The 144,179-nt window shown below is 35.6% G+C and overlaps 9 protein-coding genes and 1 pseudogene across 11 annotated transcripts; 6 read left to right on the top strand and 4 right to left on the bottom strand.

Annotated features, from left to right (window-relative positions):
- The first annotated feature begins 13,863 nt into the window (after positions 1 to 13,863).
- LOC132187277 (ABC transporter C family member 8) lies at positions 13,864 to 20,621 on the top strand. The gene is made up of 12 exons (XM_059601541.2): positions 13,864 to 14,074; positions 14,466 to 16,414; positions 16,635 to 16,955; positions 17,065 to 17,151; positions 17,244 to 17,846; positions 17,929 to 18,093; positions 18,192 to 18,486; positions 18,581 to 18,795; positions 18,931 to 19,236; positions 19,310 to 19,373; positions 19,471 to 19,710; positions 20,289 to 20,621. The coding sequence occupies exons 1-12, from the start codon at positions 14,044 to 14,046 to the stop codon at positions 20,414 to 20,416; spliced, it is 4,404 nt and encodes a 1,467-aa protein (XP_059457524.1). The 5' UTR covers positions 13,864 to 14,043; the 3' UTR covers positions 20,417 to 20,621.
- A 2,637-nt stretch (positions 20,622 to 23,258) lies between these two features.
- LOC132186935 (uncharacterized) lies at positions 23,259 to 25,921 on the bottom strand. The gene is made up of 2 exons (XM_059601056.2): positions 25,813 to 25,921; positions 23,259 to 25,487 (listed from the first exon to the last, which is right to left on the bottom strand). Exon 2 carries the CDS (start codon positions 25,401 to 25,403, stop codon positions 23,817 to 23,819), a length of 1,587 nt encoding a protein of 528 aa, XP_059457039.2. The 5' UTR covers positions 25,404 to 25,487; positions 25,813 to 25,921; the 3' UTR covers positions 23,259 to 23,816.
- Positions 25,922 to 27,880: 1,959 nt separating this feature from the next.
- LOC132187836 (ABC transporter C family member 8-like) lies at positions 27,881 to 34,244 on the top strand. The gene is made up of 12 exons (XM_059602271.2): positions 27,881 to 27,966; positions 28,326 to 30,280; positions 30,367 to 30,687; positions 30,778 to 30,864; positions 31,303 to 31,923; positions 31,998 to 32,162; positions 32,251 to 32,545; positions 32,630 to 32,844; positions 32,925 to 33,230; positions 33,359 to 33,422; positions 33,509 to 33,748; positions 34,040 to 34,244. The coding sequence occupies exons 1-12, from the start codon at positions 27,942 to 27,944 to the stop codon at positions 34,162 to 34,164; spliced, it is 4,419 nt and encodes a 1,472-aa protein (XP_059458254.2). The 5' UTR covers positions 27,881 to 27,941; the 3' UTR covers positions 34,165 to 34,244.
- A 6,340-nt stretch (positions 34,245 to 40,584) lies between these two features.
- On the top strand, positions 40,585 to 41,330 carry LOC132188545 (abscisic acid receptor PYL2 pseudogene; annotated as a pseudogene).
- An 8,138-nt stretch (positions 41,331 to 49,468) lies between these two features.
- LOC132187697 (inorganic pyrophosphatase 1) lies at positions 49,469 to 50,929 on the bottom strand. The gene is made up of 4 exons (XM_059602094.2): positions 50,717 to 50,929; positions 50,490 to 50,611; positions 50,200 to 50,404; positions 49,469 to 49,959 (listed from the first exon to the last, which is right to left on the bottom strand). The coding sequence occupies exons 1-4, from the start codon at positions 50,852 to 50,854 to the stop codon at positions 49,603 to 49,605; spliced, it is 822 nt and encodes a 273-aa protein (XP_059458077.2). The 5' UTR covers positions 50,855 to 50,929; the 3' UTR covers positions 49,469 to 49,602.
- A 4,359-nt stretch (positions 50,930 to 55,288) lies between these two features.
- Positions 55,289 to 56,893, bottom strand: LOC132187712 (inorganic pyrophosphatase 1). Its single transcript, XM_059602117.2, has 4 exons — positions 56,639 to 56,893; positions 56,410 to 56,531; positions 56,113 to 56,314; positions 55,289 to 55,803 (listed from the first exon to the last, which is right to left on the bottom strand). Exons 1-4 carry the CDS (start codon positions 56,774 to 56,776, stop codon positions 55,447 to 55,449), a joined length of 819 nt encoding a protein of 272 aa, XP_059458100.2. The 5' UTR covers positions 56,777 to 56,893; the 3' UTR covers positions 55,289 to 55,446.
- A 28,227-nt stretch (positions 56,894 to 85,120) lies between these two features.
- On the top strand, positions 85,121 to 98,143 carry LOC132186347 (serine/threonine protein phosphatase 2A 55 kDa regulatory subunit B beta isoform). The gene is made up of 14 exons (XM_059600275.2): positions 85,121 to 85,660; positions 87,304 to 87,407; positions 87,515 to 87,613; positions 87,728 to 87,847; positions 88,559 to 88,765; positions 89,469 to 89,560; positions 93,566 to 93,684; positions 94,395 to 94,518; positions 94,756 to 94,879; positions 96,721 to 96,789; positions 96,881 to 96,972; positions 97,064 to 97,141; positions 97,229 to 97,299; positions 97,488 to 98,143. The coding sequence occupies exons 1-14, from the start codon at positions 85,549 to 85,551 to the stop codon at positions 97,622 to 97,624; spliced, it is 1,548 nt and encodes a 515-aa protein (XP_059456258.1). The 5' UTR covers positions 85,121 to 85,548; the 3' UTR covers positions 97,625 to 98,143.
- Positions 98,144 to 98,933: 790 nt separating this feature from the next.
- Positions 98,934 to 102,465, top strand: LOC132186348 (uncharacterized). Its single transcript, XM_059600277.2, has 3 exons — positions 98,934 to 99,045; positions 99,855 to 100,054; positions 101,534 to 102,465. The coding sequence occupies exons 2-3, from the start codon at positions 99,873 to 99,875 to the stop codon at positions 101,718 to 101,720; spliced, it is 369 nt and encodes a 122-aa protein (XP_059456260.1). The 5' UTR covers positions 98,934 to 99,045; positions 99,855 to 99,872; the 3' UTR covers positions 101,721 to 102,465.
- A 2,970-nt stretch (positions 102,466 to 105,435) lies between these two features.
- On the top strand, positions 105,436 to 106,848 carry LOC132186845 (dof zinc finger protein DOF3.1). Its single transcript, XM_059600940.2, has one exon. It carries the CDS (start codon positions 105,989 to 105,991, stop codon positions 106,652 to 106,654), a length of 666 nt encoding a protein of 221 aa, XP_059456923.1. The 5' UTR covers positions 105,436 to 105,988; the 3' UTR covers positions 106,655 to 106,848.
- A 6,329-nt stretch (positions 106,849 to 113,177) lies between these two features.
- Positions 113,178 to 126,328, bottom strand: LOC132187147 (ubiquitin carboxyl-terminal hydrolase 7). Of its 3 annotated transcripts, none has more exons than XM_059601345.2 (18): positions 126,190 to 126,328; positions 124,696 to 124,841; positions 124,352 to 124,387; positions 124,153 to 124,260; positions 120,680 to 120,780; positions 120,428 to 120,554; positions 117,942 to 118,001; positions 117,783 to 117,850; positions 117,449 to 117,499; positions 117,061 to 117,169; positions 115,084 to 115,172; positions 114,789 to 114,858; positions 114,437 to 114,517; positions 114,225 to 114,320; positions 114,087 to 114,135; positions 113,845 to 113,952; positions 113,678 to 113,752; positions 113,178 to 113,407 (listed from the first exon to the last, which is right to left on the bottom strand). In XM_059601345.2, the coding sequence occupies exons 1-18, from the start codon at positions 126,197 to 126,199 to the stop codon at positions 113,352 to 113,354; spliced, it is 1,440 nt and encodes a 479-aa protein (XP_059457328.1). In that variant the 5' UTR covers positions 126,200 to 126,328; the 3' UTR covers positions 113,178 to 113,351. The 3 variants fall into 3 exon arrangements, with proteins under 3 accessions (XP_059457328.1, XP_059457327.1, XP_059457329.1); XM_059601344.2 differs by having other exon boundaries at positions 113,845 to 113,964; positions 126,190 to 126,323; XM_059601346.2 differs by lacking the exon at positions 126,190 to 126,328 and having other exon boundaries at positions 124,696 to 124,851.
- Positions 126,329 to 144,179: the final 17,851 nt, after the last annotated feature.

The raw sequence follows: 144,179 nt of genomic DNA, 5'->3' as shown, positions 1-144,179 counted from the left end.
TTTGGCAGCCGTCATCCGCCATGACTTTGTCCTATTTTCTTGGATCGAGATTCTTTCATACTTTTTTAAATATAAGATTCTATATTTTAAAATTTGAACCATCGGTTTTATTTAACTGTTTAAATAAATACAGAAGTTTGTATGTTATAAAATTGGAACAGAAGTTTGTATGGACTGGAGAATATTCAGTTCATGGTTAGGATTTATTCTTAGAAATCCTAGAATCACAAATGAAACACATGTCCCACTAACAAAAAATAATAATAAAATATTATTTCATATTAACAAAAAATATAAAAAAAATAAAAAAATAAGGGGTGGTTGGCCACACCATCTTGGCCATAGGGGGTGGCCGGGCCACCCCATGGCCCTTGGGTGTGGTCCGGCCACCCCCTATGGCCAAACTAAAAAAAAAAAAAAAAAAAAATCGTTTGGCCCTTGGAGGTGGCTGGACCACCCCCGTTGGGCCTAGGGTGGCTTCGACCACCCCAGAACGGCCAGAGTGGTCTGGCTACCCCTTAATTTTTTATAATTTTTTTAAAATATATATAATAATTTATTATTATTTTTATTAATTGCACAGTTCATTTGAATTGGATAATATCCAGTATAAATGTAATAGTTTGTGTTACCAAGTGGATAGGACATGAATTAGGATCCTCTCCATTTCATTTGAACTGAATAATTAGTTATATTGGAGTGGTATTTTTGTTTTTCTACGTTTTAAAAGACAAAAATATCCATTCAATATAACTAATTATTCAGTTCAAATGAAATGGAGAGGATCATAATTCATGTCATATCCACTTGGTAACACAAACTATTACATTTATTTAAACCGTTAGATAAAATTAATAGCTCAAATTTTAGAATATAAAAATTTAGAAATCCAAATCCTACTTCCTGAATCCAGTTTATATGCTGTTATGAAAATAATAGCATATAAGGTAAGCTAGATCCCTATTTCCTCACCACTTCACAAAAACTTGACGGGCTTATCCCCTCTCTCTCCAAAAAAAAAAAAAAAAAAAAAAAAAAAAAATCGTGCATGTGATGCTTTGTTTGTTGGATTATATATATAGATATTCTTCTTATTATAGATGACAGTTTAAAAATGGTATACATTTTAATTTAAAATATATAAATTAAAATTTAAGGATTATAAAATAAAATAAAAGAGTAAATATTTTATTTTAAAAGACTTTATCTATTGCAGAATAAGTGAAGTACTTCTCAATTGTATATTCTACTTATAAATATAAGTTTAACGTTTTAATGAATTTGTGATTTTTTTTTCCCAAATGATTCCTTAGTGTTTGCCATCAATTAATTTGAGAAAAAAGATTTAAAAATAAATAAAAATATTGAAATAAAGTCTTGGATTTTGATCTAATAAATTTGAGGGTTGATAGGTAATGCGGATCACCTGATTAGTTAACACATGCAGTGTCATGATTGAGAGGTTTGAGATGATTAATTAAATAACCGTATTCGGATTGACTCAAATAGTTGTATATCCAGAATTTGACACGACACAAATCCGATCTACCATAATCAATCATCCTATCAACTGTTTGAGGTGATATGACCTCTCAGTAATTGCTTTGGGGGTGATCAATCACCCTAGGATGGTTGGTCACCTTTCTTTTTTCTTCTTTTTTTTAATTGAGATTCCAATATCATAGAAGAAAAAAAAAAAAACAACTAGTTCTCCAGGAAAAAAACAAACTCAAGACTACAACAAAGAAAAATTCCCTCCCTTGAGGGTCTTTAATCTTCAAAGTCTACTAGTTCTCCATAAACCTCTTCATGGATACAGAAAAGATATGCATCCCTTCATAGATGGTCCTCGGAGGTCGATAATCCATATTTCGCCAGCTTGTGCGCTGCTACATTGCCAAATCTTCTAATGTGTCCCACCTTCCAATCAAGAATGCTATTAAGTAAGAATTTAGTCTCATTTGCCATGGACCCATACATCCCTGCACAACTCATCTTTCTTCAACGCATTGATAATCTCCAAGGAGTCCCCTTCAAACACCACATTCACGAAACCCAGATGAAGACACAGTTTTATCATTTTCCAAGCTGCAATAGATTCTACTGTATAAGGATCGGTAATCTGGAGCCGTGAACCACTCAACGCAACTACCACCCTACTAGTGTAATCTCGTGCTATTACTTCATAACTCATTTTATTTTCCACTCCATCAATAGCAGCATTCTAATTGATTTTAATAACACCATAAGAGGGTCTCTGGCTTGGTCACCTCTTTAAGTGCTAGCCCGCCCTACTTTTCTTTTCATTTTTTTTTTTGACATATTTTCGTAAATTTTAATGACCTAACACATTTCTTATTACTATTCATTATAACCTAACGGTTAAGATATATGGTATTGCAGGGAATCTCATAGTTTTTAAGTAGGATATATAAGGGGTTTTGGATTATGAGAGTGAAATGGGACATTATATTAGAAATAAGGCATAAATGCAAAATTGGTAATTGTGATTGACCTAAATTACAAATCACTCTATGTAGTATAAAAAAATAATTTATAGGTCCATGTGGTTGGCCTAAATTACAAATCACTCAATGTGGTATAAAAAATAATTTATAAGTCCTCAATGTAAGAATTCAATATATAATTAAATGCTAATTGACAATAAAATTAGCAGCGGAATGAATAATTATATAAATACCTCTAGCCATGCTTTGCTCAAGCCAATTGAAGAACAGTTTCACAGAAACTAAATCTGGAAAAACTAAAAATATTGAGAGGTTCTTTTGACCTATGCCTACCAGTGAGTGCCAATTGATGGAATACACATGCCTTATTTATAGGTAGGTCAGGGACCCTCCATTAGAGCTGTTACCTTAATTGTTCCTCCCATCAAGGAATAAAAATTAAATAAATAATCAATACAGCTAATTGATTCCATAAAATAAAATCAATAATAAAATCAAATACTTGTTCCACAAGAATTAAATGAGCAATTTAATTCAGAATAATTGATTGAAATCAAATACTTGTTCCACAAGAATTAAATTAGCAATTTAATTCAGGATATTTGATTTCACACAATAAGCTTTAATTTGAATAAATTACTGAACACCGTAATTATATATATATTTTATAATTACAATAATATATGTGACATAAGGGACATACTTTAAATGAAATTTCTTACATTCTTCCACTTGGCCGTTATGACACATAAATTCCTTATGGTGTTCGATTCTATGATATGGCCAATACTTTATTTATTCTAACCATTCATGGAATCCTCCCACTCACTCAAGGAATACCACACACGAATCATGGCGGTAAAACTTTTATATGATAAGCCGTCTCTTCCATGTATCACGATGTGCAATGCCTCCCTAAATGAGTACCTTATGGATAATGTACTTTATGAATGAACTTCTTATAAGTCATTCGGGTCAAACTTTAATTTTATCCCCACTGATAAGAATAATATATATGCGCACAAAAATCTTTATAATATTACTTTTATGTCTATAGACCAATTAAAGAGAAACTAAGCACAAATGAATTAATGAATCTCATATATTCCACATGACTGTATACTTTCTTTACCGGTAAACATTTAGTCATGGGATCCGCAATTATTAATTCAATACTTATATGCTCAATAGACACTTCTTATCACTTAATGTTCTCTTTGAGATACTTTATGTCGATATACATACTTTTGCTTCTACTCAGTTTATTCTTAGAAAAGATAACTGTAGTAGAATTAACTCAGAAGATCTTTATGGGTCTAACTACAAAATCGACAATCTTGAAACCTTTAACAAAAATGTCTCAACTATAATGCCTGCGTAATTAATTCACAGCATGTAATGGCTTTTGCTTTCATGGTAGATGTAGCAACTGTAGTCTGCTTACTGTATCTTCAATATATTGCCTTTTAACAATAAGAAAATATATGTACTGAAGTCGATTATCTACTATCTACACATTTAGCAAAAATCAAACTTGAATAAACACCACCAAATGGTACGTGTATCTTTAGGTTAAACTGTAGTTCTTGGTTCATTGCATATTCCACAATACTATATTGACCCAATAGTCCAACTACTATTTCAATGTCAGGTCTAATGTAGACCTGTGCATACATATGGAATATTTTTCATCTGCCTTTGTTCCAATACATTTTGGGACAGTATCCCCTTTAATAATAAGTGCTACTGAAAATTCATAGTTCTTCATTCTAAATCTCTCCCAAAACTTTAGTGAAAGGAACTTTATGTAACAAACCTAAATTAGTGCTTGCAAGCAAAATATTATCTATATACAGGACTAAAAGAAATGTAACTTTACTCCCACTGACCTTAATGTATATTCAATGATTAACATGGTCCTCAATAAACCATGTGACATATGGAATATTTTTCATCTGCTTTTGTTCCAATACATTTTGGGACAGTATCCCTTTTAATAATAGGTGCTACTGAAGATTCATAGTTCTTCATTCTGAATCTCTCCCAAAACTTTAGTGAGAGGAACTTTATGTAGCAAACCTAAATTAGTGCTTCCAAGCAAAATATTATCTATATACAGGACTAAAAGAAATGTAACTTTACTCTCACTGATTGATAAGCGCCGAATGTTGCACATTCAAGCCCCTTAATTTGCATATGTTAATTCCTTAGCGTTGTTATTTGTTTGATTTCGTTTTGTTTTTGTGTTTTCAGGTTATAAATCAAGATGCAATTAATTCCATTGATTTTGGGCTTAAAAGCACACTTTGAGAAGACCTATAAGATATGGTTAAACTTAACCAATCATGGTTAAGTTTAAATCAAATAAAGAAAAGGATTAATTCGGAATTTCTCAAATTGGAGTCAAAATCGGATTGGATTCAATTTTGGATTCTGCATACGTCTCGGTATTTTGGCCATAACTTTTAGCTCAAATATCTGATTGAGGTGATTCAAGCGGCACTGGAAAGCTAACTCCAATTTCTACAAATCATTGTGAAATAGAATTTTCCTAATTCGGAGCACCGCATTGCCAAAATCGCCCCACAAGATAGGAACGCAATTCTGGGCGAATCCTATTCCGATTTGGACTTAGGTTTTCTTTATCCTAATTGGACTTGGACTTAAATCTCCGAAATTTCTAGGTTTCCTAGGGCTTCTAGGACTGGCTTGCTCTCTATAAATAGACCCTTAACCTTCAAGAGAAGGTGTGCTTAGTTTTAGATACAAAAATCTTCTTGGAGGCTTGACAAGTTGAAGAGGAGATAATCCATGGCAGGAGGCCATCCTAGCACCCCGATGAGGGGCTAATTCTGTAATAGGGTGTTGATGTAGCCCTATCCAAGCACAATGGTTTGATTGTATTTACTTTCTAGATTTTCAATTTATGCATGTTGATTGTATAACTCTGAGGATTGCTACAATTGATTTATGTTCTTAATTATTAAATGCAATTGTTCTTAAATTCAAATATCAATATTTGTGAAATTCTTCTCTTGTCTTAGAAAGTATTTTACTTTTATTGAAATCAAATCATTCTTGTTTTCTGTGATTATGAGGATGATGGTTATACAATGGGTTTAATTGACATATGATCAATAGGATTTGATAGGCCATGCCTAGGGAAGACGGATTGTACTACACCCTAGTTTAGTGTAATTTAGGTAGACAGTCCGTGCCAACCGAAGATGGGTTACACTTATTCATTGATTGTATGTATCCTGTTATAGAATTTGATAATTTATACCTAGGGAAGACGGGTCGTACCGCGTCTTAGTAGTTAGGTGGACGATCTGTGCCAACCGAAGATAGATTATGCTTATTCTTTAATAAGGTAGTTTCTTGTTTATTTATAACATGCATAAAATGAATTTCTGGGATTAATTATGATTAGCCATTGTTGTGCGGATAGAGGTGAAGTCAATACCCTACACTCTCTCTCTTATTTTTAATCTCTTTTATTTTCATGCACTTTAGTTTTTAAAGAAAATCAAATCAATTCTCCGTTTTAATTAAGTTAATTTTGATCTTTTGAATTTTGATAATAAAACCCCTGCAGTCCTTGAGGTTCGACACCCTCTCTATAGCCGTATCCTACAAAGATTCGTCCTATTGCGAGTGGTTATTTTTATAATTGATATTTTTGGTCACAAAAATACCACATCACTGATCTTAAGGTATATTCAATAATTAACATGGTCCTCAATAAACCATGTGAGGCAATAATCTTGTATTATATACCACTAGTGAGAGGCATATCTTAGTCCATTAATAAATATCCTTAATTTGCAAGCTTTCTGACTGTTATCAATAAAACCTTTAAGTTGTCTTATGTACACATTCTCCTTAAGATCCTCATTTAGGAAAATTGTTTTTCACATTCTTTTGATATAGCTCTAAACCAAAATGAGCTACTCATACCATGATAATCAATGCATTCCTTTTGAGTAAGATCATTAGCTACAAGTCTAGCTTTATATCGTTCAACATTACCCGGAAGCATCCTTTTAGGTTTTGTAAACCCATTTTCAGCCTATGGCTACAACTCCATTTGGTAAGTCAACAAGATTGCAGACTTGAATTTTAGCCAAGGATTTCATCTCCTCCTTCATGGCATTGAAACACAATCTGGGGTTATCTCCACCCAAAAGGATGTGAAAACAATTTTTGGATCGTCCTTAGGTCCGACATAAAAATCAGATTCCTGGAAGTATACAACATAATCACTAGGGATTATTGGTCGCCTTATTCTAGAGAATCTTCTTAATTCTACTTCATTTACTTTTGACAAAGTCTGAGTAGGTTCATTATGAACTTGTTCCTTATGAGTTGACTGTTTTGAAACCGATTGTGGTTCAAGATAATCAATTTGATTTTCCTTAAGCACAATCAAACACCCTTCATGTGAAGGAGCTTCGGTCAACTCTTGTGTTTCCTCTAATTTAATCCATTGAGGATAAGCACTCTCACTAAGTTCAGCGTCCTTTAGAAATTTTGAATATCTAGACTCAACAATTCTAGGACTAAATGAAGAACAGTAAAGCCTAAACCCCTTGGAGTTTACTGTATAACCTATAAAATTCCGTTAGTTGTCATTGAATTTAATTACCTTATGTGTGGATTATAAATCCTCACTATAGCAAGACAACCCCATATGTGCAAACAATTTGAACTTGGTTCCATTCATTCCTTAATTTAGATGTCTTATGGACAACCCTGAATGGAACCCAGTTAAATGTATACACAACGGTTTTCAAGGCTTCACTCCATTAGGAGAATAGAATATTAGTATTACCTTTCAAGTCCCCTTTTTCATGTACCTACCATAATACTATCTGCCTCTATCAGATCTTACAATCTTGACTTTCTTTTGTTTTGTTTCTCTACTTCTACCTTATAGGTACTGAAAGCATTTAATGCCCCAACCTTATGATTTAGAAGATAGAGATACATAAACCTTATGTGGTTCTTACCGAAAGAGATATGATATATCTAACTATTTAGGCAAGAAGTATGAAAAAAGTCTGCACTTGTACATGATCTCAAAAATCTCAAAAACCCTTTTGTTGGCATATTTAGTGGTATAGTTGGTCTGCTTTTCCTTAATGCAGTCCACATAAATACCAAAGATAGTAAATTTCAAGAGTCGTAAGAAACTCTATCATTCATCAACCTTTTATTCTTTATAGAGATATATTCTAATCTCCAATGCCATAACATAGAGGATTTTCTCATTCATAAGATTCTGCTTTATGTCAACATTTATATGCAGGGATTAATTTTCCAAAAAATTGGGATCTAGATCAATTTTAAATAGACCATTAATTTAAAATTCCACCCAAAAATTTTAATAATGTTCAAACTTGATTTTAACAAACTAAAATAGAAATTAACTTTCTAAAAAAATTGTGGAATATATAAAAACATTATTAAGGTCAAAATAACATAACTGAATTTTTAAAATTAATCTATAGATCCGAACAACCTCCAATTGTAAACAAGTATTATTTAGAAAACCCTGCATTATGTTGACAACGTGGACCGCTAAACCAAATTCATTCCACACAGTATTTAGGAGAGTCAATAAAAGAGATTCATGATACAGTAAATGTATGAGATTACCTTTATTTCAAGTCATTTATGATACTTTATGCAATCATTATTTATATGCCCATAATTTTCCTAAGTGTAAGATAAACAAGTATCTTAATTGCCATAATACTTTGTTCGCACCTTATTCTCATTCACCAACTATTGGACATGATTGCCTATCAAGGTCTTTTCTGTAACATGGATTCTCATGTCTTAATCTCTCATCTTCTTGAACACACATGATCAGAAGTTTCTTTATTGATCAACTATCCTTATGTGTGCCACAAGATATTTGAAAAACAATACCATATTTAGATGAGAGAATAAAATTTACCACAATGACTCAAAAAACTCAACCTTTAGGGACTTTATAATGAGTTGTTATGTCCTTCATTTTCATAATGTGCTCAGGTACATTTTGAAACTGTAAAAAGTTTTACTTTAAAGCTTTTCTATTAGGGTGCAAGCCAAAGCCTTATTGGAACTCACTAAATGTTCTACAATGACCTTTCTTTGGCCCTAAAACATTAAAGAATAAAACCCTAATGCTTTCCTTGATATGAGATGTCATGAATGTTGAAACTTGAGCGATTTAAATCACTACAATTGTTCATGTTTAATAATCTCATGTGGCGTACTTGATTTTGTCCACACGAAACGCCAATTCAGTCTCCAAATATCCCAAGTGAAAAGCACATTTTCATTACAGTCAGGAAAAATTACCACTAGGAATTATTGGAACATAAAATACTAATAATTAAAGCAGTAGGAATACATCCAATAACCAAGAAAAATAATATACTTTAATGCTATGAAATAACCTTATTTAAATTAACCAATGTTCATTTAATAGTAAATTTCAACCTACCTGTGGGCAAAGATGCATCACGCTTGAAATTTACTCTTTATTAATAAGACTAATAAATTTAGCATTAATAAATAAAATTTTCCGTACCTGTGGGCCTAAGAGAAATTTTATTTTTAATGTTAAATTTGCTATCTTATTCTAATTAAGTCATAAAAATAAAAACGTCCCTATAGGGATTGGCAAATTAAATTTATGAATTAATTACAACACGATGTTAATTTTCTTTATGAATTTCATATATAATCTTGATGCAATTATTATTATAAAATCGGGATGTTGTGGCTCTCCCAAAATTATTATGATAATCACGACTTCATTAACATCCAATAACTGTATAGATGCCAAAACTAAAGTTCCCAAGAATAAAAGACAAAATCAGCATGTCAGTGGGTAAACAATATTTTTTCAAAGTACAACTGGACAGTGTCTCAGGTAAGTGAGGGGGTGCACAATGGCACACTTAAGTCCCAAGACTTGTCCTGCCAGAGCTTTCCGATTGCAATTTGAATAGACCATAACCAACATGTCAGTGGCCTAGTTAATTATTCTCAGGTCCAAGCATCAAGCAATTTATATTTAAACAATTAAAAGAATAAATATATCCTTAAGTTCATGTATTAAAGAAATAATAATTTAATACTGAACAATTTAAATCATAAGATAAATAAAAATGCAACATTTAAACATAATAAATTGCATAGCCTAATGGTTTTGAAAGTAACCTTAAGCCCTTTATACCTTTAAGAACCCAATCCCATGAGCCCAAATCATCTTCCTTCCTTTTTTTTTTTTTTTTTTTTTTTAAAATCCGTCTTTCTTTATCGGGTTGGGCCACTTTATTGGGTTACGGGTCAGCTCACTTAATTACCTAGGGCTTTTTTTTTTTTTTGGACTAGGCCAATGGCCAGCATACTGACCCGGTTTCCTTATGGGTTAAAAGACCCTACCCGAAAACCTTAAGTCCCAACCCAGAAAAATCCCAAGCCCTAGCCACCACCCTTCCTCTTCCCAATATGCCCCCGCCGCAGCCCTTTCCTCATGTGCCGGCATCGGCGCCACTTGGACAATTTTCTTAACACTAGATGGGAACTTGACTCTGGTGGTGTCGTTATCAGGGTTGTGGCTGATAACAATAGTGTAATCCCCAGAGCACCTGGCAAAGACCCGGTTTCCTTATGGGTTAAAAAACCCTACTCGAAAACCTTAAGTCCCAACCGAGAAAAATCCCAAGCCTTAGCCGCCGCCCTTCCTCTTCTCCATATGCCCCCGTCGCCGCCCTTTCCTCATGCCTTGGCACCGGCTCCGCTTGGACAATTTTCTTAACACCAGATGGGAGCTTGACTCTGGTGGTGTTGTTATCAGGGTTGTGGCTGAAAACAATAGTGTAATCCCCAGAGCACCTGGCAAAGACCCCACGGTCCCCAACATGGTGCTCAACGAGAAAGGGGCTTCTCAGTTCTCCCTCTAAGCCCCACAGGATCCCAATCTCCAAAAACCACCTTTAATGCCCCCATGTCAGGTTACAAGCTCGCACCACCGAGCTTGGCAGCCGGTGCTTTGGCAGCAGATGACCGGCAGCACTTTGGTTTTGTTACCCACAACTGCATTGAGCCACGATGGTCCTCATCGGGCCGCCAGCGCTCACCTTATGCGGCCAACGCCGCTGCTGTGGGGAGCCGGCGAGCTTTGGTTCCGGTGGGCGGTGGGCAGCCTTCTCCTCGGTTCCCAAGTTGTTTTGTTACAAGATTCACAGAAACATGATGGAGGGCAATTTGGTCAAAAAAGAAACAAATCAGCAAGTGGTCATGGTTTTCATTCAATTTCGACAGACACAAAACAAAAAAATGTATATCCGTGGGTTTCAGGCTTTATGCTCCTCACCATATATTTTGTTTCAATAATCAATAAACAAAATAAAAATACTGTTGAAACAAAATTAAAATTTTATAGCAGGCTTATCTCAAAATTCAACTGAGCAAATATGGCCTAAAGGAGGCTCTGATACCACTTGTAAGAATTCAATATATAATTAAATGCTAATTGACAATAAAATTAGCAGCGGAATGAATAATTATATAAATACCTCTAGCCATTCTTTGCTCAAGCCAATTAAAGAACAACTTCATAGAAACTAAATCTGGAAAAACTAAAAATACTGAAAAGTTCTTTTGACCTATACCTACCAGTGAGTGCTAATTAATGGAATACACATACCTTATTTATAGGTAGGTCAGGAACCCTCAATTAGAGCTGCTGCCTTAATTATTCCTCCCATCAAGGAATAAAAATCAAATAAATAATTAATACAGCTAATTGATTCCACAAAATAAAATCAGTAATAAAATCAAATACTTGTTCTACAAGAATTAAATCAGCAATTTAATTCAGAATATTTGATTGAAATCAAATACTTGTTTCACAAGAATTAAATCAGCAATTTAATTCAGAATATTTGATTTCACACAATAAGCTTTAATTGGAATAAATTACTGAACACCGTAATTATATATATATATTTTATAATTACAATAATATATATGACATATAGGACATACTTTAAATGAAATTTCTTACACTTAAGGTATGCCAAAATAACAGTTTACTCATTGAAATCAATTTCCGTTAAGGAACTTAACAAAATTTGTTGCTATGACACGTCATACCCAATAAAAACACAACACTTTTTATTATTAATTTATGACTTACAAAAATGACAATTATGATTTTTCACATCATTTTACGATGCCAGCTAAGATTACATATCAACTCTCACTCCACATCATACTGCTACAGTAAATTAACTTAATCTCTTATTCCTCCTAAATTTTGCCCCATGCATAATCATCCCTCATCTTCATCTTCCTTAGCCACTTCACAAAATGTGACTGTTAAATTCTCACAAAATACTCCTTAATAATGGCAAGAAATATGAAAATGAGGAAGGGTCACGCACAGAGTACAATTTTGGAGATAGAAGAGTATTAGGTTAATTTACTATAACAGTATAACGTGACAAAGTAACGGATTCCATTAAGTTACTTAACATAAATTGATTTTAAGGAGTAAACTGCTATTTTGGCCTACCCTGAGGACCTATAAATTATTTTTTATACCATATTGAGTGATTAGTAATTTAGGTCAGTTACAAAGATCTATAAATTATTTGTTATACTACAGGGAGTGATTTGTAATTTAGGTCAACCATAAGAACTAATTTTGCATTTATCCCTAGAAACAATTAGAAAAAAAAAACAAAAAAAACAAGAGATGCGATATTACATTGGAAATGATTTAAATTTTCATTTAAGAAATAAGGACCTTGTTATGTGGATGATTTTTGCAAACAAAAACACATAAAAGGGATAAAATTTAGGTTATGATGGAACCTACACCTTTTAAATTTTGAAGAAACCTAAAAGTCCTTTTTCAAGTACAATGTTTGGGATTAATTTTGCTTAATTTATTAATGAGCTTGATGTCTTTAAATAGACAATTACAATGCATAATGAAAATATATAAAAGACTATTGCGGTTTCAATAAGTGTGATTTTAAAAATTGCGTTTTTGAAATTACTACTTCTTAATATCGCAATGGTGTTTGGTAAAACATGTTAAAAAATATATATATTTTTGTCAAATATATATTTTTTTCTATTTTAAATTAAGTGTTTTTTAAATTGTAATACTAAACGCCTTAAGTTTTGCGATATCTTTTAAAAACGAAGATTATTCTTGCGAAATCGCAATTTCAAACGCACCTAAGTAGAATAAACTACTCTAATGATAATACTTATCTCTAATATCTAAATTTTAATCCATAAACCCTAAAAACCCTAAATACCTCTATCATTAGATTTAGACCCCTAACAGACCTGATCTCATGCTTGGAACTTAATTAAGTATTCAATGAGTCTGAAAGCTTTATTAACCACCACCCCCCCCCCCCCCCCCCCCCTAAAAAAAAAAAAAAAACACACACACACTCGATGTCATGGCATTTCAACATCTGCTTTGTTTAACTAAAAAAAAAAAAAAAAAATGCTTTGTTTTTTCGTGAATGACACTTCGTCTCCGTTAAAAAATAGTAATGATATAAAGATGATTATAATCATCTTAGAGTCATCTCAAATGTAATATGACATTTAAAATCATCAACAGATCAAAATTCAACAATAATCATCTCAAATTCAATGGTAATTTTAAATGTCACTAAGAACTCTAGTCCTCCTTGTATCATTATTCTTAAAAAAAAAAAAAAAATACGTGTCGTTTTGTATTTACAAATATTTTGAATTCAATTAATGTCTCTCTCTTTTTAATTATTGTTTTTATATAATTAATGTCTATCTCGATCATATTCTCTGTCAGTCTGTCGGGTGTATGTTGTCGTTGGTATCTATATATGTCACATTTTTGCATTTATCATGCTCATATAATTTGGCCAAGTATTTACTTGTCGTATTTTGAGTAGGAAAACTATATAAAAGCGGAAGCCGCCTACAACGCGTGACCGAATACTATTCATTCAATTTTCCAAAAAAAATAAAATAAATAATAATACTATTCATTGATGATTGAGGAGTATAAGACATGAAAGATGAGACAACACCGATTTCCATATATCACATGTTCGTGTTTTCCATCAAAATCAATCAACGCCAATACTTGTAAAAAGAAATTATAAATTGTATGATTCGAGGAAAAATTCCATCTTTCCGTCTGCATGGTCACTTTGTTCGAATGCTAATAAAAATTGACTGGTTTGGTATAAAAATGATTTGTTTTTTGAATTTTTTGTAAGTGAAAAGTAATATATATATATATATATATATATATATATATATATAAATTTTTGAAGCTATTATGATCACCACAAACTTAAATTATCTGAGCTGTACCATTATTTCTTCTTTCTTATTCAACAACAAAATTCTGAGGACTCTGATTTATTCCGACGACAGACACTCTCGGAAGAAGCTAACTGGGGTTCTTTTTCCGGTGAACTGTCTTTGATATTGATACCTGAGCTCCTACATATTGGACTGGTGCAGCCGAGTTAACCATTGTTGATTCATAATGGCTCCCTTGGTCTTGGGGACCTCACTTGGTACGTGAAATCTCTTTCTTTCTTTCTTTATGTTGTGTGTGTGCCTTTTTTAAAAATTACCATTAATCTAGCATGATCTGTAGTGAAATGGGTTTTAAGATTTTCTTCTTTCTAAGGTTTAATCATTTTTTTTTTGGTAATCATGAACGATGTTTCATGTTTAATGTTTTGGTGTTACAATGTAGCGTGGACAGTACTGGTTGTTTCACAATCAATGATCTTTTTGTTTTATTTGCAGTGGTTTCTTGTCCTGCTTTCTTGCAATAATATGCAGTTGATTTGTTCTTTTGTCCTTTTTGTTGAGAAAATCTATTGTACTATACTAGACAATTCAGGAGCCTTTATCATGACTATTATATTTCTTACAGTTTCTCTTTCGATGCATATGCAGGGGGGTTCTCATGGGTTTGTAAAGGAGAGATTGATTTGAGTTCTTACTGCATTCAAAGAACAATCATAGATGGTGTAAATCTGTTCTTCCTCTGTGCTTTCTACCTATTTTTGCTCATAGGTTTTATAGGAGAGTATTATACTCGAAGAAGCACTAGAAGAGATTGGGTCTCCATAGTAGTTTCAATCTGTTGTGCTCTTCTTAGCATTGCTTATATTAGCTTCGGTTTATGGAATCTAATCGCCAAAAATGATGATTTCAATCATATGAGCTGGTTGGTCTACCTTGTTAGGGGACTGGTTTGGATCTCTTTCACAGTCTCATTGCTTGTTCAATGGTCTAAATGGATCAAAGCTCTGAACTTTGTTTGGTGGGTGTTGTCCTTTACATTGGTTTCAGCTCTGAATATCCAAGTTCTACTACGAACGCATAGCATTGAAATTTTGGACGTGGTGCCTTGGCCTATCAACTTTTTACTTTTCATTTGTGCTTTTAGGAATCTCAGTCACTTCGCTTCTCAAGATAATCTAGATGACAATCTATCTGAACCTCTATTAGCCAAAACGACTGGAAAAGACCAAAGAGGATTAGGCCAAGCCAGTTTTCCTAGCAAATTGTCATTTTCTTGGATTAATCCTTTACTTATCTTGGGATACTCAAAGCCATTAGCTCTTGAAGATATCCCCTCTCTAGTTTCCGAAGATGAAGCCAACTTTGCCTACCAAAAATTTTCTCATGCATGGGATTCTCTTTCAAGGGAGATGGGCTTGAACAAGAGACGAAACTTGGTTATTTGGGCTATTGCAAAAGTCTACTTCAAGGAGAATATATTCATAGCCATTTGTGCATTTCTTAGAACAATTGCTGTAGTTGTTGCTCCTCTATTACTCTACGCTTTCGTAAATTATTCGAATGGCAATGAGAAAAATCTGGATGAAGGTCTCTCTATTGTGGGGTGTCTGATTGTTGTCAAGGTGGTCGAGTCTTTGTCTCAGCGGCACTGGTTCTTCGATTCAAGGAGGTCAGGAATGAGGATGAGATCAGCCTTAATGGTGGCAGTCTACCAAAAACAGTTAAAGCTTTCAAGTTTGGGAAGGAGAAGGCACTCAACTGGGGAGATAGTGAATTATATTGCAGTTGATGCCTATCGAATGGGTGAATTTCCATGGTGGTTCCATTCGACATGGAGCTTCACATTGCAGCTTTTCCTAGCCATTGGTGTTCTTTTCGGGGTTGTAGGTTTTGGTGCTCTTCCTGGTTTAGTTCCTCTTCTCATTTGTGGAGTCCTTAATGTGCCTTTTGCACAAATGCTGCAGAAGTGTCAGTCTCAGTTGATGATTGCCCAAGATGTGCGGCTGAGATCCACTTCTGAGGTCCTAAACAATATGAAGATCATAAAGTTGCAATCATGGGAAGAGAAATTCAAGAGTTTGATCGAATCCCTCCGCGACAACGAATTCAAATGGTTGGCTGAATCACAGTATAAAAAGACTTTTGGCACCCTATTGTATTGGATGTCTCCAACCATTGTCTCTTCAGTAGTCTTCATGGGATGTGCCATTTTTCACAGTGCCCCACTAAATGCTAGCACTATCTTCACAGTTCTTGCAACATTGAGGAGCATGGGGGAGCCTGTCAGAATGATACCCGAGGCTCTTTCTTCTTTGATCCAAGTGAAAGTATCCTTGGATCGTCTCAATGCTTTTCTGCTTGATGATGAGCTAAAAAATGATGAAATGAGGAGAATTCCCTTTCAGAAGTCGGATAAGAGTGTAAATATACAAGCAGGCAACTTCAGTTGGGATCCGGAAACAATAATTCCAACTCTAAAAGAAGTGAACTTAGAAATAAGATGGGGGCAGAAAGTTGCTATTTGTGGGCCAGTTGGGGCTGGGAAATCCTCATTACTTTATGCTGTACTAGGGGAGATACCCAAAATTTCAGGAACGGTGAGTGAAAAATCAAGAAAAATGTTATGGTACCAAATCTTTTACCAAAAATGGGTACCAAACTGATGTGGAGCTGATTCATTGGTAGCTCCACATCAATTTGGTACTCATCATGTCTTGGTGAAAGATTTGGTACCCTTCTCAAAAATCAAACCATAGTTTATTATTTTTTGCTCCTGAATTTGTGTCACTAATTTTGGTCCTTGATGGTCACAAACAGGTTAATGTATTTGGATCCATCGCCTATGTTTCTCAAACTGCTTGGATCCAAAGTGGGACAATTCGTGATAACATACTATATGGAAAGCCTATGGACAAGACCAGATATGAGAAGGCCATAAGAGTGTGTGCTTTAGACAAGGACATCAATACTTTCAACAATGGTGATCTCACAGAAATAGGCCAAAGAGGGCTTAACATGAGTGGAGGACAGAAACAGAGGATTCAACTAGCTCGAGCTGTATATAGTGATGCTGATATCTATCTCCTCGATGACCCATTTAGTGCAGTAGATGCGCATACAGCTGCATTTTTATTTAATGTGAGAGAAACAAGCTTTTAAGTTTCTTCACACGCATGAATCTAGGATTTGGTAACAATTCTCATCTTCAATACATTATATTTAATAAAATCAAAATATATAATTGCAGGATTGCGTCATGGCTGCCCTTGGAAAGAAAACTATCATTTTAGTGACTCATCAAGTGGAGTTTCTCTCAGAAGTTGATAAAATTCTGGTATAAGTATTTACCAAACATGTTGTTATGATAAATTAGCTTACTTCAAAGTTTTTCCTGTAAATAATGAGTCTTCTTTCTTAACTTTCCAGGTTATGAGGGATGGAAAAATTACTCAGTCAGGAAGCTATGAGGAGCTCTTGACAGCTGGGACAGCATTTGAACAACTTGTGAATGCCCATAGAGATGCAATGACAGTATTGAATCCTTCAGGGGATACAAGTCAAAGAGAATTTGGAAAGTTAGATACGGTTCAGCCAGAGGGGTCTAAGGAAAACAGCGAGGGGGGGATTGCTGCAAAGGGTCCACCAGGAGCACAATTAACAGAAGAAGAAGAAAGGGAGATTGGTGATGTTGGATGGAAGCCATTCTGGGATTACATCTTTGTCTCAAAGGGATTGCTTATGCTTTGTTTAGGCATTATAACTCAGGCTGGTTTTGTTGCTCTTCAGGCTGCTGCAACTTATTGGCTAGCTCTAGCCATTGAAATTCCTAAAATCACTAGTGCCGTTTTGATTGGAGTTTACACTGCAATTTCAACACTTAGTGCTGTCTTTGTATATGCAAGGTCTTTCTTTGCAGCCCAACTTGGATTAAAAGCCTCTAGTGCTTTCTTCTCTGCTTTCACCAATGCTATCTTCAAAGCTCCCATGCTTTTCTTTGACTCAACCCCTGTTGGGCGGATTTTGACTCGAGTAAGATTACTCTCGGAAGTACATTTTATCATTAGAGATGCTACTCATTTTTCACATTCATGTTATTAATTCTCTCTTGCAGGCTTCATCAGACTTGAGTATTTTGGATTTCGACATACCTTTCTCCATTATCTTTGTAGTGGCTGCCTGTGTTGAACTTCTGGCTACAGTAGGAATTATGGCTTCCGTCACATGGCAAGTTCTCATTGTAGCCATTTTTGCTTTCATAGCTACAAGATACGTTCAGGTAGTTCCCCAAGTATTCATATTCTTGATTTCTTAAATCTCTTTCTCTTTCTCTTCAGTAATGGAATTACAAAGTTGCCATTTTGATTTTGCTAAAAGGGGTATTATCAAGCCTCTGCAAGGGAACTAATAAGGATCAATGGAACTACAAAAGCACCAGTTATGAATTATGCATCGGAGACATCACTTGGAGTGGTCACAATAAGAGCTTTTAACATGGTGGACAGGTTTTTCCAGAACTATCTAAGGTTAATTGACACAGATGCAGGACTTTTCTTCTATTCAAATGCAGCCATGGAGTGGTTAATTTTAAGAATAGAAGTACTTCAGAATTTGACCCTCTTCACTGCAGCATTTCTTCTTGTTTTACTTCCCAAGGGTTCTATAGCTCCAGGTAACATCATTAGAACTGCCCTTTTTTCGCAGCAAGGAATTTTCGGACTTCTAAGATTTTAATCATAATTCCTTTATTCTTGGATGGTCTACAGGGCTTGTGGGGCTTTCTCTTTCTTATGCACTGTCAATAACAGGCAGCCAAATTTTTATGACACGATGGTATTGCTACTTGTCAAACTACATTGTCTCAGTTGAACGAATCAAACAATTCATGCACATACCACCGGAGCCTCCAGCAATTGTGCAGGGCAACAGGCCACCATCTTCATGGCCTTCAAAGGGTAGGATAGAGTTGCAGGCTTTGAAGGTAAAGGAAGTTAATTGAATTCATATCCGTGTTTAACTTTATCTATTCAATTTTCTTACTGTCCTTTATACTGCTATTCCTAATCATTAACTTATGAATTTGACTACAATTATTCTTTCGGTTGGTTGGTTTCAGATAAAATATCGTCCAAATGCTCCACTAGTTCTCAAGGGAATCACTTGCACATTCAAAGAAGGGACTAAAGTAGGAGTTGTGGGAAGAACAGGAAGCGGGAAAACTACACTAATAAGTGCTTTGTTTCGTTTAGTAGAGCCTGCAAGTGGGAAAATTATTGTAGATGGGCTAGACATATGTTCCATTGGCTTGAAGGATTTAAGGATGAAACTCAGCATCATCCCTCAAGAGCCAACTCTTTTCAGGGGTAGTGTCCGGACAAACTTGGATCCTCTAGGTCTTTTCCCTGACAATGAAATATGGAAGGTGAACTTAATGATTCTCAGCTTGAAGAAATTCTTGTGGATCATTTTTGTCATGCTAACACTTTCATCTATAGGCCCTTGAGAAGTGTCAGCTTAAGGCAACAATCAGCAGCCTACCTAATCTGCTAGACTCTTCTGGTTAGTATATGATTCTCTATAAGAATTAAACTTGTCCATTTCTGTAATATGTGTTAAAGAAGTTTGGATAACATTGTTCATTGACTATTTTCAACAGTGAGTGATGAAGGTGAAAATTGGAGTGCGGGGCAGCGGCAACTCTTTTGCCTTGGCAGAGTCCTTCTCAAAAGGAGTAAAATTCTAGTGCTTGATGAAGCTACTGCTTCCATAGATTCTGCAACAGATGCCATTCTACAAAGAATTATCAGGCAGGAATTCTCAGAATGCACTGTGATAACAGTAGCCCATAGAGTTCCCACTGTTATTGATAGTGACATGGTCATGGTCCTCTCTTATGGTATGCTTTTCCTTTCCCTCTCTGATCTCTATAGAATTATACTTCAATCTCTTTTCTTTTGGCTATATATATATATATATATATATATATATATAGATATAGGAGAAAATACACTTTATCCCCTTGAACTATTTACCCATTTGCACTTTAACTCCAATGTTTAAAAAGTGACACTTTACCCCCCTAAAGTATTTTGAATTGATATTTTACTTCCTGAGTTGACACTTTACCCCCCCCCCAAAACTTAGTTACTTCGGCGGTAAAGTGTCAACTCAAAATACTTTAAGGGATAAAGTGCATTTCATGGGGTCAAGTGTCAATGTTAGATACTTTAAGGGGTATAAGTAACTTTTTAAATATTGTGGTTGAAAGTGCAAAAGGGGGATAGTTTAGGGGAGTAAAGTGTATTTTCTCCATATATATATATAAAGAAGCAGAAAAAGGGAAAAAAATAACTCAAGATTTAACGTGGTTTGGTTTAACAAGTCTACCTCAACAGACAAACCAGAAAGAAACTCACTGTCAAAAGAAGATGAAAGAGTGTGTGTGTTCTAATCTGGGTTAGTTTGGTTTTGTAGGGGAGCTATTAGAATATGAGGAGCCTTCAAAGCTTATGGAGACCAACTCCTCCTTCTCTAAGCTTGTAGCTGAATACTGGTCAAGCTGCAGGAGTAACTCCTACCGGGATTTCAGCAAACATCAATGATTAATTGATACACACCTTTTCAAGGATAAATAAAGCATGCACTTTGTCATGAAAATCAATGATACGAGTACCTGAAAATGGCCCTATTAGGTAACAAATATCATCCTAATAAAATAGGAGTATCTGTCTTAAAAGCATTTGACTATTTAATTACCATGCAGAATCAGACTATTTGCATTTTCTAATTGATTTGGTTAGTATCGTTTACAAATGTGGGTGGATGAAATGTGTTTCTCCTTCGTTAATTTACTCTTCTAAGTAATTTTTTTTTTTTTTTTTTTGGAAAAAAACATTTTACTCTTAGGAAATTATACCGTTTCTTTGATTTTGCCTCTAATGTCAATGTTGAAGTATATTGTCATTTTTTGAACATTGAAAGCAAAAATAAAAAGGTTGTGAAACTTTGGAGGGATAAAATGTATTTCTTCATAGTTTTTTGGTCCATTAAAGGCCTATTGAGCCTACAAACTGTAAATATAATAGTTACTTTAGCACCACTAATCTATATTGCTTTTTTTTTTTTTTTTTTTTTTTTTTTTGGGTTTAAAAGAAAAAAATATCATGGACATAAATTTTGGGATGATAGTAGCAAAATTTATAGGGGTGCAAAGGCGGTTACGGTTAGCGGTTAGCGGCAATAACCGCTAACCGTAACCGCCTTAGCGGTTAGTAGATTTCACTAACCACAACCGCTAGGTTAACCGCCGGTTAGCGGTTAGCGAAATAGAAAACCGCCCACCAACCGCTTTTTTAAAATTTGGCTTTTTTTTTTTTTTTTTGGCTTTTTGAGCTTTCTTTAGGGCTTTTTGGGCTTTTTTTTATCCTCATTTTTTTTTCTTGTATTTTTAATATCTTCTAAATCCTAAATTCCTAAAGTATCTAATAATGCTTTAATTAAATTGTAGACTTGTAGTTATAAGTAATATATTGTTTAATTCAATTGAATAAATTGTGATTATCATTGTACATGAATCATATGATTAACTTATAGACTTATGACTTATGAGTTATGTTATACTATATATGTATTATTTATTATTATATAATCATATGATTTAATGATCAAGTCATCATGTGATATAATCATATCAATTATAGTGATAATATATAAATTACTAAAATTATAATGATAATACATTAATACTTAAATTGTGTTTATAAGTAACACATTGGTCATTGTTTAATCCAATGTCAATGACTTAATTTGATATTATACAAATCATATCATCACTGTACATTAATAATATGATTCACTTGAAGTCTTGAATAAAGTATTTGAATTATCATTGAATCATATGATTAAGTATTGATATTATACATTTATATTATTCATATACATATGTAGACTTATATAGACTTATAACATATATAGACTTATAAGTTTATAACATACATTGGAAATAAGTCTCTAGATATTTAATTGTTGTATTAGTATGAATTGATATACTTATGAGTTATGTCATATTATATATGTATAATTTGTTATTATATAATCAAATGATTTAATGATCAATCTCATGTGATATAATCATATAAATTATAGTGATAATATATTAATACTCAAATTGTGATTTAATTATTTTTTTAAAAAAATTGTGATTTAATGATCAAGTATGATATAATCATATAAATTATAGTGATAATATATTAATACTCAGATTGTGATTTAATTATTTTTTAAAAAAATTGTGATTTAATGATCAAGTGATTATGTTATATGTATAAATATTTTTATAATTATAATTATAAAAATATATTATATAAAAAGGCGGTTAGCGGTTAGTGGTTACGGTTAGTAAACCCAATAACCGCTAACCGTTAACCGCTAGGCAGTTATAGCGATTAGCGGTTAATGCGGTTAGGTGGTTAGACGAGTTTGATGCCTTGGACTCATTTTATTTTTGGGAAACTTACGTATTTGGCTCTTTTGTAATCATAATCTTAAAGTTAAAAAATTTGTGATGTTATTTACCAATTTTTTTGTTAAAATACCCCAAATGCCCCCTTTGTGAGATTTTTTTTGAAATTTTTTTTATTATTTTTTTTTTCGTGCACCCAAAAAAAAAAAAAAATGATGAAATTTAAAATGGGCTAAAATATGAGATCCAACATTACAAACTTTTAAACTTCGAGATTATGATTATAAAAATGCCGATACTTGCCGGGGGAGGGACGGGAGTAAGTGAAGTTTTCATTTTTTTTTTCTTTCTTTTTATTTATCAAGCGCTGCAATAATGGGGTGTACAATTCATCCATATTAAAGAAAAGGGATCTAAAAAGAAAAAAAATGGGATAAAGTCACTAGGAATTCATTTTCGAGTGGCTGAACTAAAATGTAATAACTTTCTTTTTTTTTTGTTAATATATGATGAGCAAAATTCAAAATAGAACAAAAGAAAGAACTAAGCACAGGAAAAAGAAGTAGAGTGGAAACAGGGTTTTGTATTCGTTCAAACACTCAAACTCAAGTACAAGAAAAAGATGAACGGAAAGGCAGCCAATGCGTAAAGTCAAATGATCTTTAGAAATAACCAGCAGTGGTGGATGTTCAATGGTATTAAGGAAATTTCTAAAGTAGTTGATCATGTATTATGGTGAGAGTTCGACTCCCCAAATGGAAATCCTTAATCCTATTAATATTAATCGCCTTGAATTCTAAGGATGCCATGATAAAACTAGGTCAGATTATGGCTCAATTAGATTTGAAAGAGCGCATGTAATTTTCACCGTCTAGGTCTAGGCCCCTCATGCATGGCTTTCAGCAAGTAGGTAAGTATAATAGCTATAATTGATCTTCCTCGCAGGCCTTTTTAAATAGAAAAGAAAAAAGACCTTTAGAAATGAAGAGAGAACAAAAATAAAAATAAATTCGTAGAGAAAGACATTGACATGATTTAAAAAAAAGGGCGCAAATCTAAGATAAATCCGGGAAAGTGCACCTTTCTAAATCTTTCTTTGAGCATTTTTTATTTGAGTTTGAAATGGGTCTCTCCGAGAGTTTTCCGATCAATTTTGCAACGTCTGGCAGTGGCACTTCAACATTTGTTCTAACATTTGGTGAAAGTGGATAGAGGGGGTGAAGAACTTTTTTGGGTATTTTCTTGCATTCTTTCGTCTTACATTGAAAAACAAAATCATATCTTTAACACATCACACATGCTCACGAGTTCTACCAGTTTGCTTGTGATTAAGGAATGAAAAGGGGGCCAAGGGGGAAAGTTAAAGTTGGCAACAGATGGGTAGATGTGAAGATACAATCATAGTTGACATTTGAGGTCTGGTTAGGGTGGCTTAGAGGTTTAATTGTTCAACTAGCAAAAGCAAAATCATTTATCAACATGCTAGAGCTTGGCTAAACTTTTGCTAGAAAAGAAATATAAGAAGAGTATACTGAAACTTATCATTTTCTTTTTTGGCGTGAAGAAATGAATTCAGAAAGAGAGAAATGGTATTTTGCTGCTCCTTGGCCTTTTGTGTTGGGAAAAAGTAGTACGTTTCCGCTGCCACCTCCAATCTTATTGGCAACTCCATCCTTACCCTCCATAGTTTGCTCACTAGAAAAACTTTTGTAGAAGTGCAAAACCTTTGGGTGAGCCTTAATCTTGGAGGGAGTGAAACCTGACAAGTGAAGACCTTCCAATCTTGTCACTCGGGAAAGTGCTACATAGACCATTCCACAGCCAAAAGCTTTAGACAGATCAGTGGAAACTTTCTCAAGAGTCATGCCCTGGCACTTGTGAATACTTAGAGCCCATGCCAATAACAAGGGCAACTGTTTTCTCTCGGCAACAACTGTATCTCCCACCATGACAACCCAAGTTTCTGGTTCAATAACCATTGTCCTCCCTGAATCAAATTTGACTAATGGAAGAAGATTTTGAGAACATATGTCTCCCACGTCAGCTTCCTTATCCTTAAACGTACAAAATCCAATGACGGTACCGGTAGCGCCGTTCACCAGTCTGTGCCAAGTATTCAAGTTCTTGATCAACATCACCCTTGCGCCTTTGCAAAGGAAAAGTTCATCAGCTGATATCCCCTGCTTGAGCTGACTCTTCCAAGGGTTTTCACCATTATCAAAAGCTGAATACTTAATAACCTTCTCAGTCTTAGACAAGCTCTCCATCTTCATTTCATTCACTCTATTCACATCTTCTCTCAGCGGGTAGAGTTGTATTGCAGACGGATCAGACGGATCATCCGAGGATGATTGCTCAAGAAGTTTTAATTCTTGAGGATCACACTCCCCTCTCCTTATACCCTGAAGCAACTTGACTAGTCGAGGATCTGATTGCCTAAAAATCGTGGTAAGCTCAAATTGCATATCAAAACTCGCATTCCAACAATCAGCTTCAAATGCAAACTCTTTCCCTGATGAATTCTGAGGATCAAGAATTGGCGGTAGCTGTAAGAAATCTCCACACACAACAAGCTGAATTCCACCCCACATCTCATCTTTAACCCGTATCTTTTTTGCAATCCATTCAAGACTCTCAAACAACTCTGCATCAACCATGCTAATCTCATCAATAACCAATGCATCAACTTTGTTCCACCTTGTGTAGGCCTTGCTATCATTGAGAACCCTATCAAGCAAAGCTTGGCGATCCGCCACGGGGTACCCAATCCCCGCAAACGAGTGCAGTGTTTGTCCCCCAATAGCACATGCTGCAACGCCCGTAGATGCTGTGGCAAAGACCTGAGATGGGGGGTGACATTTTTTCAATACTTTGATGATATGCTTGACCAACAATGTTTTTCCAGTCCCACCCGAGCCCGTGATGAACACAGAATTTCCCTTTGAAATGGCAGATATAATCTGTATTTGTTCGTCAGTCCACTTGATTCTGGTTCTAGGCTTTCTGGGTTCCCTCTTTTTGGTCTTTTTCTTACTCTGATACCAATTTTGAGCCCATTTTGTGTTTGTCCCAATACTTTTAGTGCTAAAGTTTCTGTACGCAGCCATTAAAGCAGTGATAAACCTCATAGCCAAAGTTTTCCTTTGTTTTTTTCAATTCCCTACCCGGGTCTTCAAGATTTTTTGTCAATGAATGAAAATTTCATAACAAAGCTGTTAAAAACAGTTACAAACAATCACCCAACAACCCAAACCTTTACAGAGAAGTAAAAAAAAAAAATCCCCTGTTTACCAACAAAGCTATACAAACAGCACAAAGAACAACTATACAAGTATTCTATCAGGCATTCCCCAGCCCAGCTATTACACCTGGGTCCTCAAGATTCGATAAATCAATCTTCTTTTTCAAGATTAGTGAGGGAAATGCAGCATGTAGCATCAAGCTGGAGTTACATAACTTGGTATTGAAATGGGATTATTTCTTATTGCGGAAAAATAAATCTAAAGAAAGAAGAGGGTAGAGGAGGAGGCGTCTTACCGAGTTGGGGGTGGCAGAAGTAACAATCTCCACCAGAGAAGCATATCTTTCGTTGATCCTGAAGGGAGGGCGAAAGGAGTCGCAATAAACCTAAATGGGTTCTTTCTGTAAATGGAGAAACTATTAATTGGGCTTGAGCCTAGCCGTCCAATGGAAAAAGAATGGGCTTAGATAGGGGTCAATCTTATATATATATATATATATTAGATTGGGCTTAGATAGACGGTCGATCTTTTGGATATATATTAACTAAAGGGGGGGAAACAGAAGTAAAAAATTCTAAATAGTAATCTCCACTTCATATAATCTATTAGTCTACTCTTGAGAAGATCTAATAAAAGAAACCTCGTTTTACAAATTATGAAATGAAATGTTCAACTTTTTTGGTAGGTTTCAAAACATTAGTTTTGTCAACATCATATATATATATTACACATTTGCACAAGGGGAGAGAAAGAGAAGTGGAAGATTCTAACTAAAAACCTTTGCTTAATGAGATGTAATCATTAACCGATTGATTTACTATTGAGAAAATCTAATAAAAAGAACCTATTTTGCGAAGTACAAAGTGAAATGTTCAACTATTTTGGTACATTTCAAAACACCGGTTTTGTCATTTATATATCTTCATTAAAACGCGCACACACCAAGTCATATATATATATATATATATATATATATATATACTATTCAAATAAAAAAGCACAACAAAACTTTTTTTTTTTTTTTTAAAAAAAAAACTTTTTCATACAAAACATTCTTATTCTTATTATTATTATTTTTTCACATCAATCAAATCTACTATAATTTTAGTGTACTCTTTTTACAAGTCTTTTGCCAAACACACTCATAGGACTTGGCCCCAACCAAATTTTCAGAACATGTGCATGGAGCGCCCTCTCTATACCTTGTAGAGAGAGAGAATGGTAGACAAGATATATATTGTGATTCTCATAGATAAAAGTAGAAGAGAAATTGAGTGAACACTCATGGAGCAAAGAAGAATTAAGTTGAAAACTTAGTTACACTTACTACTTTGTTTCTTTGTTTTGGCTTTGATTCAGGATGAAAAACTGCGTCAGGCTTGGTAGTAAGTAGTGGAACTACTAGAGAAGACAACGGCGAAGAACATGGGACAACGGTGTCGTTCGTTATCTGTTGCCATTTTATGACCTAATTGTTGGGGACCTTCTTTAATTCTCTCCCCCCACACTTGGTGAGGGAACTTGTGTTAGGAAACCAAAAAAGTGCTCTGTTTTTTAATATTACTCTTAAAGTTTGTAATCAGACACAGACAGTGAAGTCAATGTAATTTTTTATTACCATTACCACAACCTTCTCTATTTTCTTAGCCCCAAAGCATGGAAATTCCGTGACCCAAAGCAGGAAAAGCCGCTCATTATAGTTTCTTTCTTCTGCATGATGTGTTGGTGTCTCATGGACAACGTTTCCAGAGAAATGTAAGAATCACATCTGCAGACGGTGAACATATGGAAACAAACAAAATGGTAACATTCCGTGGCACCCTGCATGCTGAGCCAAACAAACAAACAAAAGGAATCAAAAAAAGGTTGATGATAAAAAGTAGGCTCTGAAAATGATATGCCATTTATGGGGATTGATTCAATGAATTCTATTTTGAGTTCTCTCAGACATGGAAGATTGCAATTTTATTAATTTATACATTTGTTGTTCTATGTGGGACTATGGAACTTCAAGGCAATCTATTCAAAATCAAGCAATTTCTTTGTTTAACATTTCAACGTTAAGGCAAATTAGCTTCTCATTTAAGGACACAACATACAAAACCTCTGTCAGCTTCAATGCTTTCCACAAGTTGATACTACTTATCCTCCTTTATGGACCATCAATAGCAGAGGACAACTCATACAATTACAAAACTTGTTACTTTTTTTTTTTTTTTTTTTGAATTTTTTTATTTTATTAAAGGGTATTATTCTTGTTCATTTGCGTATTGTAGAGAATAATACGCGGCATGAGGCAGGCCATACATGATACATACAAAGCAAAAGGCATCAATATCCAGATAATGCCCTCCATAATTGCTCTCATCAACCACACTGTAGAAGGATCAATGTTAGCTAACCATTGATAGAAGTTCTCCAACAATGGCTTCCTTGGGAGACTCACTTGGTACGTGCATTCCATCACCTTGCATGCACTCTTTTTCCACCAAGTTAGCAACTTATGATGTTCTTCTTCTTATTCTATAAAGTAGTAAATTAATGTTTTTCTTTTGTGCTGGTTATTAAAGATTTGTCCCACAATAAACGATGAACCATTTTTTTTTTTTTTATTGTCTTTGTTTTTTGTCTTCAAGTTGGTTTTGGAAATGAAATACAGTTTATTTATTCTTATGTAAACTTTTGAAAAGATCTTCAACAGAATTCTAGATAGAAAAATCATCACCTGTTCCTTCGTATATTCCCTCCTCTGTTTCGTTCTGTTTTATGATTTTTAATTCATGTTGTCCTTAATCAATGCATATGTAGGGGGATTCTTTTGGAAGTGTGACAAAGAATCTGGTTTGGGTTCTTACTGCATTCAAAGGACTATTGTAGACGGTGTGAACCTCCTCTTCCTCTCTGTCTTCTATCTACTTTTGGTCATAGAATCTAGAAGAAAGCATTGTATTAGTGGTGCAAATGGAAGGGACTGGTTCACAATAGTTGTTTCAATCTGCTGTATTCTTACTAGCACTGCATATTTTAATGCATGTTTATGGGATCTGATAGCCAAAAATGGTGAATTCAATCATCTGAGCTCGTTGGTATACTTTGTCAGAGGACTAGTTTGGATCTCTTTTACAGTTTCCTTGTTGGTTCAAAGGTCAAAATGGATCAAAATTCTAAACTCCGGCTGGTGGGTCTTCTGCTTTTTACTAGTTTCGGCTCTAAATATCGAAATTCTATTGAGAGAGCATAGTATTCAGATTCTTGACATAATGCCATGGTCTGTGAACTTTTTACTTCTTTGTTGTGCTTTCAGAAACGTCAATCATTTAATATTCCAACACACTCCTGAGAAGACTCAATCCGAGCCACTATTGAACAAAAATGCTGAAAATGGCCTGCAGACTAAGCTAGGCCAGGCCAGTTTCCTTAGCAAATTGACATTTTCTTGGATTAATTCTTTGCTTTCCCTTGGTTATTCTAAACTATTAGCTCTGGAAGACATCCCTTCTTTAGTTTCTGAAGATGAAGCCAATTTAGCCTACCAGAAGTTTTCTGATGCATGGGAATCCCTTCTGAGGGAGGGGAGCTCAAGCCAAACAAGCAACCTAGTTCTTCAGGCCATAGCAAGAGTTCATCTAAAGGAAAATATATTTGTAGCCATTTGTGCATTTCTAAGGACAGTTTCTGTAGTTGTTTCTCCTTTGGTGCTCTATGCTTTTGTAAACCGTTCAACTAAGAGCCATGAGGAAGATCTGTATGAAGGTCTTTCTATAGTGGGGTGTCTAGTTCTTGTCAAGGTGGTAGAATCATTCTCTCAAAGGCATTGCTTCTTCCAATCAAGGAGGTCAGGGATGAGGGTGAGATCAGCCTTAATGGTGGCAGTCTATCAAAAGCAGTTAGTGCTTTCTTGTTTGGGAAGGAAAAGGCACTCAACAGGGGAGATTGTGAATTATGTTGCAGTTGATGCCTACAGAATGGGTGAATTTCCATGGTGGTTCCATTCAACATGGAGTCTTGGATTGCAACTTTTTCTAGGCATAGGTGTTCTTTTGGGGGTTGTTGGTATTGGTGCTCTTCCTGGTTTAATCCCTCTTCTCATATGTGGATTTGTTAATGTGCCATTTGCAAAGATGCTACAAAAATGTCAATCCCAATTCATGATTTCCCAAGATGAGCGACTCAGAACCACTTCTGAGATCCTAAACAATATGAAAATTATAAAGTTGCAATCATGGGAAGAGAAGTTCAGGAACCTGATTGAAAGCCTCAGGAACAATGAATTCAAATGGTTAGCTGAAGCACATTTTAAAAAGGCTTATAGCACCCTATTGTATTGGATGTCTCCAACCATCATTTCTTCAGTTATCTTCTTCGGATGTGCCATTTTTAGGAGTGCTCCACTAAATGCAAGCACAATTTTCACAATTCTAGCAACATTAAGGAGCATGGGAGAACCTGTCAGAATGATACCAGAGGGTCTTTCCATTTTGATCCAAGTCAAGGTCTCTTTGGATCGTCTAAATGTCTTTCTGCTCGATGATGAGCTCAAAAATGATGAAATCTTTAGAACCCCATTACAGAATTCAGATAAGAGTGTTAAAATTCAATATGGCAATTTCAGTTGGGATCCAGAACCTATACTTCCAACTCTCAGAGAAATAAATTTGGAAATAAAATGGGGGCAGAAAATTGGAGTTTGTGGGCCAGTTGGAGCAGGGAAATCATCACTTTTATGCTCTATACTTGGGGAGATTCCAAAGGTTTCAGGAACTGTGAGTTACAAATGAAGTAGTAAGTGAATTACCATGAACTAAAATGCATGCACGTTACTAATTTTAATCTTTTGAATCATGCACAGGTCAATGTATATGGATCCATTGCCTATGTTTCTCAAACTTCTTGGATCCAAAGTGGGACAATCCGTGATAACATACTCTTTGGAAAGCCTATGGATCAAACAAGATATAAGGATGCCATAAAAGCGTGTGCTTTAGATAAGGATATCAATAGTTTCGACCATGGTGATCTCACGGAAATAGGTCAGAGAGGGATCAACATGAGTGGAGGGCAGAAACAGAGAATTCAACTTGCTCGAGCTGTCTACAACAATGCTGATATCTATCTCCTGGATGACCCTTTTAGTGCAGTAGATGCTCATACTGCTGCATGTTTGTTTAAGGTAAGAAAAACTTCATCTCAATCAAGGAAACTAGAAATTAACAGCCTCTTTTTTATTACATTTTACTCATTTCAAAAGATGAAAATGCAGGACTGTGTCATGGCTGCTCTAGAAAAGAAAATTGTCATTTTAGTGACTCATCAAGTGGAGTTTCTCTCAAATGTTGATCAAATTCTGGTAAAATTTCTTTGGAAATCTGTATCTATATGTGTATATATATATATATATATATATATATATATAAATATGTTCATATGTGTTGGGGATAAAATCCACTATGGGTCCTACTATCTCTCAATCACCTGAAGGTGGAACATGGAGAGAGCAGTTACATAAAATCGAATAAAAGGAATCGATCAAATTATTCTCAAGAGATTATTAGCTCGTGCTATATTTTGACTCCACATACGAGTGTTAACTTAAGCATCAGAGAGTCTCTGGCTAAGGCCCGAGACCTGTTTGACGCTCTTGTTATTTTGCACGAGCGCGAAGATCAAAGACGCCTCGAAGAACGTGCAGATATCACCAATCGGAGACTGTTAGACCAAAAAATGTCCTAACAATATGTATGTGTTTTAAGTTAACTGAACTAAACACATGTTTCTGCACCTTTAGGTTATGCAGGGCGGGGAAATTACTCAATCAGGAAGCTATGAGGAGCTCTTGACAGCTGGGATGGCATTTGAACAACTTGTGAATGCTCATAGAGATGCAATGACAGTACTGGATCCTTTAAATAATGAGAGTCAAGCAGAACTTCAGAAGGTAGATATTGTTCAGATAGAGCAGTGTCAAGGGTCTTACCTCACGAAAGGAAACAGTGAGGGAGAGATTTATGTGGAAGGTGTCCCGGGAGTACAACTAACAGAAAAAGAAGAGAAGGAGATTGGTGATGTTGGGTGGAAACCTTTCTGGGACTACATTCATGTCTCACAGGGATTGCTTCCTCTATGCTTAAGCTTAATAAGTCAGTCTATTTTTACTGCCCTTCAAGCTGCTTCAACTTATTGGCTAGCTCTAGGCATTCAAATTCCTAAAATTACTTATGGCATGTTGATTGGAGTTTACACTGCAATTTCAACACTTAGTGCTGTCTTTGTATATCTAAGGACTTTCTTTGCAGCCCATCTTGGATTAAAAGCTTCTACAACCTTCTTTTCTGGTTTTACTAATGCCATTTTTAAAGCTCCCATGATGTTCTTTGACTCAACCCCAGCTGGGCGGATTTTGACCCGAGTAAGATTTCTTCAAAATCAACATGACTTAAAAAATTATTTTCACCCATTGATGCCAATATTTATATCTTGTAGGCTTCATCAGATTTGAGTATTTTGGATTTTGACATACCTTTCACCATTGTGTTCTTGGCGGTTTCTGCTATTGAACTTCTTACAATGATTGGAATCATGGCCGCAGTCACATGGCAGGTTCTTATTGTAGCCGCCCTGACTATGTTCGCTGCAACATATGTTCAGGTAAAATCAATATTTCAGTTTTGATTTCTTCAACCTTTCTTGCCTCACCAACAGAATATAAGAGCTAAATTATAGGCTTTGTTAAAAGGGTTACTATCTAGCCTCTGCAAGGGAACTTGTAAGGATCAACGGAACAACAAAGGCACCCATTATGAATTATGCAGCTGAGACATCACTCGGAGTAGTCACTATAAGGGCCTTTAACATGGCGGACAGGTTCTTCCATAGCTACATAAAGCTCATCGACACGGATGCCAGTCTTTTCTTTCATTCTAATGCAGCCATGGAGTGGATAATTCTAAGAGTAGAAGCACTTCAGAACTTGACCCTTTTCGCCGCAGCTTTGCTCCTAGTTTTACTTCCTAAGGGTTATGTGGCTCCAGGTAACATCAATTCATTATTTTAAGTAGGGAATTTTAAGATGTTGAAAAACGTTCATTATTTTCCTTTTCTTTTGGTCTTTGCAGGGCTTGTAGGGCTTTCTCTTTCATATGCTTTGACATTGACAAGCACCCAAATTTTTGTGACTAGATGGTATTGCAACTTATCAAACTATATTGTCTCAGTTGAACGGATCAAACAATTCATGCATATACCTTCTGAGCCTCCTGCAATTGTGGAGGGCAGAAGACCACCATCTTCATGGCCTTCAAAGGGGAGGATAGAGTTGCAAGCTCTAAAGGTAAGGAAACTAATACTTGAAAACCTGCACCATGAATTTAAATGTGACGATTTTGTTTTGTTTTTTTCTATTGGTTTCAGATAAGATATCGTCCAACAGCTCCATTAGTTCTCAAGGGGATTACTTGCACATTCAAAGAAGGGACTAGAGTAGGAATTGTGGGAAGGACAGGGAGTGGAAAATCTACAATAATAAGTGCTTTATTTCGTTTAATGGAGCCTGCAAGCGGGACGATTCTTATAGATGGGCTTGACATATGCTCTATTGGTCTCAAAGATTTGAGGAAAAAGCTAAGCATCATCCCCCAAGAACCAACTCTTTTTCGGGGTAGTGTTCGAACTAACTTGGATCCACTAGGCCTTTACTCGGATGCCGAAATATGGAAGGTGAGCCAACTGATCATTCTAGATGCTAATCAATAAGTTTTGGGGCAACCAAAATTAAGAAAACCAGTTTGCAGATGGTTTTATGTCAGAATGTGCTGATATTCCATAACCTTTTCAATTGCATATAGGCTTTAGAGAAGTGTCAGCTCAAGGCAACAATTAGCAGCCTGCCAAATCTGCTAGACTCATCCGGTGAGTAGTTGAATTCATTTGAATTAGATGCAATTGTAAGGCACATTTGCTTGTATTTATATATCTAATCCTGGTTTATTCAACAGTGAGTGATGAAGGAGAAAATTGGAGCATGGGGCAACGACAGTTGATTTGTCTTGGAAGAGTCCTTCTTAGGAGGAACAGAATTCTAGTTCTAGATGAGGCTACTGCTTCCATTGATTCTGCAACAGATGCTATTCTGCTGGGAATTATTAGGCAGGAATTCTCTGAAAGCACAGTGATTTCTGTAGCACATAGAGTCCCGACTGTTATGGACAGTGACATGGTCATGGTCCTCTCTTATGGTATGCTTCCTTTTTTCCACTTCTTCCTAATATAGCATATGAACATGACCATATATGATCAAATTAAACACACCCAGATTTGAAAAAAAAAAAAAAAAAAAAAAAAAAAAAAAACTGTAAATTGCAGACAAAAAATACATTGACACTTGCAATTTAAAGTTGTTAAGGTTACTAAGAAAAAGTGGTTGCATAGCTTTTTAAATTATATAATATACTTAATTATATATAGGATGCTCATGACAGTGGAATAATATTCCTAATTAAGCTAGTGTCTGTTGGTTTGTATTGCAGGGAAGCTGGTTGAGTATGATGAGCCTTCAAAACTTAAGGAGACCAACTCCTCTTTCTCTAAGCTTGTAGCTGAATACTGGTCCAGCTGCAACAGAAATTCCTACCAAAATTTCAACAACAATTAATCAAGATGAAGAAATATGGGAGAAAATCTTCTGATTTGTTGGATGATTAATTATGTGGTATTCAATATTGTCTTAAAAAAGGGAAGTCATAAATCACATGCGCAACTGGGTTAGATTGGTTGAAAAAACTGATATATATTGTCATTGAGAAATATTATTTAATAAATTGTTATACAACTGTCATATGACTAGGATGATGATGATGTAATAGTAAAATTTAGCCTTTGAATTTTTTCTTTTTACAAACACTTGCACATTTAAAGGCTTAAACTATTGAAATGTGAAGCGAAAAAAGAAAATGTTAGCAAGCAAGAGGCCCTTTCAGGAGGGAGATCGAGGTTCATGTCATGCAAAATAAACTACTCCAAACCCTAACTTTGTGGGAGCATAATTCTTAATTAACATTCCCAAACAAAAGGGAAATAATCTACAAACCTATTATATTTGTAGAAACTAAGGACGAGGCTCCATTCTCCTGTATTTGCAACTGATGGGTTGCCCCCATCAATTTCTATAAGTATTTTGCATGATTTATTTTTTGGAAAAATTAGACTTTACTGCCTCAAAATTTGAGCCCATTTTCAATTTGACCTCCAATATTTCAATTTTTACCATGTATCCTATCAAAGTTTTAAAATTTTTCAATGTGACCCATCCGTTAACCATTTCCGCCCAATTTGACAGAAAATTGGTCACGTGTATTTTTGTGTCATAAATTTCCAAAAATGTCCCCAAGTCAAACCAAAATAAAAATAAAATAATAATAATGGTGGTGGCCGGCCAACCCCGGTGGGCATGGAGTGAGCCACACCAATTCGGCAAATGGGTGAGAGAGTCACCCCCTTTTGCCACTTGGGGTCGCTAAGCCTCCCCCAAAGGGTTTGGGGGTGGTTTCGGCCACGTCCATTTGAGCCCATATATGGGGGTGGTCGGCCATCCCCCATGGGTCGTGGGGGTGGCTCGCCACCCCCAATTTGGCCATTTGAGCCACCCCCTTGGCCATTTGGGAAGGATTTGGGAGTGGTTGCAACCACTCCCATTTGGCCCCTTGGGGGTGGTTGGCCACCTCCCATGGGCCATTGGGGTGGCACGCCAGCCCCAATCCGGCCAGATGGGGGTGGCCAGGCCAACCCCATGGCCAAAGCCACCCCCAAATGGCCAAAGGGCCCCCAATTTATTTATTTTTTCCTATTTTTTGAGTATTGTAGAGGCAATTTAGTATTTTTTATTATTCCTGTAAGAGAAGACGGTTGTGGCTAATGGATGGGCCACATTGAAAATTTTTGAAACTTTGAAGGGGAGCACTGTAAAAATTGAAACATTAGAGGTCAAATTGAAAATGGGCTTAAACTTTGGGGGTAAAATGTATTTAACCTTTCTTTTTTAATGAATTATATATTCTGCATGATTTTGTTGTATAAGATTACTCAAAAACTACCAAGGATCAGCTAATTCTAGAGGTTTATGCCCTACACTACGATATATAAGGTTGTTAACAGTAATGAATCACCCAGAGAATCAACCACTAATCACACTGAATAAAATTTCACCTAAAAAATAAACACAAAATCATCATTTCATCAATACCAAACTTAATGAGTTTCCTTTTATGCTTTGATTTTGTAATCAAACATTTGTAATTGTAGTCTATATACTGTCATGTGTAAGATACAAATGTGTGGGAAAACTTACTCAAGAAAATGCCTTTGGGTCCATTTGGCAATGGACTTGACAAGTGATTTTTGGTTTGGAAGTGGTTACAAAATATATTTCTTTTGAATTTTTTTTATGGAAAAATGAAAAAATTTTATTTTGTAGTGGACTTTTTGTTGGAATAGGAATAAAAAGTAATAAAAAATGATTGATGTGATATAAATTGATTTTTTCTTAAAAAACAATTGGGACTTTGGCCAAGTCCATTGCCAAACGAAGCCAAATTTGATTTTGTAATCAGATGGTGGTATAACCAATAATATACAAGAGCGGAGCTACAAGTCTACATGTCTAGTTGGGGGGTTCTTGGTAACCCCAAAAAATTGTAAAGTCCTTATAAAAATATGATTTTCTATACTACGATCTCGGCATTGATGACGTTTTCACACCGTTAGATGTAGCTTTATAAAGAAATTGCTAAAGATGGGTTAACTACCTTTTTAATACCTAGGTTTTCACGTTTTTTATTTTTTTTTTTCACCTAGGTTTCAATTCATATTACAAATGGCACCTGTCTTATGGGTAAATCTCAATTTAGTATCTCAATCACCATTCTGTCAGTCAAACTAACGAATTGCAATAGGGGTGGTTTCGGCCACCCTAGAGCAGGTATGGGTGTATCCGACCACTCACATGGCCTCTAGGGGTGGCTCGGCTACCCTCAAGGCCTTTGGGGGTGATTTTAGCCACCCAATTCTTGAACATTCGCGCGTGGTTGCTAAGGCTTAGAACAAGCAAATGCTTTGCTACGAGCCTTGTTAGGCTTTTGCTAACATTGACATTATGCGAAATTGACTCTTGAGGATTATGCAAAGCACCAGCAGTTACTCTTGAGTTGTTTTTTGGAAGTTCCGCAAAATGGACTCTTGGAAAGACTAGCTAGAATTTGCGCATTACTTTCTGATAGTGACGACTCTACTTTGAAATTAGATGATCCTATGTTTTGTGAAAGGACTGTTTTCAGCAATGATTTATCACTAGAATTGCAAATATACCAACTGGGAGGAGAGATTAGTCATGTGCTTGATGATGAGAGTGCAGTGGCCGACGATAATGGTGATAATGATGATGCTTTTGTTGATTGGTTATGGATTAGAGCTCCAACAATTGAGGAGTCAAAGGAATGGAAAAGAACGAGAGAAGATAGCAAGAGTGAAGGAATGATGTTGTTCAAGATCTTTGAAATGCAATTTGACTAGCTGGATTAAATGCATAAGCGAAAATCTGAGATTTTGATATGCGAAAAACCCCTGCTGAATCTCGAGTATAAATATATTGAAAATAGTGAGAAAGGGGAAGGAATTTCAGGGTACGAGGAACAAAGTTATCATTCCATGTTGTTGAACCGGTAGAAAGAGCTTGAGAAGGGATGTGATTGCTTCGAGTTGAAGATCAAATTTGATAGTATTCTGAAATAGTCACAAACAAAGAGTGACATAAAAGAGAATATCATAAACAACATATACATGTTAATTTTATGGTCAAGTATGTGTGTGTGATCCTTGAATCCAGTGGTTTTCGTGACCGGCGCAGCCATTGCCAAATACTTGGTCATTACAAGATGTACATCACTAGTAGTGTGGGCCACCCGATGTCAGACTCGGTTAGGCTGCCAGTGGTGGATGGTAGCGTACAATGGTCAGGGCATCAGCATTGTATTACAGATCCCTCGAGACAGAACCAACCCTGCTGGGAAGAGATAATATTTCGGGTAGACCATACAATTGAACTATGACATGATTCTCATATTACAATATATATTATATTTATATTGCATTCTTGATAAATTGTCATCTCATAATGTTGCATGTGCTTTATAGACAACTGAGTTCACCATTTAATGATGGGTACGTCATATGCATTCATACTCACTAAGTCGTCGGACTTACCCTTGTATTCTTTCCCATTTTTTCTCCATATGTACAACTATACGGTTATAGATAGTTTAGCAGAAGATGAAGGACTTGATCCGAGTAACGCTTGAGGATTTATTGTGAGATTAGGCGGGTGCTCATGGTAACTAGTACTTTTTGTTGATGTTGTAAATTTAAGAGCTTTTATGCATACTTGGATATTAAGGTATATCATAAATCCCTTGTAAAGATGACTTGTATAGTGTAATTTTAGCTATTTTGATGTTCTTTGGTAGATGCTTTGTTTGTAATGATTAATGTTATAGAATCTTGATGTTTCCGCTGCTTAGTATCCTATCTTCTCTAGGAGTAAAATTCTCTGAGTCTTGTTCCTCGTGGAATAAGGCTGGGAGACGAATCATGAAGTTAATTACTAGTTAATTAATTTTCAGAGCGTTACATGCAGACTTTTACTAGGCCAGGCCTGTTTCCTTAACAAATTGACATTTTCTTCGATTAATTCTTTGCTTTCCCTTGGTTATTCTAAACTATTAGCTCTTGAAGACATCCCTTCTTTAGTTTCTGAAGAAGAAGCCAATTTAGCCTACTAGAAGTTTTTTGATGCATGGGAATCCCTTCTAAGGGAGGGGAGCTCAAGCCAAACAAGCAACCTAGTTCTTCAGACCAAAGCAAGAGTTCATCTAAAGGAAAATATATTTTGTAGCCATTTATGCATTTCTAAGGACAGTTTCTGTAGTTGTTTCTCCTCTGGATCTATGTTTTTGTAAACCATTCAACTAATAGCCATAAGAAAGATCTGTATGAAGGTCTTTCTATAGTGGGGTGTCTAGTTCTTGCCAAGGTGGTAGAATTTCTCTCAAAGGCATTGCTTCTTCCAATCAAGGAGGTCTGAGGGTGAGAAATAAGAAAAGAGTATAACTTTGAGGCTAGGGTAAAGTGTAATTTCTCATTTAAAAGAAAGAAAAAAAAAAAAGAAAAAAAAGACGTTTAAAATTTGAAGATAATTGATGGAGCTAATTTTTGGGAAAAAGAAAAAAGGAAATTACACTTTACTCCCTTAAGTTATACCATTTTTTTTTATTTTATCTCCGATAGTTAATTAAAAATTGACAATGTATACCAACGAAGTTTTTGAAATTGTTAATGTAACCCATCCGCTAAAAAATTTCTTTTTTTTTGATAGAACAAGCTTACGTGCACCGCAGGTGGATTTTAAGAGTGAAATCTTTTTAGAATCATATAAAGAAGAGACATGTTATATATATGTACATCTCTGTATATCTTTTTCTCTAATTAACCATTGGATTAAGAGAAAATATAAAAAGAAAATTTCTCTATAAAGAATTCGTACAATACAAATAATCAACATTTATAGTTAGATCGAGGTGTATACGTTTTGATTACGTTTATGCTTAAATCTCTTATAAGTTATAGACCACTTGTATATATACGGCGGCTCTTTGTAGTTTTATATATATATATATATATATATCAACTTGCATGCACTAGCTAGCGTTTACGCATTTCTTCCTTTGCCTTGCCCTAGAGGCCTTCATTTCGAAACAAAACAAAAGTTTTCTCCTTCTTGAACTAAAATTATGAACTTTTGCTTCTTCTCCACATCTTCGTTTAATTATATATAAACTTTTCCTTAATTTCCGACAAAATGACAAATTAGAAAATGATCAAAACAAGTGGGAAAATTATAACTTGAACATATATATATATATATATATATATATATATATATATATATATAGTTCTTTAATCAAATATCTTGCATCTATAAAAAATTTCCCAAATACTTTTGGAGACAATAACGGACAATTTGGTTAAGTATTTGGTATTTTTCAGGAAAATACAAGTTTGTTTTTTGCATCAGCATGATACACTATCTTCATTCAAGACAGATTGAATATGCACATTTGCCGTCCGTCTCACTTCGTCCTCCATTTACATTATTATTGAGAAACAATTTGGGTTAGTATTTAACAAGTTGGCATTCAAACAATTAATTATATTTATAAGTAAATATGGGATATAAAATATTCCGTCCTAGCTCTCTTGAATTTACGCAAAACTACAGGGATTATTATAAGATATGAGTTTGAGAATTTTAGAGTACAAAAAGGCTCAATTGGGTTCTTATCATAATTAACAAAACTAAATGCACTTCAGGTAATTTGTTTCATATTATTTCCATAGTATTTTTTATTATTATTATTATTCAAATGAGGAAATTAGGGCTACAAAGGGGGGCCAGGATATTATTTCGATAGTATTAGTTGCAAATTTATCTGTTTCTGTGATGGATTGGACTGCATTAAGTACATGCATGCTTATATGAAACATAAGAGGCCAGGTTAAGTAGTTTTTAGATATAAAACAAAAGTCAACGTGTTTTTGATAAAATTTAAGAATAATTATATTTAATACACTTCTCATACAAGTGGATGAAATGGTAGTAAATCTATTTGAATCGTCACTTCTTTTTTACGGATACCGATTATTACTGTTACGTCATCTAATTGTATATAGTAGTTAAATAAAAATTTACTAATTAAATAATATTAATCAAAATTCAAATACCATAAAGTAGTTTCAATCTAGCTAGTCAAATAAGATTGTGTCCCTCCAAAGGAAGAGAAATGTTCAAAATTTTAGGCTCGAGAAGCAAGGTTTTGGAGTGAGGAGGCAACATATACACTCCTTAATTATTTAGTTTAATATCCATTATTTCTTTACTAAAACTGTATAAAAAAATATAAAATAAAAATAAATAATAATCCCCCACCAAGTATCAAATGCAAATTGAATTACCTTCAAAATTAGAGAATAATTCCCTTATCACCTCCTCCACTCCTTTCCATCGATCCCTCTCCTCCTCCAATTCATCCCAGACAAAAACCCTAAACCATAATTTGCTTCACTTAGCTTCCCACTCATGAATAACTCTAACCAGACCACCTCCTCACATGGCCTCACAGCCGAAGAATTCTCTAAGCTCGAGCCCACCATTAAAACCTATCACACATTCGAGCCGTGCCATAAAACATGCACCTCCCTATTGTCAATCCATGTAGATGCCCCAGCAAGCATCACATGGCCCTTTGTACGTGATTTTGGAAGCCCTCAAAAGTACAAGCACTTCATCAAAAGTTGTACGGTGGTGTCGGGCAATGGAGAGGTGGGAAGCATAAGAGACATCATGGTCGTCTCAGGGCTTCCGGCCTCAACGAGCACCGAAAGACTAGAAGTTCTAGACGATGAGAATCGCATTCTGAGCTTCAGGGCCGTCGGGGGAGACCACCGGCTGCATAATTATCGCTCTGTTACGTCAGTCAATGAGATGATCGACAAGGAAGGAAAGGCTTACACAATTGTTTTGGAGTCCTATGTTGTGGAAATACCTGAGGGGAACACTGCCGAGGATACTAGGATGTTTGTGGATACAGTTGTGAAGTTGAACCTTGTTAAGCTTGCAGATCTGGCTATGGCTTCTTGGAACATGAAGGGATGATGATGATGATGATGATGAACAGTGATCATGGCATGATGGCCATGACGATGGATGCAAGATCATGATGGTGGTGGATATGGTATATTGGTTATAGCCTTCTAGGCATGGTGGTCTTATTTTTGTTATGGATATTTTGGTAGCGTGCGGACATTGCTAATACTTGTTTATTTGGAAAAGTTGGAATTTTTTATTTTTATTTTTTTAAATTAGAGCCATATATTATATTATATTGCAAGTTGGATTGGTAACGTGGGTACATTTGAATGTGCGTTTGTTTTTTGTAGCAACACAAAGAAACCTTCCATGCTACTTTATCCACCTGCACAAATTAGTCAAAGCCATATTAATTCTATCAGTTGAATTTTTAGAAAATTATAAAATTTTAAAGGAAATTAGTCGCTTCATTAGCTATTGTTGTAAAAAATAATCACAACTATGGTAAATATTATAAAACAACATAATATAATATGGCAATGCTATTCAACTGACGCTACTGTACTGACCTAAACAAATAAAATCATTTGCATGCGTCAATATTGCTATTCAATTTTATTTCATTTGGATGAGGATGTAATATAGGCTAGGTTCATGAAAAGGAAATTAGAGTCAATTGACCCAATTTACTAACTTTCTTTAAAAATAATATTTCTAAAAGTCATATTGGAAAGACGTATATTACAGGTTTCGTGGTAGGCAGATTTGGCCCATTTGGGTCCCCACTTTTAAGGCTGTACAATCGGATCGTTTCAAAGCATATCTGAATCTGGATAGGCCCGTATTTTTTCAATATGGGCTAAAGGTTAAACTTCTGTCCTATGTTTGGGCCTACTCGACCTGTACCAAACCTTCATACTTTTTTTTTTTTAATCAAATAGGAAAAAGGTTAAAAGTGATCAAAACACCGAAAATGAGTGGACTCTCCTACAATAAACTGAAACATAGAAATTACTAGTGCAGGTAACAATAACAAAGTATGAAATGGGGCAAATAATTAGCCCGGTCCTCTTAAAGGGGCCACATAAAGCGGTTTTAAAGGCAAAAGGAGTACACAAAGAGTCATAAACCTCATGAGACTTACAAACCCTACTTACAAGTGTAAGAACCCCATGAGGTTCAAATCCATCTGCACTCCCAGCAAAGAACATCGACCACCCAAGGGAAGTCAATATAGGACAGGCACAGGTAAGATCCAGATCTGGAACTACTAAAAAGGGAGTATTGTTTCTGAAAGCACTAGTCTCTACTACAAAGTTAAACAATACAAACAGAGGGAAACTAAAACCCACAAAACCCAAACAAAAAAAATAGGAAATACATGGAAACAAAGAAAAATACAGAAAAGAAAAAACAAATTAGAAAAAGAAAAAAAAAAATTGCCAATAAACTCAGAGAAGTGCTAGGAAGTTAAACAAATGAACCTAAAAATTTTTTCAAACGGATGTGGCAAGGATTTTTAAATTAAAAAAAATGCAATTCTCTCTCCATTGTCTGCCACTCGCAGTCTGCCACGTCAATTTAGAAATTTTTTTGAGTTCATTTGTTTGGCCTCCTAGCACTTCCCATAAACTCGTGATCAAAAATATTGTCCACTAAACTCAAAATAATAATAAGAATAATCCAAGGTCATCCTATCAGATGAAGCCAAGAGATCCATTACAGAGTGTTTTTATTTTCATTTTTAATTGCCCCTATTTATCGATGAACTTGTCCTTAAGTTAACCATTCTACTTCAACCTTTTTGTGCCTTTTCCATTTTTTTATGGTAGATATTTTAATCAATATGTGGAAAAACTCTGTATCCGGTGATACAGAACAAGTTAAGTTATTAAACTTATTTCATATTAGGCTAGTCTAATTTAGAGCTCATATTTCAAATTGGGCTGAATCAGGATTATAACAATTTACTACGCTTTTGTGTTGGCGTATATGGTAACCTACTTTATCGTGACTTTTACTTTGAATTTGATAATCATTTTCACTTTTGTGGTAACTTCACTCATGCAACACACCAAATAACCCTTTTTATAAGTTACTTTTTTTCAATATTTGAACATACGATGTGGTACGTACTTTGATACTAAATGTAGGTGCTTAACCAATACGCCAAAAATTTCATAATTGATAAAACGTGAAAAATTAAGTCCTTAATCATATATTTCATGCTAGACTGGGTCAATCTAACGCTCATATATCAAATTAGGTCCTACCATATCATAACATATTCTGAAGATTTGTGTATGAATGAATATGTAATGGTGGGCAGATGAGATGCATCATATCAAGGAGTTTTGATTGCCATTGAGCAGATTGAAAACATACAAAGGGCGCCCGTCGCATGCGGACAAAAATTTACTATAAATTAGTTTGTAACTAATTTATATAAATTTATCTAATAAAGTGATATGTGTCCCTTAACATATAAGAATCACTTTTTTTTTTTTAATAGTATATGTTTCTCACATATTTATTTAATAGGTATGAAACACATGTCACTTTATTAGATGTGTTTGTATAAATTAACTATAAACTAGTCTGTAGCAAATTTTTATCAGTCACATGCTTAATTTCCAAGATATGGTTTGGTGACTTGGTATCAACTGTCAAGTACATCTCCTATAACACCAAAGACAGGACGCAGCAAAAGAGAAAAAAGGCAATACAGATAGTGATCAATGGAAGTCACGGGACAAGGACGGGGATTTTAACAACAGAAATGAGTGATAATTTCTGAATCCACTATGCAAAGATATGAAAAAGGCTGCTAGTGGACTGGTCTATTACACTACATTGAAATTTATAGGGAATATAAAATATGACGAGGAAAGTTCACTGAAGTAAACTACTCTCGGAAATATATTGTGCTCTCATTTACTTAATTAATGTTTACAATACAAATGTTTATACTTACGAAAATTCAATCAAATCCAAATGGAGAATATAATATATAATATAAAAGCATTATCAATGGAGGAGCCAAATTTTTATGCAAAATAGCTTCTTAAAACTCATTTTATCTAATGAATTTTTAAAGGCCTTTTACATCCAATTAACTATATTTTTATCTATATCATTTAAATATCCTTTTATTAGAAATTGTGAAAGAATATTATCATGATGATCCCTTGAAAAGTGGGAAATAATAAAAAATAAAATTGCTCCCTTGAAAAGTACTGCTACATGTAGTTTTTTTTTTTTTTTTGTTAATCCAATTAAATATCTATTTTGCATTTTTTTTTTGACTAATTTAATGTGTGGGTTTTATTACAAATCTGATTAGCCATTTAGATAAAAGTACTATTTGACTCATCCATTGAAAATTTTGTAACACACTTGCCAAAGATTTCTTCAATTCATAATGTTGTCAAGGAATTCAAAGTAAGGCTCCGTAAAAAAAAATTCCGTCATAAAATTTTTTAATGAAGTCATTTTACAAGAAAACATTTTACGATGAAAACATTTTCTGGCGTTTGGCGCGCGCATAGAAAATCACAAATATTTTTTATATTTCCATTTAATCATATTAACCTATAACATGTAATTTTTATTCACAACTTAAAAATACTAATATACAATAATTTAAAAAATAAAATATAAAAATACCCGCTTGGGACTTGATGCCGGGACTTGACCAAGACTCGCCCGGGACCTGACCAAGACCCAATCGGACCTATCAGGGACCCGCCCCGGACTTGACCGGGACTTGCTCAGGACCTATTCGAGACCACTCCAGCATTCACACGGGACTTGACTGGAACCCATCCGGGACCTAATCAAGACCCACCGGAGACTTGACCTGGTCCTGCCCGGGACCCCACCTAGACCTAATCGGGACTTGCTTGAGACCCGCTAAGGACTTGATTGGGACTTGCCCGGCACCTGCCCAGTACTCGACCGAAACCCTACCGGACCTGTCCAGGACTTGCTTGGGCTCTTGCCGAGACCTGACCAGGACTCGCCCAAGACCTTGTCAGGACCCGCCCAGGACTCGACGGAACCTGCTAGGGACTCGCCTGGACTTTACTAGGGGCGAGTCTAGTCAGGGTCTCGGTTAAGTCCTGGTCAGCTCCGGTGTGGTCCCAATCACGTCCCGGGCGGGTCTCCAGCAGGTCCCGTGCCAGTCTCGGTCAGGTCCCGGCGGGGTCTAGGACAGCTCTGGGTGGGTCCCGGTCATGTAGTGTCCCAGAATTTTCAAAGCTATTTAAATAGATTATTTTGATAATGATGTTATTTTAATATCCATTGTAGCTAAGGATTTTAAATCTTGGGAAATTTATGAGAGTGGTAATTAGAGAATGGTAATTGGCAAAATAATAGGATAGTAAATGGTAGGTATAAGGATGGTAGAATAAGAAGGTAGAATAGTATAGGTAGAATAGTATAGGGTTGGTAGAATAGTATAGGGTTGGTAGAATAGTATAGGGTTGGTGAAATAGTATAGGGTTGGTGAAATAGTATAGGGTTGGTGAAATAGTATTTGATTTTCTCCTATAAATAGAGCTCTTCTCCTTCACAATTTTCACCACTCATCTCCTCTCCCATCTCTTGCATATATTCTTCCTTCTTCCGCTTTTTACTCGGTCTTTCTTCTTTCTAAGAGTGTTTACTCAGAACAGAGAGAGAAAGGGCGAGACCAAGCGCTACAAGAAAGAAAGAACACAAGAGATAGCGGACTTTAGAAATTAGTTTCAAAAGATATACTAGTGGTGTTAGTCATATTGGAGCAACTGGATTCCTTCATACCACTTTTAGCTTCAGTCTAGAGGTAAGTAAATTCACTACCCCTTCTAAAATTACTTCATGTCATGCTATTTATATATTCTTGTATCAAACTGTAAATGATTATTTTATTTACGTATTATGAAGTTATGTTGCATGCATGAAGGATTTCTAAATGAATTATCTAGAAAGTTTCTATTACTTTAAACGCTTTTTAAGTACAACAAGTTTATATTTGAAAAAGTTTCCATTTGAGAAAAGAAAGTTGAGAAATGATGATGATTATAAGAAAGAAAAAAGATGATAAACCCTCCTACATGTTGCCCTAAGATGCATCAAAAGAAGTACAAAGAAAAGTACAAGAGATGAGATAAATGTTTATGAAATGAGGGCACATGTATGGAGGAGAGTATTTTTGGCCCCAAGATAAGTAAGAATGAGAAGAGTTCGGTACCGATACTCGGATGGAGGCGAAACCACTGAAGGAGGCTATGCCAGAAGGTGGTATTCCATCAACTAGACCGTTGAGTGCACCAAGAAAGAGTTAATTGACGGTCGGGCATGGCTGTGGCCACAGTTCAGTGCCATGGTCACAAGGACCCGCAACCCTCGTGCACAGGGGTAATAGTGTACATGGGCCCTATTATGAGAAAATGATACTATATTTTCAACGATGATATGCTATGATGATTTACAAAGATTATTTATAATGATGCATTATGATGATGATTTATAAAGATGATTTACAACGATGATCTATTACTAGATGTAATAGTATGTATATGTTACGGGAGATGCAACCGTATATACAGATATTATTATGGCTAGAATTATATTTATTTGCGAAAATGATTTTCAAAACTGAGAACAAGGAGTAAAACTATTTATGGTTGTGGATTTTATTTGCTGGGCCCCCTTTGGGCTCATTCAGTTTTATTTCTTGTTTTCAGGTAGAAATGATGCTGGAATAGGAGGCCGGAATGGGGTGGGAATAATTATTAATTTTCAAAGTCTTTTCATATAAGTTATTGTAATGATATGATATTCCGCAACTAAAGTTTAATGTTTTCTAATTTCGCTTGTAATAAAATCTCTTGAATAATGTTTTATACATTTTTCGTATCCTTTAAAATCAAGTACTCTGATAGACCTTATAGATCTTTGCAATAACTTTTGTTGTAAAAGAAGAAAAGTGGCAAACTCAGCCTTAACGGGCTGGGGATGTTACAGGTCAAGTCCTGGACGGGTTCCAAGCAGGTTCCAATAAGTCCCAAGCAGGTCCCGATTAAGTCTTAGGCGAGACCCGAGCGAGTCCGAGGCGAGTCCTGGTCAAGTCCTGGGCATGTCCCGAGCAGGTCTTGGTCAAGTCTAGGCAGGGTCCCGGGTAGGTCCGATTGGGTCCCGAGCGAATCCCAATCAAGTCCCCGGTGAGTCCTAGGATGATTTTAGTCAAGTCCCTGGCAGGGTGCCAGGCAGGTCCTGTAGGGTCCCGGACTGTCCCGATCAAGTCCCGGCAAGGTCCCGGGTGAGTCCGTGGCGAGTCTCGATCAAGTCTCGGGCGAGTCCCGGTCATGTCCTGAGCGGGTCCCGATCAAGTCTCGGTGGGTCCCAGCGAGGTCCCATGCGAGTTTTGGTTAAATCCCCGATGAGTCCCGGGCAGGTCCCGATCAATTCCCGGGAAAGTCCCGGGCAGGTCCTGGTCTAATCTCGGTCAAGTCCCTAGTGAGTCTCGAGCGAGTCCGGATCAATTCTTGGGCAGGTCCCGAGCAGGTCCAATTTGGTCTCGTCGGGTTTTTGGGCATGTCCCGAGCAGGTCCAGTTTGGTCTCGTCGGGTTTTTGGGCATGTCCGGCCAAGTCCCGGGCAAGTCCAAGCGGGGTCCCGAGCGAGTCCTAGACGAGTCTCAGGGAAGTCTCGGCCAGTTCCGGGCGCCGGGCGGGTTCCGGTCAAGTGTTTGCAGGGTCCTGGGCGGGTCTTGGCATGGTCCGTCGATTCTAGAATGAGATGCTCAAAGTCGGAAAATGATTTATAATTTTGAAATCGTAATCTATTTTCTTAAAATTAAAGTAGAATTTTCGATCAAATGGAAAATATTTTCCATTGATTATTATTTTACGTCGCGTCAAACACTCGAAAATACGTAAAACATTTTCCGTATTATTTTACGGCGAAACATACGGAGCCTTATATATATGTCAACTACGTCAAACTCAATGTCCATTTGGATTTGCGATTTGAAAATGTTTTAAGCATTTGACAAAATCGCAATTTGATATTTAAAATGCATATATAGAAATTCAGTTCGTCAAAAAAATGTATAATAAAGAATTGTTGGAACAACCCAACAGGGTTTCCATAAATATTGAACAATGCTACACGCAACCAATTTCTGTTTCATATATTCAGGATGAATATTACGTGAAGAAGAAGAATCGCATTTTGTGATAATAGTTTGCCTTCCATTACTTGAAAGAAGGGACAAGTCGAAGTGGCAAATGAAGGGGATGTGAGTGGAAAACACAGCCTTTTCCCAGAATAGAAAGTCATGGAACTTTATGGAACAGTCACTTAATTTGCTCCGACATATATTACTAAACAGTCCAGTAAAGTATACAACCCCTACTTTCTTGCACAAAAAGATACAAGAAAGTGGAAGAGTAAAGGAACCTAATTATGGAGGCCTGGTGTTTGAAGGCTCAACTTTTATGGTGAATGAGGTCAAATTATATAGTTTCTTGAAGGAAAATGCTAAATATAAAAAGGCTTTTTATAAATTTTCTATTGCAAAGTGACTTAATGGGTGACTTTTCCAGCTGCCTCTCGCATCAATTATCTATTTGTGTGAACAAAAAAAAAAGAAAAAAAGAAAAAAAGAAAAAAAAAAAGAAAAGAAAAGAAAAGTACACACTTTTACTTTAACACATATATAGCAGTTCCAACATCTTAGCACATAATTTTTTTCATTTATTTTTCTTTCCCTTTTGCCACCACTAACTAGCTAGTATTTTCCCATCAAGTTTTTATTTTTGAAGGTGATCTAGATATGTATTATGTGTTAACTCACCGGTTATTCTAAAAGCTTAAGCTGATAAAAAGATGTAAATTTAATCACTTAATCAATACTTTAACATTCATCATCACGTGTGAAGCTTAAATTCTCTTTTAATAGGTGACGCACAACACGTGGAATATTTAATTTAAATAGAGGTGAATTGACGGAGTCAATGTTTAATCTCAGGACCTTTGGCTCATATACTATGTTAAATTACTATTTATCCCAAAAGCTAACTAGTGATTTAACATTATCTATGCATAAGATTGATGCTAAGCTTTGTACAACTCAAAAATACTGAAGATCGGGTCATTTTTTGGCACTATATTTTTAATTTTGGGTTTGTTGTTAGGGTAAAAAAGTCATGATAAGATGAGTAGCACCTAGAGTAATCATCTGCAACTTACAATCTGAGCAAAATATTGATATATAGATAGATATAGTTGATAGTCATCCATTCTTGATGAAAATACAAGCTTGTTTTAAACCAAAACAGAATCAAAAACCCTGTGAAGTTGGCTAGTCATGGCGTTTTTCAAGATTCAGCCTTGAAGGTTGAAGCTACTATTGCTGAACAGGTAGAGCATGAGGAAGGGCTTCACGAGCAGAAACAGAGACGGTCTGCAATTTGCAGTCGGCTGAAATAAATTGAGAGCTTTCTTCAATGGAGATTTTGTTGATAAGGCCTAGCAAAATCCGCTCAAGCTCTTCCCCGTCAACCCACTCGTGGATTTCCGCCTTAATAAGCAAACGGTTTTTGCACATTAGATCCCACAACGGGAAATTCTTCCTTGGCATCACATAGTCTCCATCCCCGAGCTTCAAGCTTGGGCAATAGTCTCCACTGCCATCTCCAAGGTAGATGAACTTCTTCTTCCCCTCCTCTGCTACAGAGGCTTGTATTCTTTCAATTACTAAGCCCTGTTTTTCACAAGCCATAAAATAATTAGCCAAAAAAATCATTAAAATATGTCCCAATCTTTGGACCCAATTCAAATATTAATTAATCCACGTGACATTCCTTAAAATTAGCCACGTGGGTATCAATTTCAGTCACTATAATTCTATTTTTGACTACCCAAATTCAATTTCAAAAACTTTCTCAAATCGGTCAACAAGATGGTGTCAAGTCAGAAACTAAAATAATTTGATTTAATTTACCTTGCACATGTTTGGTGGGCAGTGGCTGCGGCAGCCATGAGGAGATTTGTGGAAATCATGATAAGGGAAGATCCTGAGCCTCCCTTCATCGTCTACAAAGCTCGGATTCGTATTAATCTCCGAGAAATAATCGCTTAACCCAAGATGCTTCAAGATCGTCTCAATGAAAAACAGATTTGCATCGCTTACAACCCTCAAATCACACCTGTTATTGCAGAGAATTAATTTCATTACAATCTTTAACACAAATAAAGAAACAGAGATGTATGTATATATATATATACACGCACCCTAAAGCATGGGCTGCTTTAATGGCGGGGATGACTCTGGGATGTATTGGTATCCGTTTGAGAACTTGTACAACATCCTCCATGGTTTTCCCCTGCGCATGGATCTCCTTCATCATCCTATCCTGTAAAGATACAGCCAAAATCAACAACATTAACAAAAACATATTCGAGGGGGATTAAGGAAAAGCATACAAAAGCGTGAAACGCGGAGAAGAAAACATACGTACCATGAGAGAGTTCCACGGCATGGTAGGGAGAAGCTCATTGAACAAGTCGGTGGCGCCCAGCTCGTCCACCACCCAATTGTCGCTGTCACAGTCGATGATCGTCTTGTCGAAGTCGAAAACCGCCACGATTCCGGCCATTCTTTGCTGCCTAGCTACGACGTCGTACGAGGATTGCTCGGTTTTTCTTGTTCAGTTGTTCCTAGTACGAAAACAATTTTGTTGGTGCCAGCTGCCAAGTGAATACCCAGGACGAAGGTATTTATAGGGAACGAATTGTGTTAACGTAGCTAATAGGGATTTGGATTCCGAAGGAATATTACATGAATAAAGAACCACGTGGGGGTACATCAGATCCTAGCCGTAGATATAAATGAACTAATATATATAAAGATTTTAATTTTTTAATTTTTTAATTTTTTCTCCTTGAAGCCCAAATGTGTCTATTTAATTTATTTAATTTAGGAGAAAATACATTTTACCTCTGAACTATCCACCCATTTGCATTTTTAACCCAAATGTTTAAAAAGTGACACTTTATCCCCGAACTTCTAAATTGTTGCAATTCGATTATTCTAACCTTTTTTTTTTTTTCCTCCCAAAACGCCCCTATCCCAAGAGAAAAAAAAAATTAAAAATTATGGGGTGGCCGAAGCCACTCCTAGGCCCAACTGGGGTGGCCAGCGACCCTTTAATTTTTTTTTTTTTTTTTAATTTTCTTTAAAAAAAAAAAAAAAAAAAAACTTGGGATGGGGGCATTTTGAAAAAAAAAAAAAAAGGTTAGAATGGTCAAATTGCAACAATTTAAAAGTTTAGGGGGGTTAAAGTGTCACTTTTTAAAAATTCATGTTAAAAGTGCAAATGAATAGATAATTTAAAGTGGTAAAATGTATTTTTCCCTTTAATTTATTTGTTTTTTTTCTTTCAGGAGGCGGGTTGCATTCAAATGATTTAATTTTAAAAACTAAAAATGTCAATTTAGTTGTTTTAGATCTTGGGAATAAAATCGTTAGGGCCAATGACATGACTACAAAGCTATCAATTAAATAGCAAGAGATAGACACGACTAACCCTTAATGTTGCCGTGCGTGAATTAATCTCCCAGCTATCCTTCTTCCAAGCAAACTCCCCCTTCATCAAGTTGTCCTTGCATTCCCTCTCCTCCATTAACCAGGGTGATATGGCCTCTTGGGTCCTATGTGGGAATGACCAATTGCTATTTAAAAAGAAAAAAAATTAATAATAATAATAATAAGGTACTTTTTTTTAGTATAGGGTTAAATACTCCAAACCCCCTAGGGTTTTTTAACTTTATTTTTTCCCTCCTAGGGTTTCATTTTTATCACAGGAGGTCCTGTGGTTTTGATAAGTGACCAAATTAATCAATCCGTTAGTTGACCGTTAGAACTGACACGTAGACCAATCAGACGTCGACACGTGGCACATATATTAATTTTTTTTAAATTAAAAAAAAATGTACTTAAAAAAAAAAAGAAACGGAAAACATTGGGGGTGGCCGAGCCACCCCCTTGGCCATTTGGGGGTGGCTCGGCCACCCCCTTTGGCCATGGGGGTGGCCTGGCCACCCCCATCTTGCCGGATGGGGGTGGCCGAAGCCACCCCCTTTACCCACTGGGGGTGGCCGAGCCACCCCCATGGAGCCCTGGGGGTGGCCGAAACCACCCCCAAGGCTCCATGGGGGTGGCGCCAGATGGGGGTGGCCAGGCCACCCCCATGGCCAAAGGGGGTGGCTCCCAAATGGCCAAGAGCCACCCCCAATTGTTTTTCTTTTCTTTTTTTTTTTTTAAAAAAAAAAAAAAACATTTTTTTAATTAAAAAAAAATTAAAAAAATTAAATAGGTGCCACGTGTCAACATCTGATTGGTCCACGTGTCAGTCATAACGGTCAACTAACGGATGGGCTAATTTGGTCTTTTATCAAAACCCAGGGGGATCCTGTAATAAAAATGAAACCCCAGGGGAGTAAAAATAAAGTTACCAAACCCCAGGGGGTATTTGATATTTAACCCTTTAGTATATTAGTGAGATTTTACATTACTTTTAGAAATTGATAGAAGAATTTTTCTTAAATCCAGACAAAATTTTTTGAGCTAATTTGACAAAAATAGAAATCCAAGTAACGATTTGATATTGACACAAGCAAAAAAGATATTATATATTTGTTTCGGAACATGTTTTCAACAAAATCTTTAAAAATAAATTAATTTTAAAAAATATTCTTGGGCTTTTGACTCGTACAGAAAATGATCGACAGCATAAAATGGTCAGCGACTTTCAGCAACTTTCCGACAGTTTGAGAAGGAGAAACTCAAACTCGAAAAATTGTTTACTAAATTTGAAAATGAAAATTATTTTTCAAAATTAAAAAGGCTTTTTTTTGGTCAAATCAAAAATATTTTTAGTTTGACTATTATTTTCAATCGCATTAAATACCAAAAAAATATTTTTACTTGAAACCTAACTTGACATTTTCGCCCTTGTTGATATATATACATACACGTGGCTAAACGTACGTAGCATTGGATCAGGTAAGGTGTCACAATTTTCTCCAAAACTGGATTTTAATAACTTGTTTCCCTTGGCAGCATGAAGCTGCTGGCTCCATCACCAGTATATTGACAAGTTTCCATACGCCATTTTCTAGAGCAGTACCGAAGCTTTTTCTCTTTCTTTTGGGTGTCTTTCTACCACATACACCTGCTGGCTGCTACTATATATTATATTAAATGCTTATCTTGCGTGAACAAAATGGAGGCTCTTGCGCCGCCTGTGCAGCGTAAAGCAAAAAGATTTAAGGGCCAGAAAAAGTGGGAATATATAACTAAGCAAAAAGATTAAGGGCCAATTTTTATTTATACATCTTAACTATGTTTCTAAAGCATGAGCTTTTTTGAGCATTGGTTCACTAGTCGGCAAGCATTATATCTTTGTGTAATACTAATTAAATTATTAAATTTATGATTATTTATTAGTTTTTAAATTTTTAGAATAAGTAATAGTTTAACATTGTATCAAAGATGGCTTAGAAATGAAATTGCAAAAAGAGAAATTTGAATTTCCAATCATTTCGAGTCACCAAGATATTAACATAGTATGAAGATTTGTGTATGCATGAATGAATATCAAATGGTAGGCAGATGAGACGCATGCCAAGGAGTTTTGATTGTGATTGAGCAGATTGAAAACACACAAAGGATCCTGCTTAATTTCCAAGATATGGTTTGGTGATTTGGTGTCAACTGTCAAGTACATCTCCTATAACACCAAAGACAGGATGCAGCAAATGAGATAAAAGGCAGTAGATCGAGATAGTGATCACTGGGAGTCATGGGACAAGGACGGGGATTTTGACAACAGAAATGAGTGATAATGGCTGAATCCGGCCACTATGAAAAGATATGAAAAAGGCTGCTGCTATGGACTGGTCTATTACATTACGTTGAAATTTATAGGGAATATAAAATATGATGAGGAAAGCATTCCACTACCATAAACTGCTCTCGGAAATATATTGTGCTCTCATTTATCTCATTTATTTAATTAATTAATATTTACAATAGTAAGGTCTCTACTTATATATTATAACACACTTGTCAAAGATTTCTTCCATTCATAATGTTGCCAAGGAATTGAAAGTAATATATATATACACGTGTCAACTACATCAAACTCAGTGTCCGTTTGGATTTGGAATATAAAAATATACGATTTGAAAATGCTTTAAGCATGTTCCAACCTGTGTTTGCATAAATATTGAGCAATCCTACACGCAACCAGTTTCTGTTTCATATATTCAGGATGAATATTACGTGAAGAATAAGAATCGCATTTTGTTATAATATTTTGCCTTCCATTACTTGAAAGAGGGGACAAGTCCAAGTGGCGAATGAAGCGGATGTGAGTGGAAAACACAGTCTTTTCCCAGAATAGAAAGTCATGGAACCTTACGGAACACTCGCTTAATTTGCTCTGACATATATTACTAAACAGTCCAGTAAAGTATACAACCCCTACTTTCTTTCACAAAAGGATACAAGAAAGTGGAAGAGTAAAGAAACCTATTATTGCCTCCCTGGTGCTTGAAGGCTCAACTTTTATGGCGAATGAGGTCAAAATATATATATTTCTTGAAGGAAAATGCTAAATACAGAAAGGGTTTTTATAAATTTTCTATTACAAAGTGACTTAGTGGGTGACTTTTGCTGTTGCCTCTCCCATCAATTATCAATTACTGTAACACATATATAGCAGTTCCCACATCTCAGCACTGATTTTTTTTTTCTTTCCCTTTTGCCACCACCAACTAGCTAGCATTCCCCCATCAAGTTTTTATATTTCAAGGTGATCTAGATATGTATTATGTATACATAAGATTGATGCTGATCATCATCTTTTCTCTTTCAAATATATCTTTTCTTAGTGCATAGGAGTTTTTATATTTCAAGGTTCGTGCCTTTCCATGCTCCCTCTGTCACATCTTTGTGCGACTGTATTTTTAATTTTGGGTTTGTTGTTAGGGTAAAAAGGTCGAGATAAGATGGGTAGCACCTAGAATCATCTGCAACTTGCAATCTGAGCAAAATATATAATTATATATTTATATAGTTGATAGTCATCCATTCTTGATAAAAATACAAGCTTGTTTTAAACCAAAACAGAATCAAAAACCCTGTGAAGTTGGCTAGTCATGGCGTTTGCCAAGGTTGAAGCTACTATTGCTGAACAGGGAGAGCATGAGGAAGGGCTTCACGAGCAGAAACAGAGATGGTCTGCAATTTGCAGTCGGCTGAAATAAATTGAGCGTTTTCTTCAATGGAGATTTTGTTGATAAGGCCTAGCAAAATCCGCTCAAGCTCTTCCCCGTCAACCCACTCGTGGATTTCCGCCTTAATAAGCAAAGGGGTTTTGCACATTAGATCCCACAACGGGAAATTCTTCCTTGGCATCACATAGTCTTCATCCCCGAGCTTCAAGCTTGGGCAATAGTCTCCACTGCCATCTCCAAGGTAGATGAACTTCTTCTTCCCCTCCTCTGCTACAGAGGCTTGTATTCTTTCAATTACTAGGCCCTGTTTTTCACAAACCATAAAATAATTAGCCAAAAAAATCATTAAAATATGTTCCAATCTTTGGACCCAATTCAAATATCAATTAATCCACGTGACATTCCTTAAAATTAGCCACGTGGATGTCAATTTAAGTCACTATAATTAACATCAGAACCAATTATATTATTATTACTCTAGAAGAGAAGTTTGGTACAATAATAATTATTTTCTTTCTATTTTTGACTACCCAAATTCAATTTCAAAAACCTTCTCAAATCGGTCAACAAGATGGTGTCAAGTCAGAAATTAAAATCATTTAATTTAATTTACCTTGCACATGTTTGGAGGGCAGAGGCTGCAGCCATGAGGAGATTTGTGGAAATCATGGTGGGGGAAGATCCTGAGCCTCCCTTCATCGTCCACAAAACTCGGATTCGTATTAATCTCCGAGAAATAATCGCTTAACCCAAGATGCTTCAAGATCGTCTCAATGAAAAACAGATTTGCATCGCTTACAACCCTCAAATCACACCTGTTATTGTAGAGAATTAATTTCATTAATTACAATGTCTAACAAAAACGAAGAAACAGAGATGTATGTATGTATATATATATGTATATACGCACCCTAAAGCATGGGCTGCTTTAATGGCGGGGATGACTTTGGGATGTATTGGTATCCGTTTGAGAACATCTACAACATCCTCCATGGTTTTCCCCTGCGCATGGAGCTCCTTCATCATCCTATCCTGTAAAGATACAGCCAAAATCAACATCATTAACAAAAACATATTCGAGGGGGATTAAGGAAAAGCATACAAAAGCATGAAACGCGGAGATCAGAAAACACACGTACCATGAGAGAGTTCCACGGCATGGTAGGGAGAAGCTCATTGAACAAGTCGGTGGCGCCCAGCTCATCCACCACCCAATTGTCGCTGTCACAGTCGATGATCGTCTTGTCGAAGTCGAAAACCGCCACGATTCCGGCCATTCTTTGCTGCCTAGCTACGACGTCGTACGTACGAGGATTGCTCGGTTTTTCTCTGTTCCTAGTACGAAAACAATTTTTGTTGGTGCCAAGTGAACCCCCAGGACGAGGGTATTTATAGGGAACGAATTCTGTGATCGTGAAGCAGAGTAGTTAATTGGGATTTGGATTCCGAAGGAATATTACATGAATATTATAAAGTGCAGATCGAGGGTGTGGTTTGGTTAAAGCGATTAGGGAAGGACGCGGGAATAAGCGAATATTCCAGGGGAATTGAATTCACTTGGCCACCTGTGAAACGCACTTGGCAACAGCAGGGGGAATATTCGGGTATGGTCCCGTTTTCCGATTTTGTGGCTGCTAGAGTCGGTTGCGTAGCACCCCCTACGTTTCCCAAATCCCATTTGTTTTGGTGCAAATTAAGGAAGGAATTCTAGGATTTGGCTTACCTGCCCTTATTTTAATAAAAACAGTTGTCCTCAAGAGGTAACTCAATCGGCTAGAACTACGCCTAATGAAGCGGAGGTCACTAGTTTGAATCTCCCTCTCTCCTCTTATGCGAATATGTCAAAAAAAAAAACATATATGATGTAGTTGAATCAATAATCAAGATTAAATTTCTCAAAATCTCTTTTCATTTTTGGGCAAGGCTTAGATGCGGTAGTCTAAAACTACTGCACCCTGCGGTAGCCCAAAACATAGTCATTTTGGGCATTAAACGACTACCTTTTGGGCTATCAAAATGAAATAATAAGAAAAATATTAAAATATTAAAAGTAATAATATAAAATTCATTAAATATTAAAATATTCAATAATTAAAAAATAATAACTATTAAAAAAATAAAAGATAAAGAAAAAGAAAAATTAAAAAGCCATGGACATGGAAGATGATCTGTGGCTGCTTGTTTCCCAAACTACTCTTCGACGGCCACGATTCGCCAGTGGTGATGGGGTCAGGGTGTGGATGTCCCAGATTTGTTCTTCTTCATCATGATTGTCTTCTTCATGGCTAGTGCTTGTGAGTCTCTAATCATTCAACATAGCAACAGAGGTGGAAGTGAAGTGAAGAGAAGAGTTTTTTTGGGTATTTTTTATAGTATCAATCCGCTCACGGGTACCACAATAAACTTGGGTCTTTTGCGAAGATTGAGAATGACTATGTGGGAGTGAGATATGGGGCAAACTGAGAAATGGGTTTTGGTGTGAATGAATAGAAAGCAAAGAAATGTTAGAAATTGAAGGTTTTGCAGAGACCCACATAGTTATATCAAAGAAAGCAACAATTTTTGATGGGTTATATTAGTAAAGAGTTTGATTTTGTGGGTGTGATTTGGGTCACTACAAAACCAATGGGATGGGAAGGTTTTAGCGATTTAGATTGGGGTTTTTTGAGCTTTGAAGATTTTAGGTTTTTGGAGTGTGGCTTTGTGAAGGAAATTTGAAGAGACTTACCTGAAGGAGATTTTGGAGGACTAGTTCTGTGTTTTCCGGCAAGGCAAGCCAACCATTTTGTGTGTGTTTGTGTGGGGGGTGGTTTGGGGGTGGTCCGGCCACCCCCAAAACCCAAACCCTTTTTTTTTTTTTTCTTCTTCTTATTTTTTCTTTTGGCTTTCTGGGGCTGGCCGGATCACCCCCTTTGGCCATGGGGGTGGTTCGTCCACCCCCAGTCCGTTCATGGGGTGACTCCAGCCACCCCCTTGACCAAAATGGGGCGGTCCGGCCACCCCATTTCGGCAAAGCCACTCCTTTAATTTTTCAATTTTTCTTTAATTTTTTAATAGCTTTTGTTTTTTAATTATTGAATATTTTAATATTTAATAAATTTTATATTATTACTTTTTAACATTTTATTATTTTTCTTTTTATTTCACCTTGGTAGCCTAAAACGTGGTCGTTTAATGCCCAAAACGACCACGTTTTGGGCTATCGCACCTAAGCCTTTCCCTTCATTTTTTATCTTCTATTAAATACTTTTAAAAGTAAGTCAACTTTAAAATTCAATTTTGACCATTAATTTAATTACAGTATGCAAATAACAACATATAAGCCAGATCCAGAATTCTAATCCAAATCAACGTCTAGTTTCATTGAATTTATATTTGCCCAAGGAATTATAAACAATTTTGACTGTTTATGAATAGGTGTGGTTCAAATATGACAGCCATCGACAGGATATGCCAAACCTTTATATATATATATATATATATATACTATTTTTAAAAAATTAAAAATAAAATAAATAAATAAAATTTGTTTTGAATCAGTGCATGGGCTAAACACTATCTCGAGTTGCTCAATTTGGGGAATTTTTCTTGCCTTTTTTTATGGGCTGGATGGCGATTGAAGATTATTCGAATTTTTTTCATTAAAAAAAAAAATAAAACAAAATAAGTGAGCGCCACATCAGCATTTTTTTATCATAAAAAAAGCCAAATAGGGTACTGGCATCGAAACGAATTAATAATTTTTAATAGATAAGATTAATAAGTCCATTGTAGCTTTTCCCCATTTTCCTGTCTCCTTGGTAAAGTTGGATATTGCATTCAAATTCTTGAAAAGTTATCCCACTACCGCAAATTGGCAAATCGGCTACTTGAATTGTGCTGATGATGTATTTGATGATTAATAATCTCAAACCTTACCATTTTCTCCATAACAAACAAAACAAGAAAATAAATAACAAATCATACCAGTCGGCAGGTTCAACATCAATAGATTGTTACAAATTCGAATACTTGAAGTATCAAAAATAACTCAAAATGAAGGTAATCTAATAGATATAATGTGTCATGAATCTCTTTTATTTACGTGGATTGATAATATTTTACGCTCCACATTGTCAACATGTTGAACAATGCATCTATTTAGGAAATATGATTTGTTCACGATTATAGGCTGTTGGGACCTTTAGATTAATTTTAAAATCCGGTTGTGTTTTATACGTGGACATTGTTTTATATATGCCCAAATTTTCTAGAAATTTAATCTTTGTTTCAGTTTGCTAAATAAAATTTTAATATTTCTTTAAAATTGAAATTTTTATCGGTGGTGGAATATTATTTAAAACTGATCTAAATCCCAACTTTGAACATATTTACTTATCCATGGATATATACTAATGTTGGCATAAAGCGAAGCCTTGTGATCAAGGAGGAGAGAGGGGGGATTGGTATTGGCCATGGCCCTCTCCAACTCTTAACAACAACAAAATTATAAGGATAAAAAAAAAATAAAAAATTCAGCCAAGCGGCCCCTAGCACCAAATTTGTTTAACTCTAGACCCCTATCCATAATAGTTTCTAGCTCCATCCCTGCTTGTGATGAAATTTCCTTTTCGTCATAGCATTGAAGATTGGAATATATATCTATGGAGAGAATCAAAAGGTTGGTAAACAATGGAGTTTTGAAATTCTTGCTTTAGTGACTCATTATGTAATGGTTTTACTGTTATCATGATTCGTGTGTAGTATTTCTTAAAGTGTGGCATATATACATGTCACATATAGTTTAATTAGACACAAGTTAGGGTGTTCGGTAGTTTATTCCGAATAAAGATTTATTTGTGGAATGATAATTGAAATTAATTTATTATTCCTTAATAGAATGAATAATTAAGGTAAAATTCTAATGAAGGATTTCTGACTTAATTAGCCAATAAATAAAGAACTATATATTCCATCTATATGAGCATTATTTGAGCATAAGTTAAAAAGACACATCTCTACTAAAATTCTCTTCAAGTTTTTGTTATTGAAATTATCTATTCTAAAGTTTTTCATTTGATTATTATTTTTATGTGCTTGAATTGAGTGGGATCTTGTATCCATTAATTATTTCTGGATGCTGATGCAAAATGCCCCTTATCTACAAATAAATAAATAATTAATCTAGTATAAGAAAAAGAATAATAGGCCCCTTCTTTTTCCTCTTTGTGCTTTCTTGGATGCTTGATTATCTAAAAAGAGGTTAACAATGTGTCTCATGCATGTTGCCACATGCAAGACAATATAATTATCAAATTCTCAATACCTTTTTCCCATACTTTTGGCCCTTTACTTAATAATGCTAACAACGCCCACGATTGACAACTAGGCCTGAAATGAGATAATTATAATGGTATTAATTAGATTAAGATAAACCCTTAATGTTACCGTGCGTGAATTCATCTCCCCGCTATCCTTCTTCCAAGCAAACTCCCTCTTCATCAAGTTCCCCTTGCTGCCTTGCATATCCTCGATCTCCTTCCATAACCACTTAACCAGGGATCTTGAATTAGCTATAGGGTGATGTGACCTCTTGGTCCTACGTGGCAATGACGAGTTTCTATAAATTTATTGACCCCTAACATTTTTATATAATTTATATTCCTACAAAAAAAAATTACTAGAAATGCAAAAGAAAAAAAATATATATGGTGGGATGGGTGATCAAATCAACCCCTTAAGCTAGATGGTACGTAGTCGGGCCTCATAGACCATGTCCCCGGTGTGGTCCGATCAGCCCTCCAACTGCTTCTCTTTTTTCTTTTTTCTTAAAAATAAGGTAATTTTTTTGGTATATTGGTGAGATTTTACTCTACTTCTTTTAGAAATTGAAATAATATTTTTTTCTTAAATCCAGACAAAATTTATGAAGCTAATTTGAAAAAAAATAGAAATCCAAAGTAATGGTTTGATATTGACAAAAAAAAAAAATTACTATATTTGTTTCATAACATGTTTTCAACGAAATCATAAAATAAAAATAAAAAATTATTTTTAGAAAATACTTTTTGACTTTTGACTTGTACAGAAAATAAGCAACAACAGAAAACGGTCAATTCGACAAGTTCCGACAATTTAAAAAAGAGAAACTTAAACTCTCGATCAAAAATAGTTTACAAGATTTAAAAATGAAAATCATTTTTCTAAACTAAAAAAGCTTAATTCTAGATTGACTAGTATTTCCAACCGCACTAAATACCAGAAGGTACGAAAAGAAAAAAAATATTAAAATATTTTAGAACCTAACTTGACATTTTCGCTATTGTTGATATATATACATGCACTTGGCTAAACGTACGTAGCATTGGATCAGGTAACGTGTCACAATTTTCTCCAAAATTGGATTTTAATAACTTGTTTCCCTTTACTGCATGAAGTTGGCTCCATCACCAGCTCTTATATATTGACAAGTTTCCATTCCCATTTTCTAGAGCCACCGAAGCTTTTTCTCTTTCTTTTGGCTGCCTTTCTATCACACACACCTGCTGGCTGCTACTATATATATGTATATATATGCCTATCTTGCGTGCACGAAAGGAGGCTTGTGCAACGTATAAAGCAAACAGATTAAGGGCCAGAAAAAGTGGGAATAACAAGAAAGTTGATATGGAAGTTTATTGATTATTAAAAATGTGAGGGAGAGAGGACGAAATACTGAGAAATATTAGGAACTATATTTTTCTCTTGATACATTTCATTATAAACGAGTTTATTTATATAAGTGGTGGCACTGCATACTAGCCGCTATTTCACTACTTACAGCCGTTACAATGTTTTCTTTTGTTGTTTTGTTTCCTTTTCTTCCTTTGTCTCCTTGTCTTTCCTTTTGTTGCGTTATTTCTTTTTCTTGCTTTGTTTCCTTGCCTTATATGCCTTAATACTCCCTCTCAAGATGAACGGTCCGATAGGAGTGTTGATTTAATTTGGATCTCTTGAATAATTGATTGCTATGCTTGAATATTGGAGCTTGACAATTGTGGCCTTCAAATTTAACTTGACTTCAGCAATTGTAACCGATAGGTTCTAATTTGAATTTTGGCCTTCAATAAAAGTAGATCTCGTGGCCTTCAAATTTAACTTGACTCCGGCAATTTTAGTTGATAGCTTGTAATTTAAACTTTGACCTTCAACAAATTTAATTTGGACTTCGACATTTTTAGCCAATAGCCCAGAGATCTCGCAAGGGACTGCAAATATCAAACACAGTGATAATAATAAGGGAAAAATGAAAAATTAGTCCTTGTGGTTTACTTGATTTACAATTAACTCCTTGTGGTATCAAAATGAATTTAAAGGTCCCCGAAGTATGCCAAAAAACAAAAATTTAGTCCTTACAGTCAAATTCCGTCCACTAATTTAATAGATTTAGTTAGTGTGATACTGACTTAAATATGACAAGTATCACAATTTTATTGATTCTAACATTTCATGTTATCATAATCTGTTAAGTCAGTAAATGAAATTTGACTATAAGGACTAAATTATTTTTTATGCATACTTTAAGAATCTTTGAGTTCATTTTGATACTACAATGAGTTTATTGCAAATCAAGTAAACTACAAAGACTGATTTTACATTTTTCTGTAATAATAATAATAAAAAGGGCAATAAAGCGAAACAAAGGTCCAGGCAGCACCTCCACGACAGCATTTTTTTTTTCGAGACACCCATACTTCTCTCTCAATTTTCACGCTTACCTCCACTCTTTTGTCTTTTCTCCATTTTTCTTTATTTTTCTCTTTCTTCCTTTATATATAAACCACCACATCGCTGGCTTTTATATATCTTTTCATGCCAATTTTTTTTATACATCTTAACTAATTAAGTTTGTAAAGCATAAGCTTTTTTGAGCATTAGTTCACTCGTCGGCAAGCATTAGTACCATTTAGCTTTTTCTTTATCTTTGTAAGTATTCGAATACTACTAATTAAATTATTAATTTTATGATTATTTATTAGTTTTTAAATTTTTAGAATAAATAGTAGTTTATGGAAAGCTATGCTTTTACGAGAAAAAGAGAAATTGTGATTGCGTTTGTCTGTCATGTAAACTTCAACTGTGCACTCAGAATGCCTTGTATCCGATAATGTTCAAAATCAACGACTCTAATATCATATATATATATATATATATAAAGAAGAGAAAGAATTTGAACTATCGACCTCCGTTTCATAAAACGTAGTTCTCAGTCGATTGAATTACTCATTTAGAACGGCTCTAATACCATATTCAAACATCACTTACTTTAATAAATTAAACGAATATAAAAAATTTCCGTATGAGTACAAAAAAACAATTTTTTTTTTTTTTTTTTTTTTTGGGTGGTCTTATTAGATGCTTTTGGGTCCTTGCTTGATGGTGGGAAACGGCCAAGATTGGCATTATATATTATATAATATAATTGAATAGCAATTGTTGTGTCCATTCGGTCACATATAGCGGCAGCTAATTTTGTCTCAAAGTGTTGGCAACCGAATAAGCAAGCCTATGCTGCCATGTAGGCCTCCTTCATTCTCACGTGCCTCACGTGCATCTTTTGAAATCCAATCAAATCAAATCCAATCCAATTTCTAACAAATTTAAACTAGTTTTCTATGCAGCCCATCATCATGAACCTGGCCCAACTTCAAGTTTAACAACCCTGCTCCACCCAATACAACCGTGACCCAATTGTTGCTCCACCCAATCACCTAACAAATTAGTATTTATCATATTTTATCACATTCCACCCATCTAATCACTATGCAAGTAATGCTATGTAATACCGCGTTTCATTTATTTCTAGATCAATCTTTATTAAAAAATAAAATAAAGAATTAACAGCTAATATATATATATATATATATATATATATATATACTTACAATTGAATTTCAATATCAAATAATTTAAAAATGGGTCCTAATATTTACTGTTTTGTGAAAAAAAATTATGGATAAATAATTTCTGACATGTAATAACAAATAGAAGAGAGTTTGTCCAAGTCTATGATGAGGATTGATTTTGACATGTTTAGGTAAAGATTGTTGTGGTAGTACTTTTTCCGGCAAAGGGCCGATGCGGGCCAATGTTCATTCTAATATTTTGTCACCAGGCCTGGGCTTAGGCCTGATCCCAGACATTACGAGCTGGGTATGTGAGGTGTTGCTTATGCACAAATTATTATTTTTATTTTTATTTTTTTTTATTTTTTTATTTTTATCTATATGCACCTTGTTAATGAAAATTGTTGGTGCATTTTTTGGTTCAAGAATTTTCGATTGGTGTGATCTGTATTTTTCGTTCTTCGAGGTACTCTTGATCTTCTTCAAGGTAGTGGCGGATCCAGAAATTTATTTTAATAGGGGTAAAAATAAAATAATAAAACATAATGATAAAATAATTTTTTTTGTTCTCTTTATGTATTTTTATATAATATGGTAAATACAATCAAAAAATAAATTATAACACAATATGTGTATCACAAAAAGCTTATCTATCTAACTTCATAAATATATGCCAAATTGATATATTAGTTAACATGTAGGCACTCGTACAAAAATAAAGAAAAATACAAACTACAAAGTGCCTAAAATTGTCTTCACGCGGTCTTAGAAAAATAAAATCATCAAATATTAAATCTGAATTGAAGCTTTCGAAAATTTTCTTTTCAATGTAGACAAGTAAATTATTTGCCAAAACTCATCTTCCATTTTGTTACGTAGTTTTGTTTTAACAATTTTCATTACTGAAAATAATCGTTTAGTAGTTGCTGTAGACACCAGAAGAGTCAAAATAAGACGAATCGATTTATCAATAAGATAATATGTATCTAATTTTCATGCCTCTATCAATCCTCAACATAATTCCGCATTGGAAGACAATCTTTGTAGTTTCGGATGATTAAGCATATTAACTTCAAAATGCTTCAACTGAAATCTCAAAATAATTTTTTCATGCTCAGAAAAATCAAGAAAATAGTACTTCTCTACAAGACTACATATATCATCAATATTAAATGATTTATAAGCATCATTTGGATCCAAAGTTAAACAAAGTATCAAGAGTTCCATTGCCCTTTCACCAAATCTACTATCGAGCTTTTTCAATTGAAAGTATATAGTAGCATTGAATATGTCAAAATGATGCTCTATCATAATGTGATCCCGTTGATAACGACATCAGCCTTCAACATAACGAGCACCCAAATTCGGAATGTCTATTTTAAATTACTTGGAGAAAGAGACTACTTTCTCAAGTAAATTATCTCAATCTTCACTTTTCAATTTTTGGAGGAGTGCTTTTGTACTAGAAACTAACTACATAACATTCAAAATGTCTTGAGATTTTTGTTGCAAATGCTTACAAAAACAATTAGTAGTACCCATGATTTCCCTCATCAAATGTAAAATGAATATGAATTTGAATGATGCAATCATTTTATAAGCAGCATTAGCATCCACATATTGAGAGTAAGTGGATCCTTCTTTTATAATCTTTTCAAGACTAAACAATCAGGATTAAACATCCTTAATAGGCTACAAATAGAATGAAAATGAGAACCCCAATGAGAATCACCAGCTTGTTTCAAAATGCCAATTTAGTTAGCTCCTTTTCTAGTTTCAAGTTCATCAATAGCTATCAAATGTGTTAAATTTGCTTCTTGAGCATTGTGCAGTTCACGATGACATTTACATGAAGCACTAACCACATTGATAATGAAATTCAAATTTGAGAAGAACTCATAAACATAAACTACCTTTCGAGATGCAGCAAGTAATGCTAATTGTAATCGATGTGCAAAACAATGAACATAGTACGCACAAGAACATTCATTCAGAAATAATGCCTGCAATCCTTTCCATTCACCACACATACTATTAGCACCATCATACCCTTGTCTATAGTGGCGGAGCCAGACCAAGATCTATGGACAGCATCATTGTGGTAAAGGTCGTAATTCCAGAGCAATTCATATTCGGGGTGCCACTAAATTTTTTTTGGCGTCCTAAAAATTTGGTAATTCACACAATAAATGCATCACAAAAAAAATATCTATAAAATTTTATAAATATGTGCTCAAATTCATATATTAGAAATGTAATATGTCGGCACTATATCAAAAAGGCATAAATACAAAAAAAAAAAAAAAAAAAAAAAAAAAAAAAAAAAAAGTGTTTAGAACTGCACTTTACGGTCTCTTAGAAGTACAAAATCATCAAGTATCGAAGCTCTCAGCAATTTTTCTTTCAATATAGAGAACTAAACTATTTGCAAGAAAATCATCCTCCATTTTGTTGCGAAGTCGTGTTTTAACAATTTTCTTTGCTGAAAATACTCGTTCGGTAGTTGCTGTAGATACTGGAAGAGTCAAAATAAAACGAATCAATCTATCAATAAGATAATATGTCTTTCATTTTTCTGTCTTTGCCAGTCCTTAGCATAATTCTGCAATAGAAGACAAATTTTGTAGACAAATTTTGTAATGCCAAATTAGTAAGCACATTAAGTTCAAAACACCGTAACTGATATCTCAAATTAATTTTCTCCTGCTCAAAAAAATCAAGAGGATAATACTTCTCCGCAAGGATACATATATTGTCAATTTTAAAGGATTTATAAGCATCTTTTGGATTCAAAGCAAAACTAAGTGTCAAAAGTTCTATCGCCTTTTCACCAAACCTATTATTAAGCTCTTGCAATTGAAAGTCTATAGGAGTATTGAATATGTCAAAATGATAATGATGCTCCATTGTAATGTGCACTCAACCTTCAATATAATGAGTGCACATTACAACCTCAACCTTCAATATAATGAGCACTCAAATCTAGAATGTCAATTTCAACTTTCTTCGAGAAAGAGACAATGTTCTCAGGCAAATTATCCCAACCATCATCTCTCAACTTTTGGATAAGTTTTTTTGCAATGGAAACTGAATGAATAACATTCAAAATATCTTGAGATTTTTGCTGCAAAACTTGACAAAGAACATCAGTAATGCCCATGATTTCATTCATTAATTGTAAAATAAATATGAATTCGAAGGATGTAAGCATTTTATAAGTAGCCTTAGCATCTCCTTTGTAACACCCCGGTCCCATATTGGGAAGATGAGAAGAAGCCCACATAGAGTGGGTAGTTTATAAAGATAGTCATGGGTGCTAAGTCTCGCATTGCCTAGTTACTAGGTGAAACTGAGCTTTATAATGAATTCTAGGGAAACTCCAAATTGACTAGTCCTTTTGGGGTAATAGCGCAGATGTGGCTAGCGCTTTTTCCTGGGTCGTTACAAGTGGTATCAGAGCCACCTATTAACGCCAGGCCATGTGGTACGTATTAGAGCACTGCATGACGTAGCCCTGACGAGGACGTCAGGAATTTAAGAGGGGGAGTTTGTAACAACCCGGTCCCATATTGGGAAAATGAGAAGAAGCCCACATAGAGTGGGTAGTTTATAAAGATAGTCATTGGTGCTAAGTCTCACATTGCCTAGTTACTAGGTGAAACTGAGCTTTATAATGAATTCTAGGGAAACTCCAAATTGACTAGTCCTTTTGGGGTAATAGCGCAGATGTGGCTAGCGCTTTTCCCTGGGTCGTTACATCCTCGTTGAAAGTAAGTACCTCCTTCTCTTCCAACATCTTCAAGCACTATACAAGTAGCATCAAACATCCTTAATAATTAGGCTACAAATAGAATTAAAATGAGAACCCCAACGAGAATCACCAGCTTGTTTCAAAGTGGCAATTTGGTTAGCCCATTTTTTCTAGTTTCAAGCTCACCAATAGCTCGCATATGTTCAATTTGTGTTGCATGAACATCTTGTAGTTGATCATAACGTTTACATGAAACGCTGGCCACATTGATAACGAAGTTCAAATTTGTGAAGAACTCATGAACAGAAGCCACCTCTCTAGATGCAGCAACTAATGCTAATTGTAATCGATGAGCAAAACAATGAACATAGTATGCACAAGGATAATCATTAAGAAATAATGCTTGCAATCCTTTCCATTCACCTCACATGTTACTAGCACCATCATATTCTTGTCCACGGATATTTTGAATATCAAGGCGATGACGAGAGATAACATCAGATATTCTATTCTTTAGAGTCAATGCCGATGTATCTTTAACATAAACTAGATCAAAGAAACATTCTTGTATAAAACCATCTTTGTCAACAAATCTCAAAACAATAGCCATTTGCTCTCTCTTAAAGTCATCCCGTGCCTCATCAACAATGATGCAAAATTTAGAGTCTCCAATATCTTCACGAATTTTATCTCACACTTTACTTGCAATGACTTGCAAAATCTCCTTTTGAATTGTATGTGAAGTATACTTCGCAGATTTTGGAGCATTTTTTCAAACAATATTTGCAATTTTATCATTATATGATGCCAAAATCTTAATCATCTCAAAAAAATTACCTCGATTTTTTGAATCAAGAGACTCATCATGACCTCTAAATGTACATCCTAGAAATGCAAGCCACCGAACAACATCAATAGAAGTTTTCACACGTAGTCGATTATTTAGAATTTGTTCGGTACTTTGTGCATTCAAAACTTTATCGATATGCCGTGATTGATTTCATAAATCCTCATAAGATTTCACAACATTATTATGAGGTGAACAACAATCCTCCCCAATATGAGTCAAAAAGGCACAATTTTTTTTCCCGCATGAACCTTTCTCCAATTTCTAAATCCCTTAATAGTAAATACATCCCATCCAAGACGTCCATCTCTTTTCATAGTAAAAAGATAATATGGTAGACAATATGCAGCATCCTCAGAACGAGAATACTCAAGCCAAGGAAATTGTGTGAACCAAGAGGCTTGAAAACGACGAGGGTGACTTTATGGTCTAGAAAGTGGATAATTTGTAAGAATAAAGTGATTCGGATTATCTTTCAAATAAGCCCGTCTTATTTCATCACGTTGATTGACTGGATGGTCCCACATCTGAGGACGTAATCCTAGATCTCGGTCTATAGAAGAAACATCAGCTTCATTAACATTAAGTGTGCATGATTTAAAATGAATCTCTTGTGTTCCCGCAATTGGAGATTAAAAAGGATGTTCTTCATCTTCAACCTTTGGAGATTTGAGATGACGCTCATTGGGATTTGAAGTTTCGGCATTAAATTTCAACGGTGTATTACTTTCCGAAATGTCAGCTTCTTTCCTTTTGAAGAATGAATCAATAGTTTTAAAGTTTGACATAATTCATGAACCTAAAATTTTCAAGTTAAATCACGACCCCGTAAGAGACAATCAAAGTTTATAAACATTAAACAACAAAATAAGCAATCATACGAATATTAAAGTTTATTCAATCATTCAAATTAATAATGAAATTAAATTAATGTTTAATCAAAGTTTATACGGATATAAGCAACAAAATAAACATTAAAGTTTAAAACCCATAAATTAAACAGAGGAAAAACAGATGATGAATAAAAGATGTAGCACAAAAGTTTAGGGTTTAGGAAATTACTAGGGCTGTGACTCACCTAAGAAGATAAATGGTGCAACTTTTTCGTTGAAAAAGGAAGGATAAGATGAAACGATAATTTTTGAAGAAGAGCAACCGGAGGGATTAGAGAGAGTCACCTTGATTTCGATTTTCTAAGAACCCGTCGAACCCAAAAGGGCCAAGTTAACTGAATTGCAGAAAACACCAGAGTATTTGAACTTTTCCCCCAAATCCTCTTCCTGCAAAGGGAGCAAAATAGAAATTAAGTCATGGTTTTCAATCGAAGCATCAAAATTTGGTGAAACAAAACAACATTTACAATTTACCTTAAGCTCCTACAAAATCCTAGGAATTTCTCCAAAACCCTTCTGTGAGTATTGGTTCTTTCCTTTTCTTGTTATAATCTAAAAAAATCAAATACAGAAAAACTCAACTTGGGCAATATAACACAAAGCCTATCACGAATAGTCAAATCTCGCTTAGTAGTTAGTTCCTATGGGTTTTTTCATTTCTGGATAACCAGACTCCATAGATATATACATACAGGTTTACTAATTTTATTCAATTTTCTAGGCAACCAAACAGAAGATAATTAAACAAAAACAACAAAAAAATTACAAATTGAAAAGATAAATATGTGGGAATTAATAATCAGAGAGATCAGATCATGACCTAATGTGGCAACTACATCATCGAGTTCGATCGTTCCCACACCCAGTGCATCATACAACCTCAAGAAATTGATAAAATAAATCGAAAAATCCATAATTAAAACTTGGTAAAAGAAAGAAACTAGAACAAAAATCTAACACAAAAGCGACTGAGAGGAGGAGAGGAGGAGTTACTTTGCTTGGTGATGATCAGATGATGATGGTGGCGTGACTGGCGTCTAGACGCGATATGGGACAAAACATCCTCAACCCCACTTTGCTTGACAACCTTATTGAAGACAACAAGGTAGAAACTATGCTGAGAAGTAATGGTAGTAATAGTAATATTGGGGGTGCCGTGTCCAAGGTAGGTAAAAAGAATTTTAAATTTTTTTATTTTGGGGTGGAAAAAAAAAAATTTAATCACGACACCCTCAAAGAGTGTTGTGGCTTTTGCACTACTTTTCCACGAATACTTTTAATATCAAGACAATTTTGAGAAATATATTTTATCCTTTAAAGCAAATGTCGATGTATCTTTAACGTGGACAATATCAAAGAAGCGTTCTTGTATAAAACCATCTTTATTAACAAATCTCAAAACAATAGCCATTTGTTTTATCTTAGATTCATCTCGTGCATCATCAATAATAATGTAAAATTTTGAATCACTAATTTTGTTTTTTCACGAATTGCATCTCGCACCCTTTTTGCCAAGACATGTAAAATATATTTTTGCACATAATGTGAAGTATGTTTTGCATTTTGTGGAGCATTTTCTAAAACATACTTAGCAACATCCTCGTTGTAATTGGACACAAGTTTTATCAACTCAAGAAAATTGCCACGATTTTTTGAATCGGAACCTTCATCATAACCTCTAAAAGCACATCCTTTAGATGCTAAATACTGAATAGAATCGATTGAAGTCTTTAATTGCAATCGATTGTATAATTTTTCTTCGGAAGTTTGCTTATCTACCACCTTATCAATATGTTGAGATTGGTCCATAAAATTTTTTACAACACTGAACAGCATTATTATAAGGTGAACATGACCCATTTCCCATATGGACCAAAAAAAAAAAAAAATGCATACCATCATTAACTTTCTTCCAATTACAAAATCTGGCAATAGTAAATGCACTACCTCCAAACAGGCCCGTTGGTTTTTTAGCAAAAAGATAACAAGGTAAACAATAAGCATCATCTTTTTCAAAAGAATATTCAAACTAATTAAACTTCTTATACCAAGATGATTGAAATCTTTGGCAATTTTTTTCAGTTCCCGAAAACGGATATCTAGAAGTATTAGAAGGAATGAGCCTATGTGGACCAACTTTGAGATAAGCACATATAATTTCATTATATTGATTAACAAGATATTCTCATATTTGAGGACGTAATTGTTAAACTAATGATTAAGTGATTAAATTTACCTCTTCCTATAAACTTAAGCTTTTGGGATAACTGGTAATTTAACATGGTATCAGAGCCAAATGTCCTAGAATCGAACATTGACTCCATCAATTCACCTCCTATTTAAATTAAATATTCCACATGTTGGGCCTCACCTATTAAAAAGGGAGTTTGAGCCAAGACGTGAGGGAGAGTATTAAATTAATGATTAAGTGATTAAATTTACCTCTTCCTATAAACTTAAGCTTTTGGGACAACTGGTGATTTAACAGTAACCCTGGATCATGTTGTAAAGTAGAAATGTCAAGTGACTCCACTACTTGAGATTCAATTATTGGCATCTTAGAAGGGTGTTGCTCAAGAGCTAAAGTTTAAGGATTAGATGTCGAGGAAGACATTTTAGAATTTGAATTAGCATCTTTTTCCTTAAAAAATACATTAATTGTTTTTGGCTTGCCCATGATGTAATCTAAGATTTTTCATAAACTTGAAAATTTATTTATTTATTAGTTTTAATACTTCTCACACGAAGTAATTCATGGCTAATGAAATGATATTATAATAAAATTATTAGCATACTGCAATAGCTATTAGCCTATTAGTATAAAAAATTACAAAAAAAACGAATTAATAAAAAGAAAAAACAATAACAAATAATATACCTAAGATTGGCAATAATTTTATAAAACTCGTTGATACTTGAAAAAATCCCAAAGTACATATATAAAACACACCATATAAAAAAATAACAATATTGTTTTTATTAGAATAAGATAAACAAATTTTAATGAGTGGACTTGTTTGTCATATTACATGTTTGTAGATTCAACTTGTAATATATATATATATTCTACATACTACAAAGTACAAAAGGAGAAGTCCATAGAAAGTATCCACAGGCATAGAGAAACAAAGCAATTAAATTTATTGAAGATTGAAGAGGTCGACTCTAGAGGATATACTCACAGTCACAGTCACAAAGTCCAGTAGTCCACCATCCACGGCAGTCGGCAGCACTTAGTAGCACAGGGTGGTCTCAAATCTGGACAGGTTGGAGTCTGGACAGCAAACTCACAAATTGAACCCCTTTCTCCCTCTTGTAGTCTTGCGAGTTGCAGCACTGGAATGAGCTTTTTTTCTTTTCCTGGATGACTGGGTCTGGCCGTCTGGGTTAGGGTAAGATTTAGATTTATTTTCTTTTGTTTAGATTGTGTTTAAAGATGCCTTTTCAGTTCCTTTCAATTCACAAAATGTCCTTTTAATTCTCAAAACATTTTTGCTCTAAAACACAGCGTGTTGGAGTCTTGGAGTCTGGAGAGGCCTTCTTTTTTTTTTTTTTTTTAATTGACATAAAAGAAAAATGAAATTTTTGTAGGGGCTAAAGCATTAAGGATAAAAAATTTTGACTTGAAAATACTAAGGATTTTTTTTTTAAAAAAAAAAAAAATTACCATGGGCGGGCACCCCTGCCTCGCCGCCTGTCTATCCGCCACTGCTTCGAGGTGCCATTGATCTTCAATCTTCGTGCTCTTGTAAGACAATAACCAATTAAGAGAATTCGCCGGTCGGGTGCCGGCAAGTCTCACTTCGATGCTTAAGTTATTTCATTTGAAAAAAGTTTTTCCAATATACAATATTTCAGTATGAGGTTTATACCTGGTGTAGGAGCCTAGGACTTGGATAGGTTAAAAGGTGGAATTAGACTCAGACTAGGTCTCCTTCTTCAACTTGATGTAGGAGTGCTGAAAGTTTGAGTTAGACCTAGGGTCCTACATCAATTAGTCTTGGAGTAGGACTATTGTGTTAGATTCTTCAAGGAGTTTTATTTGGACTGAATTGTGACTCTTACTCAAATTGTGCTTTCCTTGTGGGCGTGTCAATTATTTATATACGTGAAAGCCGAGCTAGAATTTGTGGTCCATCTCTGGCTTCTGGCTTCTGACTTCTAAGTTATACATATAAGTAAGAAAATGCTTTCGAGCTCGTGAATAGGCTTGGAAGTTGCATGCACAAGTGTAGAATACATTCACAGAAGAGCATTAATGAGCACAATGATTCGACTCTGATATATATATATATGTGTGTGTGTGTGTGTTCTCTGGACCACCTCTCCCCCTCCGACCACCTATATATATGTTACGTCCATTGCAACTTCTGTGATACTGGTATCTTTTCTTTTCATGATCTATATATCTTCTTCTTTCCTCCTCGGCATCCTTCCTCTTCTTTTTTATGCCTTTCTTGATTTTTTTTGTTTTTGTTTTTAGTGTTCCTTGCACTAGTAATTTGTTCAACATTGTCATTGTACGACCAAGTTCCCTCTAGGGTCTCCCATCACCACCAGAAGCTTTCTCCCTCTCCCTCTCTTTGTTTTTCTCTTCCCCACAGACGGCGCCAAATTGTTGGTGCATTTTTTGGTCCAACGGTTTTCGATTTGTGTGATATGCACTTCTCGTTCTTTGAGGTGCCCTTGGAGTTGGTCTTTGTTTTTCTCTTCCCCACAGACGGCGCCAAATTGTTGGTGCATTTTTCGGTCCAACAGTTTCCGATTTGTGTGATATGCACTTCTCGTTCTTCGAGGTGCCCTTGGAGTTGGACTATTGTGTTAAATTTTTCAAGGAGCTATATTTGGACATGTATTGTCACTCTTACTCCAATTATACATTACTTGTGGGCCTGTCATTGGCCTTGTAGCCCAAGATTTGATGGGCCGGTTGGTTGAGGGAAATTATTCCCAACAAAAATCTTAATTGATCCCCCCCCCCCCCCCCTTCTTTTCATACCGTTAATACTATGAAGTAACTTTGGAGAATCACTTTCCTTTCTATTTTCTCTTGATTAATACTAGATTTAAAGCACTAATAGCCACCTTTTATGTTTTTCTTATATTTAGGAAACCAAACTACTTTTTGTTTTCATATTCAAATAAACTCCAAAATAGTTTTCTTTATCATTTTTCTATACGATTTAAATAGTATTTCAAATAAATGCTAGAGTAAAGAGAAAGACATTTAAATAGTCTTTCAAATAAATGTTGCACGAAAGAGAAAAATGAGAAAACCTTTTAATATCAAAATAATGTTAAGAGAAACAAAAGTGCTACTTTAAATTTAAGGTAGCACTATTGATTCCCTTGGTTTAAGGAACATCAAGAGAATTAGTTTAAGGGTTTTTTTTAATAGCTTTTCATACATTTAAAGAATGAAATGGGTTTAAGGAAGCTATTGGTAGTGCTCTTATAACTGATATACAACTCTTTTACAATTCATAAGTTCTTTAAGTAAAATGAATTCTTAAAAAGGCTTAATCAAACGTTTAAGAAAAGGTTTGCTTAATCGCTAATACTATAATACAAATTTATTGAAATCAAAATTGAAATATTGTAAGTCTTGCAAGAAAAATAGTCAAATTTGGACAAATTTTTAGGGGTAAAACATTATTAATACATCACCAAAGAAGGAAACAAACAATTAACCATAAACTTACCAAAATGTAATGACAAAATTGTATCACACTAAAAGCACATTAACAAGGTACAGAGAATGTTCCATAATACATGTCGTTTAAGAGCTTTACCCAGGTCAACAAGAAATGTTGTTGTATTCACGTTTAAAAGCATCTTGGCAAATCAATACTAGCTTATAAAACACGCATTTCCTCTTTCTTCTCTTCAAACTATCAAGTTTCCAAAAGTTGGTTTATGAAATTTGGAAACTTGTTTACTTTAAGGGAGATAATTGTATAAACTCATCAATGTCATTATGGCACATTGAAAACTTGTAAAAAAACATGAAAATCATATGGTGAGACTCAGAATATAAACCACATGAAAACAAGCTTAGGGTACCAAGTTTTACTTTAAGGGAAAATTACACTTTACTCCCCCAAACTTTCACCCAATTTGTAATTTGACCTCTAATATTTAAAAATTTGCAATGTACTCCAACAAAGTATCAAAAATTTGCACACTCCACTCCTCTTCAAACTATCAAGTTTCCAAAATTACCAAAATGTAGCATCCTTAGAACGAGAATACTCAAGCCAAGGAAATTGTGTGAACCAAGAGGCTTGAAAACGACGAGGGTGACTTTATGGTCCAGAAAGTGGATAATTTGTAAGAATAAAGTACTTTTGGACCATCTTCCAAATAAGCCCGTCTTATTTCATCATGTTGATTGACTGGATGGTCCCATATCTGAGGACGTAATCCTGGATCTCGCTCTATAGAAGAAACATCAACTTCATTAACATTAAGCGTGGATGATTTAAAATGGATCTCTTGTGTTTCCGCAATTGGAGATTAAAAAGGATGTTCTTCATCTTCAACCTTTGGAAATTTGAGATGACGCTCATTGGGATTTGAAGTTTCGGTATTAAATTTCAATGGTGTATTACTTTCCGAAATGTCGGCTTCTTTCCTTTTGAAGAATGAAACAATAGTTTTAAACTTTGACATAATTCATGAACCTAAAATTTTTAAGTTAAATCACGGCCCCGTAAGCGATGATCAAAGTTTATAAACATTAAACAACAAAATAAGCAATCATACGAATATTAAAGTTTATTCAATCATTCAAATTAATAATGAAATTAAATTAATGTTTAATCAAAGTTTATACGGATATAAGCAACAAAATAAACATTAAAGTTTAAAACCCATAAATTAAACATAGGATGAATAAAAAATGTAGCACAAAAGTTTAGGGTTTAGGAAATTACTAAGGCTGTGACTCACCTGAGAAGATAAATGGTGCAACTTTTCCGTTGAAAAAGGAAGGAGAAGATGAAACGATAATTTTTTAAGAAGAGCAGCCGGAGGGATTAGAGAGAGTCACCCTGATTTCGATTTTCTAAGACCCCGTCGAACCCAAAAGGGCCAAATTAACTGAATTGCAGAAAACACCAAAGTATTTGAACTTTTCTCCCAAACCCTCTTCCTGCAAAGGGAGCAAAATAGAAATTAAGTCATGGTTTTCAACCAAAGCATCAAAATTTGGTGAAACAAAACAACATTTACAATTTACCTTAAGCTCCTAGAAAATCCCAGGAATTTCTCCAAAACCCTTCCATGAGTATTGGTTCTTTCCTTTCTTTGCTATAATCTAAAAAATTCAAATACAGAAAAAATCAACTCGGGCAATATAACACAAAGCCTATCACGAATAGTCAAATCTCGCTTAGTAGTTAGTTCCTATGGGTTTTTTCTTTTCTGGATAACCAGACTCCATAGATATATACATATAGGTTTGCTAACTTTTATTCAATTTTCTAGGCAACCAAATAGAAGATAATTAAACAAAAACAACAAAAAAATTACAAATAGAAAAGATAAATATGTGGGAATTAATAATCAGAGAGATCAGATCATGACCTAATGTGGCAGCTACATCATCGAGTTCGATCGTTCCCACACCCAGTGCACCATACAACCTCAAGAAACTGATAAAATAAATCGAAAATCCAAAATTAAAACTTGGTAAAAGAAAGAAACTAGAACAAAAGTCTAGTACAAAAGCGACTGACAGGAGGAGAGGAGGTCTTACTTTGCTTGGTGATGATTAGATGATGATGGTGGTGTGACTAGCGTCTAGACACGACATAGGACAAAAGATCCTCAACCCCACTTTGCTTAACAACCTTATTGAAGACAACAAGGTAGAAACTGTGTTGAGAAGTAATGGTAGTAATAGTAATATTGGGGGTGCTGTGTCCAGGGTAGGTAAAAAGAATTTTAAATTTTTTTATTTTGGGGTGGAAATTTTTTTTTTTTAATCATGGCATCCACAAAGAGTGTTGTGGCTTCTGCACTGCTTGTCCACGAATACTTTGAATATCAAGACAATTTTGAGAAATATATTCTATCCTTTAAAGTAAATGTCGATGTATCTTTAACGTGGACAATATCAAAGAAGCGTTCTTGTATAAAACCATTTTTATTAACAAATCTCAAAACAATAGCCATTTGTTCTATCTTGGATTCATCACGTGCATCATCAACAATAATGTAAAATTTTGAATCACCAATTTTGTTTCTTCACGAATTGCATCTCGCACCATTTTTGCCAAGACATGTAAAATATATTTTTGGACATAATGTGAAGTATGTTTTGTATTTTGTGGAGCATTTTCTAAAACAAACTTAGCAACATCCTCGTTGTAATTGGGCACAAGTTTTATCAACTCAAGAAAATTGCCACGATTTTTTTGAATCAAGAGCTTCATCGTAACCTCTAAAAGCACATCCTTTAGATGCTAAATACTGAATAGAATCGATTGAAGTCTTCAATCGCAATCGATTGTTTAATTTTTCTTCGGAAGTTTGCTTATCTACCACCTTATCAATATGTTGAGATTGGTCCATAAAATTTTTTACAACACTTAACAGCATTATTATAAGGTGAACATGGCTCATTTCCCATATGGACAAAAAAAAAAAAAAAAAAATGCATACCATCATTAACTTTCTTCCAATTACAAAATCTTGCAATAGTAAATGCACTACCTCCAAATAGCCCCGTTGGTTTTTTAGCAAAAAGATAATAGAGTAAACAATAAGCATCATCTTTTTCAAAAGAATATTCGAACCAATTAAACTTCTTATACCAAGATGATTGAAATATTTGGCGATTTTTTTCAGTTCCCGAAAACTGATATCCAGAACTATTAGAAGGAATGAGCCTATGTGGAACGACTTTAAGATAAGCACATATAATTTCATTATATTGATTAACAAGATATTCTCATATTTGAGGACGTAACTATTAAACTAATGATTAAGTGATTAAATTTACCTCTTCCTATAAGCTTAAGCTTTTGGGATAACTGGTAATTTAACATGGTATCAGAGCCAAAGGTCTTGGAATCGAACATTGACTTCGTCAATTCACCCCCATTTAAATTAAAAATTTCACGTGTTGGGCCTCACCTATTAAAAAGGGAGTTTGAGCCAAGACGTGAGGGGGGGTATTAAATTAATGATTAAGTGATTAAATTTACCTCTTCCTATAAGCTTAAGCTTTTGGGACAAGTTTTCAATGTGTCATAATGACATGTGCTTGTCCATCTCTTCTTTGTTTAAGAAAGAACGGCCATAATAATTCTTGTAGCATAAGTAGACCAAAGAAGAATGTTTCTTCTTAGGGTGCTACAATATTGTCTCGTGGGTATTGAATGATTGAGAACAATTATTGTAAAGGATAGGAAGTGGTGGAACCATTGTAGCTTGAAGAGGTAAGAGATGGGAGGAGAGGGAAGGGGTTGGTTGATGAAATTTGGAAACTTGTTTACTTTTAAGGGAGATAATTGTATAAACTCATCAATGTCATTATGGCACATTGAAAACTTGTAAAAAAACATGAAAATCATATGGTGAGACTCAGAATATAACCCACATAAAACAAGCTTAGGGTACCAAGTTTTACTTTAAAGGAAAATTACACTTTACTCTTTCAAACTTTCACCCGATTTGTAATTTGACCTGTAATGTTTAAAAATTTGCAATGTATCTCAACAAAGTATCAAAAATTTTCAGCGTGGCACATCTGTTAATAATTTATGTTTCCTTTTACGGAAATGATGAAAAATACTTAATTTCCCTTATAATTTTTTTTTTTTTTTAAATGGCCAACCCAAACGGCCAAAATCGAGGTGGCCTGGCCACCCAATGCCCAAAAGAGGTGGTCGTACCCTACCCCCATTTTTTTTTTTTGGGCATTTTTGGAATTTCTTAAAACACATTGGAAAAATTTTAGAAATTTTAGACCAAAAAATGCACATGCCTCGCAAGTGAGCAATTTTACATCAAATTGGACGGAAATAGTTAACAAAGTGGCTACATTGCAAATTTTTTATACTTTGTTGAGGTATATTGCAAATTTTTAAACATTGGAGGTCAAATTGCAAACTGGGTGAAACTTTAGGGGAATAAAGTGTAATTTTCCCTTACTTTAAAGATGATAAAACACCCTCAATCTCCTCCTTCTCTTTTTAAGACATTTCTCTCTCTAGGGTTGAGGTTGTTGGAGTGTAAGGATGAAGGATGGAGTCTGAGGGACGCATGAGGTGTTTTTATAGGCATGCGGGGGGTGGATAAGGTCGAGTGAAGTGGATAATTGGTTAAAATTGATTTTCTGAAGGGTTTGAACATTCGGTGTACTATTACCCAACAGCTTTAGGGTTGCAAGTCAAATGTTTAGAGTTAGGGTTTCATTGAACGTTTGGTGGTCCAAGTGTAAAACTTTCGGTCCGAATTAAAAGAATGGATTTTTGGTTGTTTTCAAAAAATGATTTAAACTATTTTAAAGAATTGTGTATTATGAAAGTCATTAATACCAATAAATATTTATTTGTGTTGTAAATATTCAGGGCATCACACTGGATGATTATGTTTAAGTTATGTTATGATGTTTTTAGTATATTATGGTTGTTATACATTTATGGACTTGTATAATTGGTTATCTCATTGTATAAAGTGACAAGCCATCTGTTGTAAACTATCTGATGAGCATTAAGATCCAATGGCCTAATTTATTTGGTAAGTAAGGCAGGAAGGCGAACCATGAAGTTAATTATCAATTAACTAATTTATTGGGGCGTTACATCGTTCATACAAAAAACCAAAACTTTCACCAATAACACTTCAAATGTTACAAGGATCTACACAACAACCCATATCAGAGTTAAAGATGTAGTTTCAATAGTTAAAAAGCATTATAGGATATGTTGGTTTTGACTTGATTTTCCAAGTCAATTTGGTGGGCCTAACAAAGCTGCTTTTGGTTTTATTGTTTCTCCTTCTACTAGTTGAAGTCAGTGTGTGTCAAATTTTATAAGTTGGGTTTGGTCTTCTTCTAGGGACCAACTTTAACTCATTATAGTCAAATTTGGAGTCTTATTGATTCAACCGACATTGAGGCATTATAAAGGAGCACCCCTCTATGACGAAGAGTGCGACTTACGGCATAGAAAAGGAGAGGAGATATATTTGCAAGCCAAGGCTACTGCACAACTAGGTTGTGCCATCTCACTAGTGCTTTCTTACTTTGGTGTGCTATAAGGCACTTAGAGAATAAAAGAGTTTTTCTTTCGTTGTTGTTCTCTCTTTTGTCATTTTTCTCTTTTGTGTGAGAGTGAGATTTTGGTGTATTGGGGCTTTGGGCTTTGAATGATTTTTCTCCCTACTCTTTTGTTAGTGAATTTCATCCGGATTGTCTTTGCCAGTGGATGTAGGCTTGTTAAGCCGAACCACTTCAATCATGGTGTCTTGTGTGATTGATATATTTTTTATTATGCTCTTTTCTCCTTCTTTCGGATCCTGAATTTAATTCTGTGCACAACAAGTGGAATTAGAGCCTGGATTCTTTATTTTGCGGGATGGTTACTGCAAAATTTGAAGTAGAAAAATTTGATGGTCAGAATAGTTTCAGTCTTTGGCGTATCGAGATGTGTGCTTTGTTGCGACAACAAGGCTTGGTGAAGATTTTGGAACCATCCTTGGAAAGAATTGGTATTAAGCCAATTAATAAAATTGTGGAACGTGCAGAACTAGAAGAAAAAGCCTACAGTTTAGTTTTATTATGTCTTTCAGATGGAGTTTTGAGAGAAGTCGCCGATGAGGAAACTGTTGCTAAACTAAAAAGTTAAAAAGTTTGTTCATGAAGAAGTCTCTCACCAACCGTTTATTTCTGAAGCAATAGTTATATACTCTCAGGATGTAAGAAGGTATGCCTCTTTGTGACCATCTTGATGAATTTAATAAAATTCTTATGAATTTGAAAAATATTGATATTAAAGTTGATGATGAGGATCGAGCCCTGATTTTGTTATGCTCACTACCTGAGTTCTTTGATAATTTCATTGATTCAATGTTGTACAGTAGAGATACCATCTCCTTAGTTGATGTTAAAAAATCTGCTTTGAATTCTATGGAGTTGAGGACAAGATTGAATAGGAAAGGAAGTAACAATCAGGCTGAGGGTTTATTTGTTATGGGTCGTTCGGAAAATTTTTCTAATTTTAGAGGTCGATCCAATGAGAGAGAGTCAAATAGAAGAAGCCAATCGCAGTCTAACTCAAAGAACAGAGTTAAGTGCTACTATTTCAAAAAGTATGGGCATTACAAAAACTTTCACCATCTTTTACAACAAAACCTCAACTTTACCTTCTATCAACACACACACAAACAATACATCATAGCACTAAATTATGCTTTAAACTCGTAATAAACCATAGTGCAAAAAAGTTAGGGCAAGAAATTACCTTTTTAGAACATGAAAGTTTAGGATCCTCCAAAACACCTCTCATTTTTGCATTTCTCTTTAGGGTTTAGGGAGGCTGATTAATGAGTTATATGGTGTCTAGGGTTCATCCTAAACCCTTAAATAAATTCCTCATTGTGTTTGCACTAAATTGGCCTTATCTAATTCACACGCATACTATCACCGTTTGGACGATCTTCATATTGTTGGGATACTTTTACTGACATGAATTGTTTAGATGATGATCGAACATCTTTCCTATTTTTCATTTACACCATTTAGACAATTTTCTTGTCAAATCTCTCGTAAGTGTTTAGAATCTCATTTTCTCACATTTTGGGAATTTGACTAATCCAACTCAATTCTAAAACATTTAGGTACTAATTAGGTTGTCATTAATCCTACTTTAGTGCGAGGTATTATTGTTTCCACGTATGCCGTTGTGGATTTCTCTCAACATGTAGTCCACCCCAACTTCTGAGACACATCAAAACAATGGATGGATGAAACTTTTTCGATGAGGATGTACTTGCCTGTCCAACATTTTACCTTCCTTGCCTCTTTCTTACTGTTGGCAACTTGCTCTTCTTAGGTATTCGACTACCAGCCTAGTCCTTTCCATTTCGTTGTCTACCTGATTCACCACTTTTACTTTTTGGTCTATGAATGAGGTGTTTAGGAACTTGAAAGGAGTACTACCATTTTTGAGATCTCCTTCACGAGCCATTTCCAAGCAAGCTAGTCGGTCCACTCAACAGTTTGCTTCCCTTGGGACATGTTTGACTTGAAACCCCACAAAGTGGCCCCTCATTTCCCAAGCTTTCTTGAGGTACTTCTTTATTTCCTCTCACTTGGCTTCATACTTCATTGTTAAATATATTACTACTAATTTGGAGTCACTACAACGTCAACAACTTGAGCCATCAGTTCGTTTGCTAGCACCAAATCCACAATTAGGTTTCATATTCGGCATCATTGTTCATGGTTGTGAAATCGAATTAGATGGCATATTCTAACACCGTACCATCAAGAAGTGAGGACCAACCTTACTCCATTGTTGCTTTTGTTAGATGATTTGTCCACGTCCATTGTCCATATGTTATCTTTGGCGAGTTTCACCTCGCTTTGCGCGGCCTCCTTATCACTTGTAAACTCGGCTATGAAATCTACCACTTCCCGCCCTTTTAGCATTGTTTGAGGATGGTACTCGGTGTCAGATTGGCTTAACTCAATAGACCAATGGATGAGGCGTTTGGAGGTGTTAGGTTGATAAAATGCCTTCTTTAAGGGTTGGTCAATATGGACCTTTATGGTATGTGCCTGAAAGTATGAACTTAATCTTCTTACTGATATGACCAAAGCAAACACAACTTCTCTATCCTCAGACTTCTATGCTCCACTTCTTGTAAGGCTCGATTGGTATAATAGATGGGCTTTTGGACTCAACCATCTTCTGGAGTCAAAGTTGAACTGGCAACTATAGGCAACATCGCCAAGTAAATGTATAATGGTTCTCCAAGGCACTTTTAGCTAAGTGAGAGTGGATTGTTGATGTAATTTCCAAACTTTGGAAAGCCTTTTTCACACCCATCAGTCCAATCAGACGCCTTGTGCAGTGTCTTCAAGAATGGAAGCCATGTTTGTGAACCAGGATATAAAGCGATTAAGGGTTGCCACTCTCCTAGTGAATTGTTGTAGTTCTTTGATGCTACAAGGCGATTGCATTTCCATGATAGCTTTGATTTTTTATAGGTTCGCCTCAATGTCTCATTGGGACACCATAAAACCAATAAACTTCCTTTAGGAGGCTCTAAAGGCACATTTCATTTGGTATTTCTTCAAAACTTCAAAAGTGTCCTATAAGTCATCTAGTTCTTGTTTCGCCTTATGGGTTGTCACGAGCATGTCATTCATATAGGTCTCCATGTTTTTTTCTTATTCGCGCCTTGAACATTATATTTACTAGTCTCTGTTATGTGGCATCGGCATTCTTTAGCTTGAAGGGCATCGCTTGGTAACAATAAAGTCCCTAATCAGTAATGAACAAGGTCTTATTTTGGTCTAGCTCATGCATTAGAATTTAGTTGTATTTGGAGAAGGCATTCATGAAACTGAGCAATTCATGTCCCGTTGTTGAATCTACAAGCAAGTGTATTCACATAAGAGGGAAGTTGTCCTTTAGGCATCCTTATTGAGTTCAATGAAGTCAACACACATTCACCACTTCCCGTTAGCCTTCTTGACCACAACCAATTCTCCCTTTCACTGAGTTAGATAATTGCTTGACTATGCCAAGAAATTCCCTCAATATTCTCTAGGGGAATCATCCATGCCTTCAATAGAATTTGAGCACGAGTCTCCAAAGTTCTATCGAAGAAAGGTAGGAACAATGAACCTATATAAAGAGAGGAGAACCCTTAACCAAGTACTCATCTCTAGTCCCTTAACCGTGCCTCCGACAGACCTCTCTAACTTTCTATCTTCTTTTTGACCTTCTCTTTTAGTACTCAATGTGTGGTCACTATACAAACAAAGGACATGCATGCCATTTCAGAAAATTACACCTTCCTTTGTCTCCAACATTCCCTTCATCCTCTTACAAATCCTCAAACTAAAAACTCCAAATAAATTCTCCTATCATTTATTCACTACTAACCCTCCCCCAGCTAAAAAAAAAAAGTAAAAACCTCACCTAGCTAAAACACCCCGTACCGTACCTCACCAACCAATCAAACTCCACCTTTCTCACTACTTCTTCTCACGATCTTCCCCTCAAATGCTCCACGTGTCCACCCTTTACTTTCTCCTGTAATTGTATCACTACGGCGAAAATGTTAAAAAACAGAATTACAAGCCCATTATTGAGAGCGAAGTAGAGAAAGAGAGAAGTGTATGTGTGTGCGAGTGTTTTTTGGTTCTCCGAAGCCCAAAGAACGGTTTGCTCAGTCACATTTTAATCCCAAAATCCCATTTTTCTCCTTCTAGAGAGAGAAGGAAAAAACAAAAGTTAGAGAGAAAATTTCAGAGAGAGGAAAATTTGGGCTTTTTGCTATGTGCTTCAATGGTTGAATTAAAAACCCAGACATTTCTGTGAACTTTTTTTTGTGTATTCGTTGGGGGTTTTTGAAGCTATGATCTTTGTGAACCCAGAAGAGCGATCTTCGATGCAGTGATTGGATTGGTGGGATTCGATTGGAGCCGTTTGATTTGGTTTTGGGTGCAATGAACGGTGGCGATGAGGTCGTCGCAGCTCCGGTGGGCACGAGTCAGCCGCTGGATTGGAAATTCTCTCAGGTATTCGGGGAACGCACGGCCGGTGAAGAAGTTCAGGAAGGTATAACAGTGATATTAGTAATGATAATATCAATCATGGTATTTGGAAATTAGTATCTATTTCCCTGTTTGGATCCACATGATATTTAGTGAAAATTATTGGGATTAGGGTTTGTCTTCGCAGTTCGATCCGTTCTGGATCGTGGGTCGTCGCGTAATTGTTATTTTGGGATGTGGGTCATGGAGAAATGTTGTTTTGTTGTCGGGTTGGGGTTTTGATTTAAGGGGAATAGTGGATTTTGGGTGTGGAATTTGAGGTTTTGGTTGGGTATTAATTGGTTTGGGAAATGGTTTGTGATAATTGAGTTTGCATTGGGAAATTTGCGTATTCATTGGATTGGGAAATGGAGAGTGTGGAAGTGAGCTTGGTTGAGTTGGTAGTGGGTTTGGTTGTGGTGCATGCACTTGTTTTGGGTTTACAATTGGTTATTGTTGCTTGTAAATGTTTGGATTGACGCGCAGTAGCTGGGATCTTAATAATTATCTGCTCGGTATTTGGATAGTGATAATGAGTTTTAGCACAGAATTATAACATTATTCTGTGACTTCAATTGAAAATGAAAGCTGGCCTTCGGCAGTAGTTGCAAGCTTGGATTATATTTGGTTTGTGCATTAAATGATGCACAAAGTGATTGTTGCGTTGCATTTAGAATCCTCATGTAAGTGTAGATAATAGTGCCATAAACCTTCTGGTATTCAGGAAAAAAGTTAACTGCATTTTCCAGATTTGTAGGTTCTTGCAATGTTGCTCTGCATTTTCTCTAAGCACTGATTGTAGAGACTGAGCTGCATAATCACTGTCACTCTTCTTATTTATGTGCCAAGCGTAATGTTGAATATGGGAGAGTTTAGTTTAAAAGGAGAATAGGATGAGAGAAGATCAGATTACTAATTTTATAATGAAAGAGGTGTTGTGCTTTTGGTGATTGGAAAACATGGATTTCTCAATTCAGCAGTAGTCAATGACTCAATGTAATTGGAGATTCACTGGACTGATATAATTCCGAACTTTGATATAATGACCTAGTTCTTACTATCTTATGTGCTTTTGGTGCTTTTTAATATAGGTCCAGATTCTTGGTTTTCGCCAATTTGATAACCCTTATGTGCAACTTAACTACAACAGACATTTGGAAATCTAGTGCAGCATTATTGTAAATGAAACAAATACCTTGAAAGCATCTGTCTGCTTTATGTTTGGGATGTTTGAAGAAGAGTGAAAAAAAATTAGTTTTGGATGGTAATTGTTAATTAAATTTAAACCTAACCTGTACGTCTGTTTTTGTTGGTAAGAAATCTGTACATCTGCTAATCTATCTATCCATCTGTATATTCTGGGTCGGGTGATTTGGTTTTGGGGTACAGACTTTGTTGGTTATTTCATATCCTTTTGAAATTAATCCATGAATTTTTCTGTTTGTGTATAGGAAAATATTATACTTTTTTTGGAAGAAATTTAGCAATATATTTAAAGGGGTTGGAGTTCAGTATATTAACTTTTGGGTTTCTTCGCAATCTCTAGCGGTGATGTTTAAACCAATTTTGCAAAATTAAATTTTTTCTTTAAATTATATTTTATTTTTCATTAGTGTGTTTGGGTAGGATGGAATTTCTTAATTTGTGTTTCTGTTTTTCCTTTTGCAGTTGATATAATTTCAGCAATCGAATTTGACAAAACTGGTGACCATCTTGCTACTGGCGACCGTGGGGGTCGGGTGGTTCTCTTTGAGAGGACAGATACAAAAGATGTATGTTCTTTCTAACCTTAAGGATCAGCTAAAGGCAATATTGATACATATTACAAAATCATTTCTTGTTTGTTGTGACAATGTGACTTTGTATACTGTAATTTTAGCATGGTGGCTCCAGAAGAGATTTGGAGAGGATGGATTATCCAATTAGCAGGCATCCTGAGTTCCGTTACAAAACTGAGTTTCAGAGCCATGAACCTGAGGTACTCTTTTTTCCCTTTTTTCCAAGTTCTCCATTAGTTACTGCTGTTTATGTTATTGCAGGGTGGGATTTAAATTATTTACACTCAAAATGTGTCTGCATTTCTTGGTGTCAGTTCGACTATCTTAAGAGCTTGGAAATAGAGGAGAAAATCAACAAAATTAGATGGTGCCAGGCGGCTAATGGTGCCCTTTTTCTTCTTTCTACAAACGACAAAACAATTAAATATTGGAAGGTAAGAAAGGAGCATTGTCTTTTGATGTTTTTAATTTTTCAAGTTTTCAATTTCTTAATTAGTTGGCACAAGATTACTTTCTCTAGTAGTATGCGGAGCATGCAATATTTATTATGTTTTGGATATTAGTTTTTTATGTTCAAATTTCACATTATGGTGCTTGCCTTGTCTAGAAATGCATCTCACATGCACACTGTGAAGTTGCGTGTTATGATAAATAAAAAGTTGTATGTTGAACTTTTGTTTATTGAAAAGAAAGAAAAAAGAAATGCAATATCATTCTGTCAGTGAAGGTTGCTATATTAATGCCTTATTGATTATTTACATGGGGCATAGAGATGGTCACTGTATGTCGTAAAGATATAAAATACAAGTATATGAAATAGGCCAATTTTATTTTGAACAAATTGCATCTCCTTCATAGGCAAAAGGTGGAGGGTGAGGTGTATATATATATATATATATATATAAAAACAAAGGGCATACTGTATAAGTATAACAAATCTTGTTGAACTGTGATACTGGCGCTTGTAAATTCTTTTCTGTGAGTTCTCCCTGCATTTAATTTTTTGACTCATGGATGTATATATAATGGTTGAGAATGTTTCAAAAACAGATGGTAATAATTTGCACTTTTCATCTATTTCCTCTCTGACTATGCTTATTGATGGCTACATCTGACAACCACTGATTTATTTGCTGCTGGCACAGGTCCAAGAAAAGAAGATCAAGAAAGTTTCTGATATGAATTTGGACCCTTCAAAAGCTTTTGGAAACGGCAGCGTTGCTAGTTCAAGTAATTCAGTTAGCCCTAAAGCACATCTTGCAAATGGAGGATACCCAAGCAGATTATATGGTTATCTGAGTAGTGAATTCTCATTTCCACCAGGGGGCATTCCATCACTACGTTTACCTATGGTATTTGTACTTGATCCAATCTTTTGGTTTTCTTTTTGCAGTGTATAATTTATTTTTTCATTGATAAGTGCCACACGTTTATTATTAAAAGGTATAAGTTACAATGCTATGAGGTCTGCCACTACTCACTAGGTTATTAGTTAATTGAGCTGTCCACTCTATGAGAGGTGAACCAAAGAACAAGAAAAAATGTTTGGTGCTGCAAGGCACATGTTGAAGCCTCTTTTTCTCCTAGGAGCAAAGATTTCATCTGGGTCACTGATTTGGGCTTTAGTGCAAACCTTAGTTAAGTGCAACTGCAACTGACATGGATTGGAATATGGACTTTTGTGTTATGATCACAGATCCTTGCTCAAATTCGCATAAATTTTTCTTTTCTAAAAATATATTCTTTGCCTTTTCGTTTTGAACTATGTGTAGCTCCGTAAGTGTTCCGGTTTAGAATACTGGTAAATTTAAAATTTTTATTTTGCTCATTGTAATTGGGTGATTGGATCCTTAGCCCTATAGCATGTATAGTCTTTGAGGTTAACTTAGTTTTCTTGCTAATGCATGTCATCTATGCGTCTGTCTCAATTGCTAGGGTGGTAGGGGGTTTTAGAAAGAGAAACGTTTCTTATCGAACTTCATTAATTATGTTCATTTTTGTGAATTGTTTGCCTGATCTTATGCAGCACTAATGCTTACATTATGAAATATGTAGGTAACTAGCCATGAAACCAGTCTAATGGCTAGATGTCGAAGGGTATATGCTCATGCTCATGATTATCATATCAATTCTATTTCAAATAACAGGTGCTTCCATTTCTTTTACTAGACTCTGACTTGTGTTTTTGAATGTTATTCTTTGAAAGTTTTGCATTTTTAGTTGATGCTAGCGTTTTTAGGAAATTGAGAAGCAATATTGTATTTTGTTTATGTATCCAAGCTTTACTGATTTCTTGTAGTGGAAGAATAGAATATCCATGGATTTGACTTTCAATTTTTTTCGAAATGTCAATAACATAATGGCTAAACTTGTGGGTATCATTGAACAAGAGACGTGAGATTGATGTTGCCTACAGCAGGTGAAGGGGGTTTAAGGAAAGGGAAATGACTACCTCTCATTATGTATCCATAGGCATTATGGATCTCCAATGGACCTAAAAAAAAAAAACTTTTAAATGTTTACTTGAGAGATTGTTTTTTTGATAAGTAATATTGTATAGATCAAAAAAAGCGTAATGCGCCTCTAGGTACACAAGAAAGTATACATAGGTAGCCAAACTTAAAACCCAAGAAGACCCAACCCAAAAACCCAACAAGTAACCACAGCCAAACGGAAAAACTAAAAAGAGAACCCAAAGACTAAAGCCCACACTAGCCCAACACCAGCCCTAAAAACCCAAAGCCCCTAATGCACCTCTGAAGGAAATGAAAATGCATTTTTGGTCCCAACACAACCCTGTCGACGCTGGCACCTTTTCGGAGAAAGTCTCCCTCAAGCCTCATAATTGATGGAGCATTCTAAATTCTTGAGTTCCCTCTTCCCTTTTACCTTTGGGGTATAGGGCTCCTGCTCCTCTTCAACATTTGAAAAAAGCTTCAAAAGACTTTTCTCGTCACCTCCTTCACCACCACCAGACAATCCCACAATGGAGGCGAATTTCACTGCATCTAGTACCACGTCCGAATAGTTCTCCACCCCATTCCCCGCAGTTTCTACAACAACCTTGGCAAACAACTCCTTGTTCTTATGCAACTGCTTAGCAATCTTCTCCTTCACTCTCCGGGCATACCCTATTTGAGACTTGGAGACAGAGGAGTAAATTAGAGCACCACCCTCCGACATGCGAGGAAAAGGTTCGCTGAGTCTCAAACCCAATTCTGTCGCGTGCTTCTTTGAAGAAGAACAGACTAGTGATTCTTCGACGACAACCTTAGAACCTTGAACTGACGATGAAGCCTCCTTCATCGCAGGCAAAGAAGGAGAAGATTTATAGACCCTAAAAACCCCCGATGAAGCAACCCTTTTTCCGATGCAAGGATACGATTAGCCTTAACAGGAGTTACCTCCGAAGGGACACAGACCACTGCCAAAGACGCTTGAGAGGCAGAGGCCTCTGCCAGATAGACAGCAGCCTTCACCGTGGCAACAGTGGAAATAGATACCCTGGAGATAGTACTCACCGGAATATTCTGCTGGTCCTAGGCTATCTCCGGCAACATAGCAACCTCCAATGACAAACCAAGCCCCGACACGCAACCATGAATAGGTATCCCATCACCGAAACAGCAACCCATTGCCTTCTCCAATCCAACTTCCACAAAAGGCTCTGGCTGCACCTCCGCCATCGTCGTACGCATAGCGATCGGGCCTAAAAACCCAATCGGAGAAGGAGAACCCACTCTCGAGCCTAAAAACCCTTGATTGAACAAACCATTCACCAGGGGAAGAGATCCGATCAGTCTAAGCTTGAGCTTACTTCGTTGCCGCAAAATAGGCAGCCAGAGTACTTGCCAGAGAGCTAGCCACCACCGGAGATTCCGGTAACAAAGCAGTCTTCGACAGGGAACCCAAATTAGAAAAACACGCCAACTTTGACACAACTTGCAAACCTGAAGGAGACCTAGCCGGCGGCTTCACATCACCTTCAGTGACCCAAGGAGCAATAACTGAAACAGGCTTCAAAAAATTTGAGGACAGACCCAAACCCGGATCTGAACCCAGATCCGAATCCAGCGCCGAAAATTGACCTGAACCTGCTTCAAGGATAGACCTAGATTCTCGACCAAAGGTTGCTTTAGCTAGGCCCAACAAACCAAACCTTTCCTCCTACACTTGGGCTTCGAGGCTAACCCAACAAGGACCCGGTCCAATTTAGATTGAATTTGCCCTAGATTCCTCAATAACCCAGTAATACCAAAATTACCCTTCCTCTTCTTCGACCTCAAAGACACAGCTGCCGCCACCATGGGCCTAGGCATACTCTCCAACGCATAGCAATCCACGGCAGATCGCAACCCTTCTCCATCAGACCCCGTCTCATAACAAGAAGGCACCGGGAATAGATCGAGAAAACTTGAGGAGAGAACCTTCAATCCAACTGCTTTCGCCTCATCACCAGAAGTAGATCGAAGGACATCCACGAACGACCTCCCAGAATTAGCTTTTGAAGGAGGAGGATTCACAAGAATCCCCACCGTAGATGGAACCCCAAGATCCACCAACCCAGTCTTCTTAATCTGAACTGCCAACAGATGCCAAAGCTCTCCCGCAAATCGCCGCCACCCCCTCCCAAAATGGCCCTCTGGAAGCCAAATGACTCCCTTACGACCACCCTCAGCAAAAATTGACACCTCCAAGAACCTTCCAGCCTTATTACCTCCCCCGTGGACCATTGTAACCTTATCTCCCTCATGGTAAGATTTGGCGATTTCTTCTTTCACCTGAGATTGAATCGCCGCCTCCACCATATCCACCAACCACGACGAACATTGGATGCTCGCGAAAATATACCCAACGAATCATTTTCTCCTTTCCTCCAGACGAAGGTTAGGACACCCATCTTTTGCCGAAAGGCAGAAAGTTTTAGCTTCAAAAGAGAAGCTGTGCTCCATGGAAACTCGCCGGACCCTAACGTGCAGCACCTATCGCGCCATCTATTAAGGAACAAATTAACAGCCACAAAAACCCTCCCAAAATTCTTGCCTGATGATTGTATAGATACCTGAGAGATTGTTCCAATGAGATCAATGACTAAGTGCTTTAGGGAGCTTGGGTGTACTAAGATCGGATTTACAGGGACCCTACCCCCCTCCAAAAAAAGGTGAATTTTATATATTGATTCAAGGCATAGGTTTTCAATAACAAGAATTGCAGTTTTGTTTTGATTTGCTGATCCCAGATACTTGAAATAACCTTTGAGACATTAATGGTATTCTGCTGCTGTTTGGTATTCTCTTGTTTTTCGCAATTTCTGTGGATAGTCAAACACATGACACTTCACATGTGCATACCTATTTTTTTTATGTTATCTACTTGCAGTCTTTCTAGAGAAAGGTAAGTAGAAGTTTGAGTTTTGACATGTTTTCTTTCTACAATACCCTAACAATAAGACCTCGGTTCTCTAGATACAATAGTTCCTATGTTCATTGAAGTTCATGTATAGGGATGAGTCATAGACAAGCAGAGTAGTATACAAAGAATGCCATGGAATGTTGAACAATAAGTGCCAATAAAGTTTAGTGTCTGGCCTTGTATGATGGACTTTAAGATAAGATTTGTTTTCTTGGCTATTTGGTCGCTTTATTACATCAGATCTGCCCTATGCATGCAAATCTTGCTTTCATTTGTATGGCTCTGATAGTCTGATGGTTATGCTGGAGGAAAAATCATTGAAGGTGTGAGTCATCCCAGTCATTGGAATTCGCTATTATCTTGGTCGTTACTGATTAATTCTTTATAATCTGCAAGCTCGGTGCCATCTTTAGATTTCATTTCATTTATTTATTTTCTGGGTGATTTCTGCCAAAACCTTAATTTAATTTTTTTCTAGCCACTGAATGTCTGGGTACATGATTCACATTTTCAGTTTATTCATTTATGGAGCTATAATTATTATGTTGGATTTTACTTATCAAAAAAAATTGTTATGTTGGATTTTTAAAAGTGCTCATGTAAATCATTTATCTTTCTTTACAAATCTTCAACTTATATATTATTAACCTGTAGATATATAAGTGGCTTGCCTTTCATCTTTGACATGGTTTGGTTGAGTTTTCACTGATCAATTTGCTGCCGCACTCACTTTTGTCCAGTGATGGTGAAACTTTTATATCCGCGGATGATCTCAGAATAAATCTTTGGAACTTGGAAATTAGTAGTCAGAGTTTCAATATTGTGGATGTGAAGCCCGCAAACATGGAGGATCTGACCGGTAAGCTTCTTATCATGGTCTTCAGGGTTTGAGAATTTTATTGCTGGTTTACATCTTTAGTTATGAACTGTTTTAGCAGATCCGTTTTCTTTTCACATATGCTTTCCAATGCATGGTTCCGTACAAGAACTTATTTGTAACATTATGTATGTGTGTGCACACAAAGACACATTCAGAGGGCATACGTGCCTGTGGCTGTATGGAAGGTTGAATCTGGTCATTGATATTGCCCCTGGCTTAGGTTGGTTGGTGGCAGGGAAATGGGAAGATTTGCGAGAAAACCTGGAATATCTTGCCTTGTATGACATTTCTTGTAACCTGTGAGGGAGAGAGAGAGAGAGAGAGAGAGAGAGAGAGCTATAGTTGTTTTTCACTATACTGCTAGCCTGGTTTTTGTACAATTAGGCTATCCCTTATTTTGAATTTTAGACGCAGTAAATGACAAATTAGTATTCTCTCTATCTCAATTTCAATGTCTTGCTTTCCTGTTGGGACCTTCCAAAAGTACATGTCCATTTTCTAAAGCTGGAAGTTCTTACTTCTACAATCTCCTAGGTTCCCCTTGCCTTTTTTTTTTTTTTTTTTGAAGCAAGCAAGATTTTTATTAGAAGCCTTGCCACCTATAATATAAGCAAAGGACATTTTTGGAATATCATTTTATTTTTATTCGATGAATCTATTTGTCAAGACTTCTATTTATATTCTTGCAGAGGTCATAACATCGGCAGAATTCCATCCGACCCATTGCAATATGTTAGCATATAGCAGTTCAAAAGGCTCAATCCGCCTCATTGATTTGCGGCAATCAGCTCTATGTGATTCTCATGCCAAATTGTAAGTGTTTAACTTGTTTTTGTTCTATTGTGGCCATACTGCAGCTTCCCTAAAATAAGAAAATGGAAGTTTGATTAGCTTGCGAAATGTTATATGGGAAAAAAGATAGAGAAATAGCACTTTTTTAAGCCCCTACATATATATTAAAAATATATCCTATACCCTTGATGGACTAACCTGTGATGTCCATCTTATCAAAAAAAAAAAAACCTAACCTGTGATGTCCTTTGCATACAGGTTTGAGGAACAGGAGGCACCTGGTTCTAGATCATTTTTCACAGAGATAATTGCTTCAATCTCGGATATTAAATTCGGGAAGGATGGAAGATATATACTAAGTCGCGACTACATGACTCTTAAGGTCTGGGTTTCTATACTTGCTTTTGATTTGCATTTCATATTTGGTATGGAATTTGAAGTATTATCACAGTATGTGATTCTGCATAGAATCTCTCTCCTTTGAGCGTGGCGTGACAAGTTTACGTGGCTTCATTTATCTATGAAAGAATCATCTATCTTTACGTCCCATGAGGTGCTGAAAGGGGTATGATTGATATATTATGATCAGTAATATGGAGAAAGCATAAATTTTAAAGATGACATATTGCAGCTATTTCTTTCTGAATATGAATAAGCCAGAAGTGTACGAGAGAGGGAGAATATTTTTGTTTTATGAATAATAATAATATTATTGAAAGAAAAGGGAAAAGCCCTTGTACACGAAGAGTATACAAGATAACCGAATACCCTAAAGACTACTACAATCTAAAAAACAAATCAAATCTACCAGATTCTCAGAGTCAAAATTAGGAACATTTATAATAACCCAATCCAAAAGAGATCTCAGAAAAGAGGATTTTTGAAAAAGCACATTGGACTTGCTATCCTCAAAGAGGTGCCAATTCCTTTCTCTCCAAATGCTCTACATTAAGAGAGTGGGAATAACTGTTTAGATTGCCTCTTTGGGGTGTCTCCGCCCTTGAAATTTTCAGCAATGAAGGAGCTTTAGGATGTTACTAGGTATCACCCAAGCAATGAGAGGGAGAATAAATGATAGTCTTAGATTCAGTAGACAGCTCGTCTCTTTTAGGCTAATTTTAGAAAAATGTTTGGCCAACCCGGATAGATTGGGATGTCAGGTTTTTTTGGAGTTGAGTTGATGGCATTTTCTATGAAAGTAAATTTGCTTTGTTAGGTTCATAGTCATACCTGTCTATGGTTTGGATAAATTGTTTAAGACCATTTACATGGATAGGTTCTACTATCTACTATCTACTACATATATGAATGTGTTCAAGACTCTCCATTTCCTTGAGTAAACAAGTTTATATGAATGCTTAGCAAGATAGCTTATAATATAAATCCTATTGATGCAATAACTACACTTAAGCTATTACTTATGGCTTCATATAGCAAATTTATTCTCAAGGTTTTGAAATTGATTTGTTTAATTTTTTTCCTAATTCAAGGGGTTTGTTGTGATATTTTATTATTATTATTATTTTCATTTTGGGGAATAATTGTTGTGGAATAGATGTAGAAGATAAGTTGATGTTAATGGTTTCAATTTATATAGACCAATGTTCTTATAGTGAAGGCCTGGGAGAGCTTGAATTTTCATGAGTTTTAAGTTTGTGGCAATGTGTTGTTATCTTTTGCATTACTAGTTAGACAATTCTCTGAACTAAAAATGATCGAAGTTACTTATACAGTTTCATAGTGTGCACAATATATTAGGGTATTGATCATTGAATGTGGTGTGTGTGTGTGTGTGAGAGAGAGAGAGAGAGAGCTAAAATTTTTGTTAATGTGTTCACATGGGTTAGGACTGGAAGTAGTTGCTTAGATACAACTCAGAAGAAAAATTTTAAAATTTGTATGTTCTACGCACTGGCTAAAGTCACCTTTTGATATTTACAATAGCAAATGGTGCCATTGAAAATTTACAATGGCTACTTTTGATAGCATTTTTCTGCTCATGAAGCATCTTGTTTTTATCTTCTAACTTTTTGAATGCTGAATTTCAAGCCTTTGGTATCCTGCTTCTTCTTTTTTTTTTTTTTTCTATTTTGTGATGGTTCTTGCTTCAATTTGTGTGTGAGCAATAGTTCTAGCATAAATGTTTTTTGGGTTATAGAAAATGCTTTTGTTTTATGCTTGTTTCCTCTTTTCTAACTTGAGCATCCATTACTTGTTTGTCAGTTATGGGACATCAATATGGATTCAGGTCCAGTTTCAACCTTCCAGGTTCATGAATACTTAAGACCGAAGGTGAGATTCCTACTTTTTTGAAATGCTGAACCTAAGATTTTTGCTGCTATGTTTGGTCTGTGCTGATCACCCTGTTATTGAATGAATCTAGCTCTGTGATTTATATGAAAATGATTCCATCTTCGATAAATTCGAGTGTTGTCTGAGCGGTGATGGATTACGAGTAGCAACAGGTTCTTATAGGTCTGTTATTGTGCCACCTCTCTCTTTGTCCTCTCATTGTTATTCAAGCTATCTGGCATGCATCTCATGGTTCATATTGATGTTATCCCAGCAATCTATTTCGCGTGTTTGGTTGCACCCAAGGAAGTCCCGAAGCAACAACTTTGGAAGCCAGCAAAAATCCAATGAGGTAATTTTAACAGAAGATATTGACAAGCATAGCTTTAACGGTGGTTCATGTAATTGTATTGCTAATAATCTAAACATTGATGTTTAGGCGACAAGTTCAGACCCCTTCAAGGCCTTCAAGATCCATCAGCAGTAGTATAACAAGAGTCGTCAGACGAGGTTATCATTGCTTCTTTTTCTTTTCTTTTTTTCTTTTTTTTTTTTTTTTTCTTTTCTTTAAAAAAAAAAAAAAAAAAATTATTCCCCTCCTTTCTGGTTTGTGACCATTTAAGTTATTTGCGAGCAGTTTTTTCTTGTTTTAGCCTTAACTGTTACATTACCTAAATTTGTGGGAAAATCCATAACAGGAGCAGAAAGCCCTGGGGTTGATGCAAATGGAAATTCTTTTGATTTTTCGACAAAGTTGCTGCACCTAGCATGGCACCCAACTGAAAACTCAATTGCCTGTGCTGCTGCAAACAGCTTGTACATGTACTATGCATAAAGATGGTCCAGAAAGAACTGTATTTGCTTGATTAACTATTTTGGGTTGCTGTTGGAGAAGGGCTCTCTCGCCTTTCCTACCGACCAGTGACTTGGAGGCTACATCAAATTCTCACATTTCAAGTGCCCTTTAAAATCTGTAGCATGGATTTTAATATCAAGGTCCAGAAGTGGCTGCCGGAATTCATGAGGAAGCAACCTGATTTTGTCTCCCGGGTGGGCAGCATCCCCCTTTTTTTTTTTTTTTTACTTTCACCCCTCACCAATCTCCAAAATTTCTTCTTTCTTCGGTTATCTTTTTTTCTGAAAGGGAAGATGCAGTTATGTTCTTAATTTGTATTGGTTCCAAGTCAAGAAGAAAATGTGATTGTAGCTCTCCTACAACTAAAGGATGTTCAATATTTGCCACTAGGTTTAAGATGAAATGTAGCTTTTACTCAGAAATCTTGCTGGGATGAGATGTTGAAACTTGCAGTGCATTGATTTTTTTATTGATTCTTTGTCATGGTTTACTTTTTCATTTGAGGATATTTAAGTCTTACTACTACTTTTGTAGTTTTCAATTTGAATATCAGTAAAGAAAAAGCAATAATGGTTGTAGATTTTGATACAAAATTGCATTTTTGGAATTGTTTGGGTTTCCCATCTGTTGTGACCAAAGCTTGAAAGAACTTCTACTTACCCAGAAGGAGAAAAAAAAAAAAAAAATTGGATATAAACTACCCTCAGCCTATGCTTCCAAGTTGGGGGTGATCAACAAACACCCACTTCTTGTTATGTAAATATTGAATCTAGAATTTTGTTGGAGCTAGCCCATTCAAACAACTATAATGCCAAAACCCACATTTTTATCATACGATTATTCTATAATGATGATGTGTTAGTTTCAAGTAAGGATTAGAACTGTCACGTCAATATTATAGGATAAAAAAAAATGGTTTCTAAAATGCAATTTTTGGCTGAAAATTACTTTTTTATTTTATAACTATTTTACCGTGCTGACGTAAAATCTTAATCAACCTTTAAATCAATCCTTACTAAAAAAAAAAACTAAAAAAATCCAAGTTATAGATCTAACTAGCACTAATTGTGTTAGCTTTTCTATACTGTTTTACTCATTCATTTTTTTATTTTATTTTTGAAAAAAAAAAAAAAAAAAAAGAAGGACGTCTGCCACGTGGTCATGATTATGTGAGGGAGTAAATCAGGGACTCTGTTGATCCTAGTCCTAGAGCACTAGATAATTTATTGTCGTACGTGGGCTAAACGTTCGTCGTATTGACCATTTTAGCCCCCTCAAAAATTTGGAATTACAAACTAAAGTCTAAAACCCTCTCCTTCGTATTGACTCGGCTCTCGTAAAGAAGGTTTTCTCACTCCAAAACCCTAAATTCTCCGAAATTTAGAGAAAATTAATCTGAGGTATTTGATCTAATTTTCCCTATAGTTTATACACATTTCATTTTCTTTCTTCATTTATTTTTTTTCTTGGAGAATTTGAACAGAGGCGTCCCACTACTCCCCCCGTTTGGTTCCTTAGAAAATTTTGGGAAGGAAAAATAAAATTTATGATCTTGTAATCATATTCGTCTTGTTCTCAGAAACTAAAGGGGCGAATATTTATCTTGGGTTCAGTTCATTGAGATGATGCTTCTCTATTCTGTCGTTATGAAACAATGAAAAATCTGATATTTAGACTCGAGAGTTTTGTTGTCCTGCACTTTCTCAGCAACCAAACAGACCATTTTGCTCTTGTAATAATGTATTGAATGGAGTTTGCGATATTTTGATGTCAGTAAAGTTTATTGTAATATGAATTACATGATCTTTGATTGGGTACATGGTGTTATTATTGTTAGATTAATGACTATGAAAATGGAAGTGTTTGTTATGTTACTCAAAGGATATAGTTAGGGTGTGTATGGATGTCCGGTGGGAATTTTTTAAATCATTTTAGTTTACATGGCATTGAGGTAGCAATTCATTGGTAAGGATTGGATTAGTAATAGTAAATAATGGTTATGATTTGAAGTTCATTTTCATATTTTTGCATGTCTGGTACAGGTCATATAGATGTAAGCAGGATTTTCATGGAATTATTTGCATTTTCCAATAGTATATTTGTTAAACCTTTTATTTACTGAGATGCAATTTCTAAAATTCTCTCACCTCGTAGCAACTCAGAATACCCTGTTGAATCAGTGTTTTTGTTTTGATACTCTATCGGCCAGGTTTAGTTTAGGGTGTCCATGGCGTCAAAGTTACCTCAGTTGCAAACTAAGTTGGCTCAGGCTTCACAGTATGCGGCCAAACATGGAGGTGCCTGGTACAAGCAGTTGGTGGAGCGGAACAAGCAATATATCCAAGAACCACCCACCATTGAGAAGTGCCAAACACTAGCAAATGAGTTGTTTTACACTCGTCTTGCCAGGTTCTTTTCTTGGTCATTTCATATTCAATTCTAGTATTGCTATGTGCCTGGGTTGTATGACTATTTTCATTATCATATCAGTTTACATTTTATAAATCCAGCTATTATGCTGTTTCAGTCAAGGTGCATTGAAGTATACTGTTCTGGTTTTCAGCATGCTATGCATAGGGTAGTTCCACCATTTATTTAGACTTTTATATAGGCTTAGGTACCTGGTTGGCCTAATCTATCATAGGAGCGCATATGGGCATCCCATGTGAAATGAATTTCCTTTGTATTTCAAATGACTGTTAGCGCATAAAGTCCATAATGAGAGAGGGACCATGTAAGGAGCTGGTGATAGCACCACATGTATATTAAGAGTGGCTTAGTACATCAATTTAATTTCTCTTTGTTTTCTTACTATGCATCTTCTGCCCCATAGATCGACCTTTGTCATTTTCTTACTATGCATCTTCTGCCCCATAGGTCGACCTTTGTCATTTTCTTACTATGCATCTTCTGCCCCATAGATCGACCTTTGTCATTTTCTTACTATGCATCTTCTGCCCCATAGATCGACCTTTGTCATTTTCTTACTATGCATCTTCTGCCCCATAGATCGACCTTTGTCAGTATTATACATAATTGCAATGGATACTGAGAGTACTAGGCAGACTTTTTTTTTTTTTTTTTTTTTTTGACATAGCTTAGACAGACTATTTAAGGTAAGGTAAAGGGGCAATAACATGAGTTGCGTAAGTTTATAATGAATAATATGTCTTATGATGTTAAAAAGCATCTTATTCCCCCTGCACAAATGTCATGCCATATTATTGGAGAATCTTGAAAAGTATCTAGTTTGAAAGCATACAGAGCAGGCTTGGGATAATACTGTTGAAGCTTGGAAGTTTGTGGACAATGATTATATAAGAGAAAAAGCATATGTTGCAAGTACAATTTAGTTGACACTTAAGAGTTAATTAACTACCAGAGAATCAAATTTATAAAATCCACTCCCTCTCTCTCTAGTCAATTTAGACTTTTAGATCTTATTTTTTGACACATTCAAGAAGGGGCCCATATTCTATATTGTTTACTAACAACACAATTGTTTGACATCTTACAGCGCTGGAGTCTGGGTTAATTTCTGTGGGAGAAGCATGTTAAAATAGTTTGTGGGGATATGCAGTAGGCAGGAGTAATTTTGTACTGTAATTATAATAAATTTAGGAGTAGAAATTAGAGGATTAGTGAAAATTTAATAGTTTTGTTAGGAAGTCTTTACAATTGTTTGTTCAGGTAAAAGCTTTTTAAATACAGACAGATTTATCTCTCCTTTCCAATATATCTATGCGTTTCATAACATCTGTTCTCTGGGATGTCTTTATCTCACATTTATATGAAATCCCATTTAGAAATGTTCATTCAATATTCTGTTCTGTTATCCTTGTGCTTTTAATTTCATAAATCATTCATCTTTCTGCTTATCATGTACAGTATTCCTGGTCGCTACGAGTCCTTCTTGAAGGAATTGGACTATGTCAAGCACCTATTTAGAAACAGGCAGGAGCTGAAGGTAGAGAATGCTGGCATTGGTGCTCTGTTTGCACTTGAGTGCCTTGCCTGGTTTTATGGCGGTGAGATTGTGGGGAGAGGATTTACATTCACAGGTTACCATGTTTGAGTTGATGCTCTAGGAATATAGACATCCTAGTAGCTCGATTATGGAAGATTCTTACATGTTGGTCGTCTGAATGACCAATGAGCTTTTACACGCAAAATTTTGTTTTCCATAAATTTGAAGTTGGCAGCTAGTGCAATAATTTTATGACTTTTATGAAATTTCATTTTGTTTCTCAAAATATTTCCTTTCCCTGCCAAGCGCACCGCCACCGATGATGTCCATGAATGTTCTATTTAAACCCAGATGAGTCTAACTTGATAGATAAGATAAATAAGTTATTGAGAAGGTTTAGGCCGGAGCAGGACATTATCTCTGGAATCCTGTGGCACTAAGATTTTGTTCCTAAACCTACTTGTTCCATATTTTTCTCCACAAGGCCAATTTGTTTAGTGCGCAATTTTATGGTGCATTTTGTCAAATAAATCAAGATGAGTTGAGTTATCTCTGTGAATGCAGTGACTCGGTTGAAATTAGTGCAGCCAGCGAATAGAATTTGCAGTAAGAATATTTGGTGGACGTTGAAATTACGTGAGAATTGATGGAAAGAGGACAAGAATACGCACCTCTCATATGCTACTATCACATGGATCATCATCAGTTTTCAACATGAAGCCAGTGAAGAATAAGAACCTTTTTAGCTTTTTCTGATTTTCTTGGTTTGACAACCCATTTCATTATTTCAAATGCAAAGAGAATCAAACATATATCTAACTTTTTGACAGGGAACATGAAGATCAACTCTCATGTACGTATGAACTTGGGTACTCCCTTTTTTTTTTTCTTTTTTTCTTTTTTGGCTAAAATCTCGCAATCAAAACATTTTGTTATTATAATGTGAATTTGCAGATGGATCTCACAAATATAGGGTAGCAATAGCTTCATACTGGCCTCCGTAGTAGCAGGACCCATGCTGACACCCAAACAAAGACCAGTGACTCGCTGTGGCAGTCAATAGCGGAGGTAGATTAGGGCTGAATATATATATATATATATATATAGGGCAATGGAGGCACGCCATCTGAGCCGCGTTGCACGCGACAAGGACACAGCCAGACAGGACACTTCCTTGGGTCCACTCTCAACCCCCTAGTATTGCCTTGTTGTGTTTATGGCTTTTGCCTTTTGCCACAATATACTCATGCACGACAAAGGGTCCAGTTTTGATCCCACCACCGCCCACTTGATCCCCATCTCCCATCATGCCCCCTCGTGCTCTTCCCAACAGTACCCTAATCTACGTTATTCATGCCTCATGATAGTTTAAAACCCATGTCTCTCATCCCCATTCTTTTATGCTCTCAAAAGGCTCCAAAAATGTCATTACCAGCCATAATCTGTGTTTCCACTATAAAACCGTGATCATAGCTCATATAAATTAATTATAACTCAACTCATTTGATAAATAAATAAAAAATTTTAATCTCAACCCGTTAATTTTGTATTTAATTTGTGTCGAATTTGCTAAAAAAATTACCAAGTTAGGAGTAGTCCACGTATTCTTTATGTCAATCAAATGCATTGAATAGAAGGGTGTACCAGCCTACTGTAGTGCTTAAATTTTCCAAAGGAGGACGGTGGGTTTCTTGAATTTTGATCCATCAGAAAGTCCTGCTTCGATTGACGGCTTGGATTTATTTGCTGACACGATAATTGATATGTTTGACTTAAGAAGGTTGACATCTAGTGATCTTAGCCGTCCATCTTTGCTACAATTACCGTGGGACCCTCGAATCATAGTGGTCAGTCAAAATTTCTAGATGCATATGGAAAACACGTAAGCATAGCAGGCAGTCCAATTAATTACATTATAAGTGGGATCCACGTCCTGTGTGATGACACATAACTTTCGCAAATCTATCTAAAATATATTTAGCTGTCACTCTAGCATTCATAGTGCTTACAGCACTCATAGGGTTCGGCCACGTGTTTCGGGCGATCCTGGCTCGGTGGTGACGGAAACTTTAAGCTAGGATTCCAAATACTCGCTGGTCTCATAGTTGGACACTTGTACGGCAGAGATTTGTCAACTTGATATTTCAACGGTCTCGATTTGCTGCTGAAAACCAAATGATGCTTTCGTTTGGTTGTACCTGCTTTGTTTGCACGCGAGCTTGCCATCGGCGTGGCCGCTTCGGCTTATCATTTCAGGCTTGGCTCCGTAAGGCATTCGTCGCTTAATGGCCAATAATTAGAAGCATAATCATTAATTAAGCGGGAATTAAGCGTTGGCTCAAACTTCGAGCTCAGTCGGCAAGGCTTTCATATTAGTTTTTGTTTTTTCCTTTTTGTTCGATAGTGCTTTAGTTTTTAATATAATATAACGGTGAAAGTAATTTTAAATAAATAAATTTTTTAAAAAATTTTTACTTAAACTTTTGGTGGGTTCACATGTTTCATTTATTATTAATTTTTTTTTCTTAATTAAAGGAGGATAAAACATGCTAACACAGCAAAAATATACGTAAAATGACTATCAGAATGTAACGAAAAAATTTTCTTTTATTAATTAATATTTTATTTTAACAACAAAAACCAAAAGACAATAAAAAAGAATTAACAAACAAAGCATACCGTCTTTGTCACTTGTGACAAGGGCAGTAGAATAAAACATGTCAATACTTTTGTTAATATATGAGATACTAACTACTTCTTTCGTTTTCTAAATAATTATTGAAATTTTTTCAATTATATTTATCAAGAATTTGTGATTCATTTTTCACTTTTCATTTTGAATATTCTTCAACTCTTCAGTGTAAAAATAAAGAATAATACCAATTTAAATCTATATTTTGTAATGTCCTATGAATTTCTAAGCTTATTGAAAAACTTTTCTTTTTGTCTTTCTATGTTTTTTTTTTTTTTTAATGAAAAATTGATTTAAAAAGAAGTAATTTTGAATTGTTACACAAAAGGAGCCCTTAATCATTAGCACTAGGCACGATAGGTGTGCTTGTCAGTTGGAATAAAATTAACAAATAGATTGTAATTATACATTAAAGCGACTGTAGGATATATAATATGCTTAGAGAATGTCAACCAGCTTATGGAATACTCTTTTAACTTGTCCATGAAGCCAGTCATGTCTTTTTGTTTTTTAGTTACTCCAATGGTGTGTTCTCCTACTTCAAAGATACCCATGGAAGAAAAGGTGTCACAAACTAATTGTATATATTTAATCATGTTCACTATGTACATTGTTTCATGTGTTTTGGGTTAAACACTAATCATGCCAGTTGACATTTGTTGGATATTGACAATATAAAACAAGACCGGTTATGCTTTCCCCTTTCAGAGGAGCAAAAATTATGAACCTATGTTGTTAATAGATTAATATGCGATTGTCATACAGCTTGATGATCCGATTGTTAAAAAGGGAAAACCAAGATCAAGAATTCTATGTTATTAGTAGATTGATGTACGACAATCATACATACAGTTTGATAATGTGACTGTAAAATAGCATTCTACTAAATAGTACTGTCTTTCCTAAGTTAAGAGGGTTTTGTAATTAATTGATATTGACAAAAATTATTTTTTATTGTTACGTTATTCTAACTATAACAGTCCTCTACTAGATACTAAATAGTATTGTTCTTTTTATCATTATTATCTTAATTCTTAAGTTAAGAGATAATTAGTGTTAAGGTAAAATAAAGGGTTTAGTGGAGGTAGTGGCAGTGTGGAGTGGAAGCTTAGCCAATCCCGAAAACCACTCTCTATTTGAAGACTGCTCGTCACTCTCACGCGTACACAGAGACAGACAGCCCTAGATTTTCAGACCCAAATATCTCCTTCCTTTTCCAAAAACTTGACTTCTCTTTTAGGTTCCTCCACACAAATACACAGGCTTCAAGCCAGAATTTTTGATCGTCTGCTTTGCTCGTGTTTTCTCCTTTCCTCCATGAGCGAAAGCTTCACTTCTTTGCAGCTATAGGCTTTTTTTGTTGCAGACTGGTGGTGATGGGCGATTTGTTGGTCTCTTCCACAGAAACCCACATCTGGGTCTGAAAAATATCACACCTTTTTTTGTCGTCTTTACTGTGTTTGCTTTGCCACTTTACAGCTTCAAAGGTGAAGAGCCTATTGATCCTCTGAAAAAAACCCAATTCAGATCCTCCGAAATCCCAATTCAGTTCTAGTCTTCATATTCATTTTCCACTCCCAAATTCTCCTCCAAGGCGTCAAATCTTCAAAAACCCACAATAAAGCCCTCAAAGCTCGCCTCCTTTTTCTTACTCCCATAGGGATTTGCTGCGTAAAAAGTCAAAATGCAAGACCCAGCGACATTCCAACCCATGAAACCCAACTTCCCAGAACAAGAGCAACTCAAATGCCCACGCTGTGGCTCCGCAAACACCAAGTTCTGCTACTACAACAACTACAATCTTTCACAGCCACGCCACTTTTGCAAGAATTGTAGGCGGTACTGGACCAAAGGCGGTGCTCTGAGAAACATCCCAGTTGGTGGTGGAACCCGCAAGAACGCAAAGCGGGCGTCAAACCCAAAACGATCCTCTTCATCATCTTCATCATCAACAGCATCAAATTCGGCGGTGCAGAATCCGCCTCCGGAGCCCGACCCGACCCGGATGTATGGTGCTGCGGCGGCAGCGGATCAAGAGCGTCGGATGCTGGACGTCACCGGGAGCTTTTCCTCGCTTCTGGCATCAAATGGGCAGTTCGGAAGTTTTCTGGATGGCCTGAATCCAAATGGGTCGGGAGCGAAAATGGCGCAAATAGATGAGTTTGCAGAGAATTTGGATTCGGGTCACGTTCTGGACACAGGTTCGGATCGAAACCCGGTAATGGCGGTGCAGAGTAATAGCAATTCAGAGAGTTATTTGGGTTTGGCAAGTGGTGATTCAAGCTGTTGGACCGGCGGCAATGGGTGGCCGGATCTTGCCATTTACACACCAGGTTCAAATTTTCAGTAGAGAGAGAGAGAGAAAGAGAGTTTGTTTTGTTTAATCTATTTATTTAATCTATACTTAGAAAGTACAGTGGTGAAGAGAGGAGCATGATTAAACTCAAGCTTTTTGTAGCATTTTCTAATGCTATGGAGGAGGGTGACATGCCACAAGGCCACAACACTAGCTTTTTTTGTTTTTTTTTTGGTGGTGTGTTTGCTTGTACTGATTATATGAATGAAAATATTTTTAAAACAATAGCATTATTGTTTTTTTTTTGGGGGGGGGGGGGGGGGTGGAGTATATGTCAATCCTTAATCATCATGTTATGCAAATGCAAGAAGCCAAGAACAATCCTTTACAAGGGCTTGTTGTTCTCATCTATAGGTTTCTATATATGTTATGTATGTATGTATAAGTATGTATGGCATTCTTGAATCTTGAAGGATTTTGAGATTTCTTCTTGATGATGAATATAATTAATACATTTTGAGAAGTGGCGGAAGATATGGGGAAATCCAATGTCCATTGTTCTTTTGTTTCCACTGTCTTTCAAGGAATAGACAAAGTTCAACTTCCAAGTCCCCCTCCACTTGGATATTATATACATACTTATCTTATTCTAAAGCTTTTGCTCTAATTCCCACTTTCTTTTTTCTTTTTGTTGACTTTTTTTTAATATGTATTGTAATTGCAATTGCATGGGGCTTGGGCATCAAATTAAAAGACGAAATAAAGCTTATACGTTGGAATGATGTCCATTTGATATATATTGGTGTATTGTTATGATTGGTTGGTAACAAAATTAAGAGCAATTAAGCATGTGCTCGACAGCCCAAAGTACTTGCCAACTCATGCAATCAAGTAAACTCTGGCATGGACCTTCAAAACAGTTGAAATCTTAAGTTGTCAAGGTTTGATGAATTCGAAATTGATTTGGTAGGTTGTAGGAATCAATTACTTCTGATCAATTTGATATATGCTAATTTTCAACCAAATATGTTGTATATCACCAATTGCTCTCTCTCTCTCTCTCTCTCTTTCTCATGGGCCACACCCCATGATGTTCTCAATAGGACCACTATTAATTATATGGTTTACTATTTCATCTATAATCAACTACTTCTGTGCTTTTTTGAGCATGTTTTGTAATACTAATTATGTTGAAAAAAAGTTAAAAATAATAATTATTTTTAAGTTTCTTTTTGTGATGAAATATGATCGGTGATTAATGAATTTCTTGTGGCTCGATTGACAATTTTTTTAACAAAAGTTATAATAAAAAAATAAAGGGGCGACAAAAATAGGAGAGTGAAGGAATTGCCGACCCAAAAACTCAAAAAATTTATCTCAAAATCAACTTTAATATTTTTACTTTTTACATTACATTAATAATTTTTTTTTTGATAAACTTCACTTTTGGTTTTCTGAATTTTTTACAAATCTTTTTGAACTTTCAAATCTCTCATTTGAACTTTCAATTACTTTCAATTAGAACCTTTCTGTTAATTTTAGTCATTAACAATACATAAAAAGATCAAAATGTCATTGATTTTTATTCTTTAAAAAATAAAAAACATTTTAAAAGTTGAAATTTTATATAAAAATTAGGGGAATAAATGTTATGTAACGTTTAAAATTTGACAGAGAGATTCATATTGAGAGTAATTGAAAGTTCATAAGTTTAAAATGAGATATTTGAAAGTTTATAGAGAATTTATAAAATTGAGTGAAAATTTAGAAGAAATTTTTCCTAATTTTTTATTACAATTTAAATAAAAATTACTTCAAAACAATTTTTTATTTTATTTTTTTATACAAAATATTCTAACAATTTTTTACATCAATCAAATCTTATACGGTTCTCGTCTCCGTTCACTCTTTTTTTCAAGTAGTTTGCCAAACACAGCCAAAGGTTGTCGATGTCAATCAAAAGGATGTGTGGCGCTCTGCTCATTGACCATCGTGACATACATGCATTTACTCTCTTGTGCTGTCCACGTTGTTCCCTACTCATTCACGTGATTTTTTTGAGTTGAGATTATCAAACATTTATTTTTTTATTCATTTTTGCCTTTAACGATACTTCTCAAATTTTGGTACAAGTTGTACACCGAGTACGGATGTGGTTATTTATATGGACAAATAATTTCTTCAAATCAATTTAGTAAAAAATATCTTTCAACTCATTTAAAATAGTGTCAAATGTTTATAAACTTTTAAAACACACATTAAATTCTTAAGGTCATTAATAGCAGTTTACTAATTTAGATTAACGTTTTAAATGTTTATACACTTGGCACTAGGGGTGTCAAAAATTACCTGAGAACCGAAACTGGAAAACCGAGGAGTCGGTTCCGATTCCGGTTGCAAAAAATCTTTCGGTCTCGGTTTTTGACACCCGGTTATAACCGGGTATATATATATGTTCTAGTTCCAGTTGCTCAAAACTAAAAACCGGGGTACCTCGATTCCGATCCCCAGTTTTGGCCAAAAACCAAGAAATCGGACCGGATTGACATCTCCGCTTGACACTATTTTAAATAAGTTGAAAAATATTTTCTCCAAACTGATTTTGAGAAAATTGATGTCCTATAATATTTATACACTAATTTGCGAAATGCATATATTATTTTTAAACATTGGCATCCACATCATGTTTAGATTTTTTTATTATTATTATTATTATTTTATTGCGATATTTATACCCGTATTTGCAAAATGCAGATATTATTTGTAGACATTGGCATCCACATCATGTTTAGCTATTTTTTTCTTTTTCTTTTTTTTGTCTCTATTATGACTTATTTTACACGATTTTGAAATAAGTTGTGCCAGTTTTTAGTGTTTTGAACTTGTTTTAATTTTTTTTTTTTAAGTCCTAATATTTTGAAAATATATTTATTTTACATTATTTTTGCCTTTTTGCTCAATAGAATGAGTGAAGTGTGAAGAAAAAAAAAATATAATTAATTAGTTAATTATTATCAGGTGTGTGAAATGAAAGTTAATTGGGATCATCCCTAAAGTCCATGTTTTGTGGATCCCATTGTTGTATTATTTGTTTGTTTCCTCAAATAAAATAATGCTGAGGAGCTGAATCTGAAGTCACTACTAAAATTGGAATGGCTTTTACTTTTTAGGAAACGGTCAAATTTTTGCCAAGCTTCTTGTTGACTTTTGTTACTTCATGTGAGATTGTGATCACTTCATGATTAGAGCAATGCATTTATCAAATGTATAAAGAAATCCCTTCTGAGATTTTTTTTTTTTTTTTTTTTTAATTCTTGGTCAAAGTTCATGCAAATAATTAGTCAAAGATGTTATGAAGATCTTAGGAAATTTTATATTTTTTCAGGTAAATAAAAAAGAAACTTAGTTTACACTATGTTTCTTTCTGATATTCTTCTGATCCTACGTAGATATTGTTTTCTAAAAAATTATAAACAAACAAACAAACAAAATTACCCCACTAGTCTCTCATTTTTTTTAGAAAACGATATTCACGTAAAATTAAGAAAAGTTCAAAAAGAACCATAGCATTTCTCACATAGCTCATGATTAGAGGAAATCAAGACCCACCAACCAGAGAAGGTGAAGAGCAATCCCAAGATGCCTTGCAAGTGATAGACAACACCATTAATATAAAGGCAAATCGTTTGGTTTGGCCTCTATTGTGGGTTTTTATAATTTGTACCAATCCATTGCAAATACAGGTGAATAGCCTTTGCAAATAATGGTGGGTGGTCTTCAATATACTGAGAACATTGACAACTTGCAGAGGTAGTATGAGATTGAAGAAAGTTATTGTAGAAATTTAATCCATTCTCCATTTCTAACAGCATAGGAGTTTTTGCATAAAAATTTTCATGCGAAATGACACCCTCACCAGGCTTTGAAGGTGTTGGTGAATCATCTTCAACAATAAGAATTTCTAGAGATTGAGGTTCAACGTAATTATACTTGGATCAAGAGAAATATCATAAAATGTGTATAAAAGATTTGACATTGATAATTGTAAATCACTAAGGACACTTGTCAAAGTTTAAGCAAGATGATGTGTCCACAAGATGAGGCATAAATTGAAGAAATGAGAACTGTCCCCTAGCCCAAGTTGTGGTAGCCTAATGTATTTCATGGCTAAGTACTAGGCCTGACATTTGTCATGCGGTAGAGTTGGTAAGCAGATTTTGATCCAATACATGAAGGACACATTGATAGGCAGTAAAACGAATATTTAGATATTTGAAAAACACACAAAAAAAAAAACAATAAAAAAAAAACCCATAAAGTTATGTTTTGAATTAAGTGATCTAGAGGTAACATACTGCATTAATACAGATTTTGTAGGGGTTGTAGGTTGTAGATGACGGAAAGTCAACTAGCGAATATGTGTTCTTATTTGGTGGAACTACAATTTCTTGGCTAAGTAGGAAATAATATTGTGTTGCAAAATTCACAATGGAAGTCGAGTACATAGTGTGCACCACAACAATAAGTAATGCGGTTTAAATTAAACGTCTTGCCGACAATTTAAAAATTAAGTATACTTAACAGACCGACCAATGTGTTTTAAGACAATAAGAATGTTATCTCATTAATAAAAAGTGGAGCACGTGGCTCCAAAAATAAACACATTGATGTGAATTATCACTATATTTAAGATATAGTAGATAGGAGTAAAATTTAAGCCAGACTTTATTTCCCCTAACCTTATGATTCAGGGGTAGTCAAAGTGATTGTAGCAGGGAAATGACTAAGAAACACATAGGTGACCACTAGATGGTTTGGAACATAATCAGAAGGAACTAGAAATGCCTAGGTGAATGATATTATGCAATTTTGCCTAATAGGGTCATAATTACTCATTAAAGGTAAATGACAACAACAAGATACGAGTACTTATTTTGATAAGAGTTGATATATAGAGGTTCTTGGTACCAAGGTAATCGAGCCGAACTAAGTTTATCACCTAGTATTACAGTGTGATCAAGTAGGAGAAGATAAACACCATAACAATGGTGGACACCCCTACACTATAATCTCTATAGATAGTGAGAAGTCATCAACTTGAGAAGGTGCAACTATTCAAAAGGGAGACAAAACCCTTCACAAGGCCTATAAAAAAGGTAATGAGAGGCACCAGTTGAACCACTCATTTTTCTGTCCATTCTCAGACTGATTTCTTCTTGAATTTTCCCCTACTCACGGGATTGTCCATCATCTGTTTTTTTTTTTTTTTTTTTGTTCTAAGGTACAAGTGTACACCAACTCAGTACAATAGTAGTTTTGTACCTTACTTTTTTAGTGCAAAAAAATAAAAGATAAATGATAAACTTCCTAGGGAAGGGAAGAGAATGATAGTGATGACCTTAACTATTACTTTCTCCATCAGATTTAACCAAGACATGATTAATCCTAGAGCCTTTGCTGAAAAACAGAAGAAAGAAAGAAAAACGACCCGCTAGATTACCCCGTGTCTCTTTTTGGACAGTAATATATGGTGGTCATACGAGAGTTTACATTGCCGTACAACAGATTATTAAATAGCATTTCTCTTGTTTAAATCATCAAATCCCTTAGAAACCAATTGAGATTAGCATGCTCAAGTAATTTTTGGGTCATGAATGTTAGAATCCCATGCTCTCTCTAAATAAATGGACATCATTATTTTCCAGGTGAGAAAAAGAAATAATAGGTGGGTGTGGGTTCCAGCTAATCTCGTGAGCTCACTGCTCCTAGTGATGCTACTCATTCCATGAGCATTACACACGCCATCATTGCCTTACCTCACCCACAAGGAATGGCAATGATGGATGATGAGTAGCTGCATGTCGTTTGATTTAACTGCATGTCGTCAACTCCAACACCAGGTTCTTCTCTCCCAGCTGCATGTCGTTTATCCTCCAAATTCGGCAACTCTCACACGGCTCTATAAGAAAATATTAATGTTCAACACATTGATAAAGACTTTACTTTTTGCGTAGGGATGACGTGTTACCAAACCATGCTGATGCCCTAGTTTTAACAATATTGGGGATCTTATATCATTTTCCTGATCAAGACATATTTATTAATATTGGAAAAATTGACGATGGAGATTCATTGTCAACTATTCTGATAAAGAACTTTTATCCACCAATAATGATACAAACTCTGGGGGAGTGTATTAATTGAAAACTATATATTAATTTGTTCGGTTTTGACATCATATCAAAACAGAACTGAACTTGCTTGTACGTTCTTGCATTCCACGCGCTAGGCCTACACCATCGACCATGAGGGAGTGGTAAGGACCATCTTCGTTTCATTGTCAAGATTTTATTTTATCATATTTAACGGTGTGCATGATGCCACATCATTTTACATGTCATGAAAACATTTTCACCATTAAAGCTGTGAAATTTCAGAGGCTCCTATTCCATCCGGCGTAGGTCCGAACCACTCGGTCACACAAGTCTCACTAACCCAACTAGGTTTCGGCAGAAAATGATTATTTGCAATTTTTTTTTCTTCATTCTGGAATTCAATAATAATTTAAAACGCACCCTCACATTAAAAGGCTGTAGCACACTTTTTTTTAAATAAACACCGTTACACCAATGGTACAATACGAAAACTCTGTAATGCCTACTCATTTCACAATCTTTGATCTACCATAATAGTACCTCTCGAGGCCAACCAAAAGTTGCTTCAACGAGTCCAAAACACAAGAGAACAAGGATTACATGGGGATAGTGCGAGCCTTGTACATGCATATATAAGCCATATGCCAATCACCTGAAACATGAAAGAAATTAAACTTCACAGTAGCATGATGATGTTCATGATGACAGTTATATAGCAAAACCATGAAGAGTTGGACATAAACTCATGACAAATAAATTTAAAAAAAAGTTGACAGTTGGATCAGTCGTCACAAAATGAATGCCTATTTTATTGGACATAGGCTAAGATGGATTGTTTCCAGTATCTTTTGGCTGTTTGCATATGTATGGTAGGGCAAAGTATTATGCTTATTGTATAAGTCCATATAAACTGCAATCTTACCTCCTCCAGAGAGTTTTGTAATGTCTTCCTCCCGCTGTGCGATTGGACTGTCATCGTCATACTCGATCCATTTTCCTAAAACCAACAACAGTTATTCATCGGTTGTTCCTACATTTAGCCGAAGCTAATGGTACGAAGTACCAAACATTATATTCTAGAGAACTGACCACTTTCTTGCTTGACCCAACCAACATAATGCCCTGAATCAGCACTCCTACCCTTGTGGGTCAACACAGCAACCAAATCATAAATTCCAGTCATTTGTGTCTCACTGTCTGATTGGACACCTACATTATAGGATCATTTAGACAGTAAAAAAGAGGGACTACACGAACTAGATTTCCATGAAGCCATACGAAGTCTACAATAGACCCCAAGTTTAGCTAACATGGATAGTATAGGTTGCTACCTTCTTGGGATGTAGCCATAGATGGCTCACCGCTTCCATTTGATGATCCCTGTGTGCAAAGATGAGACAAGAGACAATTAAATTATGACACAGATATATGTGTTTTTGACTGCATGTATAGCTAGGTTGTGTAGTCACCTCTGCATTGGACATCTTGACATCATTGTCTTTTGAACTAGAGCCATCCTTGCTAGCTTTCAGACCAAGTTTTTTACCTTCCTCATCTCTTAGCCTCTAAATTTTACAATGTAGAAATGAAAATGTCCAACATAACAAAATAGTATAAATCAAATATTTTTTAAACGAAGATGTAACTTTAAAGTTCATCAAAGCCAAAGGCAAGCAGAAACCTGGCGAGGAGCTTCCAATTTTCCGCGGAGATCATCTGAACACAGATCATAAACATCTAACTCCAAAGGATAATCCACTTTCTGAGAGAAGTGAAGAGATTTAAATTAACATAGATACTGAAAATTTAAAATAGCAGTGAATCTGAATGAAATAGAGAAACTCGGCATCAGTGAATCTGAATTAAATAGAGAAACACTGCAGGTAGGCGTATACTTAACCCCCACCACACAATAATCATCTCATAGAAAACTTCTTTTCCATTTCTTTTTTAAAATTTCCACAATGATACAAAAGATAAATCCAACCTCTTGACTTTAATTAAACAACAGAATAGAAGAAAACTGGCATTACCCGCAAAATTTTGGCCTTCTGATTTGACTCCCTCTTCCAGAAAAACCGCACGAACTGAATGGTCAAGTACCTTGAGAAAAAATAAAAGTTACATCAGTTGTAAGAATTAAAATAAACCCACAAAGAATGTACAGGACACCCAACAAAGATTTTCTTATTCCTTGTATCAGCATAATTCAGAAATTAAACAGAAAGATCCCCATTGTTGTGCCCTATGAGACCACATTGTGCTGGTTTCCATGCTATAGAGAGGAGAAAATAATAATTTATAATCAGAAGAAGCTAATTATAATACCTTGGCAGGCCATCGATACGAGACTCTTTCAAATAAATTGCACTACGCCCCAAGGAAGGGGAAGCCTTTTCCAATTCTGATTTTAAACCCTACAAGAAGATTGTAAAGCTTATCCAACAACTCAATTTTGAAAGGAGATTTTCATTGTTGAAATGGCCATTTAAGAAAGACTATTTTTTTCCTGTCAAATTCTAATAAGAGAATTAAGAATATGACAGATTGAAATAACATGGTGCAAGAGTTCAACAATTTTTTTTTTATAAGCAATTTCATATCATTAATAAAGCGTAGAGCGACGCAACCCTAGTAGATAGGAAGTTACAATTTATTGGCAAGTTCCCTAGGAAATCCTTCCCATCAGAGAAACAGCAGATGCAAACAAAATACAAGAGATCAATTGGCTTAGTAATGTAGAAATAGGTTGACACTGCACATTACAAACTCTCACCTGACAGTCAGTCTAAAAAATTTATTTAAAGACAATAATAACAACTTACCAGATCTCTGAAGACTGAGACTAACATTGTGTAATTCTATCTTGTTTTCAGCAATACTTTTAATGGATGATCAATAAAACATTTTCTAAATCCTATTATCGCAATCTCTTGTTTATTTCAGCAATACATGTGTAGGCATGTCACGACGGCTCACACCTTTCTGTAGTAATTCTCAGCATCGAAATCAAAAGTTTATCGCTTTGGTATCCTCCAATGGGGTATTCGAGTCATTTATTCGTTGAAGCTAAGGTTTTTGATCTTTCGGCAGAGGGGGGATGTCTCACAATGTAATGCACCACAAAAAGAAGCCGGGGTTTTTCTTGAGCTGCTTTCTTGGGCAATGTCAGCATGGAGTGGCTTTCAGCCACCTTGGAGGCGTTGAGTCAAGGGGAAGGGCAAAGGGAGTTCGCAAAGTCTTTTGAGGGTTAGCATTAGAGTGTTCATCACTCATAGAGGTTCAAACAGTCACGACCGATTTTTTACTTTGGTGGAATACGGTGGTGGCAGTCTGCATAGCTTTATCGTCATTCCTGAGGGACGAGAAGGGAAAGGATGGAAGAGTTGCGCTCTTGAGCTGCGAAAGGTGCTAGCTTTCTTCAAGATGTATGTCAGTGCTAGGTGTTCGCCTAGCAGAGTGTTTCTCAGTGGTGCTCAGATGTTTGGTATGGGCGGCTCTATATTGATGGTAGTGAAGAAGAACTCGACTGGGGCTGCAAGTAGTAGGTCATATGCAGAGGCTCTGTTAGGGCCAAGGCCAGTTCCGTCAAGTGCCATTAGGCACAGGCAATTATGGAATTTCAGATGGCAGTGGAATGAGGGGTTCAGATGTTGGAGGTCGGAGTGCACCTGGGGCATTCTCATGAAATCCCTTGAATCACGTTGGTGCTGTCTCTACAAAGGTCCTTGAGGGTGATAAGGGAGTAAACCTGGACTTTTGCGCACTAAGAGGTTGACAGCCCTTCTAAAAAAGGAATTTGAATGTTTTTTACTTGCCTGATTATGTGTTTCTCTTGTATGCTTCTTGTGTACACTTGAGTGCGCCTTTTTGCGTTTTAATGAAATTCATTTACTTATTAAAAAAAAATAATAGTTATTGATGGTAAATACAATTAAAATCAATTCATTTTAGAAAAATAATTCACATTACCATCCATGCCTGGTTCGTCTATTGCAATGGGGAAGGCAAACAAATACCACGTCACCATATGGATATGCTTACCATATAATTATGGCAACTGTTTTTGCAGTTGATCAAGATCGCTTGAAGTAATATGCAGCATATAACACAAGACTACAAGTGCAAACACAAACTTGAAGACAACATCATTATTTTTTCTGTTATATTGCCTTTGGGAGGCTGTTACCCCCTCCGGCCACGGGAGGGGGGAGGTTTGACAGTCCAAACGAAAGAAAACAAAAGAAACATTCAATCCGTAATTGGAAAAAGGAGAGTTCTTCACAATTGGATGACAATACTTACATGCTTTAGTCCTTCATGCAAATGGTTCACCTCTTGTGATATGTGGCATTTAAGAGAATAAACTGATTCTGCCTCTGAGCTTTCTTCTCCACTTTCTTGGCAATGCACCCTGGCCCCACCAGCACAAATAACACATATAAAAAAATGTCAAACATTCTGCTTTTAATTAAACGAAACAGAAGAACAACATTAAATCCATGGATCACAAAAAGATGCCTATATATAAATGTATTAACTATGTATGGTCATTAATAAGCCAATCATGTACCAAGCAAGCAATAAATCCAATTTGTAAGCTGTCATCTATTGTGGGATGGACAGAGTCATAACTAAGCTTAGACTACTGCTCTAAAACAGTACTTAATTATGAAATAGTGCACATTACTACCTGCTAACAAGTTCGATGCCAAAGAGGGCCTTCACTGTATCTGGATTTTCACTGCAATTGAATGTCATAAGGATTAAGTTAAACTACTGGTTAAGAAAACAGAAACAATTAACCCACAAGTGCTGGTAAAACAAAGAGGATTAGGATTAGAGTGCTACAGAAGAAACTGCAAAATGGTACTTTTAACTTAAATTAACCAAGTTCCAAGGAGAAAAAGGGAAGGTGGGCACCGGGAAGTTTATGCAGATCAATTGTCTAAGATACACTTTTATGCAGCCAATATCAGTTCCAACACATACACACGTGCGTAGTACAGTAGGTAAAAGAAAGATACCTAGAACCAGTCGTTTTGAGAGACTGAGAAAGCGTATATAAAAGTTGAGTCCAACATTCTTCAGCATCCTGTTACACATTTAAAATTGAAAAGATCAACTTACTACCAGATCAAATCCATATGTATGATTGTTAAAACCAGACAAAGGTAATTTAAGACCTGCTGCATGAAGACACCATTGTGCAGCTGGCCAAATTGAGGATACTTTTTGCGCAGCAACTGCAAACATAGAAACAAATGAACATGATACGTTTCCCTCCATTACCAGTAAGGAAAATGAAATAGCAATCAATCATTGAGATTAGGTTTGCCAAAACAATTTTTTAATGAAGAGACTCAGCTTTGATGAATTGGATGAACATCAAAACACTAGCAAAGCAAACCTAACAATGGTCAAGTAAATCATGACTCCAATATCAGAGATGGAAGGCAAAGTCAAGAAAAAACACAAAACAACACAAAACAAAAAAAACTAGAAATGTTAAGAGTGTGTTTGGCCTTGCGATTTGGCAGGGTTAATGTGCATGTTTACACAAAATGGCAAAAACATTGGCGCTTTGAAAACGTGGAAAATCCATGTTTTTGCACAGCAGCTAAAGGATGCATTTTACCAACGCATGATTTTAAAGCCCAATAGTGTTTTCGTGCAGCAAGTAGCATAAACATCAGTTACCAAGATTGACCTCATGAAACAACTAAATCCCATGAATACCCGCCCAAAACAAGACCAAACCATTGTTCTCTCTTCTTTTCTTTTCTCTCTGCTCTCTCGTTCACTTCACTGCCATTGTTTGCTATGCCTGCTATGCTGGCCGTCGAGCCATTTTCTACCACGTCTCAACCTCCAAATATTAGGTAAGCATCTCACCTCATCTATCAAGCACGAGAAACAGTGAAACCAAATAATGCTTCTTTTTCAAGCTAACAATGTTGCTTCTTCTTCTGCTACTAAAAGTGATTTGCAACATTCTTCCTCCTCTACTTCAAGAGGGTAACGACTCTCTTTTTCTTTATTAAAAAGCTAGCCTAAGTACAACTGTGGATATCTTATTTTGTGAAGCATCAAGCGATGTGGATAGCTTATTTTAATATCTTATGTTTTGAGAGTAGTAAAATGTTTTAAATTACTTGAACTTACTTGGGAAGTTACAATTCAAGTGATTTCACACTAAACTCTTTTTTTTTATAACGAGGAACCCCTCCCACTTCGTATACTCACTCCTGTTAGGTAAACCTTGGACCCGTGTAAAGCGGCCCCTCTACACAGATCGAGTAATACTCCGGCTTCGCCGGCGGACTGGCCCCAAGGAATTATTTGCACCCAAAGGGATTCGAACTTTAGACCTCATGGACTACCACAAAGACCAAGGCTCTTACCACTTGAGCCAACCTTTTGGGGTTAAATCTATTATAAAATATTATTTGCTTTTGGGGAGATTCAAACCTATGCTCTTGAAGTAATAAGATTGTTATTCAATCCATTAAACCAATCACATCATTTTTTATTTCACACTAAACTCTTGTTCCAATAAACCTTCTCATGGAGGGAAGCAGCTTTGGATGTTCTTTTGAATCATAAATATTATTGTTTGTCATGAACCTAGGTGGGAATCTATTGCTTTTACATTAACGTCGCGTTGGGTTTATTTCAGAGTTTTTGAACTACTGTTGCCATTTGTGACTAAACAGCTATTTGTTCGCCCAATTTGCATGAGCAAGATAGAGAGCCAACAGTAGCATTCCACTTCTCTCTTTCAAAAAACGCGTAAATATTTCAGAGGTTATTTACTTATTTAAAACATAACTGGTTAGGATGAACGTAATTCGTTGGAATGCAACTAAAGACAGTACTTCGTTAAGATTAAAAAAATATATATGCTAAAGACAGTCCTTTATCGAGCAGTAATATGGCATGAATGATCTCCACGAAGAACATAATTGTTAGATATAGTTTTCAACTTTAGTAATTCCACTTTTCCACTTCAAAAAGTTCATGCCAAATTATTAGGCCAGATTTATTCTATTTTATTGTCACAGTATGTACAGCTAGTTTATTTCCATATTATTATGTCCTTATTGGTAATTTGTACCTGACACAACTCTTTTATATCAATGTTATCCAAACATTCAATTGACAGAATCAACATTCTTTTATAAATTATACCAAACGCTTAACTGCAATTTTTAAAAATCATGTTTTCATAAACTACATTTAAAATCGCTATTTTTCAAACCGTACATTTTGAAACTACAATCCTAAACGGACCTAAATGAACCATGGTCGTATACCTTTGCAAGGGAAGAATACAGAGCATGGACTGAATAACATTCTTCTAACCCATAACATGAGAATCCACATTGGATGAAATATCCAAGTTTATCATTTTATTTTGTATACCAACTTCACTAGCATTGTCCTTGGACAAGGTGCCAGTGCATAGACAAGTAGCAGCAAATGCACATGCTACATTATTTTTTACCAAAAATGTGCCAATCAAAATATTTTGGATTTATACCATAGCTTTTTCTGCAAAGTCCATGACACCATACCTTAGGTCATGGCACTCCAACAAGTAACCCAAGATTGTAAAGGAATGATAAGAGAGGTGCAATATTAAACAAAAGAGTAAAACTAGAGAACAAACCATCCAAAATTGCATTGGTGCCACAGGCTTGACACTTTTATCAAGCTCATTAAATAAATCGCGTGTCGCTATAGCCAACATATGCGAAGATTGATCCACATCGTTGCTTTTTCCAGAATGTGAATACCTAATCAGAATTAAAAAGTTTTGATCTTGGTCACATAAAATGCATGCAAATTAAATATGAAAACAATCATTCGTAGAGCATATTCTGTAACAATTCATGTTGATTGATTGAAGAAGAGAACTCACTTGATCAAAGCTGACTTTAACTCTGGAACAGAATGCAGACATTGTAGTGTGGAATTCATGTAACAGGTGTTTCCCAAATTAAATAGACCAGCACTATGACCCTAGAAGCAAAAACAGCATGGACTAAGAATTTCAAAATATAACACAAAGGAATATACTAAACTACCAATATTAAAATAATGATGATAAACGGCAAGAAGAAACTAAATTAGTAAGAGAAAGAAGAGTAATACTACTTTTCATGCTGGCTGATGTGACGTGTTTTAAGTGACCTTTTTTTTTTTTTAAGTGGCTGACATGAGAAGCCACTTAAACATGCCACATCTAAACATGCCACATCTAAACATGCCACATCAGCCAGAATGAATGTGAGGAGTAGCATTACTCAAGAAAGAATATCTTAATTTTCAAACTAAAGAAAAAAAAAAGGTAAAAACACAACCCACATGCCTACATGGGATTGAATTTTGTTACTTCAACCTCCACCCTTAACTCATGGCAAAGGAGATGCCATAGTAGCATGGACGAAGTAGGGGTGGCGAGAGGGGGAAAATGACCCCCTGGCCCGGCTAGCTTTTAACCCGAAAATGCCTTACTTATAGACAGAAGCTTATTTTTTTCTTTTTGGGTAAGTAGATAGAAGCTTATTTATAGCTTGCACAACATGAAGTTATACACTGACAAACGACACCAGGAGTACACGGTGTAGACACGTAATTGCATCAAACTATGACTCTTTGTTTCCTAAATCACCATGCCACTCGTATCTGTGTTCCTTATCACCTGTAATCTAGCTCTAAAAAAATAGTTTAAACTTTAAACCTAGATTATTGTCCAAAATATCAGTCAGGTCTCACAAACTTTAAGAATAGGAGAATGATATGTCACAAGTGCATTGTAGCTTTCTAGGAGGTAAAGGATTAGATGAAAAAGGTAATACTAAATAAACAAGAAAATCTAGAGTTGTAAATTTTATCATAAGAGATAAAAATTGATATTAGTTATTGAGTTGCCCATCTGCATACAGTAAAATATTATAAATACCACATATTATTATCATATTGGTTATAACAAGAACATTGTTGGCACAATTAGTATCAAAATATTCAAATTCTATTTTATGTTTAGAAGGTGGACCTCCATTGAACATCAAGAACATCGAATGTAGCTTTATCATAGTTTTAGGTGTTCTTTAATAGATGAGCTTTGGGCAATTAGGCCCCATTTGGTTTGCGGAATAGACCCCTGGAATGGAATGGCTATTCCTATAAAATAGTCATTCTCTTGTTTGGTAAATTAGTAGGAGTTTATTCCTAGAAATAATTATTCTCGCGGGAATGACTAATTCCATACACAGAGGAATAGCTATTCATCTAAAAAATGAGAGGAATAGCTATTCCTTAAAGAATTGAATACATTTTCCAAAAACACGCATATTATTTTTTATTTTATTTTAAACTTAAAACAAAAAAACAAAAATTTATGAAAAATAAAGTGGGTGGCACAAAAGAGGCCGAGGGTAGCTACGGCCACCCCAAATTAGCTTCAGGGTTGGCTATGGCCACCCCGGAGCTCCTTTGGGGAGGCCACAGCCAACCCCGGCCGTTTCTGTGGGTGGCCAGCCACCCACTTTATTTTCTTTTTATTTATATATTTTTTTTTTAATATGAGTTGAAAAAAAAGATAAACAAATAGCATAGGGTTTTTAGTAATTTTGATTAAATTCCAACTAGGGCTTGTGTATTGTTACCAAACTAAGGAATATGAATAGTTATTCCATTCATTTTTCTTTTATTCCAGGTAATAACTATTTCTTTTCCTAATGGAATATGCATTTCGCGAACCAAATGAGCCCTTATAGTTGACATGTGACCTAAAGGCATTTATTAAAACTGATATTGAATTATTTATTTATTTCATTAATTATAATTTAATTTTTTAAAATCTATTTTACAATCTTGCCCCCATGAACCAAAATCTTCGCTCTGCCGCTGCATAATAGGCACAACATGGTCATAATTTTCAAGTAGAACGGGTCAAGGCTAGCCTAAATGAAGCATCATTATAACCTTCTACGTGTTGTAAAGACTTCTTTTAAAGAAAAGAAAAAACTTTTTTTTTAATAAATAATTCATGATCATTAATAGCGCAGAAGGGAGCAACCCTAGTGCACAGGAAGCATACAAGAGAAACCCTCTAATATGTAGAAAAAGAAGAACAAAAATCTTAACAAAAAAACTAAGGAAAACTAGAAAATGGTAGACTATTGAAGGCTGCTTATCCATGTGTAGCGGGATTTGACCAAAATATTTTTCAACTCTAACACCGAAGTCTCTCAATCTTCAAAGCTCATTGCATTCCTCTCTCTCCAAATCGCCATATTAAACACAAAGGAACCAACTTCCAAACTTTTCCTTCTGTCTTTTCTATGAAACCAGACCAACAATCAATTTCTTCCATTGTTGTTTGAGCAACCTCCAAGCTTGTCAGAGCCCCAGCAACAATCTGCCTTACAATCATTGCTCCAACCTGCTACGCAACCCAATTCACTTACCTTCCCCATCCATTTTAGTTTTATTGTCGGTTTAACCCACCTCTGATAAACAGCCCAGCCTATCTAGCCTAACTTGACATCGTCACATATCTTCAAGAAAATTTAGCTTCAACCTTGCGTGATACAATTTCATTTTTGATAAGTAAACAGAAAACAGAGGCAACCCAATTTACCTAGAACTGCAATGTAATAACGTGATACAATTTCATTAATCCCATCACCCTTGGTCTTCTTTCCATCTGGCCCCATGGACTTATTATTTCTTCCATCCACATTTGCCCTAGAAGCAATCAGGCCCAATCCCTTCAAGCTCGCTCCTTTCCACACTTCCAAATCCTTTTCTCATGAACTAGGCTTACAAATTATATTAACATTCCAGGGCCCATACTTTTGGCCCACTTTTATCTTTTCTCCAGATGCCCACTTTTTTATACTCTAATTTGTTGATCCCATGAATTTGGTTCAACTTGGCATCATGAATTTAGAGAGAAGATTGCATAAAAATTATTCAAATATAGAAGAGATTTTGATTATTTCCTTTTTTTTTTTTCTTTTTTTTTGGGGTGGTAGATCCATAATAGTCATGATCCAAGTCAACATTGATAACACATTATTTTTGTAACTTACAACATCATGTCTAAGTTATTTGTTCCTTGATATATAAAGGGGCTAATGCAAGGATGTATTGATCTGTAGTCATATATCTAGCATATAATCATGAGGCTTAAGCATATGGTAATTATTGCGTGAGGTCAAACAACAATAACAACAGTTAAATATATCCATTCAAACAATAGCTTCTAACCTCGTTCTAAATACATAAAAGAAACAAAACAAATTCTTAATACATGTGCATAATTTGTATTACTTATAAAAGAAACATGTGCAGACTTCAGAACAGAAGAGTCATGAATCTTACCAAGGCAACCACTTGCTCTTCTTCTGGAAGATCTTCCATAAATACAGGGCCCTTCTCTGGAGCTTTGATAATCTCATCCGCAGTTCCCATCATCATTAATTTTTGGCCCTAGACAAAATAAATGCAGTGCATCGCATAAGACCAAAATTTAGAAGTACAAACAAAACCAGCAGCAAAGACGGTACGAAGATCAAAGCACCTCTTTTACTCCTAAAGTTGACCAATCTGCATCATCCTGCATTATCAAAAAAAAAAAAAAGTTGAGTTTGAGAATTTAAAAGCTTCTTTGAGTGTATTGCCAACAAGCTCTAGCCAATACGGCACTTTCTCCCCATATAAGAATGAAGAGGGTGAGGCCATGGCTTCAGGACCCACTAGGTGGATGTGTAACTTACCAATTGAAAATTAAAAAAATATAGATTACTGGAAAATTTATTCAAGGGTGAAGCATGATTTGTGGCAGAACTACTCTCTGATGAACTGGACTTGAACAAATCAAGATATGGTTCATTTTCAGCAACATTTACAAAGGCATTTACTTACCTTCAGCAAACCACCCTTAACCATAATCTTTTGTCTTTCAGGAGGAACCCCAGTTAGATCATACAACTGGCACTTGAAGACGTAAGGGGGCTGGCTAGTATCAATTTCCACATCTTTAAACATCTCCTTTTGCCATTTTACACTCACTGTAGACATACACATTGCAAATGTCACAAGGAGGGAACTAAAGAAGAAAAAAAAAGGGAGCACCAAAATCATAAAAAAAGACAACAAAAAATTTAGATGAAGCATCAACCTTTGACCTTAATCTAAGCGGCCAATGCTTTTCACCAATTTAGAAGATCAAGGCAAGAGGCTGACAACCATGGGAGTGCTTAGAGCACTAGCAGCAGCTTTCCTAAATCACATTCTCTTCTTTGAATGTAGAGAAAACTACTAAAAAATTACCCACAACAGACTCCCTTGGTGTTCCCTAAACCAAGGGAACACTAAAGCACTTTTGCTTCCTTAACATTATTTTAATATAAAAAGGTTCTCTTTCCTCTAACATTTATTTGGAATAATATTTAAACGGTTTTTTCTTTCCTCGCTCTCTTTTCCCTATCATTTATTTGAAATAATATTTTAATGGTATAGGGAATGGATAAGGGAATATATTGTGGAGTTTATTTGAATATGGAAGCAAACAGTTTCGTTCCCTAAATGTAAGAAAAATTTAAGGGAAGCTGATGCTAGTGCTCTTAGAGCATGCGAAAACTAATGCAACCTTAATAAATGAGAATTTTACTCAATCCACCTAACAAGAGATCATTATAGAGATAGCCGTAGGATAAAATTAAAGGACAAATAAGAGGGCATACTACACCCTCATGCAATAAGAAGGGTTTAATGAGAGTCCAAGCGCTGACAAGCATAGGCTTTCATCGTTAATGTTTTGTTTCATTTGCCTTGCCTCCAAAACGCTCCAATTAAGTTCATAGTTAGAGCTTCTTTGTACCTTAGAATTCAAGCCCGAAGCTCGTAGAGGACATAAGGCCAGTCATTATAAATGGTTTATTTCTCACTACTTGGAAGTAGCTCAAATCTCATGGAAGTGAATATCAGTTGTATCTCAAATCCCAATATCACAATCATTAAGCATTGCATAGCGGTGCCACAAATACGATTGCTGAACGGCTGAACAGTTTACTAGAATCCTAAAATTCCCACATAATAAAACGACAATCCGCTACAAACCCACATCTTAAAATTCAAAGATAGCCATAAATCAAGCTCTTAATGTTCCACTAAGTAAACATGAACGAACAAAATGCTTAAAACCTATATCATAAATCGAAAATTACACAGTTACCCAAATCCTAAAACGCAAATAAACACATTTATCACAATCTATTGTTCCATAAACCGAACATTAACGAACAATAATGCTAAAAATAAATAAATAAATAAAAAGCAAAAATCGTAAACATTGGGCTTAATTAGTTAAATGGAAAATATAGCGGATTCAAAATCGAGCTCGAGAGGATCACTGACCTGTAATCATTGTTGAGAAGCTTCGACGTTTGAAGGATCGAGAGGGAGAGAGGGGCTTTGCAGTGCCTAGCTTGAAGAAGGGGGCAAACAGACGACGTGCTGCTATGGGATTCTATGTGGCTTTTATAGGGCAAGTCCGAATTCGGATCCGCTTAGAATTTGATCCGAGTTCGATTTGAATGTTCATACAGTGCCAATACGGGTCATTGGTGTGTCAAGCGGCCGGTTTTGGATGACCCGAAAAGCTTGGCTAGTTGCGACTATTTTGTACTCAAATTTATAATTAAGAGTCGGTTGGAGATTGTAGTTTTAATAAGTACGATTTAAAAAATTATACTTTTAGAATTGCTATTTTTAAAAATTACAAAAAAATTTGGTAAAATATGATAAAAAAATATTTTTTTTATCAAATATTTATTAAGCGAAATCATGATTTTGGTTGAAATTTACGCTTTTTCAAATAAGAAGTATTACTGCGTATCAAATTATATACTTTTGCGGTTTTCTCTCCAAAATACTGTGGAAGTTATTAAAAAATAATAATTTGAAACAAATTTAAGGGGCTAGTAAGAAAAGGGCCACCCATTTTTTTGTATTTTTCCAGTTTTTTTTTTTAATTATTGATAATTGTAATTTCTTAAAACTTGTTATTTTTTAATAACTTTAAGGATATTTTAGAGAGAAAATGAAAAAAAATGTATAATTTAATTTTAACATGTAACGGTAGTATGGAAGGCCCAAATATCACATTTTAAAGTCTAGAAGCGTAAAGAAAAATATAATTATAGTTCGTAAGGCTTAAATATATTTTTCCATTCAAAGCACTCCTGACAATCACAGATTAATTTATAATGCAACCTAATTTGCTCAATCCTTTAACTTTTTGAGAGCTTTTATTTTCTAAGGTGAAATGAAAAAGTGATGATAATTGGGAGTTTAGATATATTTTCCCTACATTTTTATTATTTGTCACAAATACAAATTGTTGGAACACTTTAAGTGAGTCAAATCCATTGGAATATGTGAGAATTGTAGGGAGATTTCTCTTTGTGTAAACAACTATTTTAGCTTCTAAAAAAATGAATCGAGTTTTCATTTGACGATCAAAATTTAAGAAGTTAGAACCGAGCTCTCAACTAATTTTTTTTTTTTTTAAAAAAATAATACTTCAAAACTTCTCATTAAACAAAGAAATCAAAATAATAAGAGCGCCAAAGGGGTCTACGGGGGAAAAGCCCCGTAGACCCTTCGATGCTTAAGTTAGCAGTCGTATATGGGGTCAAAATGTAGCCGGAGCTAGTATATAAAAAAGATGATCCCTCTTACCGATGTCTTTAATTCCCTTTTATAGAGTTTTTCTGTATAACTGCCTCCTTGATCTTCTCCTTTCGGAATCATTTGAAATAGTGGGGAGATAATGTGAGGTAGTTGAAATAAGGTAGGACCTTATGAGATAATATAGGACCTTATAAGATAATTACGGGTTGTTGAGAGATAATGGGACCCATTGTGAATTTTATCGCCAACAGTTACCCCCGATTCCCATGGTTGACTTGTCGAGCTAGTCAGGCATCGGGAATCTTATATGTACTTGTGACCAAAGCCTTGGAGCTCCTGGAGTTGGCCTTTTTAAGGCTAAAGATTTGTAAGCAATCTTTGAAACATTGACTATTCGTAAATAGTTTTTGAACTCTTAAATAAAAGAATATCTATCAAACTATTAGCTATTTCTTTGCCATGAAAGATTGTTTGCACAACCTTTGTTTTCATATACAATTTTTATAAAATAAAATAAGTTTAATATTTATGGAAACACCCCTAGCAATCTTAAAAATAAATTTTAAATTATCTGTGATTGCTTGGCAGAGTGCTTTCGGCCGAGTGCTTGACCCCAGAGAGTGTCTCAGGACCTCTTGTCGAAGTTTTTGTTCCGAGCTCTCTGCTTTGGTCGAATGCTTGACCCTAGAGAGTGTCTCAGAACCTCCTGTCGGAGTTTTGTTCCGAGCTCTCTGCTTTGGTCGGAGCGTTGAACATTCCTTGATGAAGGATTTTATGTTCTAAACGGTTTTCTCCTACAAACATTCCGCTGAGGGTTTCATGTCTGAAAGGTTTAGTTGAGAAGATCCTTGGTTCTTTCCTCTAACTCCCTTCGGAATACCTGTCCGAGGGTTTAGTTGAGAGGATCCTTGGTTCTTTCCTCTAACTCCCTTCGGAATACCTATCCGAGCGTTTAGTTGAGATGATGAGTTATAGTCTCTTCAATTGTGGATTTCCTCTAACTACCTTCGGAATACCTGTTCGAGGGTTTAGTTTAGAGGATTTCCTCTAACTACTTTTGGAATACATGTCCGAGGGTTTAGTTGAGAGGATGAGTTATAGTCTCTTCGACTGTGGATTTCCTCTAACTACCTTCGGAATACCTGTCTGAGGGTTTAGTTGAGGGGATTTCCTCTAACTACCTTCGGAATACCTGTCCGAGGGTTTAGTTGAGAGCATTTCCTCTGACTACCTTTGGAATACCTGTCCGAGGGTGTAGTTGAGAGGATGAGTTATAGTCTGTTCAATTGTGGATTTCCTCTAACTACCTTCGCAATACCTGTCCGAGGGTTTAGTTGAGATGATTTCCTCTAACTACCTTCGAAATACCTGTCCGAGGGTTTAGTTGAGAGGATGAGTTATAGTTTCTTCGACAAGGGTATGCTTTCGGGTAGTCTTATGCCATAGCCAGGTAGGACCTACTCTTGGGCTGCTAGGTGCTCCGTGGATACAGGAGTTTCTTTGTCTTAATGAGAGACCCCCCGTGGAGGGCCCGCTTGTCTCGCTGGAGTCGGGCTTCAATGAAAGCATCTTGCTGTGTGGACAGTTGGTTGACATTGTTGACTTTCTCAGCTTTGGGTGACACACCATTGGTCGCGTAAGAAGAGAGGTATACCCCCCAGAATTTGGTGATTTTCACGAGTAGCTCGAAGGTCCGGCGATTGCTGACGTGATAATGCCATCCATTTTCCTCTACCGTTCAGAGCCTGGGGTTGGTAACCCCAGAAGAGCTTGATGTGAGGTCCAAGCTTGAAGTCCAGTGATTCTTGAGGTTCTGTCGGCCATGGCGAGGAGGAGTGAGGCTTGGGCCTCGGCCATGGTAAGGTGGAGTGAGACTCGGGACTTGGCCATGGTGAGGCGGAGTGAGACTCGGGACTTGGCCATGGTGAGGCGGAGTGAGACTCGGGCCTCTGCCATGGTGGTGCAACGTGCTTTTTCTATTCTAAGCCACATTGTGTTCATTTTCTTTTGTTATTCATGATCACCGCACAAAGTTGAAAGAGGAAACATAGAACATGTTGCACTAAAATTGAGTGATAGCATGCCTTTTTACAATGTATGAAACACAATTGACTGTTATCAAGCCCAAGCAATCATAATCCTAGGAAATCAGAACTAAGGATGTAGAATGCTATTAAAGCTAAAATATGACAATGTTGTTCTCATGAGAGGAACATGCCTCTCACAAAAGGACATATTAGACCCCCAATGATTTTTGAATTGCCATTGGCTTTCACCAATATCAAAATTCAGTATTATTCTAATCATGCATGCATTTGTTTTAACACATTAAAGCATATTTTCAATAGAGACAATCTTGGATTATTGTCTTTTCATCAAAGTCATGAGCATATGTATTTAGATTTGTAAATTGTGCTTTGATTTTAGTACAAAAGTATTTACAATCATATATATACATATACTTATTCATGACAATTAATGTAAAAAGAAATACCACATATTTCACATCTAAATAAAATAAGTTCACAGGGACTTATTTGGCGGGGCGAGGCTCAACCCTGGGGAAGCGGAGTGATCCTCGAATTTTTGCTCCTTGAATTTTTTTTTCTTCTCGGGCTCTTGGACTTTTTCACTCCTCGGGCTCTCGGATTTTTTCTTCGGAAAAATTTTCCCGAGTTTGTCTCGGTATTTCATTCTTGAACTCGGAATTTTTCTTCGGAAAATTTATCGGAGTTTCTCAGAATTTTTCATCCTCGGGCTCTCGAACTCGAATTTCTCATCCTCTGACCCTTGGTCTCAAACTTCATCCTCGGACTCTCGAGCTCAGACTTCAAATTTGCTCCTTGGATTTTTGTAGGATGACCCATCCTCGAATTATTCCCTTGGAATTGTGACTCAGGATTTTTTTTAGGAATTTTTCCTTCAAAGTTGCGACTCTCAGGATTTTTCCTAGGAATTTTTCCTTGAGAGTTGTCTCTCGGGATTTAATTCTCGGACTCTCGAAATTTTTCTGCACAAAATGAGAACAAGTGCATGCATCCAAGCAAAATATAATTAATAATTATGAATCCGAGAAGAAGGGTCGATTAACTTGAGGTTGAAAAGGACCGATGCTCGACGACTTGGTAGACTCGGGCCTTGGCACACTACGGCTCTCGGCATCTTGGTGACTTGGCAAACTAGGTTCATGGCAAAGCTCAATGATCCGACAATATTGATATTCGGTGAACTGAGAATTGTAAGGCTCAGTCCCATTGATTTGAGGATGGCTCACGATCTCGATGAACCGAGAATGGTGAAGAGTCACCTGACTTCATTTCTAAAAATGGTCACTGGAGGGAGATTGCTGAGGCTTTAAAGAATGGTGACCGTCATATGAGTTTGAGGATTTGTTGCCTATATGTTCATCTGCATTCCCTTCGTGTTTGGCATCTTTAAACTTGTTACTGAGTAGGTGTTGATGCCAAAGAAGGTCGGTGAACCGAATTGGGTTTTGTCAACAATAGATCCAAGGCTAGGTCAACTTGACGAAGCCGAGTCTGAGCCAGAACTTCAATTCATCGAGTGTGGGTCTGTAGTCTGAACCGAGGCTGGGTTGGCAACTCACAGTCTAAAAATGACAAAACTCGGGCTTGTTTTCCCAAGGATAGTCTCACAGTCTCGGTGGACCGAGTATGGCAAAGCTCGGTTTTGGTGGTTAAAAACTGACCTCACCATTCATGGTGAACCGAGGATGGGGCAGCTCTAGCGACAAGGCATGGTTGGTAACTTATACTCAGTTTCATCTGACTAATCCGCCGAATCGAAGTGATCTCACCTGAAGGTTTGCAAACCCAGTCTCAGTATTGTCTGAGACATCTTCGAAATTGTGTAGTTCGAAGAAAGTGAACCTGAGTTAAGAATTTCATATTGGTGACTTTTAGTTTGGACTCAGCAAAGCTTGCATTCTGGCGAACCTGGGTTGCAGGCGAGGTCTAACCACCTTGAGGCGATGGTCGGTGACTTTTGTTTAAGTTTCCGAGACAGTCTCAGCCATGAAGATGCTCGATCGAAGTAGGCTCGGCAGCTGTGATGCTCGGCCAAGGTAAGTTCGACAGTAGTGAAAAGCAAGGCTTAGAAGTTCACTAGCGAAACAAGTTCGGTGACCAACAACATGGTCGACGAGGCAAGTTCGGTGAAGCACAGTACCCATAAGCGAGGCTGAAGCTCGATGACCCTGAGTTGAGATGGATGAACTTTGATAGGGTTCCCTTTTTTAGACTACTAGCTCGTTAGCGGGACTGCTATTTCGTCTGTGGGATCATCGACTCATGATGGGTTTGCTGAACCTGAGTATGAGACTTGGTCGACGACGAAGTTGGTTGGTGTTGGGAGAGCTCATCCCTGTGAACATTGGACAAAGTCCGGCAAACTTGTGGGGTCTGTGACGCCAAGACTCGCTGAGGCGCTAGTTCAGATATACCCAAGTCTGGGTCAGTTTGATGAAGCCAAGTTTATGTCACACATTTCGGTCTGATGGAGCCAAATCTGGGTCTGAGGAGATCCCACGCTGGGATTCTGTCTCTGTGCCAAAACTGGGTCGACAACTCACTGTTCGAGGCAATTTCGGCGATGGCACTTTTCACCGAGGTAGGCTCAGTGATTGTTGCATTTTACCAAGGCAAGCTCAGTAATGGTGATGCTTGCTGAGAAAAGCTCGGCAATGGTGATGTTCTACCAAGGAAGACTCAGTGATGAAACAAAGTTAGAGAGCTTTGACAGACTTAGCAGACCTAAAATGGGTTTAGCATATTCGTTGGTGGGATTGGACCTCATTCTTCTGCAAGCTGCTTGATTTGGAGGGTTTTACCTGAGCTTAAAAGGAGGTTGGCGACTCTAAACCGACCTTGATGACAATTAAGGAATTACATGTTCGCTGCCTTTTTCTTCTTTTTACTACAAACTTTCTCGTTTAACCCCTACCTAGCTCTCTTCTTTTCTCATCTAAAATGACTCACGCCAGAGATATTTCATCTAGATATTTTCTGAGCATGATCATATTTATGAATTCAAGTGACCACGGCATGATCGTAATTTATGATATAATGAGTCAACATGGAAGGAAACACCAAAGGTCTTCTCTTTAGCACCTGGGTATTAGTATGACCTTGTGTGTGAATCCACACAATTTAAGACACAATTTTTCTAAAAAACAAATCAGAAGATATCACATGGACATGCTTATCCTTCCACATAAAGATAAGGAAGTGGGGCTTTTGTTTTTTTTTTTTTTTTTTTGATGATTGTAGCAGTAGAATTTTGTCTCCTAATTTCAGCCCTTACGATATTTTGCCATATGACACTCTCTTTTCTATGGTGCGAGACAGCTTATAAAAGGGCAAAAAAGTCCGCTTAACTGTGGATTTATTTTTCCTTGAGCTTCTTGAGCTTTACACCTAGCTGGATTCCTTTGAAATGAGCCTTTGCAGATTTTACTAAAACAACATCAATTTTGTGCTGGTGTACATGCATATTGCCACGGAACAAATTTGGCTTTTTGGATCATAGATCTGATGCAGATCATCACGGAGTGGATCTATACACATTTGATTTTGGTTGGTTGATATATCGCCTAAACGTAACATCATCACCACAATGGATTTTGATTTAGTAAGAACGTAGTCGTTCCCATAGATGATGCCCAACTGTTGATGCACGTTTTTCCCTCAATAGTTTTCAATTGGTGTGATCTTCACGTTCTTCGAGGTGTCTGTGATTATCAATCTTGGGCTCCTACAAAATAATAAAAGCATCAAAGGATTCTATGGGGAAGGCCCCGTAGACCATCCGATGCTTAAGTTAGCAGTCGTATATGGAGTGAAAATGTAGCCGGAGCTAGCATTTTATATAGAAAAGATGATCCATCTTACCTATGTCTTTAGTTCCCTTTTATAAGGTTTTTCTGTGTAACTGCTTCCTTGATCTTCTCATTTCAGATGATTGAAGAATCATTTGAAATAGTGGGGAGAAAATGTGAGGTAGTTAATATAAGGTAGGACCTTATGATATAATTTGGGACCTTATATGATAATTAACTGTTGTTGAGAGATAATGGGACCCATTATAGATTTTATCCCCAACAGTGCAGATTGCTCAAGCCTTACAATATTATTGATATAACTCGGGAGTTCATTCCACCAAGTTCTATCCATGACATATTTTGTTGCCTCCTTAAGTAAGTAATTGGCACACAACTCTATTTGCATCTCTACTCACATGTCCACATTTCCATTGAGAGAAAGAATTAAGCATCACTTTTGTATCATCCACAATACGCCCAAACTTACTCCCATTGTGGTCAACACAAAATTCAACATTATGTCATATTTAATTGCTTATGTCGCATTTATTCAGAGGAATGCTACGATTTATTTTGGTGTTTTCCTCATTTTATGTTGACATAAAAAATTTACCCAACTGGTCTCTCATATTTTTTGTTATAAAACAATATTTACGTAAGATGAAGAAAACACCATGAGAAACTGTATCAATTGTCATTTATTAATGCTTATATGGCTAAACAAGTCACTTATATACTGCATATTTGTATATAATGTCACAATTCTTCAATTTATTTGCACCTAACAAATGCATGATATCTCATGGGTTTTGTTTTGTTTTGTTTTGTTTTTTTTTTTTTTTTTTGTGAGTAGTTTTAATTAGGGTTGGCAATTTTGACACGACCCGACAACCCGACACGAAATTAGTGGGTTTGGGTCATAAACGGGTCTAGACCCGATTATAAGTGTCACGGGTCGACTCGCGGGTGACCCGCCAAACTTTTTTTTTTACCCTAAAAGAAAAAATGAAAAACGCATATAGATAGCACAGTAGCACACTCGTCTCCTCTAACTCCAGATCTAGAAAACAAAATCGGAAAATCCTCCCTCTCGGCTTCACTCCTCATCGGACCTCACGCCACGCCACCGCTGCTCCTCACCTCCTCTACTGCTGCTCTCTCTCTTCCGCCGATATCACATCTGGTATGTATCTCTCTCTTCAGTCTCTTGCTCTATCAAGTCTCATGCTCTAATTTTGTGGGATTTGTTTAGTAGATGGTTGTTGTTTGCACATGATTTTGTGGGATTTGCTTGGTATATAGTTGTTGTTCACTTGTTTGCAAAGTGTGTTATTGTTAACGTATGGGTTAAGGTTAACAACTTGTGTCATGAACACAAATTGTTTTCCCCCTCTATTCTCCTTCTTTCTCGTGCAGGTTCTTTTTTTTTTTTTTTTTTTTTTTTTAATTCGTTTTAAGCTATCAAGTTATCAACAAAGGAAGTAGGGCTTTACTAAATCTTACTTAATTCTAGTAAGCAGTTTATTTATTTATTTTACTTCTGCAGATTCACATCAAAAGCTTTGAAAACTTTACATTTCTTTTATCCAAACTTGGCCATCAGATTTCAGACATAACAGCATTTCTTAAGGTTTTTTGTTTTTATTTTTGTTTCTGAAAATCAAAGAGGATATTACTGGTTCACCCAAAATGAAAACTCAATCATGTTGGATCGGACCATATACAAATGTAGTGTCGGCCTTAGAATCTTGGTTAATTATGGGGAAAAAGAAAAATGCTTTGATGGTATGGCTCTAGCTTGACTCTCATCTTTACCAGATTCTATTTAATTTTCTTTTCTCAAAAGTGGTTTACCTTACTAACACATGTATCAAGGTGGCAAAATTTTTTAAGTAAACTAAGTGATTAAAGCTCCAATATCTCATCCTAGAACATGCTAGGAGGCCTCCAATTATATATAAACTTCTTTGTGAGCAAGCAGGACAAGAAAGCAAGTGGTGGATGTAACATGTCTTCGACTCCAATATACATATATGGGACAACTTGCAATTTTTATGCTTATTTTTAAGCAAATTATTTCGTATCCTTTTAAGATTTGGCCTTGTGACGGATAAGGACTTCAATTTCTAATTTCGACAATTAATGATCTAAAAATTTATAAATAAATAAAAAATTTAAAAAAAAAAGAAAAAAAAAGTGAAGGGGTGATTATATTTCACCCCTTGTCGCCACCCCATTGCAACCCTCTGCCTAGGTGGAGGTAAATGAAGTCACCCCCTCTAACCTTGCAAGCGCTTACGAAAATAGCCTAAAATTGCTAAACACAATTTGACAACAAACAATGTGTTTGATGAATGACAAAGAATTAATGCTTACTTAATTCTAGTTTTGTGGCAATATTACTAAATTTGGTTTGATTCTTACTTGAAGCCTTGAACTTATCTTTAATTAACTTACTAACAATTATGTGTGTAGGTGATTAACGAAGATTCGGTTGTATTCGATGATGATGTAATTGAAATAAATACAATAGAAGATCCTTCTGATCATACGAATCCGATGACGAACAAAAGAGTCCAGAATAAGCGTAAGAAGACTTCAGTAGTTTGGACCCATTTTGATGAAGTTCCTTCTAAAGATCCAAATGACCCAAGGATATAGGCAAAATGCAAGTTTTGTGATCATAAATATATAGCTAACAGTTCACATGGAACTGAAAATCTACAGAAGCATATGAAGGTTTGTGAGGAAAAAAATGATCATGATATTTAGCAATTGCTCTTATCTAGAGATCAAGGAACTCTGTCAGCAAGTGCCTCAAAATTTTGTCCTAAAAGACATAGGTGGTGTTTGGCAACCGGGATGAGGGTTGCCTAGACACTATGCAGTCTCGGGTTTAGGGTCATTGTACAACAAAACCTTCTGACCCACTTCCTAAAATTACCTTATTAGCCTTCATTTTTTTTGCCTTTTGTTTTCCAGCGCTGGTCTACCTCACGGTTTCACCCCCCACCTCCAAACCTGCTCAGACATCATCATCGTCAGGAGGGGTGGCGCCTATCCTGTGCGGGCGTGGGGACAAGAAGATGAAGAAGGGGAAGATATTCAAAGGGTCATACGGGAACTCGAGGCCGAAGAAGGAGAAGAAGATAGAGCGAATCAAGGACAAGGTCGAGGTCCCCAGGTCCACTCCTTGGCCCCTTCCTTTCAAGCTCATCTGACCATTCATCGCACTTTTCTCAATCTCTTTTATGTTTGTTGTATTCTGGGGTTTTAGGTGATCAGATGTAAAGTGGTATTCTATTCTTCAAGTGAGAGGGATGAAAAATCTGCCCTATTTTTCTCTCTGAATCAGAAAATTGTCCTCCAAACATAAAATGCAGAAAATGTTCTTGGGTTTGCGCTTTGAAAACTCCGTTAACGAAATTAGAAATTGAAGTCCCCCTCAACTAGATTTTGTATATAATATTCTAGTTGCCTTGACAGGGTGTAAAAAAAAAAAAATTGATTTGTAAAAGTAAGGCAGTTGGAAAAAAGTTATTACGATGTAAATATACCTCAACTAGAATTTGTATATAATATTCTAGTTGTCTTGACAGGGCGTAAAAAAAAAAAAAAATGATTTGTAAAAGTAAGGCAGTTGGAAAACAGTTATTACACATAAATGTATTAGAGATCGAATAACTTCTTCTCTCTTGTCTCAGTCGTCTCTTTTCATACTACCCAAACACATTTCAAACCTTGAAAATCACTGCCCCACACGCACACATGGCTGGTCACAGAGATCCGGAGTGGTCTATTGAAGAAGAACAAGTTTTAGTAAATATCATTTATGAGGTGACTAAGGGGGAAGCAATCAGCCGTAGTAATCTTGACTGGGACCTAGTACTTCCACAAATGAGACTTCGTACTAGAAGAACAAATCTAAGAATGAGTCAGTTAACTGAGAAGTTTAAGCAAATGAAAAGGCAGTTTAAGTTAGCCAAATATTGGGCTGATGTTGGTGGGGGAAAATGTCGAGAACTTCAGGACCGCTGTAGTGGTAAAGCTTCTCTTCCTTATTTTTTCTAGAATTTTTCAGGTCAAATGGTTTTTAATTGTTTCTTACAACTGGAATTTCATGTCCAGGTATGTCCCGAGGGGACTGAACATATTTGTAAAAACTTTGATATGCTGAATATACTTTTGGCTTCGAGCCCTGCAACAACGTCAATGGGCCTAGGATTTTGGAAAATAGACGCAAAGGAAAAAGGCTAATGGACGACGTTGATGATGCAAGCAGCAACCCAACAAAAAAATCCAAAACACCCATCGATAGAAGCACGGTTGACGCAGCAGTCAGCACCCTGACGTATGATGATATGTTACTTGCGAAAGCCATTAAGGAACTAGACCAGATTCGTGATGCCCTACCAAAGGAACAATATGTGTTAGCCGTGAAAGCACTTCAAGACCAAAATCTTAGAGATATGTTTCTATGTGTGGTTCAGGAAGCAAAAGTGAACTGGATACTTAAGAAGTTGCCGAGCGAAATGAACAAGTTAAGGTAAGTAAATTGATGCATAAGTGTTCAGTTTAATCTTACAAAATTGCCTAGTTTTATTTGAAAATTTTATCTGCACTAAAAGTGAATTTGATTTTAGTATCTTTGTAGAATTTGCCAGCAAATTTGTTGCTGTAGGCTTCTCTGCAGAGTTTGTAGAGTCTGATTTTGTTTGCTTGAATGTGTTCTTATTGTAATTTTGGTCTTATTTTGGGAAGGCTTTCTGGTGGTGGTTCCTCCTGAGCTTCAGTGTTTTCCTCACAGCAGCTCCCTCACAAGACTTCACTCATAATGCAACTTCCAGTGTGATGTAATTATTTTTTTGAGAAAGTACCATGGATCTTGTGAACCATGTGGATGTATGTACTTGAACAGCCGATTGGACAATATGTTATATATTTAGACAATATGTTATATGTTTAAGTTGGTAACTAAACATGGAGATGGAATTCATGTAATATCTAATTAATTTGCCGTGTTCCATACTTTAACTTATTATTTGCTCCTTTCATTCTTAGTTAGAAAAGTTTTGGCATTTTGTTTTGTCTCTCTCTCTATATATATATATATATATATATATATATATAGAGAGAGAGAGAGAGAGAGAGAGATATCTAGCCTTGAAACTAAAGGAGGCCTTATGTAATTGTTTGAATTACAGGCCTTATGTAATTATTTGTTTTGGAACCTGGCAATCTTAAAGAAATAAAGAAAGAAAAAGCATTCTAGGCAATCGAGAAGAGAATTAGAGATTGTTGTCCTTTTCTTTTATGTTGTTGAATTCTTGGGGATGAGTTGGGTTAAGCCATGTATGTGCCAGCCTTGTTAAGTCTCATGTACCAATTATACAGACTCTAAAGCATAAAATATTGAGCTCGATTTTCTCCGTTTGAAAAGGTTTTGAAGCTCAACTTTCATGTGGGTGTAATGGCTTTTTGGGATTGTTTATTCATTGCATATCATATGTTACTGAGAATGGTGGAAATATTGAGCAATTCATAACTCGAAATGCAGATTCGTTTGAAGTTGAAAGACGGAGCGCAGCAGGGGGGACGCCTGTTTCGTGCTTTGGGGATTTCCAGGGAAAAAAAACTCAAGAAGTGTGAAGAGAAAGACAAGGACAATACGGTAAAATTTCCCTCATATTGAAGTTGAAAATTCTTACTTTGCTGGTCAACCAATCAAAAGGTGAACAGTGTCTAGGTAAAACCCCGTTGCCAAACTAAGCCAGAGAGAATTGTTGGTTGCTACAATTATTAAGCATGATTTGCCATTTTCATATGTTGAATATGATGGTGTAAGAGAGATGCATAGATACTTGCATAGTGATGTACCATTAATCTCTATAAATACTGATAAGGCTGAATTGGTTAAGATGCATATGTTGGAGAAACAAAAAGTTAAGTCTTTGTTAACTATTTGCCTTGGGAGGATTAGTTTTACATCTGATTAGTAAACTTCTTTGAAAACTAATGGGTATATTTGCCTTATTGCACATTTTCTTGACAACAATTGGGTATTATCTAAAAGGGTGATAAGCTTTTCATTTATGCTCCCACCACATAATGGTGAATCTTTGGCTGACAAGATATATATTTTGCTACAAGAGTGAGGGATTGATAAAAAAGTTTTCTCTATAACATTAGATAATGCTTCTGCTAATGATTCTTGTGTTGAGAAACTAAAACAAACATTAAACATGAAGAAAACCCTTCTTTGTGAATGTGAGTTGTTTCATATGCGTTGTTGTGCCCATATTCTTAATTTGATAGTGTAAGATGGATTGAAAGAGATTATTGATGCTATCCAAAATATTCGAGATAGTGTTAAGTATTTTAGAGGATCACAAGTGAGAAAACAAAGTTTTCTTCAAGCTGTCAATCAAATGTCATTGGACAGTAACAAGGGGTTAAGACAAGATATGCCAACCAGATGGAATTCGACATATCTTATGCTTGAGAGTGCTATTTACTATAGGCATGCTTTTGTTTATTTGGAGATGACTTATAAAACTATAAGTTTTGTTCTACTTCACTTGAGTGGGAAATGGTGATTGATATTAGTATTTTCTTAGGCTGCTTTTATCGTGCTACATGTGTTTTTTCTGGTACCAAATATCCCATAACTAATTTATACTTTCCTGTAGTTGCATTGATTTATGTGAACTTGAAGCAAGAACTTGTGAGCGAAGATGGGTATAAGAGATTAATGGCAACTCAAATGCTCACCAAATTTGAGAAATATTGGTTAGAATTTAGTGTAGCGTTAGCCATTGCAGTTATCTTGGATCCTCGTTACAAGCTTTGCCTTGTAAAGTACTACTATACGAAGATTTATAGAGCTAATTCTAAAGAGTATAATAATGTTTATAAAAGGTTAACCAAACTTTTTATGGAGTATAGTACTCCTACAACTTCAAGCTCCACAATCATTCGGCCACAAGAAGATCCAGGTTGGGAAAAGGTGAATAATATCATAAGTTTCTTAACTTGTTAGTAACTTACTAACTTAGTATATTATATATATGGGGAAAATCCACTTTACCACTCTGAAGTTTCAGGAGTTTTTCAATTTGAACCCCAAAGTTTAAAAATTGGCAATGTACCCCCTAGTGTTTCAACAATTTTCAATTTAAACCTTCCGTTACTAATTTCCGTTAAATTGGACGAATTTTTTTTTTAAAAAAAGCCTAAGGGTAATTACGTAATTTCATATATTTCCGTCCAATTTGACGAAAATTAGTAACAGAATATTTAAATTGAAATTTTTTGAACCATTAGGGGAGTATATTTCCAATTTTTAAACTTTGGAGTTTAAATTGAAAAATCCATGAAACTTCAGGAGGGTAAAGTGGATTTTTCCCTATATATATATATATATATATATATATATATATATATATATATATATATACTCATAACCACTTACTAATTTTATGTTTATATTCTCTCTATTCATGTAGGAATTCTAGTATTTGATGGAGTCGATTATATGCACAAAAGACTCAATTAGAACTTTATTTGGATGAACCCAAGTATGTAGATAAGAATATGACATTTAACATCTTTTCATTTTGGAAAGAAAATAAATTTCGTTATCATGAAGTAGCTGTCATGGCTCGTGATATTTTGAGTATTCATATTTCGACTGTTGCTTCAAAATCCACTTTTAATGTTGGTGGACGTGTAATTGATCAGTACAGGAGTTCACTTAAACCTGATATTGTTGAGGCATTAATTTGCACTAGAGATTGGTTATATGAAGAGCAAGGTAATATTATTTATTTGCATATTTAATTTTTTTTTTTTTTTCATTTACTAGTATTTTTTTATCTTATTTTAATGACATTAATTTCTCTTATCTTTTGATATAGAACAAGCTTTAATGACGGTGGATAACGAAGAAGAGGATGTTCTGACATTGGATAGTATCAATTCCTGTGAGATTCCAAGTTCATCTGGAGCATGTTAAAATGAGCATATTTGTGGATCATTCAACTATTCAAGAGTGGACAACAAGTGGCAAAAATGAGAACCCAATTTGTATTTGTAAATTTGTAATGATGATATAGTTTTTTTTTTTTTTTGTTATTTGATTAGACAATTAAGCCTATTAACTTATAACTATTAAGTAATTTGGTATGGCTAGCCTGCTAGGAATTTGATTTCAAAAGATAATTGCTAAAGCTATTATTTTTATTTATTTTTTTAAAAAAATCTTTTTTTAGTTAAACAGGTGATACGACCCATTATTTTAAACGGGTCTTACGGGTCGTGTCAGGTGACCCGTGAAAATACCCGTGTCATGTCGTGTCGGGGGGTTTGACCCGTTTATTAAACGGGTCATGTTTGGGTATTGCGTAGACGGGTCGCTGATACTCGCAGGTTGTAAACGGGTCGACCTGCGGACCCGTTTTGCCAGCCCTAGTTTTAATTGGTAAGTGAATATATGTTTTAATATGAGCAGTGCTATACATCAATTTCTTACTTATTTTTTTGTGCAAATTTATCACCAAATCTGTAAACTCCACATATGAGGAAACAGATCCTCTCCAGTCTAAAATGGACTGGAGAGTATCCAGTTGAAGGCTAAGATTTATTTTCAGAAATCATAGGGCCCCAAATGGGATACTTGTCCCACTACTAAAATAATAATAAAATATTGAGAAAAATCCACTTTACCCCCTGAAGTTTCAGGAGTTTTTCAATTTGAATCTCAAAGTTTAAAAATTGGCAATGTACCCCCCTAATGTTTCAAAAAATTTCAATTTAAACCTTCCGTTACTAATTTCCGTTAAATTCGATAGAAATTAAAAAAAAAACTTGAGGGTAATTACATAATTTCATATATTTCCGTCAAATTTGACGGAAATTAGTAACGGAAGGTTTAAATTAAAAATTTTTGAAACATTAAGGCAGTACATTGCCAATTTTTAAATTTTGGGGTTCAAATTGAAAAATTCCTAAAACTTCATAGGGGTAAAGTACATTTTTTCCTAAAATATTATTTATAGTTTTAAATTATTTATTTATTTTTTAAAAAATAAGCCATTTTTGCCATAGGGGGGTGGCCAGGCACCCCTAGGGTGGTGGAAGCCACCCATAGCCCCTTAGGGGTGGTTCGGACCAAATAATAATAATAAAATAAAAAATTTGATTTAGAGGTGGCCGGGCACCCCTTACTTTTTAATTATTTTTTTTAAACTAAAAATAATATTTTATTATTATTTTAGTAGTGGAACATGTGTTTCATTTGGGGTCTTACGATTTCTGAAAAAAAAAATTTAGCCTTTAATTGGATACTCTTCAGAGGATATGTTTCTCACAAATGATCTCACATATTTAATGATAAAATTACCTATCTCTTAAATAGAGATGAACAATAAATGAGCAAAAGTTGGAAACCAAACATTTATCTTTATGTATTGATATGGCATGTTTGAGTGTGCGTTTGAGAGGCTTAAAAGTGCGTTTAACACTAAAAAAGTTCGTATAAATAAAAAAGTATCCGTTTGGTAAAAAAAAATTGAAAGCACATTTAAGGGTAAAAAAATGGTCAAAACGTACTTGTTGCAAAAACTTAAAAATGAAGCTTTTGCCAAACGTTTTTTTTTTTTTGACATAAAACTTATATTTCTCAAACACAATCCCAAATAGGACCTGTTTGAGATTGCGTTTGAGGGGCCTAAAAATGCTTTCAACACTCAAAAATTTCATTTGAAGAGAGAAAATATTCGTTTGGTAAAAAAATTAAATCCATTTTAAAGGTCCAAAAAGCCTAAAAATTGTCAAAAAATACTTTCGGCAAAAGCTTAAAAATAAAGCTTTTACCCAAAAACTCTTTTTGATTTAAAAGCTCTATTTTTCAAATATATCATAAACAAGCTATTAGTGCTTGTTTGGGATTGTGCTTGAGGGGCGTAAAACTGCTTTTAACACTTAAAAAGTCTGTTTAAAGAAAAAAAAAAAAAAAAAAAAAACTCATTTGGTAAAAAAATTAAAAGCACTTTTATGGGTTAAAAAAGCCTAAAAATTATCTAAACGCACTTTTGAAAAAAGCTTAAAAATGAAGTTTTTGTCTAAAAGTGCTTTTTAACTTAAAAACTCTATTTTTTAAATGCAATCCCAAACAAATTCTTAGTTATATTTTTATTTTTGTTTTGTTTTATTTTGTTTTTTGTTTTTTGTTTTTTTGGGTAAGAAACAGGCTCTTAGTTGATGTTCAAAATATTCGGATTTACCAATACTCCTGTGTAGCACGATGCGGTAGTTAATTGGTTGACATTGACACATTGTGTACATGACATTGCCATTTGATTTCTATTTTCGGTGGATATTTAAATACTGTGTAAACTATTGTGCTTTTTATTATAATGCTGAAAAATAATGAGTTATAATTGATATTTTTTTTCGTATAAATATCAAAAGTTATATAATTAAAAAAAAAAAAAAACCTAAACCAGAGAGAAGGGGGGATTATAACTAGTAACGTCTTCTCCAACTGATTGAGGTACCTCTTGAAAATAAAAAATAATATGAATTTGACAATTTTGTAAGACAAATGATGTTGTCTTAATGGGTTCAATTAGTGATACCCTTACTATTCTTCCTTAAAATTATTGTTTCTCTTGATCAAAACAAAAAAACATAAAGGAACAAATTCAATACAAAGACAACACACTTGCAAAAACACAAAGATTACTATAAAAAATACCCTAAAAAACATATTAATCAACATAGTCTTAAATGGTTTGAGAAAAATTTAAGATACACATTTAAATTTTTACAAATCCTAACACGAACAACACAATACATCATCTAATTCATGATT

This window comes from Corylus avellana, chromosome 6, assembly GCF_965113065.1.
Source record: "Corylus avellana chromosome 6, dhCorAvel1.hap1.2, whole genome shotgun sequence".
In the NCBI taxonomy this organism is placed as follows: Eukaryota; Viridiplantae; Streptophyta; class Magnoliopsida; order Fagales; family Betulaceae; genus Corylus; species Corylus avellana.
Note: the sequence above shows the minus strand (reverse complement) of the source record. Positions and strands in the feature narration are given on the sequence as shown.

Bases quoted from the DNA above. Each gene is read 5' to 3' on its own strand.
- LOC132187697 (XM_059602094.2), bottom strand. From the start codon at position 50,854: ATGGCCGGAATCGTGGCGGTTTTCGACTTCGACAAGACGATCATCGAC. The intron at 50,612-50,716 runs GTACGTATGTTT...GTATCTTTACAG, and splicing joins TGCCGTGGAACTCTCTCATG to GATAGGATGATGAAGGAGAT. The intron at 50,405-50,489 runs GTGCGTGTATAT...CTGCAATAACAG, and splicing joins AAAGCAGCCCATGCTTTAGG to GTGTGATTTGAGGGTTGTAA.
- LOC132187277 (XM_059601541.2), top strand. From the start codon at position 14,044: ATGGCTCCCTTGGTCTTGGGGACCTCACTTG. The intron at 18,487-18,580 runs GTAACATCATTA...GATGGTCTACAG, and splicing joins CAAGGGTTCTATAGCTCCAG to GGCTTGTGGGGCTTTCTCTT. The intron at 19,374-19,470 runs GTTAGTATATGA...TATTTTCAACAG, and splicing joins TAATCTGCTAGACTCTTCTG to TGAGTGATGAAGGTGAAAAT.
- LOC132187712 (XM_059602117.2), bottom strand. From the start codon at position 56,776: ATGGCCGGAATCGTGGCGGTTTTCGACTTCGACAAGACGATCATCGAC. The intron at 56,532-56,638 runs GTACGTGTGTTT...GTATCTTTACAG, and splicing joins TGCCGTGGAACTCTCTCATG to GATAGGATGATGAAGGAGCT. The intron at 56,315-56,409 runs GTGCGTATATAC...CTACAATAACAG, and splicing joins AAAGCAGCCCATGCTTTAGG to GTGTGATTTGAGGGTTGTAA.
- LOC132186347 (XM_059600275.2), top strand. From the start codon at position 85,549: ATGAACGGTGGCGATGAGGTCGTCGCAGCTCCGGTGGGCACGAGTCAG. The intron at 96,973-97,063 runs GTCTGTTATTGT...ATGTTATCCCAG, and splicing joins GTAGCAACAGGTTCTTATAG to CAATCTATTTCGCGTGTTTG. The intron at 97,142-97,228 runs GTAATTTTAACA...ATTGATGTTTAG, and splicing joins GCCAGCAAAAATCCAATGAG to GCGACAAGTTCAGACCCCTT.
- LOC132186348 (XM_059600277.2), top strand. From the start codon at position 99,873: ATGGCGTCAAAGTTACCTCAGTTGCAAACTAAGTTGGCTCAGGCTTCA. The intron at 100,055-101,533 runs GTTCTTTTCTTG...TATCATGTACAG, and splicing joins TTTTACACTCGTCTTGCCAG to TATTCCTGGTCGCTACGAGT.
- LOC132186935 (XM_059601056.2), bottom strand. From the start codon at position 25,403: ATGAGGTTTATCACTGCTTTAATGGCTGCGTACAGAAACTTTAGCACT.
- LOC132187147 (XM_059601344.2), bottom strand. The intron at 120,555-120,679 runs GTGAGTTCTCTT...AATTCTGATTAG, and splicing joins TTAAAGTCAGCTTTGATCAA to GTATTCACATTCTGGAAAAA. The intron at 113,753-113,844 runs GTCAGTTCTCTA...TGTTGGTTTTAG, and splicing joins TTGGGTCAAGCAAGAAAGTG to GAAAATGGATCGAGTATGAC.
- LOC132186845 (XM_059600940.2), top strand. From the start codon at position 105,989: ATGCAAGACCCAGCGACATTCCAACCCATGAAACCCAACTTCCCAGAA.
- LOC132187836 (XM_059602271.2), top strand. From the start codon at position 27,942: ATGGCTTCCTTGGGAGACTCACTTG. The intron at 30,865-31,302 runs GTAAAATTTCTT...CTGCACCTTTAG, and splicing joins CAAATGTTGATCAAATTCTG to GTTATGCAGGGCGGGGAAAT. The intron at 31,924-31,997 runs GTAAGATTTCTT...TATATCTTGTAG, and splicing joins CTGGGCGGATTTTGACCCGA to GCTTCATCAGATTTGAGTAT.